Source organism: Cervus canadensis, chromosome 23, assembly GCF_019320065.1.
Source record: "Cervus canadensis isolate Bull #8, Minnesota chromosome 23, ASM1932006v1, whole genome shotgun sequence".
Classification (NCBI taxonomy): domain Eukaryota; kingdom Metazoa; phylum Chordata; class Mammalia; order Artiodactyla; family Cervidae; genus Cervus; species Cervus canadensis.
The window spans coordinates 17,962,091-18,105,595 of NC_057408.1; the positions used below are offsets into that span (position 1 = coordinate 17,962,091).

General features: G+C 49.3%; 3 protein-coding genes across 5 annotated transcripts in view; 1 reads left to right on the forward strand and 2 right to left on the reverse strand.

Moving 5' to 3' along the window:
* Nucleotides 1-8,862, reverse strand: part of ATP9B (ATPase phospholipid transporting 9B (putative)) — a 162,077-nt gene extending 153,215 nt beyond the window's left edge. The window contains exon 1 of one of the 2 annotated variants that reach the window (XM_043443762.1): nt 8,649-8,862. In XM_043443762.1, the coding sequence (XP_043299697.1) occupies nt 8,649-8,770 (122 nt within the window). In that variant the 5' untranslated portion in view covers nt 8,771-8,862. The remainder of the gene's footprint in view (nt 1-8,648) is intronic. The other variant, XM_043443763.1, reaches the window with a different exon arrangement.
* Nucleotides 8,863-36,884: 28,022 nt separating this feature from the next.
* SALL3 (spalt like transcription factor 3) lies at nt 36,885-56,498 on the reverse strand. The gene is made up of 3 exons (XM_043444513.1): nt 56,381-56,498; nt 40,785-44,242; nt 36,885-39,795 (listed from the first exon to the last, which is right to left on the reverse strand). The coding sequence occupies exons 1-3, from the start codon at nt 56,460-56,462 to the stop codon at nt 39,364-39,366; spliced, it is 3,972 nt and encodes a 1,323-aa protein (XP_043300448.1). The 5' UTR covers nt 56,463-56,498; the 3' UTR covers nt 36,885-39,363.
* A 147-nt stretch (nt 56,499-56,645) lies between these two features.
* On the forward strand, nt 56,646-60,179 carry LOC122425731 (serine/arginine repetitive matrix protein 3-like). 2 transcript variants are annotated; one of them, XM_043444335.1, is made up of 3 exons: nt 56,646-57,308; nt 58,253-58,485; nt 59,021-60,179. In XM_043444335.1, exons 1-2 carry the CDS (start codon nt 56,687-56,689, stop codon nt 58,438-58,440), a joined length of 810 nt encoding a protein of 269 aa, XP_043300270.1. In that variant the 5' UTR covers nt 56,646-56,686; the 3' UTR covers nt 58,441-58,485; nt 59,021-60,179. The 2 variants fall into 2 exon arrangements, with proteins under 2 accessions (XP_043300270.1, XP_043300271.1); XM_043444336.1 differs by having other exon boundaries at nt 58,334-58,485.
* The last annotated feature ends 83,326 nt before the right edge of the window (nt 60,180-143,505 follow it).

The window sequence follows — 143,505 nt, forward strand, 5'->3', positions numbered from 1 at the left end:
ATGAAATAGTTCTTTGAAAGGAAATGCTATGTATTGCAAGAATATGTCTCTGATTCCAAGGAATCCTGGACCTGGGTACTTTGATAAATGCTATCTTAAGAATCTTGTACTTTAAAAAAAGCTTTTAATTACAAATCATCACAGAAAACAGTAAAATATTTATCATAATAATTGTAAAATTTTTTAGATTCAGAGAAAAATATGTGTAGATACTCAATGAGAAAACTAACACTTAAAAAAAAAAAATGTTGTTTCCTCTACCAAAAAACACACTAATATTTTAAAGATAATCAGACAATAGCCATCTGTTCTCAGCATGAGTCTCTTTTTAAAAGAGACCGATAAAACAGAAGACTTAAATAAGGTGTGTGTGTGTGTGTTAGTTGCTTAGTCATGTCCAACTCTTTGCAACCCCATAGACTATAGCCCACCCGGCCCCTTTGCCCATGGGATTCTCCAGGCAAGAACACTGGAGTAAGTTGCCATTTCCTTCTCCAAAAGGAACTATAGAAAGAAAGAAAGTGAAGTCGCTCAGTCGTGTCTGACTCTTTGCGACCCCATGGACTGTAGCCTACCAGGATCCTCCATCCATGGAATTTTCCAGGCAAGAGTACTGGAGTGGGTTGCCACTTGCTTCTCCACAGCCTTATAGCACAACACCAAAATATTCAGGATACAATAAAAAAATCACTCATACCAAAAACCAATAAACCTCAACCCGAATGAGAAGAGACTCAAAAGATACTAACATGAAAAAGATTCAGATGCTGAAATTATCTAACGAGTTTTAAAACATTCATCATTAAAGTGCTTCAATGGGCAATATAAACATGCTTGAAACATAAGAAAAAATTAGAAAAACTAAGCAAAGAAACAGCTAATATGAATTAGAATCCACTGGAAACTTTGAAACTAGAAAAAAAAGACAGACATAAAAACTGAATGGACAGGCTCAGGAGCAGAATGAAGGAGACAAAGGAAAAAAATCAATGAGCTTGAAGATGGAACAACAAAAATCACCCAATCTCAACAGAAAATGGACTTAAAACAAATGAACAGAACTCATGACTATGTGGGACTAAAAGAAAAGCTCTCACAAGATGTCACTAGATATCAGGAGATAAAAGATGGTCCAAATATAAGTATTCAAATAAATAAATGCTGAAAACTTCTAACTTACAAAAGATTCAAGAAACTAAGTGAAACAGTATAAACTCAAATCTATGCTAAGGCCCATAAAAAACAAACTACTGAAACCAAAGACAAAGCTTGAAATTAGTGAGAAATACCTTACCTACAATGGAAATTATTCCAATGACATCAGATTTCTCATCAGAAATCATGGAACCCAAAAATAAGTGACATAACATTTTTCAAGTGCTGAGAGAACTGTCAACCTGAAACTGCATATACGATTAAAATATCCTTACAGAATGAAGGGGAAATAAGACATCCTCAGACGAAGAAAAACTAACAGATTTGTTTCCAGCAGACCCATCTTCAAAGTATAGCCAAGGAATTCTTAAAACAGAACAGAAACAAGAAAATAGTTTTGGTATACCAGGAAATAAGAGAACAACAGCAGTAGCAAAAATATGAATCATTATAATAAGCTGTCCTTCCCCTCTTATGTTTTCTAAATTATGTTTGAGAGATAAAGCAAAACTTCTAACACTGATGAGCAGTTCTAACTGTATGTAAGGGAAATATGTAACTACTTTCATATATGTAAAACTTACATATAATTTTACAAGACACAAGCATACCTCAGAGATACTGTAGGTTCAGTTCCACACCACTGGAATAAAGCAAATATGGTAATCAAGTGAGTCAAATAAATTTTTTGGTTTTCTGGTACATATAATAGTTATGTTCACAATGTACTGAAGTCTACCAAGTGTGCAACAGCATTATGTATTTAAAAAAGTACATGCCTTAACTGAAAAATACTTTATTGCTTAAAAATGCTAACCATCCAGCATACTAACACATATATATGGAAGTTAGAAAGATGGTAACAATAACCCTATATGCAAAACAGAAAAAGAGACACAGAAATACAGAACAGACTTTTGACCTCTGCGGGAGAAGGTGAGGGTGGGATGGTTCAAAAGAACAGCATGTATACTATCTATGGTGAAACAGATCACCAGCCCAGGTGGGATGCATGAGACAAGTGCTCGGGCCTGGTACACTGGGAAGACCCAGAGGAATCGGGTGGAGAGGGAGGTGGGAGGGGGGATCGGGATGGGGAATAAGTGTAGATCTATGGCTGATTCATGTCAATGTATGACAAAACCCACTGAAATGTTGTGAAGTGATTAGCCTCCAAATAATAAAAAAATTAAAAAAAAAAAAAAATGCTAACCATCAACTGACAATGCAGGGTTGCCACAAACCTTCAATTTGTCAAAAAAAAAAAAAAAAATCCTGCAAAGCACAATAAAACAAGATATGCCTATAATTACACTACCAGTGGTGGGAATAAAAGGATGTAAGATAAGGATTATACACTTTACTCTAATTGATGAAACATCAACAGGAGTATACTGTGACGAGTTACATGTGTATAATATAACACGTAGAACTACTGCTACATAGTGTTTATACAGAGAGATCCAAAGTAAAGCACCACAAGTAAATCAAAATGGAATTCTAAAACATGCTCAAGTGACTGTTAAAAAAGGCAGGAAAAAGAAAAGAGAGAAACAAAAGAGAAAACAGAAAGTAAAATGGCAGGTGTAAGCCCTAACTAATCAATCACTACACTGAATGTAAATGTTTTAAATGCATCAGCTCAAGGACACACAATGGCAGAGTGGATAAAAAGTATAACCAACCACATATCAACGAAGAGAAACTCACTTTAATAAAAGCAGGTTGAAAGTAAAAGGATGGAAAATTATGTGCCAATAAAACATCAATCCAAAGAAAGCAGGAGTGGCTATAATAATGTCAGTTAAAGCAAACGTCAGAGCAAAAATTTCATAATAATAAAAATGTCAGTCCATCAAGAATATAAGCAATCCCAACATGAATGCACCAAAAACAGACCTGCAAAACATGTGAAGCAAAAACTGATAAAACTACAAGGAGAAACAGACAAATCCATGATTACAGTCAAGAGACTTCAACTATCCACCCTCAAAAACCAGACAGTAAACCAGCAAGGAGAGAAGAACTCAACACCATTAACTAATGGGATCTAACCGCATTTCAGAACATTTCACCCAACAACAGCACAAAGTACTTTCTTTTCAAGAGCCCCACAATTCCTACTGATAATAGATCATATCCTCAGTCACAAAACAAACTGCAACAAATTTAGAATAACTGAAATCATACAAATTGTGTTCTTTGATCACAAAAAAATCATGCTAGATATTTAGTAACTAGAAGATAACAGTAAATTTTCCAAACTCACTTCTAGACAATCCACTGGTCAGAGAGGATGTCTCAGAGAAAATCAAAACACAAGAATTTGTTGGACACAGGTAAGTCAGTGCCAAGAGAGAAATTTACAGCAATAAATATTTACATTAAAAAAGAAATGTCCCTAATTAATAATCCAAGCTCTCACCTTAAGAAATGAGAAGAGAAAAATGAACACAATGTAAACAAATGTAGAAAAAAATAAACAGCAGAAATTAATGAAGTTGGAAGAAGAAAATTAGAAAATATAAGTAAAATAAAAGATGGATCTTTGAAAAGATCAAGTCTTTAGCAAGAAAGAACAACAACAAAAAAATAAAGGCACAAACCACTAACATCTGAATGCAATAACAGCAAGAAGAAAATAGGGGAATACTACAAACAAGTCTATACATGTAAATACAGCAACTTAGATAAAATGAACCAACTGGTCATGAGCACAAACTATCACCATTCACCAAATATAAAACAGAACCTTTGACTAGCTCAATAACTGAAACTGAATTTTAAATTAAAACACCCTAGAAAGAAATCTCCAGGTCCAGACGGTTTCACTGGAAAATTCTACCAAACATTTAAAGAAATAACACCAACTCTACAAAATGTCTTCCAGAAAGGGAAAGAGAAGAAAACACTTCCCCACTCATCTCATGGGGCCAGGTACTAGGGTAAAATCTGTCCATCACTGCCACTCTACTCATGGAATTTAAAGTCTAACGAGAAGATGAACAATTAGTCAAGCGCACTCTGTGCTATGAGGGAAAGCAGAGTACTGTACGAGCCTGGCAGGAGCATCTCGTTCTGTCCTGGCTGGGGCTGAAATCAAGGAAGGTATTAGAAGGCCACCTGATGCGAAGAACTGATGCATTGGAAAAGAGTTGGGAAAATGCTGGGAAAGGTTGAAGGTGGGAGGAGAAGGGGGCGACAGAGGATGAGATGGTTGGATGGCATCACCGATGTGATGGACCCAAGTTTGAGTAAACTCCAGGAGTTGGTGATGGACAGGAAAGCCTGGCAGGCTGCAGTCCATGGGGTCACAAAGAGTTGGACATGACTGAGCTGAAATGAATTAGAAGTCAAGTCATTTCAGATGCTGACACAAGTCAGGAATACAGTAACTGTAATAATGGAGATTTGTAAATACAAGAAACAGTTGAAAGAGTACAAAGTAATTGCCAGTGGAATGAGAGGTTGGGGAGAAGGTGACTGGTAGAGAGCCAGTGACTATCATAAGCCTTTCACCACCAATTAACTTTTTAAACAATACATAAATGTCACCATGATAAAATACAACCAAAACCAAACTTCACACAATAATACAGGAACACAATTTTTAAGTCACAAACCATTTCCCTCTGCTGCTCTTCCCTAAACACAACTATCAATCAATACAAACCCTGGAAATAAAGCAAGAGACAATCAGGAGAGCTCTGAAGGGTGGTGAGAATGCAGCAGTGAGAGGAAGAGAGCTGGGCGGACTGGGGACCCAGACCTGGAGGAACACAGTGGGAGGATACCTTATGAGACCCCACCCAACAGAAGGACACAGGCTCGGCACTGCCTACTCCATCCTAGCAAGAAAAGGCAGCCCAGGAAGGCCCTTATTTCCCTGAGAGTCCACCACCAGCAAGACAAGATGGACAAGTAGCCTTAGGAGGTAGTGTCCTACCCCACCGGCCTGAGACTCCCACATCTCACCCAGGGACACAGGGGCATCCAGGTGGCACCGGTTAGGGGCCCTGCCACAACAAGAGGTTAGAGGCCTCAGACATCAAGGCCTTCCTTGATGTCTCCATGTCCCGCGAGCCTGAGACTCCCCTCCCTCATTGGGAGGAGGGGGGAATGGGGGTATGAGGCAGGAGCAGGCAGCATCAACAAACAGAAACAGCCAGCTCAGGAAATGGCTTCTATCCATGGCTTGAAACGCTTCTCATCTTCCTCAAGATGCCAGAGGAGCCAGGGGCACAAGCAAAAAGGATTCAGCCACAGAGAGTCTCTTGGCCACAGTGGTGCTGAGTCTTCTCTCCCACCAAGACACACCAGGGAAGTCAGAGAGCACAGATGGAGAGAAACAGCTACAGCCACTGTCCATCCAACACAGTCTCGACAACCATATGGGATGACACCACCACCTCTCACCAAGAGACCCTGGGCCTGGGGAAATCCCTTCTCCTCGGCAGCATAGAGAGAGACAAGTAAGAGCTGTGGTAGCATGACATAAACCAACAGACCAAAAATCAGCACAGAGGCCCTGTGAATTAAACTGTCATTGGAACTAAGGCCAACAAAGGTAGGCCAGGACTTATATGCTAAATCTAAACAGGGTTATCATCTGCTAGAATAAAAGATATCAATAGGCCCTGCATTCTCCTAATACAAAAGACAAAGTATCAAGGAAACAATCAAAAACTATCCATCATCCAAAACACTGACAATGTGAATTAGAAAAGACAACCAACTGACATCAATCCTAAGATTAACTCAGATACAGAATGATGTAACAATTATTTCAAGCACCAAACATAAAAATGCTTCAACAATCAATTTCAAATTCTCTTCAAACAAACAGAAATTATAAAACTTAAAAATATAATATTAGGAACAAAACTTCACTGGATGGGATCTATGTGAAAGTGGAAGTCACTCAGTAGAGTGAAAATGACAGAGGACAGAATTAGGGAAATTGAGAACAAATAAATAGTATTTACCCAGTCTGAACACAGAGAATAGGCACTGGGGGAAAAAAGCCCAGAAGAATTATCTAAGACTAACAAAAGATCCAGCATCTGTATCATTGTAGTCCTCAAAGTTGATAAGAAAGAGATGTGTATGAAAGAGTACTTGAAGAAATTATTACTAAAAACTCCCTAAATTTGGTGAAACAAAACCCAACAGACTCAAGAAGCTTAGCCAACTACAAAACAAGTTAAACCCAAAGAAATCATACCAAGATACTCATAATTAACCCTCTGAAAACTAAAGACAGAAAAAACCTGAAAGCAGCCAAAGAAAAATGATGAGAGAACATCAATTTGAATGACAGCGGACTTCTAATCAGAAACTATGAAAGCTGGACGGAAGTGGAACAAGAGTTTTCAGGTACTAAGAAGTATCGACAAAGAATTTTCTATCCAATAAACTATCTTTCAGAAATAAAGGAGAAATAAAGACATCATAAGATGAAATCTCAAGACTGCCTATGGGAAGGTCCTAAAACAAAAAGGAAATTAAAAAAAAGAGAAACCTGGAACAGCAGAAAGGAAGAACAAAACGAGTAAAAATATGGGTATGTTCAATAAGCTATCTTTACCATCACAAGTCTTATAAACCATACTTGATAATTTAAACAAAAAGTTTAACACCATCAGATACTCAGGACATGATTTTTTGTGAAGTTAATTTGTGCTTTTATTTGCCAGTCTAATTTAACTATAGTGACCTGCAAACTTTTTTTTATCTAAAAAATACAGTTTACATCACAATCCAACAAACACACATACATATATAAGGACATGACATTTAAACTGCAGGGAGGGAAAGGGAAGTAAAGGAACCAAAATTTGTGGAAACCAAGTTTCCACAAATCACTCCATATAGTAAAATACTAATACCAATACACTATGGTGATACCCAGAGCAAGCACTACAAAAACTATACAAAGGCCTACCCTAAAAAACACTATAGTGATATCACAAAAACATTCAAGTAAAAGGAAGGCAAGAAGAGAAATGTAAGAAACAGAAAAGCAGATAAATAAAGTGGCTCACTTAAACGTTAATGTATCAACAATCACCTCGAGTGGCCTAAACACACCAACGAAAGACAGAGACTGACACACTGAACAATGGAAAAACGCAATCCAACGGCAACCCACTTCAAACTCAACACAGACAGGCTGAATGTTAACACGATGCAAATGTTTATCCACAAAAAGCAGAAGTGGCCACACTAATCTACTAAAGGAGACTCCAGAGCAAAAAAAAGTTACCAGAGACGACAACGAAAGAAATATCTGCCTGAAGACATAGAGATCCTAAATGTATATACACCACATTACTGAGCTTTAAAATGTATAAGGCAAAAACTGGCAGATGAGAACTTTGAGGGAAATCTATTGTGAAAGAGGTGGCACATTTTCAAAAAATATCTCCTAAAATCAACTACTTAGAAGATCACTAACACAGTTACTCTTATAGGTAACGACAGGGAAGAAAGGAGAAACCACACCTCTCCACTTCAGGGCCGAACAATAAGAGGAACAGGGCTCCTTACTAACTCCTCCTGTACCCTCAACAATTCTACAAGAAAAAATATTGCCCCCATTTTACAGCAGAGGAAATTAGGGCTTACAGATTAAGTTACCTAAGATCAAACAGCTAGTATGTAAATGAACCAAGATTCAATTCAGCTCTGTAACATGATAATATGTACTCTTTTGACTATATGGCCTCTCCAACAGTCCAAACCAAAAATTATTCTAAAACTTGATTCCTGAAGCAACTGGGTACTAAAATCTGTACCTTTTCTGTGTGCTAAAGGCAGACTGCTTCTACAATCGTTCAGAAATAAAATTTTAACAACTATTTCCCCTTTTTATAGGTTTCTTTTCCTAACCACTGTATCATGCGGTAGTCGTCCCTTTGGGTAAGAAGTTAAATACGAACTAAATCCAACTAGGGTATGAGATTTCCATTTTAAATCAAAGGTCTCCTCTTTTAAATTCTACCACTTTAATAACTGTGCTCACATGAAACAATTCAACCTTTCTGAATCTCCGTTTCCCATTGTTAAAGAGCAAAAATTCTTGTCAACAAAAGGTACTTTGTAGATATACGTTTAAGTAAAAAGTGTTCTCGGGAAACAAACAGAAATGTCTTCACGTGCTCTTCCACCTGTGAAGTGACTCCCAACAAGGTCTGCATTTCTAAGCCTCACTGGGAGTTGTGTCTGCCATCTTCACGATCTCCCGGAGACGCTGCAAGTTTCGGAGACTAACAACTGCGAGACGTGGGACCGTTCTGCCTGCGCTAATAGAGGCAGCAGCCCCCGAACCCGAGGCAGCCCCCTCTCTCCGCCGAGCCCGGCCGGGGCGCTCCGGGGCGGGGGCCCCCTTGCAGCGCGGACGCCCTCCCCAGGTCCAGGCGCGCCTGAGCGGTCCCCGTCGGGCCAGCGGGGAGGGGCGCCGGGGCGGGAGGCTGGGGCGGCCCCGTCGTTACCTGCTGGGCCGGTCGGCCCCCAGCCCGGGCCCAGCTGCGCTGAAGTAGGCCGCGCGTTTGCGGTTGGCCGCGGCCAAGGCCGCCGCGCTGCGCACCGGGTACAGAGGGATCTGCTCCGCCATGCTCTGGCCGCTACCTTCTCGCCCCTCCCCTATCCCCCTCGGTTCACCGCCTTTCCCCGCCCTCTCCCCTCAGCGCCAACCCGGCTGAGGCACCGCCCGCGCGCCCTGCCCCTCCACCGTGCGTCGAGGCCTGATGGCGTCACCACGCGTCGGGGCCCGATGATGACACCATCCGCGAAGGTGAGGTGCGGGGGGCGGAGGCTTCCTAGGCCCCGCCCCCGGCGCGGCAGGGCCCGGTGACGTCATTCCGCGGCGAGGGCGTGAGAGGGAGGTGGCGGCGTTCAGAGACCCCACTCCGTCGGCGACCAATGACGTCCTTGTGCGGGGAAGGCCCGAGCGGAAGCCGTGTGGTCCAAGCTAGGCGGGAGGCAGGCCTTTCTTGAGCGCTCCTGGGCCGAGGCGCTGACCTGTTGGTCTGGAGTGCGGCGGATGCTGCACGGCCGCTGTGACCCTGCCCGGGGAGGCCTTCTTGGGAGCCAGATGGAGGGCACTGAGGGCCTTGCCGCATAGGAACCTGGCCCACCTCCTTAGCGCAGTGCGCAACCTGTGCGCCTTGCCCGTGCGCACCCGGTGACGAATCCAGCTGGTGGCCAGCGCCTTTTGCCGCAATAGCGTGACACTCTTGAGTGTCCAGCTAGATAACCACCCTCAACAACTGACATTGTTACACCAACCAACTAGATAACCACTGTCAACAGCAGACATTGTTTACACCAACCGGCTAGATAACCATTTTCAACTGATATCCTTAATACCAACAAGCTGGAACCACTCTCAACAGCTGACACTGTTACTCCAGCTACATAACCACTCCCAACAACCCTAAAGGGTGTAGTTTATTGTCCTACAGGTTTTAACCACTTTTATAACCCAGCAGTCTCACCCTAACATTCCTGTGTTAAATTGCATCTAAACACGTGGTCCTGAAATACTCTGAACAGCTCTTAATATCTTTCACATCATATCTTCCCTCTTAGTTACTTGAATAAAAATTTTGTCACATCTTTGTTATTTATCTTCATAAAAGTTGTTTTACCTCTCAAAAATTATAATTTAGCAAAAAGGCAAATTTTCAAATATTGAAGAGCTTCCTTATGTATTTTTAAAAATGGATGACAGGTTATCAAATGGTGGAACTTAAATGACATTCCATGCATTTGAAGGAGTGATGTCACAGTTCTGTTTTTAAATGTAAATACTTACTTAAATGCCAAAGATGCATCATTTGTAACTATTTACACTTAACAATAAAAACTGTCAACACAAAGTGTGTGAATGAATACATACTTTTTCAAAATTATTTTAGGTAGTCAATGAGCAAAAAAAAGCTCTGAAGATTGTGCCTGGCAGGCTACAGTCCACTGGGCTGGAAAAGAGTCAGACATAACTTAGCAACTAAACAACAACAAATTGTAATGATCAGTTTAAAAAAAAAAAAACTACCACCAAAAAATGAATCTTGTAAAAATCCATCTTTAAATATATCTTTTATAGGACAATTTTAACATTTATTATCTCTTACTGATGCTTTCTTTGCTTTGCTCTCATGGAACTCTCCCTTGAGAGAAATGCATTTTTTCTCTCAACAGGTGAAAGTGAAGTCCCTCAGTCAATAGACTCCTTGTGGCCCCATGGACTGTAGCCTAGCAGGCTCCTCTGTCCATGGGATATTCCAGGCAAGAGTACTGGAGTAGGTTGCCATTTCCTTCTCCAGGACTCAAGGGATACTGAAGTTAAACAAAAAGTCTGTGTACTGCCACGCCATCTAACATACATCTGGATTCAGAAGATCCCAGCTTCACTAAAACACATTATATTTCATTCCTTGAGTAGAAATATATTTTAAAGGGGAAAGATTAAGTACCTTTATTATAAAGGAGAAAAATGTAACTACAACAATAAGGTTTTTTTTCATTTCACCACTTAAAGTGAAAATGTTGGTCGCTCAGTCCTGTCCAACTCTTTGCGACCCCATGGGCTATAGCCCGTCAGGCTCTTCTGTCCATGGGATTCTCCAGGCAAGAATACTGGAGTGGGTTGCTATTTCCTTCTGCAGGGGATCTTCCTGGCCCAGGGATCAAACCTGGGTTTCCTGCATTGCAGGCAGAGCCACCCTCAGATGGTAAAGATAAAGGGGGGGGGGGGGACTAGAATAAGGTTTTCTTTCAATTCTAAGGCTCTCACATTATAGCAAGTTCATAATTTAAAACTAATTATTTTTGAGGGGTAACTTATTCTAGCTTCTCATAGTCTGAAAGAATTTAAGTCAACCACAAAAAATGTGTGTGTGCATGCATATGAGTGGGTACATATATACATGGCATTTATTTTTTTGCCACATGTAACTTCAACTGTACTCAGGAAATCCTGATAACTTGAAAAAGAATTTCAGGTTGTTTGGAATCCGGCTGTTTAGATCAATGTAGAGCATTCATAGTTTCCTTTAAACCACTCATTCAATTACTGCTTTGTAGTGAGCCATAGATGGAAAAATGCAGTTAATAACTTTTCGTAGAGAGTTTCAAAGGGTTAGCTAAAGAATAAACTGGAATCAAGCTCCTCTTTGGAGTCTTGTTATAGCTGGCCGGAATTTGGAATCAGTAAGTCTGTTCTGTATCAATAGCTGTGTGGCTGACAAGGTCTTTCTACCCATAATTTTAAAGTCTGAGAATCTTTCTAGTCACATTACCATTGTCTCAATAATGAGATGCCATATCTGACACACTCTGCCCACGTCCCCAGCAGCCCCTGGTGTCCAGTGTCCCTTTTCCTAGGAGGGGGCCTCCTTGCCTGGCCCTGGGCCATTGGTGGCTCTTCTTTCCACAGCCCCCTGGGCATTACACACCTGTCCTGGTCCTGTCACTTCCTACTTGTCACAGCCACACTGCAGGGATCTGAACAACTGTGGAAGGAACAGCCCTCCCACTTCACTGGGCTTCCCTGGTGGCTCAGCTAGCAAAGAATCCACCTGCAATGCGGGAGACCTGGGTTCAATCCCTGGGCTGGGAAGATCCCCTGGAGAAAGAAAAGGTTATCCACTCCAGTATTTCTGGCCTGGAGAGTTCCATGGACCGTGTAGTCCATGGGGTTGCCAAGAATCGTCTATTCCAGCTGAGTCTATTCCTGTGAAATTTTTATTTCAGAAAGTTTGGGGGGTTTCAGTTTTTTTAAAAAATTGTGTCAGTATCTCTGATGAGATGTCTTATTTTCCATTTATTTAAAACATACTTCTTTTACTTCACAGACAATAGTTATAATATTCATTTTAAAGTCTTGCCTGTGGGTTCCATCTTGGGTTCATACTGAGATATGGCTTTGTTGCTTCTCTTTCCTCTTGAAAACAAATTCCATTTTCTTGATGCTTCAGATGACAGGTCATTTTGGACTGATCCTGGACATTGTGAATGTTAGGTTGTAGAGATTCTGGATTCTGCTATTGTTCTTCAATGAATGTGTTTCATATGCTCACAGGAGAGTTTTATGCTAAAATTCAGCTTTTCGATATGACTACTGGTCTCGGTCTAGATCTTATTTCCTTAGCTGAGCTAACTTAAGCCTGTTTCACATACACATGGCTCAGGGTGTGTCAGAGACCACTGGAGGATCCCATGACCTTTCAAACCCAAACCTTGTAGACACTTCATAATCCAAGGTCACATGTGTTTTCCAGCCTCGTGGGAAAGTGAGTGCCTCCTTGCCTCCCCTGTGGGACTTCAGCATGCAAGACACACGATGTCTTGAAGGTGTCCTGAGGGCTTTGTTTCTCACCCCACCCAGCTGATCTCTGAATCAATTCACTTGTAATATCATAGCTTCCATCACATGTCCGACTCCGGTGATGATTAGTGGTACTGCCATGGATGTCTGCAAACCTGAGGCTCACAGCACCCCTCCTTCACAATGGTCTGTTCTCCCACCGCACTCACCGAACATGCAGGAGAGGAGAAGCAGCAGTAATAACTGCTGTGATAACCACTGTGTTAGGTCTAATTTGCATCTACGTCTAAAAGGACAAGAGTGATAGTCCTGGAGCTGCACATTAAACACATGAAACACAGGTGCTTTCCTGCAACACCCTCCCCTCAACTCTGAGCCCTTCTTCCTGGGAAGGATAGTTACAATTTGTCACCACACGAATGACACTGCACTTGCTGTTGACATTCTTTGATCGGATAAATTACTTGTTTTTATTATGCTAAAGACAGTTTCCATGAAACTTTCATACTGTGAGCATCTTAGTTTAAGTTGAGACGGAAAGGGTTGGAAGTCTTGATGATGGACAGAAACGTGGGTCCTGAAGACGCATGTCCATGGTTGTTTGTAGAATAAAAGTCAAGGCTTTGGTGTCTGGTCACTTTTGTCACTGTTCAGGGTGCCCCATGCCCACTTGACTGTCATCCCATGGGGCGCGCAGGCCCTTGTGGACCCAAACACAGTCACCCTCACTCTGCACCCCTGTAGGACAGAGCACGGACCTCGTGGGGCAGGGGCCACTTCTGGGTATTTTTAAGTTGGTGCAAACACCAATTTAGTGTTAGTTGGACCAACTTAGTGTTTAGTTGGTAGTTTTAGACTATGAGTTTTAAATCATTATAACTAGACTCAAGCATATTTTATTAATGGGAACCATTACAATCAACACATTTTTGCCAATGAGAAATAAGTTCATTTATTCCCATAGCATAAAATGAATGAATGCTTGGAAAGTATTTTCTGCATCCTGCTGGTTGTGGAAGTGTTTTCCCTGCAAAAAGTTGTTGAGATGCTTGAGGAAGTGGCCATCAGTTGGCGAGAGATCAGGTGAATATGGCAGATGAGGCAAACATTCGTAGTCCAATTCGTTCAATTTCTGAAGCATTTGTTGTGTGATGTGTGGTTGGACATTGTCTTGGAGAAGAATTGGGCACTTTCTATTGACCAATGCCAGCTGCATGCATTGAAGTTTTCGGTGCATCTTATTGATTTGCTGAGCATACTTCTCAGATGTAATGGTTTTACTGGGATTCAGAAAGCTGTAGTGGATCATTCCAGCAGCAGACCACCAAACTGACCATGACCTTTTTTTGTTGCAAGTTCGGCTTAATGACCCAGATAACCATGATGTTGTGATCACTCACCTAGAACCAGACATCCTGGAGTCTGAAGTCAAGTGGGCCTTAGGAAGCATCACTACAAACAAAGCTAATGGAAGTCATGAAATTCCAGTTGAGCTATTTCAAATCCTAAAAGATGATGTTGTGAAATTGCTGCACTCAATATGCCAGCAAATTTGGAAAACTCAACAGTGCCACAGGACTGGAAAAGGTCAGTTTTCATTCCAATTCCAAAGAAAGGCAATGCCAAACAGTGTTCAAACTACTGCACAACTGCACTCATCTCACACGCTAGCAAAGTAATGCACAAAATTCTCCAAGACAGATTTCAACAGTACATGAACCATGAACCTCCAGATGTTCAAGCTGGATTTAGAAAAGGCAGAGGAACCAGAGATCAAATTGCCAACATTCGTTGTATCATCAAAGAAAACAAGAGAATTTCAGAAAAATAACTACTTCTGCTTTATTGACTTCTGCCTTTGACTGGGTGGATCACAACAAACTGGACAATTCTTCAAGAGATGGGAATACCAGACCACCTGACCTGCCTCCTGAGAAATCTGTATGCAGGTCAAGAAGCAACAGTTAGAACTGGACATGGAACAATGAACTGGTTCCAAATTGGGAAAGGAGTACATCAAGGCTGTATACTGTCACCTTGCTTATTTAACTTACATGCAATTTAACGTACATCATGCAAAATGCTGTGCTAGATGAAGCACAAGCTGGAATCAAGGTTGCTGGGAGAAATATCAATAACCTCAGATATGCAGATGACACCACCTTTATGGCAGAAAGCAAGCAAGAACTAAAGAGCCTCTTGATGAAAATGAAAGTGGAGAGTGAAAAAGCTGGCTTTAAACTCAACATTCAAAAAATGAAGATCATGGCATCTGGTCCCATCACTTTATGGCAGATAGATGGGGAAACAATGGGAACAGTGACAGACTTTTTCTTGGTCTCCAAAATCACCGCCCATGGTGACTGTAGCCATGAAATTAAAAGATACTTGCTCCTTGAAAGAAAGAGCTATGATCAACCTAGAGAGCATATTAAAAAGCAGAGACATTACTTTGGCAACAAAGGTCAGCCTAGTCAAAGCTATGATTTTTCCAGTAGTCGTGTATGGATGTGAGAGTTGGACTATAAAAAAGCTGAGCACCGAAGAATTGATGCTTTTGAACTGTGGTGTTGGAGAAGACTCTTGAGAGTCCCTTGGACTGCAAGGAGATACAACCAGTCAAACTTAAAGGAAATCAGTCCTGAATATTCATTGGAAGGACTGATGCTGAAGTTGAATCTCCAAAACTTTGGCCACCTGATGTGAAGAACTGACTCTCCTGATGGTTGGAAAGATTGAAGGCAGGAGGAGAAGGGGATGACAGAGGATGAGATGGTTGGATGGCATTACCAACTCGATTTACATGAGTTTGAGGAAGCTCTGGGAATTGGTGATGGTCAGGGAAGCCTGGTGTGCTGCAGTCCATGGGGTCACAAAAAGTTGGGCACGACTGTGCAATTGAAGTGAACTGAACTTGGCCTTGGGAAGTGCTTTGCAGCTTCTTCTCAGTCCAAGCACAGAGATGCTCATTGCTGGTTGTTACATAAAATCCACTTCTTGTCACATATCACAATCAAGAAATGGTTCCTTGTTGAATAGAATAAAAGAAGATGACACTTCAAAATGATGATTTTAAAAAATTTTCTGTCATCCCTTGGAGAAGGAAATGGCAACCCACTCCAGTATTCTTGCATGGAAAATCCCATGGATGTTCCTTGGGGTCATGAAGAGTTGGACACAACTGAGCGACTTCACTTTCACTTTCTCATGAGGCACCTACCTATTTTTACCTTTCCAGTTTGCTTCAAATGCCAAATGACCATAGAATGGTCGACATTGAGTTCTTCAGCAATTTCTTGCATAGTTGTAGGAGGATCAGCTTTGATGATTCTCTCAGTTGGTTGTTGTCAATTTCCAATGGCCAGCCATTGGGCTCCTCATTTTCATGGCCCCTGTCTCCTTTGCAAAACTTCTTGAACCACAACTGCATGATACGTTGGTTAGCAGTCCCTAGGTCAAATGTGTTGTTGATGTTGTGAGTTGTTTCCGCTGCTTCATGACTCATTTTGAACTCGAATAAGAAAAACGCTCGTATTTGTTTTTTGTCTAACATCATTTCCCTAGTCTAAAATAAATATAAAAGAAGCAGTAATAAATTATTAGAAAAATACATAAAGCAGTAAGTGTGCATTAAAATGATGTATAACATAACCACACTTATATAAGAATGTGGTTATCATTATCATTTGAATATATCATTTGATATATTCCATTATCAAACAGCAAAGTTCAGCAATGCAAAACCGAAATTACTTTTGTACCAACCTAATATTTTCAGCAGCATTCAGAAGTTAATCATAAGAAACTTTATAAAACATGCTACTCATATCACAAATCACCTCTGAAAGCCAGATACTCAATGAGAGAAAACCATGAAATCTGAGGAAGGACCCAAAAAAAAGCACTCTGTTTTCTTTTAAAAAAGCATCTAAAAAGAAGGAAACTTTCCTTCCTTCACTAGAATAGTGCCTGTTCTTTGTGGAGGCAGAATGATGAAGTGGTTGCGGGCATGGGCTCAATAAAGGGTCCTCACCCCACCTCGGCCCCGGGCCGGAGTTCACAGACCCTCCTGAGCCTGGCTCCTCCTTTGTTTGACAGGAAGGCAGCAACGGCCCCCGCCCTGCCCCAAGGCATTATGAGATGTCCATGGGATCTTGTATTTTAAGCATTTGGCCTAGTCCTGATACAAAGTAGGCCAAATGCTTAAAATACAAGATCCCATGGACGTCCCATAACAAAGTAGGACTTCCCTGGTGGCCCAGACAGTAAAGCGTCTGTCTACAATGCGGGAGACCTCGGTTCGATCCCTGGGTTGGGAAGATCCCCTGGAGAAGGAAATGGCAACCCACTCCAGTACTCTTGCCTGGAAAATCCCATGGACAGAGGAGCCTGGTAGACCATGCAGTCCATGGGGTCGTGAAGAGTCTGATACGACTGAGCAACTTCACTCACTCACTCACTCTGGTACAAAGTAAGTGATTTTAAGGTGGGGCTCTTACTCTCTTTTTGTAGTTGTTAAAAACAAAAATGCCCTCCTCACCCCAAAACCATCTTTGGAAGAGGCAGCAGTGGCCCGATGTGCAGTATTTAGGATGTTATCAGGAGTGCAGGGGAGCGAGGGAGGTCAAGGCTGAGGCTGCCTTTACCCAGATGACCCGGAGGTTTGACCCTATGGCTGAGACAGCCCTTGCCCTCTGACCTCCTGCAGCACCTTGGGGCTACTCTCGCTCAGGACACAGTGGAAGCTGCCTTTTGCTGTGGGTCCAGTGGTCTTGTTCATCCTGTCCAGAAAGGACCTGCATCTTGTCTGTTTCGTCTAGTGACCGCCATGGTCTCACCCATACCAAGAGGCTAACAAACATTTGTTGTATAAATTGTGAAGTTTTTTCTCTTCCCTGTATTTATTGATAGCATTGATCCTCAGCATATAGCAGAAACACGCATTCCATGTTTTCTGTTATATACTAATGTTCAGTTCAGTCGCTCAGTTGTATCCAACTCTTTGCGACCCCATGAACTGCAGCATGCCAGGCCTCTCTGTCCATCACCAACTCCCAGAGTTTACCCAAACTCACGTCCATTGAGTCGGTGATGCCATCTAACCATCTCATCCTCTGTAATTCCATTCTCTTCCTGCCTTCAATCTTTCCCAACATCAGAGTCTTTTCAAATGAGTCAGCTCTTCACATCAGGTGGCCAAAGTATTGGAGTTTCAGCTTCAACATCAGTCCTTCCAATGAACACCCAGGGCTGATTTCCTTTAGAATGTACTGGTTGGATCTCCTTGCAGTCCAATGGACTCTCAAGAGCTTCTCCAACACCACAGTTCAAAAGCATAAATTCTTTGGTGCTCAGCTTTCCTTATAGTCCAACTCTCACATCCACACATGACTACTGGAAAAACCATAGCCTTGACTAGATGGACCTTTGTTGACAAAGTAATGTCTCTGCTTTTTAATATGCTGTCTAGGATGGTCATAACTTTTCTCCCAAGGAGTAAGTGTCTTTTAATTTCATGGCTGCAATCACTATCTGCAGTGATTTTGGAGCCCCCCAAAATAAAGCCAGCCACTGTTTCCACCGTTTCCCCATCTATTTGCCATGAAGTGATTGGACCGAATGCCATGATCTTAGTTTTCTGAATGTTGACTTTTAAGCCAGCCTTTTCACTCTTCTCTTTCACTTTCATCAAGAGGCTCTCTAGTTCTTTTTCGCTTTCTGCCCTTTCCCTATTTGGAACCAGTCTGTTGTTCCATGTCCAGTTCTAACTGTTGCTTCCTGACCTGCATACAGGTTTCTCAAGAGGCAGGTCAGGTGGTCTGGTATTCCCATCTCTTTCAGAATTTTCCACAGTATATTGTGATCCACACAGTCAAAGGCTTTGGCATAGTCAATAAAGCAGAAATAGATGTTTTTCTGGAACTCTCTTGCTTTTTCAATGATCCAGCGAATGTTGGCAATTTGAATAGGTTAGAATAGGAAAAAGTTAGAATAAAAAAATGAGTCCAAAATGGCAATGGCTAAAAGACAAAGAAAGGAAATAGCCCATGAAAATGGAACAAAAGAAAATCCACATGCTGAAGTGAGAACTTCAGGTGAAACCCACATGCCCCCTTCTTGGCCAGGCCAGTTTGCATAGGGCAGGCTCAAGGTGGGGAGGAGACAAACCTATAAAAGGAGGAAGCCAAGCGGGATTGAGCCCTCTCCTTTGGGGTTGGCCCACCCTCATGCAAAGGAAAGGGTGTACTTTCCTTTGCTTGCCGAATAAAACTCTGAGCTGTAATCAAGCTGTAACACTGGTCCACCATTTCAAATCTTTGCTGCGGCAAGACAGAACCAAGGAAATTACACACTCCCCTGACACTACTATTGTTTACCTGAATGCTAACTTTTCTCCTATTGTGCTCAGTCACTTAGTTGTGTCTGACTCTTGGTGACCCCATGGACTGTAGCCCACTAGGCTTCTCCATTCATGGGATTTTCCAGGCAAGAATACTGATGTGGGTCGTCATTTCCTTCTCCAGGGACTTTTCCTGACCCAGGGATCAAACCTGCATCACTTGTGTCTCTTGCATTGACAGGTGGATTCTTTACCACCTAGTTTTTAATATGTATTTCCTATATTAGATGTCGAATATATCTGCTTTTATTTTAATAGTCAAGTAAAAATAAACCAAATGCTGAAACTCTTTTTCCTTTGGGGTTTTCAGACAGTCTAAGCTTACCAAGTTGTTATAAGTGAGAGATTCCAGATGTGCTTGATACACTTGTAAAATCAGAATTAACATGCAGGGCCCAGGCACCGTGAGTGGCTGGCCCAGGGACAGTTAGCTTGGCAGCTGGCAGGAACACAGCCTCTCTGGGAAGAATTTTCAGATTTCTTCAGAGAGGCTCTCCACTGTTCAGCCACCCTCATTGCCAGGGACTTACTTTCTTACAGAGGTTTCACAGCACTTTCCATCCAGCCAGGGTCTTGGGTGGGCTTCCATTAAAATGAGGATGGCTGGATGGTGGACACCCCTCTGTGATCTACCCACATTCCCCCTGCATCCCCCTGCCATCCTCTCCTCTTTAAAGAAGAAGCCCCAGGAACTTCAACTTTTCCAACAAGTTTAAGTTTGTTTTACAAAAGCACACTCTGCAGATGTTTATTATTTTCACATGTCATTTTTTATTAATAACTCTCCATTCTTCCTACTGAAAATTTTTGGCAACATTTTTTAAGTTAATTTTTATTGGGGTACAATTGCTTGGTGAAAAATTTTGCTATAGAAACTTGACATGCATCAGAGACCATTACAAATTTATTTTCAGATGTATTTTAAGGTATGATGATGGCTTTATTAAAATCTAGGAGCCAACAGAGCTCATCATCTAAGAGTTGATGCTCAAGAGGAAGCTGTCAGGCTTTTATCTCTCCTCTCCTTCTTACCTGTCTATGAAGAAGTGAAGTGTTAGTTCTTCAGTCATGTCCAACTCTGAAACTCCATGGACTGTAGCCTGCCAGGCTTCTCTGTTCATGAAATTCTCCAGGCAAGAATTCTGGTGTGGGTTGCCATTTCCCCCTCCAGGGGATCTTCCCGACCCAGGGATTGAACCTCCCCAGGTCTCCCACATTGCAGGCAGATTCTTTACTGTCTGAGGCACTAAGGAAGCCTATGAATTACAGCAAATTTTAAATTCTGAGTATCAGCTCTTTTACCTGAGGGATGGGGATAATGATAGTACCAGCTTCAAAAGATCTGTGTGAGAACAAAGTACAAGAATGCATACTGAGCACTTGGAGTGCACTGGACCCAGAAGCACATGTGCGGTGACCCTGGTGAGTCCTTTCAGGCTCTGCCTGCCCTGCGTTCCTTGTCTCAGATATTTGTAGGCTAAGCAGTGACCCGGCAGGTCTGCCCCTCAGGAGGGACTGCAGGGCGGGGTGTCCCCATCAGGCCTGCCCCTCAGGAGGGACTGCAGGGCAGGGCATCAGACCGGCACCATCATTGCTGGACACCGAGGATTCCCCAAGACCCGAGAATCACAGTGATACCCACTGCATTGGAGAACTTTCTCCTGCCCCCGCTTTATAGAAAGTTGCTGGAATATTCCATCACTTAGAATTCATTAATGCTTCTCCCTCCTTAAAAAAAGGCTCAGAATTAAAAATCCCTATTAAAGAATATTAATACTCATGAACTAAGGAAAACAAAAGGAGAAATTGCCTGGAATAAATTCAGATAACCCTTTGATTCTGTCCACTGAGACGTGTAAACAGCAGAGCCACTGAACAGAGGTGGCATGGACCAGAAGCGAGGCTCTGACCCCCATCCAGGGGGCCTCTGCCCCTTTGGCCCCCCAGCCCCGGGGAGTGCTCACCTGGTCTCAGTCAACTTGGGTAATTGTGGGATATGGATGGGCACCCAAATGAACATCGTAGGTTATCAGCCTTTCCTTCCCAAGAGAAAACAAACGATGGTGTGAAACGATCAAGGTAAGCAAAACAAAACTACAGGCACTGGGAAAGTCAGATTAATAGCTTGTGTTGCAAGAGGCCATACTGTTTCAAAAACACTTCCCATGTAATTAAAATGTAAGACGTGTACATTATGAAGTATGTTTGCGAGTATCGACTCAAATACCTGTGGACAGAACAACTATTATTAAATATGTTTATAAAGGTTAGAAAAAACGCTGTGGACATAGATGCAATTTCCTTTTCAATATATGAGCTTCAGCATGTCCTCCTTGGAGAGTGGAAGCAATAGAAGGACATTCAAAGAAACCTCTGGGAGCCCCGTGCTCCTATTTCCTTCACTCTCTGGCCAGCCCTGTGGGAGCCACACAAGCGTATTGTCAGCCTCTCTGGGAGAGTCACCTTGTCATGGGGTCACACGGAACAATGACCTTCATGGAGACCACAGAACCTCAGGGACGCCACGCCACGAAGATCCCACAGAAAGTGAGTGACGTACCGCCAGGCAGCAGCCCATGCACGCGTGCCAAGTCACTCAGTCGTGTCTGACTCTTTGCGACCTCATGGACTGTAGCTCACCAGGTTCCTCTGCCCATGGGTCTCTCCAGGCAAGAACACTGGAGTAGGTTGCCACGCCCTCCTCCAGGGGTTCCTCCCCACCCAGGGACCGAACCCTCATCTCTTCTCCTGCATTGGCAGGTGGGTGCTTTATCACTAGTGCCACCTGGGAAGCCCAACGACTCATAGAATTATTAGTCATTTAATGATTAGTAATCACTAGCTATTTAATCTGGTGCTAGGTGGGTGATTAGGACAAGGAATATCCAGGGCCTGAATGAAACCAGAAACAAATATGGCACCTTCACCTGTGCCTGCGTGGCACCTTCTGAGGCCGGACGAGGGCTCCACGGAGGCAGGCGGTCAGCTGAGTGGCTGGGGGGCACCTCCTTGGCCCGAGTGGAGTGGCCCTGAGGGGCAGCGTGGCCTGTGGGTGCTGTGGGCACGGCGACACGCCGGGTTGGCTTTTCTTATGATCTACACAGTCACCATAACTCACAGAAATGCAATCTTCGGGCAGAAATTTTTCTTAATAACAGGAATGAGAACAAAAGGGAGAAAGGCTCTCAATATGGTGGCACCATTGGCAGCACCCTGGGCTCATCCCACTGTCGGATTCCGTTTCTTCCTCCTACAAACCCAACTGATCCAGCATAAAGAGCCACCCGTTAGAGAGGGATGCTCCATCAGTGTCATTCTGAGCAGGTGAATGAGGCAGTGACAATTGTGAGAAACACTCTTAACGCCTGTTTCAGCCAATCTAGCCGCAAGATTAAGGCGACTGCATTGTTTTCATTTTGCTTTTCTATGTTATGTTTCACGATAGAAAATCAAAAAGAGAATATGGATCTGAACACCATGTTTGGCTTATGTGCTAGGAAGAAGCGTCGTAAACTGGGCATTTATTCAGATTTTCAGCTATAATGCCAACAGCTTTCTATCTAATGAGAGTCGGAGCCCACACACATGTAAACCGTCTGACAGCACTGCACACGCTTCTGTAAACAGCCACGTCAGGCAGCGTCTCCCCACGAGACGCAAGAGTCGCTGGGCCAGGCTGTGAGCGCAGGGGGCAGTTCTCAGAGCATTTGTCCTGTTGCCGTCGACCCCTTGTCGGGGGGAGGGGTTGCTGGGTGCCCTGTGCTCTCGGCCGGCTCTTCACGTCTGTCTGCACGGTGGGCAGCCGGGACACGAGGGCCGTCCCTGGCCCGGGCAGGGGGCAGTCGGCCGCCTTCCTGTCCTGAGACTCAGGCGTCCTGGCTCAGGGTCCCTCTCCCATGTGTCCAGCTGTCACCAGTGGGGACGGGGCTTAGAGACCTGGGGCCAAAGCCTGGTCGCTGGTGCAAGTGATGAGCAGTTCCGCACGTCTGACCTGAGAGCCTGTGTCGCCTACTGGTGCCCTGGACCCGGCGCCTGTCCTGGGCAGTGTGTGAGCTTGTGAGCAGGTGGATGGACGCTCAGATGGTCAGAGCTGCTGACAGGGCCTGCCAGGTTCTGGAGCATCAAGCACTTAATCTGCAAAATACCCTGATGTTTGCAACACCTGCAACCACACAGTCTCCCCTCTTCGTCTGGGCAGGAAACCCAACTCAGGAAGGCCAGCGATCATCCAAAGGCAGAGCTGCTGCAGCTAAGGGCACAGCAGGATGGCCTTCCTCTCGTGACGAGCTCCCAGGAGACACGGAGGGAACGTGTGTGTAAAATAAACGAGGGCATGAAGGACCCAGCTCGGGGTGGATGAGGACTGAGGGCATCTGGGTCAGGCTGAGGGGACATCACCGAGTGAACACCGGCCAGCAGGGGCGAGGCGGGGTCGTATGCCAGCCGGGCGTGTCTCTGAGCAGGTCCCAGGCCTGTCTCCACCTGGGAACCCGCAGGACACTTGTCCCTCTGATCCTCTGACCAGGACAGGTGGCTTCCCTGCGGGGGCCTGTGGTTTCTGGGCATGCTAGGGGGACGCCCCAGCACTGAGGGCCGCCCGCCTTCCGGCCTGGAAGCCCTGCCCTTCCAACTCCACGCGGGTCAGGCAGACTTCTCTGCTGCTGGTGACCAGAGTGAGCATGGAAATCAAACCAGAGAACCAAGGCCAAGGTAAATGTTAACATGGCTGCTGCCAGGTGAGACGTTGCTTCATGGGGGGCCAGACCCCCACATGCAGGTGACCTTCAGAGGGAGCCTCAGACTGCAGGTCTCTCTATGTGGCCTGGGCAGGTCCCAGACTCTGGCCCAGAGTACCGGACACTGGGCCGCAGGGCTCCTCTAGCTGTGAGGCTCCTGCCGCTCAGACTCATGCAGTAGGAAGTAGGAAGGGGAGGCACCAAGGACTGGCCACAGTGCCCTGCAGCAGGGTGCAGACACACACATCTACACAGAGGGCCAGCCGCCAGGACCTGGGAGAGAAAAGGGCCACCTCCCCCTCCCCCAACTCTGCCCCAGCTGCCTGGCCCTGCAACGCCTGGACGGTGGGGTGAGAGAATGAGTTTCCTTTGTTCCTGAGGCCCTGGGAGCCCCCCGGGTGGGGGGCTGCAGCCCGGACTACAGACCAGGCCCGCCAACGAAGCACACACGAGGTCAGGAAAGGAGACGTGGGGCTGGCAGCCCGGGTGGGCCCTGAGGAGTCTGGGGGGCCGCAGATGGTGAGCTTGGGGGACACGCTTGCACCTGAGGACAAGGTGGCTGTCGCCAAAGCCATGGTGTGGGGCTCAGGGTTTCCCGCCCTCGTTCTGTGGTCCACGCCTGCCAACCAGGCAGACCACACTCCTCTCCAGGAGATGCATGGGGCTCGTGAGCTCATTTAAGCCTCGGAGAAGTCCTGCAGCACAGAAACCCACCTCGGCTGCCCCTAGTGTGTCCCTGAAGAATCCCATTCCCAGGCCCTCGTCCATGCCTGGGGCCACCGTCCCTACTCGATCAGCACATTCTTTCTAGACATCAATTATTTGAGAGCAAGAACTAAAACTGGAGGGTTTCCACCTGGAGATTGTGACTGTTGGTCAAAACAAACTGAAAATTAAGTGATCCAACACTGAAATTCAAAGTGAGTTAAGGATTGCTTTGGGAAATGCCATTCTGCTGATTTTGCCCTCGAATTTAAGGGATATCTAATACAAAGGCCTGCAGGCCATGAGGAGCGCAGCAACTCAGCAGCAGTTTAGGCTGAAATCTGGTGAAAGGAGGAGGATTCGGTACCACGACAGGGCTCTTCTCAAAGCATCCTTGGCTCCGAAAGTGGCTGTGAAAGCACACATTTTTAACCTTGAAATCAACAGATGATAAGATGTAGTTGTTTCTTCAAACACTGAAGATCTGATGACTTGGAATAATTCAAAAAGTAGAAGTTGGGGAATTATAATACATCCTGGGACATAACATGCTTGGTTTGGAAAGCAAGTGAAAGTATTATTTGCTCAGTTATGTCCGACTCTTTGTGACCTCATGGACAGTAGGTAGCCCACCAGGCTCTTCTGTCCATGGGGTTCTCCAGGCAAGAATACTGGAGTGAGTAGCCATTCCCTTCTCCAGGGGATCTTCCCCACGCAGGGATAGAACCCAGGTCCCTTGCAGTGCAGGCAGATTCTCTACCGACTGAGCCAACAGGGCTTCCAAGTCTCACTAGTGACTTTACCTTTCTAAAGTCATCTTTGAGCAAAATGCCCCTGAGATGGTGGCTGTCACTCATGTCCTTCCCAGGAGGGACTTCCCGGGTGACACACGGTTTGGCAAAGTCTGTCCTGCCGCGTCTTCGCTTCTTAGTTGAAGTAGTGTTGATTTACAGTGTTGTGTTAGTTTCAGGTGTCCTGGAGTGCCTTTGAATCATCACTTCCAGTATAAAGACCTTCTGTGTGGCCACCTTGGAAGTGTGCTCCTTTTTGTCTGAACTCTTTTCCCTGGAGCCGTTTCATATTCCTGCAGTGGGTCCCCAGGCTGGAAGTTTCATCTTTACTGTTGGTTTTACTTCAGAGTTTAAAACAAACTTGACCTGTGTGCAGATGGTTTTGGCTCTGCTATTATTTCTGTAATCTAGAACATGTCTAAATGCTTCAGTGATGCAAGCACAATATGGTTTCCTCAACAAAACTTGCAGTATCTTTTTCTCAACAACTGATTGCACCCATTCTGCAGAAAAGAAAGGTTTTAGGATCGCCTTTTAGGCTAGTTTGTCACGGTTGGGCTAGATTTATGCCATCAAAGCAAAGACAGCTTTGGGTGGAAAATTCCATTTGTACAGCAGTGAGTATACACATTCTGTCATAATTCACAAAATGTTAGTATTTCTCTTGTATAGTCAGAAAAATAAAACGCATGCATTTATCAAGACAATTGTTTGGTTTGGGGCTGTGCTTTGAGTAGTTAAAGCCATTAATCATGTTTATATCTCTTTTTGAGTTTTCTCTTTATAATTCTTTGGTCACCAGATTATTCTACCTTCCTTTTTCATGTCTAGAAAGATGCAATTTCAGAAGTCAGAGGAATCAGTTATCAGGATGGAATGAATCTGTGCCTGTCATGAACTAAATAGAGTCTTCCTGGGATCTGATTTGGGTAAAGCTACAAAATTAAAATTCTATCCGGGCATTTTTCATCTACTGAAATTTTAAACATTTTTGCAGGACAGAACCACTATAAATAAAAATGTTCTCTTTTGTTTTAGCTTTCTCTAGGGCTGTAGTTTATTTCTGAATCTTTTATCAGCTCTAGTTGGACAGTTATATCCTGCCTTTCTATTTCTTTGGTACAACTAGACTTGTTCTTCTTGATTTCCTGTATGAAATCTCCCCAAAACTTCATGAAAAGATCATAGTTTTTACTAAAAGCTTCTCACCTTAAAAAACTCTTGCATTTCATCATTTTGTTACCAAGTAGTTAATAACCCTTCCCTATGCATATTCATAATCCAAAATCGTTATTAAAATCCTTCACTATTATACCAGCAATGCATGCATTCAGTGAATGATTTCCATCAATGAAAACCTCATTCTTATATATTTACATTCAAATAGGAATTAGTCATTTCAATATAATAACATTTCTATCTCAGGAAATGTAAAAAATTAACATAAAAATTCTAATATAAAGGGATACATATCATCATCTAGAAATGCTGAGAGAATAACATACAGTTAATGAATGTAGCTTATGGAAAAATAGTAACAGTGAAAGAGACTGCTCTCAAGAGTTGGCAATACTTTTACCTAATGCTTATGTGGTCCTCACCGTTTACCATCACTGGTCTGACCTCCTTACAAACGAGCCTATGAAGCAGCCCACGTGACAGTTGAGGAAATGGACATAAAGGGCACGAAACTCACTGATGACCACACTGCCAGTGGGTGATGGAACCGTGAATCTTGACAGACTTCAGATTTTATACCCTTCTAATCCTTGAAGTAAACTAAGAAAGAATGAAAGAGAAAAAAGAAGGAAGGAAGGAAAAAAGGAAGAGGAACAGAGAGAAAGGAAAAGATGCACCCATAGAGCAATGATCTTTGTTTTGACCGTGACTACTTCGCACGGAGAGCCTGTCTACACACACACACGGATATAAATTGAGACTCACAATTTCAACTTGCCGTGCCATGCGGTCTAACATTTTCTATTCCACTTTCTTTCATTAAAAAATGCTGGTTTAGAGCCACTAAATTGATTTCATGACTCGCAAATGGGCTCTGACTTGAACAACTAGTACTCGGGTAGAAACTCTTATATCTCTCTGAACACAAATGTAACAGAATGAGTATGTAGTTTTAGTTTGAAAAGGAGTGATATCTATTTGTACTAACTGCTTCTTCTGAAGATGATCAGTGAAAATGTCAGAATCCACTTTTCTAGCATTTGAGTCAATAGGAAACAATAGGATGGATTAAACTTGAATTCTGAAAGATTCATGTGAATGAAATACCTCTGTTACAATTTTGATATGGGCAACAAATAAACCCCCACAACTTAGAATTTGTAATTATTTCTCAAATTATTTTTACCGTAAAAGCTGTAAGCAACTTAGTTTTTGATTGATCTATACTACATTTGAGAACACATCTAGGCAACAGAGATAAAATATTTCACAGATAACTTCTTTTTTTCCAAAACAGAAAATAATCTCAGATGATTTGCTTAGGAAGAAAATGATACTAAATGATATTTAGCATTTTCTTCACATGCAACTACATAATGTTATATAATGGGAGTACATAAATGCAAAGTAAAATGCAATCTCTCAACTGATGAATGGGTGTGCCAGTTGCCCAGGCGGCAAATTAAGAACATTGAGGCAGATTGTATTTAAACCAACTGACAGTGGTATCAGATGAAAAGAAGGCTGAGCACCAAAGAACTGGTTCTTTAGAATTGTGTTGGAGAAGACTCTTGAGTCCCTTGCACTGCAAGGAGCTCAAACCCGTTGATCCTAAAGGAAATCAACCCTGAATATTCATTGGAAGGCTCCAATACTTTGGCCACCTGATGCAAAGAACTGAGTCATTTGAAAAGACCCTGATTCTGGGAAAGATTGAAGGCAGGAGGAGAAGGGGGAGACAGGATGAGATGGTTGGAGAGTATCACCGAATCTTTGGACAGGAGTTTGAGCAACCTCTGGGAGATGATAGAGGACAGGGAAGCCTGGCGTGCCGCAGTCCATGGGGTCGCAGAGAGTCGGACATGACTTAGGGGCTGAACAACAACAATCGGAGGAAATGGCTGGTAACTGAAATAAAAATTAAGGTTACTTCTGCAGTTCAAAGTGTGTGAAAGGTTCATCCCCTTACAGCAAGACTTTTGCATTCAAATATATAAATGTGACTGTTTAGGTCCATAACAGTTTTCAGTGATGAATGTAAATTCAAATTTGACACTAAGACTTAAGCCCAAGAATCAAATGCAAGACTTTAACTGCTAGGCCATAAACAACAATTTAAAAACTACGGTGCGTTTACTTCAAAATTTAATTTTAGGCTTATACGGACATGCTCCAGAACCCTGCAGTATGCTAAAAAAATTAAACGTGAAGGCACCTAGAAGTCACCTCTTTTTGACAGCTGAGCCCAGTTATGGTTACAAAGTACCTACATTTGGGCTCAATAAAGCAAGTGCTTTGAACAGACCATCAACTGCAATAAAAATAATACACAGGTTACAATGGATGCAAGAGACAATGTAAGTTTAATACATGGGAAAACACCATCTACTTTGGCTGTTTATTTATTCCAGGACCAAAACAGCTACGAAATTTCTGAGTTTCTAATTTAGAAAATCTTAAATAGGGAGAGAACAGTTTGGGCAAGCCTGGCTAACAGTTTTCAAAAACTCATTAGTCCTGTAAAATTTCAATTTATCCTCTCACATGTGCAAGGCGTCCAGTGCATTTACCAATAATACCCTTTTCTTTTCAAGTCACCCTCAGCTCCATCTGCAGTTCCCATATCATTAAGCTGAACACAGAGATGTGACTGCAGAAAAGCCATTCAGCATTTGTCAATAATCACTACTGAGACTCGGGGAAGGGGAGAAGCAGAAAATATTAACATTCTTTGGCAGATTCACTTTCCTCCTCATTCACTCAAACTTCATCAAAGTTCTGTTTTTTTGTTTTTTTTTTCCTGCATTTATAACTCCAACTGCAGTACACCAACATGTATTTATTTGGCAGGGACTACGTGCAGATCTTTGGCTCAGTGATGAAGGTGAAACGCTTGGTCAGAATCTGGAACGTGCTTCTCGAGAATAAATTCTGGGATCACCATCACCCAGACAATCGCCCACTACACACAGTGCCCATGCCTTCATCTTTGCTCACAACGAGGATGTGAGCTGATGCCTCGATGCCTCGTGGGTCACTGGGGAGGATCCATGAGAAGGGCTCTGACAAGGACGTCACACACACTGACCCAAATGAGCGTGTGAGAGTGAAAGTAATACCTGGGGTGGGCAGCAGCCATCCTGTGGTCATGAGTGAAAGTTGCTCAGTCACGTCCAACTCTTTGCAACCCCATGGATTACACAGTCCATGGAATTCTCCAGGCCAGAATACTGGAGTGCGTAGCCGTTCCCTTCTCCAGGGGATCTTCCCTTCCCAGGGACTGCAGCCAGGTCTCCCACATTGCAGGCACAGATTCTTTACCAGCTGAGCCACAAGGGGAAGCCCAAGAATACTGGAGTGGGTAGACTATCCCTTCTCCAGGGGATCTTCCTGACTCAGGAATCAAACCGGGGTCTCCTGCATTGCAGGAGATTCTTTACCTGCAGGCATAGAATTCTTCACCAGGCAGATTCTTTACCAACTGAGCTATCAGGGAAGACAGAGCTCAACAGAACACCCACCACAAACAGGAGGAGGTGTGAAAGGCTGAGGGTGAAGTAACAGACATCAGAAGTGGGGTGGGGTCTCCTGGCTAACCATAGCTTTCTGAGGGCAGGAATCTCTCATCTTCTACTCCTGCCAATACTACAGGAATCACCTGTCATCCATCCATCATCTACTTACCTACCTACCTACCCACCCATTATCTACCTCTCATCTACTGAATACAGTCAGGATTGTTATAAGACTGACTTGTATTTATCATCTCACAGTGTCCCAGGCACAGACCTTTCTGCTGGAATCCCGCCCTGTGTGCTGTGGGTATGTGCATTATAATTTGCCCATCCTTTGTAGATTCTGTTCGGTGACCACAGTTAAGTAGTGTGGCTCATTAGTGTGGCCTCTGGACCAGAGAGAGGGAGGAGGCAGCAGTGTTGATTCTTCGTGAAGGATATCCCGGGAAACCCCCTGCCCTGGGGGATGGTGTGGGCAGAGCAGACCACGGACTGCAGGAATTTGAGTGAGCAGGCAGTGAGTGTCTGTGTGAGTGTGTGTGTGTGAGCACGAAATGTGTGCCTCACCTCTCCCCCCACGAGTTCACGGCCATGGGGCCGGGGCGGCTCAGCCACTCCGCTGAGACCTCCTCTGTGTCCAGCTCTCCTTCTAAGACGTCGGTCTGGACTCAGCAAGTCCCCTGGGACCCCAGTCCTCTCTGAGCCCCCACCTCCCCTGCAGGACTCACCGGTGGTCTTGATGGTGGGAACTCTGGAGGCCGGGAGGTAGGAAACTGCTGAGCGGCAGGCTGAGGTTGCCCCTGCCTCGAGCCCCCACCTCCAGAGGCAGCAGCGCCCTGGAGGTGTTCCCAGGGAGCCAGTGGGCTTTCCGGCCTACCTGGGGGGCTTCACTCAGCAGCAGCCCTGGAGGGCGCTGCCCCTCGCCCTGCAGGAGGACCACTCGGGGTGGCGGGGCTGGGGGGAGGGCTGCAGGCCCCTGCCTTGGTCCCCAGGTCGCTTCCTGGCAGCTGGCGGGTCTCGGCTTCCCGCGTGTTCAGAGCCACCTTCCCCAGAAGCCTCTCCTGTCCGAGTTCCAGCTCTCCGTGCGTCCCGGGGGCGGGCATCTCCACATCCACACGAGTGGAGTCTCTTCGCCCCACAGCCTGGGCACTGGGGCTGGGGACACCCCGCCCCCCACCAGCTCTTCCTCAGACCTGTCCCCAGCCATGCATGCAGACAGGGCGCTTTGGAGGGAGAGCAGCAGGGGCCCGGGGACTCGAGGAGGAGCGGGGGAGTGAAGCTGGTCTCCGTTCAGGAGGCGAGCCAGGCCCCTGGAGGTGACGTGGGAGGGGGAAGCCAGAAGCACCCCCCTGCCCTCCTCACCTGCAGCATCAGGGACCTGGGGGCGTCCCTGCCATCAAGGGCCAGAGAACCCGCGTTGCACCACATTCTGTTCTTGCTTTTGGAAAGTACTTCATATTTTCAGAAAGGCTGGACTGCTTTGAGATTGGAAAGGAAACGGGCTCTCCCATAAAGGTCTCGACCGCGGTGAGGTGGGGACGGAGAGACGCCCGCAGCGGCTCTCAGAGAAGCGGTGGATGGGGGGCTGGTGTCGCTGCCAGGGAGAAGGTTCCAGAAACGGCAGAAGGCTGCGTCCGCACCCCGCGCTCTGCTCTAGGAATTCGGACGCATCCCAAGAGAAGTCCCAGCCTCTTTAATTACAAGAGCAGGGAAAACACAAATTGTATCAAATGTGCAATTTTTAGAAGCACAGAAAACAGCATTTTCCAACACACAACCAAGCTGCCAGTGCAAACCTGTGCCAACTGCTTTCTCTGCCTAACCCTACACCCTAACCCTAGTATCTTCTCACCTCAGGGAGTGTGCAGCATTAAAACAATTACGCTTTATTTTCTGCTCAAAAAGCTGAACTTGTTTCTCTGGACAAACAAGTATTTGCAGAGTTGAAGGAGGTGATACTTAAAGAGTTGCTCTTTCAGGTACACATAACTTACCAGTAAAGTAGAAACTTCCTCTAGTGAAGATCAAAACAATTTAAACTAGTTCTTATCACTGACTTTAAGATACACGTTGAGGTTTAATAATGTCTTAAAAAGTGAGTTTTATGAAGAACCAGGCCACGTCACTTTTCCTGCAAGATCCCATACTTGTGTTCTCTTTGTAGCATTCACCAAAGCTCAATTTGAGGTATGGTGGTACTTTTTTCCTGTGATTACAAGTACTATTTTAATGCACTTATAATTTTAAATACCTACACTTATTCCCTTAATGCTCCCAAAGTAAACCAAGTCAGATACCATCAACCACACCAGACATTATGCAAAATGAACTACTGGGTCACTGTTGTTCACTGTCATCAAGATCAAGTCAGTCCTGGACAGCAGGAGGCAGGGTCTGCAGGGTGACTCAGATGGACCTGCCCAGCGGCAGACAGTGTCCGTCTGCCCCTCACCGCCTCCTGGCAGACACAAGAGCATTTCTGGGGGGGTTGGGGGGGAAGTCCAGGACCACCAGGTAAGGCAGCTTGTGCACGCTGGTCTCCACACCACGGAGGATGCTTTGTTTGTGCCAAAGGGAAGCCTGCAGACAAAAGTGGGTGTCAAAATCATCTGAGTTTCCCTTTTCAGGGACTGAGAGAAACCTTTGAATTTGTCTTCAGTTAAATACCAAGTCCAGGCACAAAGACCGCTGGGTCTGTATTTCTAAAACTGAGTCATTCAGCCTACTGGAAGAGAGAGATGACTGGGCTCAGAGCTCAGCCTCAGGGACCAGTCTTGAAAATAACCAAGTTAAGATCTCTAGTTTTATGTATTGTTTTGCCTCATCTCACAGCTTTGAGGATCCCAGTTCCCCGACCAGGGACTGAGTGCAGGTCACAGCAGTGAAAGCGCCGCACCCTAACCACTGGACTGAGAGGGAACTCCCTCACATCATGATTTCTAACTTAAAACTTGATCTCAACTATTTTCCAGCAAAACGGATAAAAGTGACAGAATCAAGGTTAAAACAGAAAATGAAAAAAAGAGAAACACAAGCCAGGATATAAATTCTGGATAAGAGATGACAATGCAAAAAAAACATAATGGGAAGGTTTCTAAGTGGACCAGGGGTTCATCGTGAACAAATGAGCTGGAGGTTCATCATCTTAAACAATATTCAGGGATTTGTTCAAGTCCTAGAAAGTGTACTGAGATTATGAAAAATGTGTAGTTGCCCTCAGGAAAAGCTAATCATTTACAAATATTTATTGATAAAGTTCATTTCCCAAATTGCCTATAGCTCCTAATTGAAAATCCATGAGGTTAATGCAGCTATAAACTCTCTGAGAAAAAAAAAAACTCTGAGATGCTGGTGAGTTTTCTACTCTTTATGTCTCTGTTAGTGTTTATTTTCACTGCTGGTACAATTTCCAGATTGGGTTCTTTAATAAGTTGGTGTTTTATCCATATGTAGTAAATAAAGAGCTACTCATCTTGGGGGTAAAATTATCAGCAGGTTGGGTGACTTATCCACGATGTCACAGAAGTGAATTGCTCACCTTTAGAAGAGAATGCCTTCACAGCTCCTACCTCTTTTCAATTATCTAGTTTGTTTAACCCTCAACCAGGAGACACCTGGGTTCCAGAACTCTTCATGACCCAAACCCCCGCCCGCACGGCCTCTGCAGCGATGGGCAGCTCCTCCGTTACCAAACATCACAGAGCAGAACAAAAAGCCCCAAATGAGAAACCAAGGAAAGAATGGAAATGCCAAAAACACAAGATACAAAGGAAACGCTCATGCTTCTTGCTCTCAAGCACAGTCTCTACCGCAAGAACTGTTCCTAGACCCGTCTATTTCCTAGGGAGAAACCAAACAACTCCAGGCTTACTTGTGAAGGAAAATGAATTCAAAATCTAACTTATTGTTCAATTATCTGAATGTGTGGGGAAGTTTCTATGTACTCCTCCCACTGTGTATCCCTAAAACTTCCCCTATTGTCAGAGTGGAAAACGTTTTTTCCTGAGGCTGCCTGTTTTTCCTTAGAGGGGGTGTTTGTGGGCGGGTGTGACATATTCCTTTTTCTGGGTAAATTTAGGTCCTAACAAGACCTGTTCCCAAGCTGTCCTTGATACTGTAAATAGAAAAAGTAAATAAAACAGAAATGTTTTATATCACACATATAATCCATCTTGTACAATGTCAGTTACACAAGAAATGTGGTGACTTTGGTCCTGACTTGTAAAAGGTTATGAAAGTTCAGGTGTCCTTGAGGTTCAACCAGAAAGAAAACATAAATGGAAGAAAAGCAGCAGCTGGAGAGGGAAGGAGCCCACACTCCTGAGACATTCCTAGTTCACAGATAACTCTGTGGCACAAAAACACGTGCAGCAGACCGACTTGGAAAACATTTGGTGGAATGTGCAAAATCCCCATGTTCACGAGTGACCACATTTGGGACTACAGTCAGACATTTATTTCCAGGTTTGAATCAGATACAGTGAGTGATTCACAGGGATATACACATATCCCTTCACTTTGGGAGCTTATGAATCATGTTTTCCATTCAGTGACGCAGGGAACCCTTAACAACATGCATGGGCTCTCACATCCAGGACCCCCTCTCCTCCTCTCTCCCGTCTCACCAACATTCTGATGATCTCCCTCTGGGTTGGTTCAGTGTGCAGTGAATACTGAACTCAGCCACGAGTAAGAGCTTGAGGCAGAGCCACTTAAGAGTAATCTGCAAGCCTTCCTTCTGAAGACATCACACCAGAACCTCACATGCAGTTATAAATTAGGACGGGAAACCCAGTGCTAATAGTAAGGTTCTCTAACTGCTCACCAAAAAGAACGATGAGACAATCCCTGCTCCAGTGTATCCTCTGCTGAGTGTCTACACTGACACAGATATCTGTATGTCGCCTTAATGAGGCTCTGCATGTGACGTGCAAACATGACAAAACCCAATCCACCTGAAAAGGTCTCCTTTCTGACAGAAAATGCAATCAGCATAATGTTCACAGAGATTGATTTTATTTTACCTTAAATATAGTTGCATTTTGAAAGCTTCAATAAACTCAATGATTTTTAAAAAAATCAAAGATACCAACACATTTTTCATGGTCCAAATATGATTCCACATATTTTCTTTAGCAAAGTCATTCGTAATAGATTTTTCATATTTATATTCTTAGCTAATCATTTGTATCTTCTCTCTATACAGATGCCATCAATTTGTCTATTGAATTCTGGAGGGAGCAGGGAAGAAAGATGTACATTAGTGGTAATTGTTTAAAGAAAAAAAAAACACTGATTTTTGGAAGTGGAAATTTTATTGTCATCAAATTCTCCCCCACTGTTACAGATTGGGGAGCAGAAGGAGGAACTGCTGGGGTCTCACAGGGCACAGCCTGGCCTGTCCCCGGCCTGAGCCACTGCGGGGAAGACCAGGGCCACTCGGCGACACTGACATACTCACGGCCGCCACCCTGGCACAAAGATGTGGACAGGAGAATGGCAGAATGTTTCTATGGTGATTTCATTTTAAGGTTTTCCGTTCGTAAAAGAGTGCTGAAACAATACACAGTGTTTCCCACTTAAGTGAAAAAGAAAAGGATTTCATTATCTTCCTAGCGTTGCACAGAATATTTTGTAGATCAGATTTTCCCATAGCTCAACATCAGCCAACAGACCCGCTCACAGAAACATTTCACAGCCTCTGCTTTTCAAAGATGCACCGGGTCCCTAGAAAAACTTCTTAAAGAAGCAAAGGAGTGCCTCAGCCCAGGAATGAGGAAATGAGCACAGGACTCGAAACACAAAGGCTGAACCTGAGGTCCTCAGGTCGGCTGGCATACTTGCAAGGTGACAGGCTGGCTGCAGAATTACACACATGTGACCTTATTATGCACCGAAAGCATGCACCGGGGGAAGAGCCGGGGGTCTTCCATGCCTTGGACAGCCAGCCAGAATAAATAAAGCGAGTTGAAGGTGGGTGGGCTGGAGACAGCGTGCAGCAGCCAGTAATAAACAGCCCTGATGTTTGCTGCGGCTTCTGAACGCCGCAGCGGGTGCTGGGTGCTGCCTGCCAGGCACAGAGGAGGAGTGGGCAGGGGACCCAGGCTGCCTGGAAGCTCCCACACACACAGAGTTAAACAGCAAGGGCTTCACAGCAATTGCTTTTTGGCCCTTAAGCAATGCTTTTTAATTAGTTTGAAATGTTAATTGTTCGTGCAACCAACTTAGAATAGAAATATATTTAAATAAATAATTTTTAGGGATTGTTGGCATTTATGATTCTTTGATGTACTGTCTGAGCCAGCTAGAGTTCATGTCAGAAAGAAGTAAATATCCAGGCTTGTTAAGCCCAAATACCTCTGGTTTTACACTAGAAACATTTTTGAATTAAGAAGTAAGTCTCTTTTTTTTAACATTTTAATTTATATTAATTACTTTAAATGACTGTAGAAATCTTTTGCTATTTCCTTACCATATGTTAAAAAATGACTACCTGATTTAGTCGGTTTCTCTCTCATAATTTCTACTCTAGCTCTGAAATCAACAGGGTTTTAATTCCTAAGGTCCATGATATATGACACCTGCCGGAGGACTGGGCAGCTAGTTTAGTGGTTAGTACCTTTAACACTTCAAAATCACCCAGCGTCTCCTAGGTGAACTTTACTGTGGCTTCTAGTATCAGCAGTTATTTTCTTAAAAGAAGAAATGGATTATATATGTTGATATCCAGGAGCTACTAAATTATTTAAGGTTTTATGCCTTATCACATGTTTTTGGCAAGGTAAAGCTTCTTTTCAAGTGAGGAGCACCTTCATCTGGGACTGACAGGCTCAGGCAGGGCCTTGCACCTTCTTCCCTCGCCTGCTTTCTTGAATCACCGCTGGAGGCACAGCTATTTAGTTTTCCAGGGCCCCAAAGAACCAAGGTTTCCCTCAAGGCCCACCAGAGGAGGGTCATTCAGAGTGCTGTCATTTTTGGACATTGTCAACAGTCTCTAGTCATTAGACATTTTCTACCACATCTTCTTCCATCAAAGATGTAAATTAAAAAAAAAAAAACCCCACAATCAAGAGGCTGTCTTTTTATTTTAGAAAAAGATGAAATATGAAAATTTCAAGGCCAATCAAGACACACTTAGATATGGCTTAAATCTAAGCTGTCAGACCTGACTGACTGTCCTTGGAGAAACACCACAAATATACATCCACCATCAATGACCATAACCTCAAACTTCACTTTTTCCATTAGAATAATCAAGGAACGCCATTCAGAAATAATATTACATCCTGCATTTTATTCAATTCCATATGACAAAAATAGGAACCTAGACTAAGACATCCATTTCAATCAGTAGATGTGTCAAGCCACAGATTTTGTCATAAAAAATATTGGATCTGGGTAACAACTCTGCACTGGTTCAGGGAGGGCCCGGCCCTGCACGGTGCTGCAATAGAAAAATAGTGTCTCTCCACCGTGCGGAGGGACAGCCTCGCCCGGACACAGGCCGGGCAGTCTGACTGCCCGCCGCGAGCTGCCTTATGTACAGCACTTTACATTTCTCTCTTCTCACGGTATATACACATCTTTCTGGGAGGACAGAACACTACATGGTACCAAATACGACCCCCCCCCCCAAAATCACACCAAAAGAGACACAGATAAATAATAAGAACATTCACTGCTGAAACACAGCGACACCGAGCACCTGTTTTCTCTTCCCGACATAGGGACACCCTCACCCGTCCTGGGAGAAGAGAGGGTCCCCGGGGCTCACTCCATCCCACCTCCGTGGGAAACAGCGGGAGAGTTCCATGTTCTTTTCCAACAGAAACCACTGCTAGGTCTGCTCATCTGTGAGGCTCTGAAACTCTGCTCAGCGACATGATGTGGTCTGCGCTTGCTGGGGCTGTGTTAGGAAGATTGTCCTAGAGCTCGGTCTCTGCTGAGGAGGCCGACTGCCTGCCTCCTTCCTCCAGGCTCGCCTCCCGACGCTGTCCCCGGGCACGATGACCAGGGGGACCACGCAGTCAGAGGAGGTCTCGCTTTCAGACTTCAGCATGCGTGCAGCACACAGAATGAGGTAGAACACACCACCCGTCCACATGGCCTGGCTCAGCCCAGCCGCTTGCACCTGCCCGGGCCCCTTCCCTGACTCGGAGCGGCTGACCGTCACCAGCACAAGCCTGCACTTCGAGTGACTGGACCACAGTGCGCTTCGTTTGCATCTGAGAAGGTAATAAATCAATCAGAAACCCAGAAAATGTCCCGGTTATGATGGATTACACTGCCCAACACCCGGCACCTCTCAGTTTATTGAACACAAGGCCAGCCTGCAGGCAGTCGGGGTCTGGTCCGCGGGCGTGAGGAAGCAGCAGAGGGGATGGTGAGGTCACACCCGCACGGCAGCCGCTTGGCTCCCCCCTCCCGGCTTGTCTTGTGGTGTCACAGCCCTAAGACGAGCTCACCAGAGTTTTGTTAGGGGTGGTCAAGCTTTTAAATGGGCTTTCTAGAAAAGTTAAATCCCTCAGTGTAAGAAATGGCAGGCCCGAGTTTACTGAGGAACTGACAAGTCCTGGTGGCGTTCCTGATTAAGGAGCACAGATTTCTCGTATCGTTTGACCTAAGACCGTAACAGCTTTTTTTTTCTTTTCATTTTCCTTCAATCAAACTACTAGTTATAAAATGCTTTACATCTTTTAAAATTTTCAAATTATAGACAAACCTCCCTAATACAAAATACTAAAAGTGCAACAGTATAAATTAAGAGTTTGCAACCACATTATACAAACATTACCTTTTTATTGTACAGCTTTGATAATGTGAAATATTTACTCACAACTGCTATAACGTTGTGAATAATTCATGGTGACGTCTGTCTGTGACTTGTTCCCAATTGCTGGGCTACAGACCACACTAGAGACCACTGTCCACATAGCAGCTACAGACATTTAAATTAAAAAAAAAAAAAAAAAAAAAAAAAGGCTTGTTACTGACAGGTGTTTGCACACGAAAAGCATGCTGTTTCCTAACAGAACTTCACAATTTTGCCTGCATGGAAATCACCCACTTATTTATAGTAAAACAAATCTTGCTTTAAAAAAAAAAAAATCACATAGCCAGATGTATCCTGCAGTACAAAAGCTCCTGTTACAGTCAGGCTGCATTGTCTGTGACCCGCATCATCTGAACGTCATAAATACTACAGGCGAAGGTGCTGCGCGGGACCGGCGTTGGGTGCACTGGACCACGTCATTGAGATAAAGAGTTCAAGTTTCGAACTAATTCCAACAAGACCACTGAACAAGTTTCCCTGGCACAGGGCGGGCTCTGGAGGGATAGAATGGATGTGGTCTGAGCCCCTTTGGCTTCCAAGGCGGCTCTCGGAAGACATCTCTTTCTGACTCAAATCTATCTCCGAGGTTGCCGAGTTCTCAAGTTCACCTCGAAAGGCGCAACCGGGCAGCGCGCGAGGCCACCTCGGGCGGCCACCCGGTGACGTCTTTCCTGCTCCGGGTGAACCGAGAAGGAGACCCGCAGGGCAGGGACGTGGCTAGTTAATCCCAATCTCCTTGTTATCCTCAATGAACCGTGTGAACGGCCGGCCACCTCCCGCGTCCGAGTTGGCTTTGTCCAGCCCTGCGATGGGCGGGCTGCTGCCTGGACGGGCCTTGTCCAGCCCGGCAGCCAGGGAGCCCAGTGGGGGGAGGGCACTCCCGCCGAGACTTACAGGGAGCTGGGGGAGGCCTCCGTTCTGGATGACGGAAATCTCGTTGTTCTTCATGGCCAGCCCGTTGGTGATGGCAGCGGCATACTGGTTCCAAAAGCTGGGGTCCACGTTCATGGCCCGTGCGGCCAGATCCTTCTGGAACATCTCTGAGAACTTGAGGGCATCGCCGCCCAGCAGGGCCATGGGGTTCTCCACCGACAGGCGGCGGCCACGCCTGGCGGGAGCGTTGTTCCACATGTGGGTGCCCATGTGCACCTGCGGGGACAGAGCCACACCCGGGCGTGAGCGCGCCCAGCCTCCGGTTACAGGGGCATCCGGGGCCAGGGGACGCCTTCCAGCTCCTTTCCGTCCCTCCTCCCCAGCCTGAGCATTCATCTGGGACAACAAACTTGTCAGGTGAGCTTTTCTGAACATCTGAGACGTGAACCTGCAACACTCCTTTCATCAAGTACAAGGCAAGCCGACCGATGAGCTGATGGATGCTCCTGTCAGTTCGCAGCTTGACAGGATCACTTCCCCACTAAGGTGTCAGACCCCCAGGCCACCCGGAGGGTCCCAAAGCTCCCCCCACACCCAAATCGTCTTCTACTCGGAACTCCTGCCTTCCCTGTGCCTCTTTCTCTGGTTTTCTCCCAAACATAGAGGGAAGGCCTGGGCACCTGTGGTCAGCAAGGACCTCAGGTGCCCTTCATTTCGTGAGGAAGTGGAAGCCATGTCTACAGTGCCTACTGAAGGGGGTCACTGAGACTCCACACGCAGCTAACCTGGGCTGGAAAGCAGCATGCTAGCCTGAATGGCTCCGTGGTGTTGGGCCACACACCCCGCCTCCAGGGAAGATGGGCTGCCTGGCCACATCTTCCATACCAGCGTTATATCATCGTACCGTTTGCCCCTGGCCCTCAGGCTGGGAAGATTCTGCCAAATGCCCACCAGGCCCTCTTGGCAATCACGTGGACAAACCCACAGATCAAAGCCTTGGCCTTTGGACAGGATCAGCAGCATCTGTGTCACGTGGAAGCATTTAAAAGCCTAGCCCTGTTGATACCAGTGACCCACTGGGCTCAGGGCAGCGAGTGTGCATCTCTCCAACACCCTGCAGCCTCTCAGGTGGCACCAGGCTCTCGAGGGGAGGACAGACCTGTATGGAAGGCAAGCTCCTCGCTGACACGGCACACGCACGCTCTCTCGGGGGAAGCCCTCAGCCAGGACCAGAGGAGGCGAGGGGACTCCCGGGCGACCCTCACCTTGAGGTTGCCCTTGGTGGTGAAGGCTCTCCCGCAGATGGTGCAGCCAAATGGCTTCTCCCCAGTGTGGGTGCGCTCGTGGATCTGCAGGGCACTGGCCGAGGAGAAGGTCTTCCCACACGACTGGCAGTTGTGCTGCTTCGGCGTCCGGCGCGGCGGCGGGGCCAGCATGGGCGCGAGACCGGGGCTCATCACCGTCGGGGGCCCGGGGGGCACCTGGACGGCAGCCGGCAACGGCGGACCCTCGGCCAGCAGGCCGGCCTTGCTGTGCCCGTTCACTTCCGTTTTGATGGTGGTGGGCGTGGAGCCAGGGCCCAGGCTCGGGGTGCCCTGGCCGGGACCTAGAGCAAAGTTGGGGTCAAGCAACTGGGGAGGCAGCTCTCGCAACCTGTGGGTCAGTAAGTGCTGCTTTAAGTTACCCAGCGTGGAGCAGCCGCGCCCGCAGGCCGTGCACACAAACGGCCGCTCCTTGGTGTGGCTGCGGAGGTGGATCTCCAGGGCGCTCCTGCAAGCAAAGGGCTTGGCACACACACGACACACAGTGCTCGCACACTTACCCCGATCGCGGCTCAGGAACAGCAGACTAAAGGGGGCCTCCTCCTTGACGGCCGGCCGGCCCGGGTGGGTGGCCGTCAGGTCCAGTGCCCCTCCGTTCTCAGGGCCGGGGGGCGGGCTGTCTGGCTTCTCCGTCTTCAGCGGGGTCTCCTGGGGCTCCTCCTGGGCAACAAGGCCCGGGGACTTGGAGGGCACGCTCTCGCTGTTACTGTTCCCGGGCGACAGGGCCTGCAAGGAGGAGGACGACTCAGACAGGGCCGGGCTGCCTGCACTCCGGCTCTCCAGATCGCCCACAGCTGAGGATGAATCGTTGCTCAGACGGTCGCTCTCCCCAGACCCGTTCTCCAGGGACTTGAGGGCGGTCAGCTGCGGGCAGCTCATGACCGAGTCCATCATCTTCATCTGGTTCTCCAGGGCGGCGATGCTGGAGATGACGGAGGGCGGGGAGGGTGGGCAGGAGCCTGAGAAGGCCAGCAGCGGCTTGTTCGGGTCGCCGGCTGCATCCTTCAGCTCGGCGTCGTCCTCCAGGGAGTTGTCGTCCATGTCGTCATCGCAGGCGCTCAGGGCGTCGGCGGCCTTGTCGTCGTAGGGCAGTGCGGCGTCCATGGCGTCCTGGAAGCCCTCGGGCAGTGGTGTGTTGGGGATCTGGCCCCCCATGTGCATGCGGATGTGCTGCTGAAGCACCACGGCGTTGGTGAACTTCTTCTGGCAGATGGGGCAGGAGTGCTGCACACGCAGGGGCGGCTTGGCGCGGTGCACGCCGAAGTGCGTCTTCAGGTTGCCCTTGGTGGTGAAGGCACGCCCGCAGATCTTGCACTTGAAGGGCCGCTCGCCCGTGTGCGTCCGGTAGTGCATCTTCAGGGCGCTCTGGCAGCTCAGCACGCGGTGGCAGATGACGCACTGGTTGGGGTCTGTCATCTTCTTGTCTATGTTCTCCACCAGCTGCTGCAGCTTGGAGGTTTCGGACGTTTGCATAGAGTCGAGCAGCCCTCCGAAGGGGAACTTGGCCTTAAATGGCTCGGCCCCAGCCGGGAGGACTGGGCTGCAGAGGCCTGGGGATGTGCCGCTGTCCGCCAGGGCAGACGTGGTGGAGACCTGCCCCGCCGTGGCCGGGAGGTCACCTGCCCTGGCATTTGTGCAGGGCAGGCTCACGGGCTCGGTCTTGAGCAGGGAAGACCCACAGGGTGCCGGCTGCGGGGACCCTGCAGCCACTGGGACGCCTGCCTCGGAGCTGGTCAGGCCTGGGGACAAAGAGGGGCACTCGCTGGATGCGGGCGAGGGCCGCTGCGGGGAGCGGTTGGCGGGGGTGAGGCTGGGAGAGTCCACATAGCTGCTGACGCCCATGCCTGGGAGGGTGGGCGGGAGCTGCAGCCCCACTGAGGTGGGCACAGTGGGCAGCGCCGGCTTGCTGTCCAGCCAGGTGGTGACTGGTTTCTCTGGCGGCAGCGACATTCCGTAGGGAATCCCGGAGCAGGTGGGCACGTTGTCCAGGTACTCAGGCACCGGATAGGGGTTCATCTGGATGTGTGGGTACTTCTCCTTGTGCCTCTGGAAGTGCACCTTCAGGTTGCCCTTGGTGGAGAAGCGGTTCCCGCAGATGTTGCACTTGAAGGGCCGCTCGCCGGTGTGTGAGCGCAGGTGGATCTGCAGGGCGCTGTCGCTCCCAAACACCTTGGCGCAGAATCTGCACTTGTGCTTGAAGAAGGGGTCCTCAGCGCTGGCCTTGGGCTCGAACACCGACACGTTGGGGGGTTTGCCCTTGCGGTGCTTCATGAGGGCCGACAGGGGGTCCAGCGCGTTGGCCGTCGCCGCGATGCTGACCAGCGGGTTGGGGAAGATGACGCTGCTGGCGGAGGTCTGAGGTAGCAGTGGGCTTGGCAGGCTGGGCGCGGAGCTGAGCAACGGCCCGGGCCCCAGGGCGGGGGGCGTGGGGGTGTTCTGCGGCCGGGAGGCGCCCCCCGAGGCGCCGGCCGCTGGGGTGGAGGCCGTGGAGGCCGGAGGGGCGCCGGAGCACGTGGGGGCGCCGGGCTCCGGCGCCGAGGGGCCCCCGCCCGGGACGTGCGGGGTGCTGGCTGCGGACACCGGCGGGGCCAGGTGCTGGGGGCCCTCGTAGGCCGCCGGCGGGGCGGCGGGCCCCTGCGCCGTGGCCGCGGGGCCGGTGCCTGCCGAGAGCGGCAGGGTGGGGTGCGCGGCCGGCCCAGGGTGCAGCGGCGGCCGGGAGGGCGGCGGCGGGCGGCTCATGAGGGCCACCTGGCTGCGGATCTGCTCGATGAGCTGCAGCTGCTGCACCTGCTGCTGCTGCAGGGCCACGAGCTGCTCCAGGATCAGCGGGAGCGCCGCGGCCGCCACGCCGCCGCCCGGGCCCGCCGCGCCCGCGGCCCGTGAGGTCTGCGAGAACTGCGCCACGGCCACCTTGGTGCTCAGGAGGGTCTCCAGGGTCACGTTGGTGCTGGGCATGCCATAGACCGCCCCGGGGGCCGGCTCAGGGCCTGGCGGGGGAGGCGGCTGCCCCGCGTGCGCCGCGCCCGAGCCCTGGAAGCCCTTGTCCGCAGGCTCGCCCACCTCCATGGGCTCGTCCTCCCGCTCAGGTGCCCTTGCCTCCGCGGCCTCCCCGCCTTCCGGGGCCGCCGCCGCCGCCGCCACCTCCTCAGCGGCCTCACTGTCCGCGCGCTCGCTGGGCGAGCTGGACGGGGATGCCTCGGGGAAGTCCTCGGAGGGCGGGGCGGGCTCATCCTCGCCCACGATCAGCACCAGCGGGTTCTTGGTGCAGGCCTCCCTGTGCGCCAGCAGGTCGGCCCGCTTGAAGAACTCAGCGCAGCACTTCCCGCACACGTGTGTGTCCTCGCCTCCGCTCCGGCTCTCGTTGCCGCTGTCCGCGTCCTCGGCGCCCTCCCCGGGGGCCGCTGGAAAAGCAAGACATTACATCAGCCCGGCCTCGAGAGACAGCCCGCCCTCCATCTCAAAATTTTGCACATAAGTAAAATCAATATTTTTTATTCTGTACAAATTACCCCACTTCAACATTTCTGACGTCCTGGCGTGTGTATTCTATGACTCTTTCTAGCTAGCTAATCATTTTCTTAGCACAATCCATCAAATTATGAGGCTCTATCAATTGTGGATACTGCTTCTTAATGAAATTCCATAGAAGCCATTGATTTCCAATATTTTCATACAATCTGCAGCCACCCTGTCTGTTGGGTACAAAGCCAGCCTTCGATGGGCTCATTAGGACTCCCTTACCATCCGGCTTCCTCATTTCCAGCAAAATCAGAGATGCCTTTGCCAGTTCGCTTAACATTGCTAAACTAATCTGTAACCTTTCAAACTCACGTCAGCACCTGACAGGGGAGCCGACTGCAGCCTCTCTCCTGGGCTCGGACCACGGAGATTTATTATCTTTATGCCGCGTGGAGACATTAAAGATTTAATGTAATTCTACAGAACCTTTCAAATCAATGGGCATTTATTTCATGGAGGAAATTTCAGCTAAATACTTTCATTTGTAAATATAACAAAGAATATATAAGCACTTCTTACATCTCTGCTCAGAAAAACAATCTCCCTGACTTACAGTTCGATCAGCACATCAATCCTGTATCTTTTTAGCGGGTGCACTTGCCCCCAGAAATAGTACGTTTCTACATTTCAGGACTCGCCAAACGAACACCATCAATATAGTCTGTGCCTAAAATTAATCATGTTTAATACAATTAATTGCCTCTGTCAGATGCAATATTTCTTGGCAAAATGAACCAAAATTATATGTTACTGTTACTGGCCAATCGTGTCCCACAGATTGTTAACAAACTAGAAATTATATATTTAAAGTTCATTTATGTTGACATGTTTAACATGAGAATGTTGTAGTCAGACACACTTTTTGTACCTATTTTCATCTATTCACATAGAAAGACTTAGCAAATTATATGCTTGTGCCATGGTGGAAACCCTCTAATTGGTTACACATGTTTAATTACTGTTGTAGGCGGCGACTTGCCGACTCCCGTTACCCTCTTGTGCCGAATAACAACCCTGTTTAATGAATAATTCTCATTCACACCTGATCAAATAAATAGCTATACAGGAAGGAGAAACCAACATCTGAGGATATGCCCAGCTCCTACTTTCAGGGGGGCTGGGGTGACAGGCAGCCCTCAATGGGGTGCTCAGGCTCCCTGTGCCGGCCTGGGTAAAACTGCCTTGCAGCTGCTTTTTGTCAACTTGCGGATGGAGTGACAGCAACAAATCACCTGAACAGAGACAAATGACAGCCTCAAGCCGGCCCTTTGTTGTCGTGCGCAGTTGAGTGCAAGTGCCACGCATCCTCAGGTCCACATCCCTGAAAACCATTTACTGTTGAAACATCAACAAATGGATTTGCTGAGAAGCCTCCATGTTTTCTCGTTTAGGGTTTTAGGGAAAGAAGGATTCGACACTGATCTCAACAGAGAAGTCTGACTTGTAAAAAATATCTTGTGAAAACATTTATTCTCCCCCCTAGAGAAGAAAATAAAACTATAATTCGAGGCTGGTCGGCTGCTCTCCACGAGGCTGCTATTTCCATGTAATTTATATGTGCCTTTAAAAAATTATTAGCATGACAAGTGCTCAGGGCTGGTGCACTGGGATGACCCAGAGGGATGGGATGGGGAGGGAGGTGGGAGGGGGGTTCAGGATGGGGAACACATGTAAAGCCATGGCTGATTCATGTCAATGTATGGCAAAAACCACTACAATATTGTAAAGTATTAGCCTCCAACTAATAAAAATAAAGGAAAAAAATTATTAGCAGTGTTCAATTAGCATTTTCTTAACTGGCTCAACCATTTGAAGGGGAAAAAGTTAGAGCTGCAGCCCATAAAGACCTGCTAGACTTTTAAACTAAATTCAGTCCTGAAGCTCAGACTGCAAGGAGTCTCCTTACTGCACAGAGGCAGGAGCGGAATCGGTGTCTGTAATGAGGTCGAGTGTAGCTGGAAGCAAAGACATGGCTGATTTATACTGCAGATAGCAGCGTTAACAAAATAAATACTTGGAGTACTTAACTTTGCTCTATGTATGCAAAATCTGATCTGAAACCCACAAAGGTTATGGAACAGGGCAGGAAAAAAGCCTCAACTCTTCAGGTAAATAATTTCTTAATGATAAGAAAACATGGGCTATCTCACATTTTAGTTCACTTATTTTAAAAATTATTACACAAGGCAACGGATCTCTACTTCACAATTTGTTTATAACAGTGGGATGAAAAAAAAAACAAAACAGTGGGATGTTCTTCTGCAGAAGAACATATTAAAAAAAGCACTAGTGGCCATTTAAAAAAGTTCATCTGCATTAAGCAATCAAGTTGGAATCAGTGTTATACTGTATCATAAATAGTGTAATTATTAGAACACAAAATATTCTACAAGTTAATTTAACACTTTAAAACTATGATATAAAAGGCCAGCCATAGTCTTCATAGAGAGTTTTAATAGTTTTAAAAAAGAAAACTACAAAAAAGAGAAAAATACAAAGAAATTAAATGATGCTGATTTTTTGAAAAATTATTTTCACATCTTTATTCCTCAGAGGGAAAAAATGTATAACTTACATGGTATACAAAAGCATTCACATGGTATATACGTTTAAAGTTTTACACAATTAAACACAGTGTATATTTTGTCCAAAGAATATTTTTCATTTTCTTTTCCAAAGAATTATTATTGAAGTGTAGCTGGTTTACAATGTTGCATTAGCTTCAGGTGTACAGCAAAGTGATTATTTTGTATATACACATATTTATGTTTTATATCTGTATTCTTTTTCAGATTCTTTTCCATTATAGATTATTAAATAATAATAGTTGAATATATTAAGTTGAATATAGTTCCCTGTGCTATATAAGAATATATTTTTTAATATGGATTATGTATTAGGGACAATTCACTGAGAAAATGCTTAGAACTTGGTTGATTACTGGATCATTTAAAGTGCGATGATTGCTAAAAGGATTTACTTTACGTTAACTTACATCTTTACAAATGAGAATTTCCCAGATTTTCTTTGCAACAAATTATGGCATGTGAAATAAGGAAACAGGATTTTATTTTACACTGTATTTTTCTCTAAGGTTTTAAGAAACCCAAGGAAATCTCTATTTTCTTTAAAGATACATTTTTACATTTCCATTGGCTTTCTTCGTGTGCTAAGTATGTGGGGTTCACCTGCAAAGTCAAGAAAGCTGGGAACGTAATTTCCTCCTGCCCCCATTGCAGGTTAGCAAAATTATAACTGTGTCTCAATTGTAGAAACCGTGCACAGAATAATAATATTTAAGCACTATCTACCAAATAATAAGCCATTTTGTTTAAAGGAAATTAATAATTACCTAAATACAATGAAGATATTCTTGCCAAAGTAAAATAAACTTCCACTGTATGCCACTAAAATTGAAGAAGGAAAGCAAAATTGAACAAAGGAAATAGGGTGAAAATGGCATTCTGAACATTAGGGCCTGTTAGTTCATTGTGTTAATGAACCTAACAGAACAGTTGTTGGATTTTATAAGCAAAGTTTCATAATAAATTTGCCTTTTAACTAAAACATATTTAAAAAACTACCATCAGTGAAGGAAAAAAATCCAATACAATTCATATTTCTTATTGAGGGCAAATTAGAATCACCACTTACAGTTTTTCTTACTGGGGTCTGCATGAAATATGGTAACACAATCACTTCAATTGTTAATTTCTATTTGTTTCACTATCAAATCTGAGTGGGATTAGCATTCCATGAAAGTTATAGAGAAGCACAAATTTCACAAGACAAGTCTTGAATGCAATGAATACAAATGAAAAGACTCTAATACATCACGTGTGGAATTGGAATTTTGGGTGCATATTTTAAGAACGTTTTTAAAGAACAACAAGCACTTCAACTGAATTGGTTGGGAGAGAAGAACCAAAGCGAGCCTGTTTCACTGGGGACAGAGCTCTTTAGAAGCAGCAAGACTGCACTTGAGTCCAGAGTGAAAGCAGCGACCTCATGTCGCATTCGGGGTGAGACGCAAAATAAGTTGTTATAACTTGCTTCTCGTTACAGTGGCTACACGCGTCGTGTTACAGCGTAGTCATGCTAATCTGGAAGTACTTATCTTTAAAAAAATGCTTTCTATAACAAGAAAACCCTTATAGTAAAGATCTGACAGCAGCTCCAAATTTTATCATATAACGTCTAAAGTCCTTTAATCCTGCCATTGTTTTAAGCCACCATTGTGTCGGATTCAACTATCTTTTAATTAAACTTACATTGGAAACTGGCTTTTGCATTCTAAAAGTAGAAGTTATTATATCCATTTGTTGATATGGCTTTAAAATTTTTGTTTCATGGTAAAGCCATGTCCATGAGCCACTGTAACAACAGTACAAGTTGGAGAAATTTATTTCCAATGCAATAGGAAATTCTTTCTTCCTAAAAGGGACAACTGAAAAACAAGCATTGTTAACATTATCATTAATGTCAAAATAATTTATTTTTTGCATATTGGCAGATCAACGACTTAAGAGACTTCAAACTGCAAATAATCAGGGGCTTAGACTGTGCAAGTGTTAGAACTAGTGGAGAAAAATGCCAACCAGTGCACCCAGGAACAGAACTTAGGCAGGAATCTTCCCTTCTTGGTTAACAGCAGTATTTAGTGGAGGTTACTTTCTGAAAGTGCCACACAGCTTTGCTGGATTCACTGAGTGTCAACGAGAGGAAGGAGCTGTTATGAAAATAACCCTTTTTCGCTAACATGAAGGATGCACTGGCCATGGCTGCCAGCCCGGCGATGGGGTCTGTTCTCCTGGACGCAGTCAGGAGGAGGGACACGCAGGAGGCTGAAGCTATTTCAATTGGAGAGGAAATGTGCAATTAGTTTACAGCTAGCTCCACACTTTACTGTTTATACTTGAGATTTTCAGGGTTTCTAACACTCACTGTTCAAGCACTCCTGAGCACGTGTGCCATCCAGGGTACCACAGGAGGGGCAAAATGCTTCCCCTCGCCTTTCAGAGAGAGGCCTCCAACCTAGGGAGGGCCTCAACGGCAGTCTTAAAAGTACATATTTTCCCCCTTCTCACTAATAAAAACACAGAGGATGTTTAACAAAAATGTCCCTTTATAACTCTTTGGGTGAAAAGGACCTCCCCTTGCGTCATCTCTCTCTAAGCTCCGACTCCTGGTCTGCTATACAATATACAAGGATCATGTTATACAGGGATCAGGTCTTCACTGCCTGCAAAAGCTAAGGTGGTCTTCCAAGTAGAGATGACCTGGCAGAGTGCTTACATGGCCAGTGATCTTTTTAAGCTACAAGTAAAAGCATCACTGTAATATTGATGAGAATATTTGCCACATGATGCTTTCCTAAAAAAATTCTAAGTGGAGTTCTCAGCAAGGTGTTCTTATTCTCTGCGTCCTGGAGGCAGTGCCTTGTAAATAAGTAACCAATTATGCAGAGCAGTAAACAGGTGTTTGATAATTTTGTTGATCAAGCTCAACTTTCACCTTGATTCTGCTACACTTTTTAATTCCTTACAATTAACAAGAGGAGAAGCAAAAGTTGTCCCTTATGGGAAAACGGATGTTAACCTCTTCATTTTAATTAGTAACTGGGAAACGCCACGTGGGTCTCGAGGAACGGAAACGGTACTTTTCTCCTGTGCCTTTTCCATCCCTTAAAAATCTAGGAAGCATTTTTCAAGTTTTCCCCAATTGTTAGGAGACACTATTTTCTTGCAAATTAATTCTTTTTTAACTCCTTATGATAGCTTTGAATCCCATAAAGAAAGATGAATTATCACATACTGAGCCCAAGCTGTGAAACAGGAGGAGACAAATAGAGACCCCTACCGTGTTTAACAATGTAGAAGAAATTCCAGACGCGATAGAAAAATTTTGTCCTTTCCCCAGACCTCCAAGCGTGTGCGCTCGGAGCCGGACAGCGGAGGGCGCTCGCGCCTCGCCGAAGCCGCGCTGACCCGCAGGCCGGCTTCCGCCGACTCAGTGGCCCACGCCTCAGATGTGTTAAGGGCGGACCACCTGTGGCACAGGCACCAAACGCCTCCTGTTTAAAAGGTTTGCGGGTTCCCCTCTGCGGGGTGAAGCGCTGGGGAGGGAGAACACTGTTTCCTTTATGGACGCGTGCAGCTGGAAAGCAGCCACAACGTTCACTTGTCCTAACTATCTGCCCGATGCCGTATCAAATAATAAGATGTTTGTTGCACTTCAAGGTTGCACAATCGTTCTTTCATTCAGATGTTACGCTGTAATCACCCCTCCGATGAATGCACGGATATCACTATCTGCCTCACGCGCAATGGACGAACCTGAAATTCGGCGGCCAACGCAGACCATTTCCATCAAAACTCGGGGAGGGGAAAAGCTCGGTCTGTGCTGGGTCAGTTTTTGGTCCAGAGCAGCTCACACATGAAACTGAACGTGCTACTCCTCCATGCGTCTATGCAGCCAACGACCTGGGTCCTGCCCCAACTCCTCACTTTCCACATCCACCGGTACAACAAGAAAGAAAGAAGCCAAGCCTCTCGGACCGGCAAACACCTGGCCTGAAGAGCACCACGGCTGCGCGCACTGCGCCGTGTCCAGGAAGAAGGCGCCCATCGGTCGACTGTGACCGTCGACTCTCAGGGTATTAAATCATTTCCAGGATTTGCCGTCACCTCAGCACACTGTTCCGTTTTTACAGGGGAAGTGCACACATGAGCAAAAAAAAAAAAACCCTCCAGGAAAAGCTCTGCCCGGGGGCTGAAGCCAGCGTCTGCCTGCGCTGAGCCTACAGTCAACGATCAGACGGCGGTCTGGAGAGGGCATTCAGCAAAGAGGACCAGGAATGGCGAAGAATTAAGACCAAGGGCCACGGCACCTGCAGGGTTAATTAAACAGTTCAAGATGTAACAGCCGCACAAAAGAAAAGGGTCTCTCTCCCTCTTGGAGAACTATAAACACTTGCGCTGAACTAGCCGGGCATCTGATAAGCCCAGCAGCACAGGGCAAACCTGTGAGTCCCCAGTCCACTCTCAGAGCCAGTGTTAACACTTAACAGAACACTGGTGAGTCCTGTTGCCAAGGTCAACAGCACAGATGCACTAATTGTATTTTGAGCTTGACATCTAGTGGCCACCTCTGGCAGGGCAAAGCAGGCAAAGGTTAAACCAGCAGGCCTGTTGCAGCAGGGCTCTGAGCCACCCACCTTTGGTAGAGCAGTAGGAAGCTGCCAGTCCCCTGCAAACCCACCTTCTCACAGATCCCAGGCCACCAGGCAGGAGCCTGTGCGGCCCCAAGGCTTCCTGAAATTCGGAGGGGGAGGGGTCCCGGATGGTCAGCAGGACTAATCCGGGATGCCTGGAAAAGACAGGCCCACGGAGGGGCACCGGGAATACCACCCCAGAGCCTCAGGTCTCCCTGGACCCAAGTTCTTGCCTTTAATTAACAAACAGGCCAACCCTGATCTCTCACATAAAGAGCCCGTTACATTATTTTATTATTTCAATTAATATTTCACACTTGCTGTGATACGACTTGCCTTACTCGTCAGCTTGGAAATCACAGAGTTAACTGCTTTTGAGATCACAGAAGTGTTCAAATTAGAAAAACCTAAGGATGGGGTTTAAGTTTATGTCAAGTAATAGTGAAAAACTGGAAAAAATCTAAGGACAGGGCTCTTTTTTAAAATATAAAAGTTTATGTAGAGTAATAGTAAAACGTTCAATTTCTACATAGATTTTATTTACACCTGATCTTATATGAAGTGTGGGCAGCGTCACACATGCTGTAATGGCAAACCTGGCCCACCAGCGGTAGAGTCAGCTCTCATCTTCACAAGGCTGTTCTTATCCTGGCAACTGGTCAACAAACCATGAAGGAAAATGAAAACTAACAAAACAACAAAACCTCTTCCTATTGTAAGTATTATTTAACAATTCTCCTTGAAACTGTTTCCAGCCTTAAAGGATGGGGCATGACCTCACTGGCAGTTAAGCAGGTTTTTATTTCATGCAAATAAAATACTTACATTTAAGGTTGCTAAATTCTAACTGGTATTCAGTACACAGAACGGAAACCTTGGTTGCACCTTTGCTGAGTTCTCCCCAAAAGAAAACGTTCTCAGAGCTATCTTGGGGTAAATGGCAAAGCCTCTTAGAGACTGTAGTTGAAAATGAAATCTGACCCACTTTTGCCTGCTTTTGCCATCATCTTGTATACAAAAAATAATCAGCTTGCTAAGTAATTCCTGCTGTTGGTCCATACCTTCCTTCCTTTTCTGGATCTAAACAGATCTAAAAATATTGGATTATGCATAGATTGTGGAAGTTTAAATGTGCCTAAAAAAATCCCTAACTCTTACATAATCAGCTCTTTCTCTGTACGGTGGGAATTAATTGGCAGACTTTTTATTGGTCACCAAATTATGTATTTTTAAATAGATTAGGATTTTAACTGCCATTTTAAAAATAAATGTATGCAAATTCTTCTTTTCCTTTCCCCTCCTGCTTAACTTACTCCTTAAGTTTCATGTTTCAGAGAAAACAGTCTGCCTACGGATGTTAGAAAGTGGCTTCTGTATTGTTTCCTTTTGCAATGCTGAATTGTAAGTGTGTGAGTGAGTGCCCTGAGCGCTGAAGGCAAACCATGCACAGACAGATAAAAGAGAAAAGATCTCTGCACCCAGGGCTGGGGGCCTTCTTCCCCTTAATTTAAACACAGTCGATGAATACCACTGGTAAAGTCTTAAATCACAGGATCACCACATTTTAAAGGATTTTTAAGATAGCCATGTAACTGTGAGTTGGCAGAAAATAAAAAACAAACGATACAGGATGGCACACTGCTTTAAATTATAATATTCTTTTGTTCTTCCTTATATACATATTTTCCTTCCATCGACAATAAAATATATCCCTCCTAATTTGTATTTTATCCAATGAAGGATAGCAATAATACACCTTTTAAAGCTCTTAGTAGGAGTGTAAGTGCTGTTCCGTCATTATAAGTTTTAATTAATTTTTCTTAGAACAAAAACATTCAGCTGGCTCAAAGGATTTCAATATTGGTGGCATACATTTAATTAACTGAATCCTAAAACTGCATCCCATTTATTTCTAAATTTTCAGAAACAGGAAGAAAATACTTTGCAATTTTAAAAGATAGTACCTATTGGGAATGTAAGTTGAGTTCCAGCCATCCTTAGAACACGTCTTTAATAACAGAATAACTTTAGAACTTTATGTAAATCTTTATTACTTTTTCCTGTTCTACATACGTCATCATAGTTCACTTCTGCAATAAGGTCTGGAAAGCACTGAGGCATTTTTGGATAGCTGTCTTTTCATTGCTTACCTAAAAACTAAAGTCTTAAAAATAATAGTCACATTTTTAAAAGAAATAAAGCCTTTTACTGTAAATTAATGACTGTGCACCTCTGCCCCACCCATACCATACTAAAAATTTTGCATAGAATATTTGTGTTTCATGTCATTATCAAGAACTTTCAATTTTATTGCAGGCATCTACTGCTTTAATTAACATGTAACACCCAAAGTGATACAAAGGAATTATTTACTTCCTTTCTAAAACAATGTAAACTAACTTAGTTCACTTATAACTTGATGCATAGTTTGTGTATTTCCACTGCTTTTAACAAAATATAATTCTGAGAATATCTGAATTCACGGTGGAGTGATTTAGTTTTCACAAACATTTATCTTTAAAAAAACATTTTACTTAATTCTCCTCCTAATGGCGATCAGCACAACACAGTAATACATACATGAACATTCCTTAAGTGAACAGAGAACAGAGTATCTTTTATGCTCCATGAACAATCAGCTTCAGAATAATTAAATCAGAAAGAACTATTTTTTAAACAGTTTGCCGGGACAATCGCGGGAACACACTCCTCACTGAGACTCAGCCCCAGACAGGCTATTTTTGGCCTGTTGCAAAGTATGATCAGGAACTGTGGCAATATCTTGATTACAACTCTGAATGATTGTGAAAAACATAGCCTTGACAAAAACTTTAATCCCATGGTGGGATTAAAAAAAAACAACAACCCTGAATATGTTTCATCCCTAAATATATTCAATAACAACAAGGGGAATTCAAAAGAGAACTTGTGAATAATTTACTCCATCTTAGGTTTTCAAATAAGGGCTCTGGACCCCTCCACATGCTACACTAGGACGTTCACCACGCTCGCATTTCTGAAGTGAAATTAAAAATGAATAGCAGTGCCTCAGCTTGTTAATTGTTAAATACAAGGGGTTTTACTCTATTAATTAAAATATGCTTTAATAAAAAGAGACATTGCACATTTTGATAACGACCCTACAAAGCTGAGAAGTATTTACATTGTTGCATTTTGGGGCGGCTGTGAAAGCCGATTTTAAGCTATTCAGGAGCCACAATAATAAAGCTTTAAAATTCCTCGCTGGGATGCAATGTAGTTCTTTTGAAGGAAAGACTGTCTTTCTCATTCGGCAGAAATAAATCCATTCATTTGATCATGTAGTCATTGAGGGCAATAGAAAACAAACCAAGTGTGAGAAATTCTATGTGATGAAGTAAACAAAACAAAAAAAAAATCCATTTCCATGACAAAAAGATTCTTTGTCCTTAATCTACCCACCATATGCAAGCGTTTCTTTTTAGCATATCTCCCGTTCTAATCTTGGGTGACCAGGCGACACAGATAAGAACCTCTTACCTCCGCAGCGACAAAAAAAGACCCTCACGAGTTCACGAATTTTATTTAATTCCTGAATTCCCAGCCGCGTAAGAAGCCTTTGCTCCCTCCTCCATTCCGATGTGGACGAATACCTGCTTTTGCAAACTTTACGGCACCGCTTGCTAAACTCTTCAACTCCTTTTATTTTCTGCAGCCTAGTTCCCAAAGCAAAGATGCGTATCTGCTCTAAACCACTTATAATAGGTTAATCCAAAAAGTTGGCCGGCCTGTTTGCTAAGGATCATACTACTCGGTGCCCAGGCTCCGGGCAAGTGCAGGGTCGCCCCGCGTCCCGCGATCGCCCCTCCCGCACCCTGGGGACCCGCGGGTGGCGCGAGGCCCGAGCCCTCACTTTCCCCGGCTGGGGCGCGCCAAGCCAGCCCGCTCTTCGCCGGGCGCTAACTTTCGCGGCTCCTACCTTCCCTCCTGGATGGGCAGGAAGTCCCTACCCCCCAGCCGACTGCAGAGGTGGCCGCGGCGCCTCCGAGAGCAGAAAAAGGCCCAGAAAACCGAGAGGCGACAGAAGCGTGCCGGGGTCCTACCGCGTGCACGACCACCCCCCGCGCCGCGGGGCAGCTCACCCGGGGTTAATTCCCAAGGCGGCCATTAGGAAAGGCCAGGCCACACCGACTTCCTACTCGCTTCGGAATGGGATCGCTGGTTTGTCGGCGCGCCCGGACCTCGCGGGCTCCGCGGCCCTCGGGGCATACGGGGCGGCCGCTGGCCTGCCTGGGAGGGGGAGGCCGCGGTCAGGGCGGTGGATCCGCTCCGAGCGCGCACAGCTTGGGGCGCCGGGCGCCGAACAAAGCTGCTCCGGCAGCGGCCTCCCCGGCCCGCATCCGGCGGTTCGAGACCCTGGGACGCGTCCCCGCCGCCGCGCTTTCCCTGGGGGGCGCCGCGATCGCCGAAGCCAGTCCCAGTGTCCAGGCATGGGGAGCCCGGGGGGCGGCGCGGAGGCGGCAGCTCGGCCCCTCCCGCCCGCGCCCTGCTCGGCGTGCTGGCCTCCGCGGGGCAGCGCGGGCTCCGAGCGGTCCCCGAGCCCTGGCGCCTCCGCGCGCAGCTCAACTCCCGGCGGCCGAGCCAAGTTTACTTCGCCCGAAACTCCCGCGCCGCGCGCTCCGGCAGAGGACCGGATTCCCAGGCTGGCCTGCTCGGATCGAGCGCCACACGGCATACACCGGCTCGCGGGAGCCCGGGCACTTTCCGGGTCCGCGGGGCCCCCGCTCCCTCCAGACGCCCGGCCGCCCCGCGATCCGCGGCCCCTCACCGTGCTCGGGAGCCCCGTCCGGCGGCGGCAGCTCCTCGTCCGACTTGAGATGCTGGGGCTTGGCCTGCTTGCGCCGAGACATGCTGCTAGCGGCGCGCGGGCCCCTCGCGGGGCAGCGGCATCAGCGGGGCGGCCGGCGGGGACGACGCGGGGCGGCCGGGCGGGCGCGGGGCGCGGGGCGCGGGCGGCGGCGGCGGCGGCTGCGCGGGCCGCGCATGGGGCTGAGCAATTAGGCTGGTGAATAATGCATGGCCATTAGCAGAGGGCCGCGCCGATTGGCCGGCCTCCAGCGGACTCGGGCGGCCTATGCAAATGAGGCCGCGCTCGCAATTAGCGGCCGCGCGGCGAGGAGGGGCCGTCGCCTGCGGGACCCGGGCGCGCGGCCGGCACCGCCTCACATCGCGGGCTCCGCGGTTTTCGTCGCCCGGTTGCGGCCCGGCGGGCCGGGAGCGGCTCCGGCCGCGGCGGCCTCCCGGCCCCGGGCGCAGGCAGCAAACTTTGGCGGCGTCCGCGCGGCGCCTCTTTGCCGGCGCGCCGGGCTCGCCCCTTTATAGTGTCTGCGCCGCCGCCCGCGCCCCGCGCCGCGCCCCCCCGCCGCCGCCCGGCGCCCCTCCCGGAGCGGGCGGCCGCGGGCAGGGCTCCGGCCGGCGCCTTTGTCTCTCCGGGCCGCTCGGGAGCCGAGCCTCCTGCGCTCCGGCGCGGAGGGCCGGCCGGCCGGCCGGCCGCCTGCCTCCACTGGTCCTCGGCGTTTCTCCGCACGCCGGCCCCGCTCGGGCTCAGGTGGTGTCCCCGTCTCCGGACCTTCTCTCCGGGCTCGTGTCCGCTCTTCGGGCTCCCCCAGCGGCCGGCCCGGCCCGGAGGCTCGCGGCCGGAGCGGAGCGGAGTGCGCACGCCGGGGTGGCGGGACTTCGGCAAGACCAACTTTCCGGTTCGGAAGCGGCGCGGGCCGCGCGGCTCCTCCCCTCCCCTCCAACCCCCTCCCCTCCGCTCCCACCCCCGTCTCCCCGCCCCCCACCCCCCACCCCGGGCCCCTCGACTCCTGAGCGCCCGCCCCGCCCGCCGCCGCCACCCGGGCCGCCCCGGCCCTTCGCCCGCCCGCCGGGCCTCCGCGCCGCCAGCGGCTTCTTAAATCCAGGGACAGGGAGGGGACCGCGGGGCTTCGCGTCCCACCCCCAGTACCCTAGCCTGATGGGTGCAGTGCCGGGCGCCTGTGGCGTGGGCAGGGAGCGCAGGGTGCCCGGAGGCCGCGCGACTGAAAGTTCCAAGTCCACAAAAGTCCCACGCGCGGCCCACCGCGTTCTGGACTTTCGGGGGGTGATGTAGGGGGAGCAGGTGAGGGGTCTCGCACATCCGGACCGGCCCAGCATCACCGGGCGGCGGGCGCCGCGCGCTCCCAGCACACGCACCCACCCTCCGCGGGTTATCAGGCGCGCTCCTTCGCCCCCGCGCGCGCACCCCACCCGCAGCGGCGCACACGCGCCCTTGCCCACTCCCGCACTCTCACTCCCGCGCGTGTCCTCCATCGCGAGCGGCCGCCGGGATGTGCTCCAGGCCCGTCGCTGCCGAGCTCGCGCCTGTGCCCTGCGCCCCAGCATGTCTTCTTTCATTTCCTAAATTTATTATTTTTGTCTTCACAACTGGCCCTGTCTGGTACGAAGCTTTGGCACAGATGGCCTCCCGGCGCTTCCCCCAGGGTCGTGTGCTGGACGGGAACTGCCTGCGAGTAGACAGCCTCGGGCGCCCGCAGGGCTGCGATCTCCCCGCGTGGCTGGGAGCTGGGCTCTGACTAGTGGGGACCCCCTTCCCCGCCCCGGGTGGACCCCGGCCCCTCGCCACTCGCCCGGCTCTCCGCGAGTTGCTTTTCCGTTCTAGAACCTTCCCTCTTCCCAGCCGGTGTTCTCCCGCGCGCCTCTAATTGTGTAAGTTTCACGAAGCAACAGCTTTGGGCTCCAGGTAAAGCGCAGGAAAATCACAACAGACGAAGGAAGCGCACAGGTTGGAATCGTCTCCTAAGAGACTCCGCCACCGCTTTTGCCACCCCCTCCCAACCAGATTCCTGAAGATTGGTTTTGTTTTGCTACTTGGTGGCAGGAGTATTCACTTAGGTAATTTTGTTTTTGAAAATAAAAAAATGGAAAATGAAAGATGTTCGAAATCTAGGGTTATCATCCCCCGCCCCCCCCACGGTAATGCTTTTATAGCTAAGCTGGGAGATGCAGGGAAGGTCTGTTTCGCCAGTGCGCCGTCAACTTTGGCAAATGCTGCTGCATTTTGGGGACACTCTCGCATCCGGCGCAGAGGCGCTCAGCAGTGAAAAGTTTCCAGCCAGGGCTTTGGGGCTAGCTGGCCAGGACCTTTCCTGGGAAAACAGTGGCTAAGAGGAGGGGCGAGGCAGGGCCGTGTCTAGGTGGGGGCGGTCGGTGGTAGCGAGTGGAAGTTTTTTGCAGAATTTACAGGACAGCAGGAGTTTGGGGAAGTTGCAGCGCCGCAGCGGAAAGGTAGACGTCTGCTCCCCAACAGAGAAAGAACCCAAAGCGGCCGTCAGTGGGTCGGAGTCCTGGTTAAAGGTGCACTGCCTGTTGTGACCTGGTTAATTCTTTTTCCCGTCTTTTTACAAAACTCGACACTTTGGGGGAAAAGAAGCAGATGGAAGTTCTCGCGGCGTCCGAACCCTCTCAGAGGAAGCCCGCGCCCGGCTCCCCCGCAGCCTTCGGGCCCCGTGGCAGCGACTCATCCACTTCGGGCCACTTTGCACGCACCGCCCCCCGCCTTTTTGTTCCTAAAGCCATTCGCCCGCCTCCCCCAGCCCCCCACCCCCGTCCCCCACTCTCTCCAACCCACTGGCACGATTTCCTTAGGTCTTTCCCGGACTTCTAAACGCCACTGTCTAATTCCGTCGACTCGTTTTGCATTTTCTACGGTGTGCGGTCGTGGGAAGGATCTTAAGTCCCTCCAGCGAAGGCGAATGTGAGGCCCCGGCCCTTTAGCTGTAAGAAGCGAGCCGTCAGATCGCAGACGTGTCCGCCCGCCGCGAGGCGCTTTGTGAGTGGGGAGACACGGCAGTCTGGGCTCGGCTGCGGCGGATGCCGGGGCTGCCACAGAACGAGCTGCCGCGAAGCCGCACGCCGAGCCGGCGGTCCGACCTGCTGGGGCGCGGGGTGCGGTCCTCGCCCAGGGTGCGCGCGGGGTGGGGCCGGCGGGGCGTAGGTGCTACTCCACCTCGCTCCCCGCTCTCTCTGCGCTCGGATTTCGTTGAGAAGATCGAGCAAAGACTTGGACGGAACCAGGGACGCAGCGGAAGGGGAACCTAGACAAACTCCCCGCCAAGGCTAGGTGGTGTGGATCTGTAAACCTTTTAAAAGCTTGACTGGGGTATTCAAGATCAATAAAAAAAAGAAAAAAAAAAAAAAACAACAAAGTAGAGGCCGAAAACAAAAGGCGAGTTACCTCCTGAGTCTCCTGTTCTCCTTCGCCTCCCTCCACTGAGGTCTGAAACTTTTCTTTAAGTGTTTTTATGTAGTGCAGGAAGTTTTAATGAAAGCATACTTGTCTTAAGTTCGAGTCCCAACATTAGCTACAGTGCGAGTCGACAACGTGTCAAGAAAGGTGTTTTCACAGATGAGGTACCAGAATGTGTCCTCCAGCCTCGCCCAAGCGAAAGGACCCCCGGAGCTGTGCATCAGAGGTGTGGATACCGACTTGTGCAGGCAACACACAGGTCTTTGCCATCACATGACCACTGTCTACTACAGTATTGTAATACCTAAACACTATTGCAAAAACAAAAGTTGCTTTTCTTCCCTATAATTAAATCTAATTTGTTAATTGTCTTTCCTCTTGCAATGTTGTTTTCATCTTTGGAGGCGACAGGTTATTATTTTGTCTGCTTAATAATATTATTTACAAATTAATACTGTATACATTAGTGGAACATATAATTAGGTGTTTGATTAATTTGTATCATTTATTCAGATACTACAGAAAGCGTATCTGTGATACTGACTTGACAAGGGAAGGTGGAAGGCTTGGTTCTATCTTAATGTCCCAGTTTATTGAGTCTACCTGGCTCTTCAAAAACAAAAGACAGTTTTGCATAAGGTGCATTGGGCACTTCATTTACAATGTGCTTATTTTCCCAGCTACTTTGTACAAAAAGAGTATTCAAAGATTAGAGCTTTATTTATTTATTTTTTTTTGTCTCTTTTCCTTCTTTTTTCCCTCCCAAATCAAAGTTCCTTTCTTCTCTCTCCCCTGTCTCTGGTTCCTCCCCCACCCCAACTTTTGTTTTTAGGTCCTTACAGTTAAAACCAGCATGATTTTGTGTCTTTAATGTTGTGACAAGTGACCGCTAATTGGTTCTCACTTGAGCAAAGATATTACCATACTAATATTATTATTGGTAAGAAGAGGTAATTGATAACACCACCTGCCACTCTGGGGCAATCAGGATGATAAATGTTTCCATCAACAGGAAATCTGTGCTGGGTGTACCACAGCCCAATGCAAACAGCATGTCAAGTGCCAATTATAAAGATGTTTCTTTTCTATTACATTTGGGGGGGCGGGTCGTGCTAGAAAACCTGCAGCCAGAAACTATATTTATGGTTTTTTGAAAACGCTTTTTCTGAGCTTCTCGCTTACCCATTTGAAATCACTTTCCCCATAAAAATAAAATGCTCTCCTTAAATAAACCAACATATAGCTAACTGCCCGGCCCACACTGCACACAACTCCTGCTGTCACCCCCTTTGCTTTCATATTGAGATAAATATGTCTAAATATTTTTATAGATGGGAGCCACGTATGTAGTTATAGAAATCCATCTAGGTCTTTGTGCTTTTCAGTCATCCTGTATGTTCATTACAGGTCAGTTTACAGCTTCACATGTAGGCATCACAGGCAAACATTCCATGGCTTTTTATGTCACGAACAAGAAACAACAGCACAGAGTCATTCGTCTTCACACTTAGCTACACAAGCCATGTGAAAGCGCTTCTCTCCTGACCACTGAGCCGCATATCTGGGCTGCCGGTGGACAGGCCGGGGCACTTCAACACATGATTCCATAAACAGTGGCCAGCTAAAACCTCGACTCCCTTGCTTATAGGCTCAAATGATTATTATTAGCTTGCATTTTTAGATGCAGGCCTCAAAAGGCGAAATCAGCTATTGATAATTGCAAGAAGTATACAGCAGCTACTGTATCGATCGGCTTGTCCCTATTCCCCTGGTATGGGAGAGATAAGAAGACTCAGTCTTTAGTGCAATATAATTTCTTTTGACCTATCTGCTTGCTACAGACTTATGATGAATAGCCGGACTGGTTAAAGTCCTTTATCACGAAAGTTACCCCTTGATATAATATTGATTCTTTATAACTAGCTCCAAACACAAAAATCAAACTGTCCACTTGACCATCATCATCATCAATATCATCACAAAGCCTCCGGAATAAAGATCAGCAGCAGCCTGAAAACGCTTCCATAATCTTCCCAGCTAATCTTTATTTGCTGATGATGAAAAGAAGAGGGGGGAGGGGTGGGCCAGAGGGAGAGCGAGCGGAATGTCATTTGGACGAACACTATATTTATATGTGTACATACATGAGGCCGAGCGAGACCCGGCGGCCTCTCCTCCGGAGGGTGCGTGGGCAGCGCGACCGCCCTCCGCAGAGCTCGGCCGCCCGCCCACCCACCCCGGGGCACTCGGGGAGCCGGGAGGCCCAGGGGACTGGGGGTCTAGGGAGAGACAAAAAGGGCTCCACCCGAGCTGCCTGACGGGAGACACAGGGGGAGACCCCGGCCTTCTGCTCCTTCCAGATCGATGTCGCGCGTCCTCGGCGCTCGGGCCGGCTGCACTCCCGGGAGCGCGGGCGGCCCGGGGCGCACGCGGGGTGGGCTCGCCAGCCTGGAGGGGCCGCGCCGCCCCAGGCGCACATCAAAGGCCACGCGGGCAATCCGTGTGCATTTCCCCAATTAATGGCATTTCCTGCCCCCCACCCCCCACCTCGTCCGTCCGCCCCGCCCCCCGCGCCAGCCCGGCTGCCTGGACGCGGGGACGAGCGTGCCCGGCGGAGCGAGTGCGCGCGTGTCCCCCCGCCGGGGTCCCGGGGCCTGGGGGCGCCCCGGCACGCCTGGGCCTCCTCGAGGTCGCGTTTCGGGCGCGTGCTGTGAGGAGAGGGGCTTCGGGTGCGGCGGGGGACACCGGGAGGACGCAGGCGGAACCTCCTGGAACCTTCTCGGCCCCCTTGGCCGCACCTACAGGCACCGAGTCCCCACGGAGGTCTTCCGGGCCTCCGGTGCAGTGGGCGCCAAGGGAGCCCTCCTTTGAGCCGCGCCCCAGTGCCTTCCCACTCGCGTCTCTGCAGCCCTCCGAGGTCGCAGATCCAGTGGGAGCGGGGGTGTGAAAAGCAAGCGAGGCCTCAGCGCGGGACCGCGTCCTCCTCGGCTTCCTAATCCGTTGGGCGGCGGGGTGGGGGCCGGAGGGTCCTCTGTCGTCCAGACGCCACTCAGTTTGGAGAACGCGGCCCGCTGTCCCCTTCTCTCTTTGGGCCCAACCCTTGGGACGTAAGGGGCTCGGTGCAGCTGCCGGGCACCCGGGGGCGGGGTAGGAGGCTGGGGGGCAGGCTCCACCCACCCCGCCCGCACCCGGGGCCCGGGGCACCCTGCGGATCGGAGGGAGGGGAGCGGGCTGGGGAGCACGCTGGCTCTGCACGACGTGTTCGCAGAAGTTGTGGAAAGGCAGGCGCGACTTCTATGGGGCAGACCCGTCGGTCCTGGCTCCTGGTGGTTACAGGCGTCACTTGCTTCAGCTCCAGGCGCTGCAAAGCTCAGAGCTGACACTCTGCCCCGCGGGCCTTGCGGATGGCCCCCGCAGTGCCTCTCCCGCCCGCGGTCCCGGGTGGACGTCTGCACTGTGACCGGATGCACCGGTCCTTGCTCGGAACGGACGCTTTCAAGCTGTCCCGGAAGGTCAGGAATCACGGAGGAGCAACAGAAATCGTACAGATTAGAGTCGGTACATCCTCCTGAAATACCATCAACAACAAAAGAAAACCAACCTGGTAGCAGGACTAACAGCCTCCTACTCAAGCCGTTCAATCAGACTGATGAGCTAAATCAATGAGCAGGTCTGTCCAGACACGCGGGCCCCCCCACGCTAAGGCTGTGCTTGGCCTGCATGGCCGGAGCCAAGAAGCAGGCTGTTGCTCTCTGCCTTTGTGGTCAGCGTTGGGCAAGGACCAAGCCTCTGTTCTTACAGGTGCGGTGGAAGCCAGGACATCTCTGCTTCTCCTTTCTGAATCACTGGCCACTGCTGAGAAGTTTCACTTAATAACGTATTCTGCATTTTGAGCCTTGTATGTCTGATTCATCTGGACTTTTCTGTTTGAAATCAGACGTGAGGGAGTGATGCAGAGGCATTTCCTGCCCTTCTATGGGGAAGACTCTGGACCCCAAAGACACTGCTTTTCTTGAAATCAGAAAGTTGAGAAAAGAATCCTTTATAAAAATTTTAATCAGTGAGTGGACAGTGGATTTCCCTGAAGTCTGCAGATGTTTGCATGCTGTGTGTGTGCTCTGCTTTACGGAGACCTGGTGAATCAGAATTCATAAAATAGGAAGTTGAAGGGACCATGACTCGGTCTGCAAAGGATTCTTCCTTTTCCTGGGAGTGTAACTGCAGGTGTCTCTGAAGTGGCCAGCGCTGCCATTCAGGGTAGCGCAGTCGGCTCTCACAGCCATGCCCCAGGGTCTCAGGACCAGGCTCAGCCACACACCTGCTGGAGACCAAGCAGGTCTTCCGGAGCGTGGATGCTCTCCCTGGAGCCGTCCAGGGAGGTCTGCAGCCTGCAGCCCGCGCACCACGGCCATTCCACCAGGCCCGCCCCTGACTGGGCAGGAGGCGGGCTGTCTCAGACAGATGGCCTTGAGTCTCCTCAGAGGGGCTGAGGTGCAGGTGTCACCAGAGGCTGGAGGAGGAGGTCCAGGCTCGTGAGGAAAGCCAACAGCTGTGAAGACGTTGGTGGCAGTTATGCCAAAGGGGACGTTTGCTTACATGAGGGAGCCACTGCCCCCAGAAGAGGAGAGGGAGAGGAGCCCCCGAGACTGAGGCCCCGCCAGAGGAAGGGGGGATGTGAGGGAGGCCCGAGACCAGCGCAGGCGAGGAGGAGGAGTGGAGGAGGCCAGGTGGGACCACCGGAAGCCAAGGCCTTGCCCCTGTCAGCGGCCTGTGCCCAGGGCATGATGGCGGCATGCACGTTTCTTGCAGAGTACACACTCTGCTAGTTCACTTGTTGGTTGGTTTCTTTATTTTGAACTTTTGAAAGGCAAGAGATTGGTCCTTCACACAAGGTAAGATTCTGGACAAGGCAGATAAATGAACTGTTAATTGATTTATACCCCAGCACACCTCAATCCCAGCCCTTCCTTCTGAAAGTAACACTCTTTCAAGAAATCAGACCATGGCCTTGTGTGTAACATTCAAGTTGAAACACAAGACAACTGTGTTTATGATTGAGGCACACATCCCATGCTCACTTGAAAGTAAAAAAGCAAAATTTATCTATAAAGTGCATTTTCCACTTTAATGACTTAATTTTTCTTTCATTTTGCTTATGCCGACTCCTTTTTGCTTCTCTTGTTTTTAATCAATCAAATTTTGGCCAAAAACGAATGTCAGCATTGAATGTATGAAATACATTTAATGTAAATCACATTATAGATAAACATGTTTGAATGCTTTTTGCCTTTTTTGTGTTTAAGAACTGAGCTGACAGAAAAAAAGTGGCTTATTGGATAATTGCTCTAAAAATAATTAGAACATGTACTGCTTGCATTTTTTTTTTTTTTTGATGCTGAAGCTGAAGCCCCAATACTTTGGCCACCTGATGAGAAGAGTCAACTTTGGAAAAGCTGGGAAAGATTGAAGGCAGGAGGAGAAGGGGACGACAGAGGATGAGATGGTTGGATGGTATCACCGACTCAATGGACATGAGTTTGAGCAAGCTCTGGGAGATGGTGAAGGACAGGGAAGGCTGGCGTGCTGCAGCCCATGGGGTCACAAAGTGTGGGACACAACTGAGCAACTGAACAACAACAACAACTGCTTGCTAGGGCAGATCTCACTCTACGTTGTTACCCCGTTCGTTGTGTGGGCTGTTTGTGTGTGAGATAGTCCAGTGGCATAAAGGCATGTTTGAAACTTGTTTCTTACTGAAAACAGTTATTATAATCCATATGGGGATTGGTTGGATTGTTTTCCCTGTAGTCACGTGGTCCTTGAATTTTACAATGACTTTATAAACACAGACATTAACTACTCATATTCCATGTTAAATATACATTTTAGTCATATCAATTCAGAGAGAGAATTTAGCTGCTACTATTTTGTCACAAGCTTTTGAACTATGGTGTTGGAGAAGACTCTTGAGAGTCCCTTGGACTGCAAGGAGATCCAACCAGTCCATCCTGAAGGAGATAAGTCCTGGGTGTTCATTGGAAGGACTGATGCTGAAGCTGAGACTCCAATACTTTGGCCACCTCATGCGAAGAGTTGACTCATTGGAAAAGACCCTGATGCTGGGAGTGATTGGGGGCAGGAGGAGAAGGGAACGACAGAGGATGAGATGGCTGGATGGCATTACCGACTCGATCGGCATGAGTTTGAGTAAACTCCGGGAGTTTGTAATGGATAGGGAGGCCTGGCGTGCTGTGATTCATGGGGTCGCAAAGAGTCGGACACGACTGAGTGACTGAACTGAACTGGACTGATTTTGTCACAATGTACTGATTTCGAAGAGAATAATATCGTATTGTGATTTCTGAAAAATTCTGCCAGACCTTACATGTGTTTGTGCAGAGAATCGGCCAATGCATTTTTGAAATCTCTGCCATTGCTTTTGCCCTCGGGCCACTGACAGCCTTTCTCGACTTTTTCCTCTCATCTCGTCGCCACACGTTACTTTCAGGAGGTTGGTGTTCATCAGCTGTCTTCGTGTGTAATTTCAATACGAGCGATGGATGGTCTTCAAGATGCCCGGTTGGACGGCCTCTGGTGGAGCCGGGCTGCGGGTGAGATGAGATCCTGAGGATTCTTCTCATTGAACGGCCTGGGACACGGTCCAGGTGGTGGCCTCTGTGTCTCTTCTGTCTGTGAGCGGCAGAGCTAGGGCCTGGCTGGGAAGCGTGTGTGGTGCGTCTCACACCATGGACCCCGTCCGCAGCCTCAGGAGCTCAGGCTGGACTTCTTCCTCTGCCTACTAGCTGACTTTCTCTGGAGGAGAAGCATTCACAAAACCCCTGAAGAGTGGTGCTGTGTGTGTGTGGAGGACTTTGCTTTATGTTGGGTACATGCTGAGAAGTTTGGCTGCCCTGAGTAATGTTGAAACACAATGAGGTGTTTCAGGGGATGCCACAGGGCACCATTCTTTCACCTTAGAAGTGGCCGTGGTCTCCCGTTCCCCCTGGGGCAGGAGCACAGACTCCCTGCCTCTGGGGAGACACTGGATGAAGGAACAGAAGGTCCCCCATGCGTGAAAAATGGCAGCTACATGGTTTCGACCACAAATTATTGCTTGATATGTGGATAGCTGGACAAAACTGTTTTATGCCATGCCTTTCTTTAGAGAACAAAAAGCACATTTGTTCTTGGATGTTGTGAGGTATTGGAAGAGTAAATGTGTTACTTTCCATATTATCCGAACAGGATTAACAGATACGTGGGCATTTGACACAAGATGTTACTAGATGAGAAGAATTGTGGTCAACCTTTAAACGGGTTTCCTGGCCCCAGATTTGCTGAGTGAACACTGGACACTTGAGAAGTGGCTGCAGGCCGTGTGGGGCTCTTTCTAACCGGGATGTACATGGGCTCTCTGGCTCCGGCTGCCTGCATCCTGGCTGGAGACCCCGTTGGGGGCCACTGGCCTCCTGGGTTTCACACCCTCCCTGGAGTTACTGAACGCTACACCTTCCTCTGTGGGCCTCCGCCATCTGCTCTCGGGTGGAAGGAAGGGGCCTTGTCCTCGTGACTGTGGCTTCTGAAGGCTGGACTGCCCTCCTCCATGCCGCGGATGCCCCCGGGCCTCGCTGACGCAGGGCTCACCACACACCCGCATTTATCCCTGCCACTTGGTGGTGTAGACTCCAGGTGAGAGCTGGGGCATCTCCCAAAACACAGGCGGCTGCAGGGGTCAGATGTCTGATGTCACTGTCTCTGCAGTGAGGATGAAACTCAGCCACAGAAGTGTGTGGTCCTGCGGCTGCCGCCTGCGCCCACAGGGGCCGGGCCTCTCCCGTTTCACGTTGACTGTCTGAGCGGCTGGCCCTTCATGCTCTTGGGCAGAATGAGCGGCCTCTGGCCTGCGGTGCCAGGCCAGGACTCGGGTGTGCAGGGAGGGGTCTAAACGAGATGACTGAGTTGCAGCCCAAGATGTGGGCTGCATCTCATGTGCCCACTGTGCTTGGCCACGGCTGGCTTGTGGCCACTCCCCGTCGGCGAGGTGTCCTCACTGTCCAGAGAGCCGGCGCGGGGTTCTTCTTTTGTCATTCTATGACGGGTGAAATAATTACAGGATGCAATCAGAGTGTGTTGTATGATGATCAACAGTCAGATCAATCAGCATGAGGACGATCTCAGGTCATCGCAGAGTCAGCCCGCTGAACATACCAGAAACGTCTGCTTGGCTTTTAACTAAACACCTCTCCCACAAGGTCTGTAGTCACTGGCTCGGGCAGGTGGGCAGTGCTGGGACTGGCAGGGCCGGGGGTTCCTGAGCACTGCACCTCCCTGTGGCTCGAAGCGAGGCTCACAGCACCTCCACCACGTGCAAGAGACACGTCCTGGTTCTGCCTGTAATTACAGTGACGGATGACGTCATAATGCTGGTGCAAACAGCACCTCTTCTATAATGAAGTTTCCTTTATGCTTCAAGAAGAGTCTCCGTCCTTTGTACAGTCTGACCCTGGAGAATCTATGTAGACAAACAGCTAGCTGTCTACTGTCTGCACAGTTGGTACTCATTTTAGGAGGAAATCCCCCCAAAACATATCTTCATTTCAAACTTTTCCTTTTCTCTGTAACCTTAAAAAGACTGTGTATAAAAAAAAAAAAAAAAAAGACTGTGTATGTCCTGTTATCTCCCTGGGAACACTTTTGGGCTGCAAAGACAGTGACTGGTTATGACTGTTAATTGGTTCTACAGTTTGGACATCATGTTTTTCATCCTATCTTACCTTAGAATGGTATTTTAAAGTAGAAAACCCGCAACGTGCATGCTAGCAATTACTACCTGGTTACAACCACTTGGATGTGCCTTCCTCAGTAGCCGAGTTGCTCTGTGTTTTGAGTCCAGGATTCCATGGCCGTGTGTCATGCCATCTGGGACAAGGTGAGGAAGTGTGGCAAGTTCTGTGGTGGAAGTTAGGGGTAACGAACTTACAACAGGGGTCCAGCCCCAGCAGGGTGTCTGGTGATGACTTAGATCGGTGGGGAAGCCCGGCACGGCTCCCCTCTGCTGCACTCCTCTGCTGTGAGCCCCATCCTGAGCGTGTGACGGTTTACTGGAAGCCACAGTGTAATACAGAGAGAAAGAGCGTCTGGCAGGACTCCGATGGCCAGGCAGGAAGACGCAGGAAAAGGCAGAGAGATGAGCAAGCTGCACAGTGAGAGCGCCAAGACTGCCCCCGCCACCCCGTCCTCGCCGCAGGAGCCTGTTTGCGGTTTATGGGGCGGCGTGCCTCGTGTTAGCAGTTTTTAAACATTTCTGTGTTGGTCACTGTGTTCGTTAGTCCCAAGGAAGCCCTCTTCTTCCAGGAGAAAGTGCTCTTGGTGGCCAGGCCCCCGCTGACTGCCTTCATTCCCCGGGTGGTTTCTCTCTACAGGCACGAGTCCCCCCGGGGGCACCAGAGCTGGGAGCTGATGCCAGCAGTGCCCTGGCGGCTCACTTCTGCCCACTGGTCTGTTGGTGCCATCTCCCACATCCACTCACGAGGGGCCCTGGGTGGGGTGCCAGGAAGGGGCTGAGGCTGGCAGGCGGAGGTTTGTGTGGGCTCCCATCGGGCAGCATCACAGCCGTCTCACCAGAGCAGAGCTTCCTTCTTTCGGATCTAGACTCGCTGGCCCTTTGGCGGGAGCAGCTGCAGCATCAGGTTCTGAGGAAGGTCAAGGGGCATCTCCGTGACTTCTGACTGTTAGTGATCCAGAGAACACTGCGTTCGGAGACATGGACCTAGGCAGTGACAGTCTGCAGGGGCAGGGCCTGCTCTGTTAGGGGTCCTCCCATATGTATGCACAGAAGCAGGTGCCACGGAGCCTGGGAGCATGTCCTCTACCAGACACATATCACAAACACGGAGATGGTGCAACGACCCAGCTGGAAGGCGCTGAGTCAGGGCTGTCAAACATGCCTACCCATAGCAGCTCTATGGTGTTGTATGGAGGACGTTTACCTTTAGTTGTCACATCTATGGGACATATGGGTGTCACGTGACTCAGAGAGAATGGAAAATCCACGTGCTCACTTGCTCAGTCCTGTCCGACTCTTTGCAACCCCATGGACTGTAGCCTACCGAACTCCTCTGTCCATGGAATTTTCCAGACAAGGATATTGGAGTGGGTAGTGTTTCCTTCTCCAGGGGATCTTCCTGACCCCAGGATTGAACCCATGTCTTCTGCATCTTTTGCATTGCAGTTGGGATCTTTACTACTAGTGCCACACAACAAAGATAGGATGGAAAATCCATAACCATCTAAAAAATGTATGATCTTTATTTTTATTTCAGCTGATACTTGAATTCTTCATTTTTTCTGAACATAATTAACAGGAGAGCTAGGGAGAATTCTTAGGACAAAGGCTTGGTGGTGTGGGCTTTGTAGCCCGGTATGCTGTGGTGTAGAGTGATGTGCTATAGATATTGACATAAATGGAGGGGACTGGCCAGATCAGTCAACTGCTCCACCTCAGAGAAGCCCAGGGAAGGGGTGAACACCACATGATTGGAATGTTCTTGTTATAATTCCATGTCCCACTGACCTTGGGCGCCCCTGAAGCCAGGAAAGCCGTGCCTTGGAACTGGGGACGTGGGCATAACTTGGTGAGGGGCAAGAAAGAAATGCTGAGACACGAGATGCTGTCTGCACTCCAGGATCTTTGTGTCTGAGTTAGAAACGTGCCTAGTTTCTGCAGAAAGAGTAGTTGTGAAGTTTTGCCTTATTCGGCAGCTTATCTGAAATAATGCACACTTGGGAAACTTGGCAGAGTGTGACACTAATCTACGTGAGATCCTCATCACTGGTTCTGTTGCAGCCAGGACACCGTAGAAGGGGGCCTTGTCTCCTAGGCACGGCGGGAAGGCAGCTTTCTCCCATGAGGCTCTTCCACCTGGACCAGTGTTTGGCTTCTACTCCACCAGCATTTCACTAGGTTCTGACTCACTTCATTTGGACTCTCAAACCAAATTCAGAACTGACCATTTATGGAGCAGCTTTTAAGGTCCACTGATAACGAAGACCATCCCGTTGTTGTTCATTTATTAAGTCATGTCTGATTCTCTCTGACCGCATGGACTACAGCACACCAGGATCCTTTGTCCTCCACTGTCTCCCAGAATTTGCTCAAACTCACGTCCATTGAGTTGGTGACGCCATCCAACCATCCTCTGTCACCCCTTTCTCCTCCTGCCCTCAATCTTTCCCATTATCAGGGTCTTTTTCAATGAGTTGGCTCTTCGCATTATGTGGCCAAAGTATTGGAGCTTCAGCTTCAGCATTAGTGCTTCCAATGAATATTCAGGGTTGACTGAATGACTTTAGGACTGACTGGTTTGATCTCCTTGCTATCCAAGGGACTCTCAAGAGTCTTCTCCAGCACCAAAGTTTGAAAGTATCAATTCTTTTGTGCTCAATCTTTATGGTCCAACTCTCACATCTGTACACAACTATTGGAAAAACCACAGCTTTGACTAGATAGATCTTTGTTGGCAAAGTTATGTCTTTGCTTTTTAATAGACTGTCTGGGTCTGTCATAGCTTTTCTTCCAAGAAGCAAATATCTTTTTAATTTTGTGGCTGCAGTCATGGTCAGCATTGATTTTGGAGCCCAAGAAAATAAGAATCCCATGAACAGTATGAAAAGACCATCCTGGAGACCATATATATATATATATGGCTTCATATAATGAAGTCTTCTTATGTTGTAGATAGATGAGGATGGCCCTTTGGAGAGATTAAGTAGCCGAGGCACACGTAGTCACTGATGTTCTGGCTTAGATGATGATGACTGTGGTGGGGGTGATGGTGATGGGGTTCTGAGGTTGATGATGATGGGGAAGATGATGATGACTGTGGTGGTGGTGAAGAAGATGGTGATGGGGGTGATGGGAGTAGTCCTTGAAAATCTCTGCTGTGCAGCCCCCTCTTCAGCAGTGGGTGATGGTCCTTGTGGGAATGAAGAAGGCCTCTTTCTGGGAGTGTGAGTGCTTCACCAGCCTCAGATGTAAGTCTCGCCCAGATCAGCTTCTGCAGCTGCCACAGCATCCACACACCCGGTGGCTTCACAGAAGTCCACTTGCTCATGGTCTGGAGGCCAGAAGCTCACCGTCCAGGTGTCAGCAGGGCCAGGCTCTGCTGAAGGTTCTTAGGGCACCTGTTTCAGGCCCCTTCCTGCCTCTGTGGGGCCGACAGTCCTGGCTATGCACACATAGCTCCAGTGCTCATCTCTGTCTTCATGAGGCCTTTTCCTCTTCTTGTGAGGGACCCAGAGTGGGTTAGGGGCCCACTCTCATGACCTTGTCTATTCGATGTACAGGAGCCAGATGTGATGGGTGGAGCTGGGCTGCTGTTTAGAAGCTCAGTTCTCACGAGGCGAGAGTAGGAGCCAGGGACTAAAGAAAGTCGTCAACACAGGCGGCTGAGTGTGATCAGGTCCCCTGAGGTCACCGGTGTGTCTCTGGCGTTTATCACAAGAGGGACTCCTGCCAGGCGGGGGTCACCTCCACGTTCCAAGCGCCGTGCTTTCTGCGGGACCACCTTTGGCTGCCGTGAACTCTGGGGGTAGTGCAGTGGGGAACAGGGCAGAGCCTGTGCCCAGGACCCTCAGCAGCCCTCCTCCCAGACCAGGTGGGAAATCAAGGGCCAAACCAGGGTGGATTTTTCCAATGCATGGCTTCAGGGACTTTGATAATGGGCTTCTCCCAAATATGAGGACCAAGGTAAACATACTGTGTTCTCCCTGTGAGGATGGGCTAATGTGTTTCTCTGGGAAGATGCTGTGCTTGGCCGGGGCCCCATGAGGATCAGAGGCTGCTTGGGTTGTTGTTCAGCAAACGCAAAACCCAGTTAAGAGAAGCGGGAAGGTCCCCTCCTCACGCCTTCCACGCTGTGCACCTCTCTCACCATCCAGTGTGCAAGCATCTTGCAAGAATGATGGGGGAAGTATTTATTATTATTTTCTGTTTCATAACTCAATCTCAGGCACCAAGGTTTAGAAATAGGGTCTTTATAGGTAGGACTGAGTTTAGTGTTTTTCCTATAAAATAATTTCCACAAATTTAGCTCCAGGCTCTTTACCCTGCCTGATATAGGAGACTGGATTCAGAGTTCATTTTTTTTGAAAGTTCATAAAACGCACACACCTCGCGACCAGCGGGAGCTCCCGGCTGCGAGGCCCTAGCTCTGTGTCCGGGTCTCCGTGCCTCCTGGCCCTCCGCTGGCCTGGCCGCCCTTGCCCCTGCCCTCCCCGCTGTGGTTCAGACGCCCCTTCCTGACGGACATGCCAGCTGCATGGCCATGAGGGGCCACATGTGCGCGTCCCACGGCAGCTGTGTGCTCCTCGGGCTACCTCAGGGTGGCCCACGCTCGACTGTGGGGCTGCAGAGCGGTCCCATGACCTGGCCTTGCTGAACGAGTCCTGAGCACACTCATGTCCCCCAAATAAGCCTTATTGTGAGCAAGGCTCCCCCATCTCCTCCCTCCTCAGGAAACCCCTCTGAGAATAGACCGTTAACAAGAGAAAGACACAAACTGTGTTCACCATGTTAGTGCATTTATGTTTCTCCCCAGCGTGGTCTTTTCCCTATGTTGCCTTTGAGTCTATGTTTTAAATTTTTGTGAAATTAGGGGAAAAGGCCTCATATTTAAAAGTGATTTCAATTTAATGATGATGAGATGGTCTGATTTCTTTTCCTTAGAAACTATTTCTTTTTTCTTCCTAAATCTCCCTATGGCTCTTCACCCACCCTCTGTCTGTTGTTACGATCCCTTTGCGAACCGCGGGGAAGCCCGATGTTTGGATCTGAGGGACTGGGGGCACACGTGCAGGAGGTGCTGATTTTCCTGTAAAAGCAGCGCTGGTGGTGAGGGACAGGTGGGTCTGTTATAAACGCTGGTTCCCTAAGAGCCAAGGCACGGGAGAGGTAGCAAGTTAGGTGCTCAGCTGAGAGTCAAGGGAGGTTTTGTGGCTGAAATTCTATGTAATTTAAGGATCTTTGACTGTAAGAGGAAAACCACAAATATGAAGTTAGAGTTAATACATTTATTTTCTTCTGTTTTTATTCTGGGGTCAGAAAGAAGTGATAAGTGGGAAGAACAATGAGTGACTTTGGTTCATTGACTCAATGAATGATTCAGTGAATACTGAGGAAGTTTAGTCTGTCTAGATGAACACACAAAATAAAAGAGAAGAAAATAAAATGCAAGGAATATTTCAATGCAGTAATTCAAATGAAAGTGATTATGTTTCTGTGAGAGTTTGATCTGGAATCTGATGTGCAGAAATTTCCACGTGACTGAGTCTGTCTCCCCCACCTTTGTGTTTGGGGAACGGTGTAAACAACTGGAATCTTAGCCCTTGTTGTTCTCATATAAATTGCGTTTACAGAGGCAGGCCCAGCCCCACGTTACGCTACTTCGTGTAGCCGTGCGTTTCTGTTCCTCCTCATGGCTGCATTCTGCTGCAGCAGCCGTAGCTTCTGCACTAAGAGAAAAGATTAATTGGCTCATGGCGACACATCGGGCCGGCCTGAACATTGTTCTGGGGCTTTGCTTTAATTCTAGCTGTTAAAGGAAAAAAAAAAAAATCCTCTGCGACAGTGTTATTAATGTGATAAAAAGGAATACTTGTTAATAACTAGATAATTTTGAGAACGTGGGTTCATCCATCTGTTAATCTTTGTTGTGATTAAGGAGGAAATCCTATTACCCATTATTCCTAATGACAAGACCAAGGAGGCTTAAAGCCCCGGCCGGTGCAGCCCTGGAGAAGAGCCATGAAGGGTATCGGCGATCTTGGTGGCAATTGAGGAATTGGCCTGACCTCCACACAACAAAAGTGATACAAAAGAATTACACCCTCACTAAAGTCTATTTCCTCGTATAATCACACAAAATGATTTTTCTTAAATATGATAATAAATCACAGCAAAAAATCAATGTGGCAGAGCCCAACTGCTATGGCCTGATAACACATCAATCAATATTTAGTATTTAGATTTTAATTAATACATAGCCGTGCAGAGACTTTTTAAGGGAGAAATATTATCTCAGATAAAAAATCCAGCACCGTTAGCATGCAAAAGTTGTTGCTCATATCTGTCATTGATCAATCTGCTGGGGTTGTGATTAAAAACCCTTGGAAATATCAGACAAGAGGGCAAAACAGATTGAACCAGAGAGAATGTTGTCAGCATCTCTGTTGGGAGACGCAGCTCAGGAGGCCATGGAGCCGGGGCAGAGCCGCCCGAACGGCAGGCTTGGGGAGATGGAATCCAGGGTCTTGGGAACCTACAGACCAGAGTCCCAAAAGTCCCAGGTTAACCTGCAGGGCTCCTGCCAGTGCTCCCCCTGAACTTACGAACTTTAGTTTGGGGTGAAAATTTTCTCTTGTTGATCAAGTGTTTTCAGAATAATTTTGATGTTTATCGAACTTTTCTCATCAACTGCAGTCACACTTTTTAAATTTCTCCTTTTCTCGTGGGGTGTGAATGACAGGGGCTGCTAAACCTCAGAGTCCTTGCAGGGGAGCGGGTGGGAGGCGTGGGCTACTAGACGAGACTGGTAGACTCTAGACTCTGTTTACAAAGCGCCTCCTGGGTCCCGACCCCACCACCTCTGCGGGCACCTGACTTCCTGAACCACACCCTGGAGCAGATGACCTTCTCCTGTCGCCGTGGTCAGTAGCCCAGAGGCCGTGCATGTTGCATTCTTGAGACTAGAAGCTGGCCGGATCCTGGGTGGGTGGGGGGTCTCCGGGGAACTGAGGCCTCAGGGAAGTAGTGACTTTGTCCTGCTCCTTCCGTGTGGAATCTGTCTGCTGGGAGGGTGGGGAGGGTAATGGGCGGGGGCAGAGGGTCCCTGAGGAAGCAGCTGGGCAGGTCAGGCTTTGCACTCACAGGAAAACGCTGGGTCATTGAGGAATTAGGCAACTGACTGATTTTCATTTATCAGAACCATAATGGTATCAAAGGCATTCCTGCATTTTGACAGCATAGTTCCACCTCCAGGACTTTATCCTAAAAAGTATTCAGATAAGCCTAGATGTTTACGTATCAGGGTCTTCCTGCAGCGAAGCAGCAACAGACCCCCCATCCCCACCCTGGGCAACAACTAACAGACACTTAGAGGCAGGAAGGAGCTTGCAAGTTGGTGTGTGAAAGGCGTCCCGGAGGCGATGTGTTTAGGGGAATAGTTGGTGACATTGTGAAAGGCGGTCCCAGTTCACCCAAACGCTTTTTGGTGGATGCGCCCTGACATCTGGTGGGAGACAGAAGGGGAGTGCTGTCTGCTGTCTCTGAGCCCACCCCCCTTTCACAGGAAGCCCCCACATGAGCTCTCTCGCTCATGTCGAGTGGTCCCCATCCGATGCCCCCCCCACAATGTTCAGGCTCTGCTCTCCTTCAGTCCTGCATACCAGCAGACAGCTTTTGTTAAGTCCTGTCCTCACACATGTTGCATGAACCGAGTGGCGTCGACAGGTCCGAATTGGATGCTAAATTTAAGAAGAATGTCCTGTGCCCCGTCTTTATGTGGTTACAGATTCAGTGTCCTCACACCAGAGCGGCTGGTCCTTGCCTCCAGGTGCCCCGGACGTTGCTAAACCAGGGAGTGGTTGGAAGTAAAGGCCGTTAGATACCAGAATGTCATGTACGGGATGGAAGGAGCTTTTATTTGCATTAGAAGTGACCTCTTGTTTTCCTGCAATGATCAGATTAAAGCAATACTCAATTCTTAAAATGTACATTGATACAGGGGAAAGATATTATTTAGATAAACAGCAATTCCATCTATAAGATTTATAAAGACAGTCATCTGAGCTCAAGGTTCCCAATGTCTGTGTCTTGAGGGGTTTATGAAGTCAGTGTCAGGTTAACTAGTTAATGCTGGTGGAGGCCCATTAGTACCACCCCAGACCTGGGCTCCAGCTTTGCCGAGGGAGCAGAGGGGAGGCAGACAGCCTCCATCCAGAAGACCTTCCTTTCCTGGGAGAGAAGAATCATCCTAAAGGGTGCCCTGGAATCATGGGATCTTAGGTCCAGGACCTGATTGTTGACACTCAGTCTTGGGTCTCCATTACCTGCACTGAATGAAATATGTGATGAACTGAACTATTTAAATTCCGGTCCCTCTCTGTGGCTAAGCTCCCGCCTAAAGTCGCCGTGGGAGGGAAGGTCTCTGACCACCATGTGAGCAGGTGATTTCTGTTCCCTTTAACCTTGCGGGCCGGGTGGTGCATGTGGCACCTGCCCCAAGCTGGCGGTCTGGGGCTCGGGTGGCCCAGCCCCTGCTAGGCATGTGAAGCTGAGTCCTCCCCACCCCCCACCCTGGCTGTGTCCCTCGGGGAGAGGACTAGTAGTCCTGTTAGAGAGTCTGGGGGAAAACTGAGGGTGCTCCGTGTGGATGTGGGAAAGTGTGATTTTTCACATTCCTAGTAGATCAGGACACGATCAGAACCTTCACGCCAGCAGATGCAGTGCCTTCCCACATTTTCTTCTTTTCCTCTCCTCCTTCCAAGCAGACGCCATGGGATGCAGTCCTGGAGGTCTGCTCGGCAGAGGAGCCTTAGTAGGTGTCATGACACAGCTGGACCCACTAACATCACGGTGATGTCGGCATGCTCATCTCTGCTCCAGGCAGGCGCACTTTATTATTATTATTATTTAGGCGCACTTTGTATCCTTGTGAAAGTATGAAAGTCTCCCCGAAATTAGATGTTAGACATAAAGGTTAGCGCTGTCACAGGTGCTATTGATCAAGTTTGATAATTGGCTGTAAGAAACCTCCTGAGGAAAGCCTTGGATCTGGTTCCAAAGCTGGGGAGGCCGTGAGCAGAGGGGCTGTGGCCGTGTGTGGAGGCCGTGACCTCCAAGTGTCGACGCCTTGGCCCATTGTGCAAGACTCTGTTATGAGACACATCTCAGCCTTGGTATGAACACGGAACAGGCTCCCGCTGACACAGAGTCCAGATCTAGAAGCTACACTCGATGGCCCTGACGTGTCTGTGGGCAGATGACTTACCCTTACATAGACAAGATCGCCATGTGCACGTGAGCCAAACGGGCAGGTTGGGGGAGGGACGCTTGCAGGGGGTGGGGCGTGCATGAAGGTGGGATGAAAAGTGGTGAAGAAATTAGGGGAGCTGGACCCCAGACTTCACGTGTCCAGGGAGAGGTTTTTCCTTTTTAAAAAAGAGGCGAGAAAGGCGATTACAGCGAGGAGAGACATTTAATAAGACAGACCTGTGCCAATCACGCTCCACAGATGGGTGCCAACGGAAGAGTGGGCGTCTTGTATGACCTGTCTTTGTCTCCACACCTGGGGGGCTGTCCCTGTTGAGGGCTGCGTGCTGCCTGGAGGAGGCTCTGGGGGCTCATCTCTCGGCTGAAGCCCAGGGTTTGAGATGTAAGGTGCGAACCTTCCAAGGATGGGAAACTCCTTGAGTTGCAGACGAGGCTTCAGGACTCAGCCTTGAATGAAATGGTGATCGAGTGACTGGGGCCTCCCTGCAATGATGGAGGCATTGAGTTGCAACTCAGGGCAGAAACTGGGATGGAGAGAAGTCGGGACCCCTGAAGGCTGGGGGAGGAGGTGATGGTGAAGGACAGGAGCATGCAGTAGGTGCCTCTCAATGCCTGGAAATCAGGCTAAGTGCCTTCTTCCAGCCCAGGTTGTGGAAAGCGTTGTGAAGATGCAGACAAACCAGCAACAGAAAGACATTTCCGAAATAATCAGGAAGGCTTGAGAACTGACTGGTTGTTTGATCACGTGAGGAGACAGTCACTAACTGCTTACAGTGTGATGATGACCACAAGGCTCCATTGGACAGGAAGGGTGCTGACAGGTGAACGGACGGAGTTGGGGCTCGCAGTGGAACAGCAGGTGGGCGGGGTGGGACTGGGAGAACCAGCGATGCAAGCGACCTGGAGGCTGGCTGTCAGGCTCTGCCTCTGTGCGCGTCCAAACATGCCCATCACCACGTTTGCTTTGTGCAGGCCGGCTGTCAGCGCAGTGACAGGACCGAGGGCAAAGCCGGGTTGTGCCGCGTGGTCAGGAGCTTGGATGTGTCTGAGCTCCGTGGGAAGAGGTGGACTGCGTGCCGTTCCGTCTCCAGTGGCCGCTCAGGGGGCGAGCACACGTGCCTGGGGGACATGGAATTGGTTCAGATCTTTCAAGAAGGGTGTCTGCCACTCACAGCACCCAGACTCCTGCCAGGCCTTGTGCGTGTGTTCACTTTGCTCTTCCGACAATGTGGAGCGTGGGGTCCTTACCCAGACTTTACACGGGAGAAGGCTGGGGCTGAGCAGGGTCGGTGTGGACTGGGCAGTGGATTAAAGCCCGGTGTGCGGGAGGCCCTGGGACGGAGGGTCACGCCTGCACCTCCCTGCCGCCCCAACCCTAATGGACGGAGCGTCCGACCAGCGCAGGCACCTGCGGAGACCCTGGCGCTCAGCCCTTGTCTCCTGGGCTTGGCATGCACCCCTCGTGGGGCAAGCAAGCGCCTCCACAGGCGCGACTTCCCCGTTAGCAGGACAGCCTCCCGCGCTGTCCTGGATGTCTTCGCGGCTGCCGGGCCAGCTGGCTGCTCTCTGATTCTGCTCATTTCTTCGATGGTTGATGGAAGCTATTAGTTCGTTTCCAACGTCGGACGAGTGTCAGTGACTTAACAAGGGTTGCGGCTCTGACGGCAGAGCCGGCTGATACAACCGTGCTGGCGGACAGCCGTCTGCCCTCCTGGGGGTGCCCCGAGGCGTGGGTCCTGTTACTGTGAACTGCGCTCCAGAGTCAAGTCAAATCTTTACTACTGTGCTGGTAAACTGTATGTGAAGGGTGCTAACAGATTTTTTTCATCATTTGACCCACTAGGAATGTGCATACAGTTTATCCACCTGGAGGGACAGTTGTCTTTTACTGAGATGCAGATCATGCGCCATTTCACTTTTTATGGTTCAGACATGTGCGTGTGCACCTGTGTGCATGTGTTTTATAGATGTGTATAGATGTGTGTCCATGCATGCTGTGTATGTTCATGCGTGTGCATGTATGTGTACAAGTGTGTGAGTGTATAGAGGCATGTATGTGTGTATGTGTGTATATGTGTTTGTGTGTGGTACATATGTATGTGTGTCCATGCATGCTTGTGTACACTCATGCGTGTGCAAGTATGTGTATAAGTGCGTGGGTGTGTGTTTGTGGGCACACCGACCTTGTGTGAGTACCTGCGATATGGAGGTGTTTTGTATACATTATTCTTTGTTCCTGGGAGTCTGAGGCCTGCAAGACTGTGCTTGTGGTGTTACTGTTACTGCCATCTTTGCTGTTATTTTGCAGGAGGACACTGGGCTTCCGTAGGTCATGTCCCTCCTCTGCAGTCACATGAGAGCACAGCTGGGCCTCCAGCCTGCACTTTGGTCTGCATCTGGACAGCACCGGCTGACACCCTGCCCTCCTGCACCCAGGAGCCTAAACCCAGAGTGTCCTGTTGGAGTGTTTCCTGTGGAGCCCACAGCCCGCGCCCCGTGGGCAACATGCGTGTCTCGGTGGAAAGTGGGCGCCCACTCCCACATCACCTCCCTCCGGGCGTGCGTCCTCACACCCCAATGCTGAGGCTTCCAACCCAGGCAGGTGTATGTTCATTCTGCAGATAATCAGAGGCTTGGATAAAATAAAGCTTCCCATGACTGACACCCGGCCGACAGGGCTGTTAGTTTATGGAGGGCGTGGGCAGAGTCGACTGGAAAATTTTGATCACGTTAATTTACCATATCCAGTGTGCCTGATGTACTCTGCCGGCACTTTTATCAAGCCCTGGGCGGTGGTATTGATTTTTTTATTTTCTATGTAGGATAAGAAGACAGAGAGTTAGGAGTGGGAGTGAATGAAGAACTTTCTCCGATTGCTGCTTTCTCCAGCTTATTGCATCCTGTCGTCTGTGGTTTCAGATGATGTGCGGTATGTCAGGGCTGCTGGGAGCAACAAGCAGGGCGAATAACAATGGAAGAGCCAGAAAGATTGAAAAAGGAGAAGGAGGCAGCGGAGAAAGTCGGAAAGTGCCTGTGAGCCCTAGAAAAAAGCAGAGGTGGAGGAAAGCGTGTCCTCAGTGTGGGCGACCCGTCAATGCGTTTCTTTAAAGCCGCTGGGACTGAATGGACAGGTGCCAGCCAGCAGCCGGGCTGTAGTGCCCTTGAAACAGGGGCATCAAAGAAGTCTTTGTGTTATTATTTTCTTTCTGAAATGAAAAAAAGAACCCCCCCAACAACAAGAACAACACACACAGCCCCTCACACAACAACCAAGGGCGTTCAGCCCATCTCTAGTCTCACAGGCGAGCCCTGGCAGGCGTGCGGGTGGTGGGCACCTTCCCTCGGCCACCCCCCACCCCCTGGGCAGACCCTGGCAGGCAGTTCCAGGGCATGAGGGACTGAAAACTCCACAGTAGGTGCAGGGCCCCTCCCTGTCGTGTGGAAGCCGCTTCCCACAGCCGGGCTTCTTCACAAGGCTAACGTGATTTGACAAAATCCAGAGGCCAAAGGAGGGTTTTTTACTGGTGTGATGGCTCCTGTGCTGTGGTGGACGTGGAGCAAGAGAAATGAGAGAGAGGCCCCTGGGACTCCAGCCATGGGTCCGGGTTCCCGCGTGCTTCGTGGCTCTGGGTCTCTTGTTTGCCCATGGGGTATGAACCCTCACCCAGTGGCTGCTTGGCAGTTGGGACTAGGGGTTACCAGTCACAAGCAGCACAAGTGCCCACCTGGTGTCCCCAGGAGTGAAGGATGTGGGTTCCTAATGACCATGCGATGTGAAATGCAAGGTGCGTTAGAAGAAACCCGAGGAAACAGCCTCAGTTATGGAGGAGCAGGCAGAACCGGGCTCCAGGTGGAGCCGTGGGGCCAGAGGACTGGGTCGCTGAAAGCTGGGCACAGAGTTTGGGGCGGGGTCATGGCCAGGCTTGGGTTTGCCCCAAGAACACACCACTCAGCCCGTGAGATGCTGCCAAGACCCCACTCAGGGTGATGGCAGGGGATAGCAGGGCACTGGGTCTTTGGAAACCTTTTTAGGAAAGAACAGTAATGCGGGAAGGACACGACTCTGCCTGGGTCTGGCTGACCCACAAGGAGTGACAAGGGCTCAGAACTGAAGGCGGTGGCCAGGAGCAGCAAGGGAGCTGTGGGAACGGGTCAGCGGGGGTGCGCTACAACAACCTGCACACGTGTGGCCCGGCTCTCACGCCAAAAATCCTGAGTCTACCGCTGAGTGTCTCAAATCCTAGGCACAAAGCTCAGTCGTGTGTATGATGTTAGGTCTCCCTTCTGAAAGCCCCGACCCTGTCCTCATTGGACGCTGTTCCAGAAGACACTGCTCGTGTCCGCAGGCCATCTGTGCTCGTTTTAGTTCTAGGATATGAAATGCACAGGAGGTCAGGAGGGAGCAGGGTTTGGATGGCGTGCTCGGTTGCTCAGTCGGGTCTGACTCTTTGCGACCCCATGGGCTAATTTAAACTTTAGGACTTATGTTACAGTCTTCGGGGCCAACCTTTGACTATCAAAGATAGCTGTTTGTTTTTTTCAAAAGTATAATTAAGTGCTTTTTAATTTTTAAATATAGTTTTTAATTGGAGGAAATTACTTTATACATATATATGAAATCTAGAAAAGTAGTATTGATGGATCTATTTGCAGGGAAGGAATGGAGATGTGGAGAACAGACTTGTGGACACAGTGAGGGAGGGAGAGAGTGGGAAAAATGGAGAAAGTAACATCGACATATATACACTATCACTATCATATATACACTACGACTATCATATAGACACTATCACTATCATATATACACTATCACATATTACACTATCACTATCATATAGACACTATCACTATCATATATACACTATCACATATATACACTATCACTATCATCATATATACACTACGACTATCATATAGACACTATCACTATCATATATACACTATCACATATATACACTATCACTATCATATATACACTACGACTATCATATAGACACTATCACTATCATATATACACTATCACATATAGACACTATCACTATCATATAGACACTATCACTATCATATATACACTATCACATATATACACTATCACTATCATCATATATACACTACGACTATCATATAGACACTATCACTATCATATATACACTATCACATATATACACTATCACTATCATATATACACTACGACTATCATATAGACACTATCACTATCATATATACACTATCACATATAGACACTATCACTATCATATAGACACTATCACTATCATATATACACTATCACATATATACACTATCACTATCATCATATATACACTACGACTATCATATAGACACTATCACTATCATATATACACTATCACACATAGACACTATCACTATCATATATACACTACGACTGTCATATATACACTACGACTATCATATAGACACTATCACTATCATATATACACTATGACATATATACACTATCACTACCATCATATATACACTACGACTGTCATATAGACACTATCACTATCATATATACACTATCACACGTAGACACTATCACTATCATATATACACTACGACTGTCATATATACACTACGACTATCATATAGACACTATCACTATCATATATACACTATCACACATTACACTATCACTATCATATAGACAGTATCACTATCATATATACACTATCACATATATACAGTATCACTCTCATATAGACACTATCACATATATACACTACGACTATCATATAGACACTATCACTATCATATATACACTATCACATATATACACTATCACTATCATCATATATACACTACGACTATCATATAGACACTATCACTATCATATATACACTATCACACATAGACACTATCACTATCATATATACACTACGACTGTCATATATACACTACGACTATCATATATACACTATCACTATCATATATACACTATGACTATCATCATATATACACTGACTCTCATATAGACACTATCACTATCATCATATATACACTATGACTATCATATAGACACTATGACTATCATATAGACACTATGACTATCATACAGACACTATCACTATCATATAGACACTATCACTATCATCATATATACACTATGACTATCATCATATATACACTATGACTATCATATAGACACTATCACTATCATCATATATACACTATGACTATCATATAGACACTATGACTATCATATAGACACTATGACTATCATACAGACACTATCACTATCATATAGACACTATCACTATCATCATATATACACTATGACTATCATCATATATACACTATGACTATCATATAGACACTATCACTATCATCATATATACACTATGACTATCATATAGACACTATGACTATCATATAGACACTATGACTATCATACAGACACTATCACTATCATATAGACACTATCACTATCATCATATATACACTATGACTATCATATAGACACTATGACTATCATATAGACACTATCACTATCATCATATATACACTATGACTATCATATATACACTATGACTATCATGTAGACACTATCACGTGTAGAATAAATGGCTGGCGGGAAGCTGCTCTATAGCACAGGGAGCCCAGCTGAAAGTAGTTTTTAATCGCAGGTATTGCATAAATAAACTCCTGAAACTAAACCTAATAATGTAGCTTGATGCTCTTAGATTTTAAAAAAAAAAGATCTTTACTTTTAAAGGTCTATTTCCTCTGTTTAAGTCACTTAAAGGGATCTGTTATTGTCCTGGTAAGCCCTGGTTATGACTTGCAGTTCTCTCTCTTTATGTATCTATACATACATACATATATATATATACACACACATATATATGTATACACATATGTATGTATGTATAAAACTAATTTTAATTGGAGTGAAGTTTCAGTAAAGTTAAGTTAGCGCATGCTTTTAAGAATGTGGTTTGCTAAAATTGTCTATTTTTCAGAGATTGATGCCTTATCATCAAATGAAATCAAGGCAAGTCGCCCCACCCCAGTTCCCTTGAAAACTATCGTCACGGCTGGCAGAGGAGGTGGGGCGACCTCCATGAGTGTTTTGTCGGCTTAGGTATTTACATGTTTTCCAAGTGCTTTCCACTTAGTTTCAGGGCTCCAGGCAGCCCAGGTGGAATGACTTCTTTAACCTCAAAACACACCCTGAAGGTGCATGTGGACTCTGCTCCTGGAGCCGACCATCGGTCCGGATGGTTCGGGCTGAAGCTCGTGGGGCTGAGACCCACTGGTCTCTCCAGGCCCCTCCAGCCCTGGCTTCATTGCTCCAGCCTCTTTCCGTTTGTCCAGTTTGATCAGGAAGCGGGGCTCAGAGCCTGGTTCCTGTCCTTCAGAGTACAGAGACACAGGTTGACTTCTAGCAGTTGTGTTTAGTTTTGTTTCTTCCCTAAGAGCACTGATTTAAAAATTAAGGGCCATGGATGAGAAAAAGCCTGATAACGCAACAGAAAATAAAGGCAAACTAACTTTCTATGTTGCTTATAAAAATGGCTGTGTGCTACCTCGTCTCATGTTCTGGTAGAATTTGTCTCAGAAGAGATTTAAAAAAAATTGTTACTTTAAGGTGATGTGATGCATAATAGAGATTTTATTTTACATGTAAATACAAATTTAAAGTATACGCAGGGATTGCTGGAACGAACTGCCAAGGTGGAGAACGCTTCTTCTGCCTTCGGAGTTCTGGTGAGCTTGCTGTATTCTTTATAATACTGTGATTTGTCCTCATTATTTTAAAAGCTATTGCTAACAGTTAAACTAAATTGCTTCATTTGTAACATATAGGTTGCTGTATAAAAGATGGCAGGTCAGGTTTGAGTGAGAAGTGCCAGCGCTCGGCAAGTAATCCTGGCACAGGCTTCATGGCACCAGAGACTCAGAGGTGTTCTGAGCCCAGCCCTCTGCTTGGGCGGTGACTTAGAATCAGTTTCACTTCCAAGTAGAAGCGCTTCCATCAGTGAGTATATTAACTTCCCCCTTTCCCTCACATTCCCCCTGCACCAGGTGATTCCAAGCACAAACTGCACGAACAGAAGCAGGTCTCTGAGAGGAGATGGGACCTCCTGGAGGAACGGGAGGCAGAAAGCACCTCCCTCCCCGCCCCTGGGTCCACAGATGGAGGGCGACAAGGGGTGCGCAGTTCAGAGGAGCTGAACGCAGTACACGCTGTCTGTCGCTCAGTTGTGTCCAACTCCCTGTGACCCCGTGGACTGCAGCCCACTGGGTTCCTCTGTCCCTGGGGTCTCCAGGCAAGAATGCTGGAGTGGTTGCTGTGCTGTCCTCCAGGGCATCTTCCGGACCCCGGGATCGAATCTCTCATGTCTCCTGCATTGGTAGGTGGGTTCTTTACCTCTAGCGCCACCTGCGACTCAGTTTAGATGATCCCAGTTTTGTTGGCGACATCCAAAGCATCCCAGTCGAGAAGCAGCTGAACACATACCTTCTCTGCAGCAGGCCTGACCAGGTGTTGACCTTAGCCAGGTCAAAGTCAGGGAGCTTCTCCGTGGCCTGTTTCATCTGGTGCTCGCTGGCTTTGGCGTCCACAGTGAACACCTGTGAGTTGTTGTCTTCTATTTTCTTCATGGTGACTCAATGGTGAGGGGGAGCTTGAGGGGGAACTTGATGGTGGCCTAGTGGTTGACCCTGTTTCTCCTGGGGCGCTCTTCCGAGGATATTTGGGTTGCTGGAAGGTGGGTGACATCTGGATCTCACTTTTTTGGTGTCTGTGGATGCTTTTCAACACTGCTTTCTTGGCCTTTAACATGCATTTTTTTCCCTTCGATTTCCTTTCCTTTTTGATTCTGTGTTGAAAATTCAGCATTTTTGGTTATTAATTGGCCTCAGTAAGATGCACAATCACACATTCCCCCCCCTCCCCCCGCCCCCAGGAAGATTAATATGTAGCTGTGGATTCCAGGATCATTTAAACCCTCCTTGAAAATTTGACCCATCATAACAGACAGATGCTCTCAGAAAACAATAGCCATGAAAATAATAACAATAATGACAATCATAAATGTTAACAATGGAAATTGGCACACTGCGGTGATAGTTCAGCATTGACTGTTCCTGAAGGAAGGAAGACTCTTCTAAAGGTACCTCTTTCCATTCAAAATACAGAACCGAGCAGTGAATGAGGACGAGAAAAGGGAAAAACAACAGAAAATGGGGAAAAATGGCTTCCGTTTACCCAGGTTATTTCTGACCAGTAATGCAAGGATGTAATAGAAATAATTTAGACATATGGATAAGAACCTTCAAAATCAATAGTGCTGGAAGAAATGAAGCATATGCTGATGCAATCAAACAGAATTGAATTTCATACAAATGTTAGCAAATCTATATCAGATTATCACAGCAAAAACTTCATTTTCATTGATTTATAACGTATTATTATTGTTTTCACTAAACTGCCAGAGACAGCCATTTAGCAGCTGCCACGTGCCTCACGGGTGAATAGGAGCCTGCATTGCGGGCGGGCACAGACACGCAGGGGCCCGTCAGTCACCAGGGCGCAGGTGTGGGCTCCGACGCCCTCCTTTTGCTCCTCTTCATTGCACTGCATCATCCTGGAGACTTTTGGTGAGCATGGGGTGTTCGTTTGGAATTCACAGACTCATGAAGGAAAAAGGAAGGGGGTGTTTTGTAGCCTATAAGCTTTTAGCAAAAATGGGGCTTAAAAGGACCATCAAACACATGTGCATCTCTGTAGCCATATCTGTCTCTGCCTAAATAACTCCAAAAAAGTGGTTCCATCAGGATTGTTCTCAGGGATCCACTGTCTGCTTCTGGAAGCCACGCCTCGGCCTCCGTGGTCCAAGCTGAGCCTTTATCTTTGATGTAAGCCTGGCAGGTGAACCGCCTCCCTGAGTTTGTGGTTCTCGAGGTGAAAAACTGGGGATTCGTCCTAGATCCTCTGGTGTCTCTCCCATCTCAACACTTTTCATAAGAACTTTCTTTTTGATGGAGAGAACTAAGTCAAGGACTGAGGTCCATGAAAGGCCAGCCTACAGATACCTTCCGTTTGGCCCTTGGGTTCTGTCCAGGCAACGGTTTACAAGGTGAGTTGTGTTTGGACTGAAGGCCGGGCCCACTGCATGGGGCTTCAGGACAGGTGGCCACACTCACCCTTTCTGCCTAGCTGTGCCGCGTCCCAGACGGTTCCTCCCGGCCTTTGTGCCTGGAGCCTCGCTGACTGTGGTTTAGTTGCTGAGTTAGGTCTGACTCTTTGCCACTCCATGGACTGTAACCTGCCAGGCTCCTCTGTCCATGGGATTTCTCAGGCAAGAATACTGGAGTGGGTTGCCATTCCCTTCTCCAGGGGATCTTCCCCACCTAGGGATTGAACCAGGGTCTCCTGCATTACAGGCAGATTCTTCACTGTTTTTGCTGCCAGGGAAGCCCCTCATCGGTTGTAGGCAGTTAATGAACAGCCCTCCTTGCCTGTGGGACCGTGGTGAGGGGAGACGAGTCACTGCAGGTGTGCTGGGCCCTGGGATGTCCCCAGCAGACCAGGGCTGTTTCTCCGCCGGCTGGGGGATGCTCGACTGTTCCGTCCGCACCCCAGCGCCTCCCCGATGGTGGGCTGTCAGTTCCTCCAGGCCTTGTTATCTGCGTCGTCTCTTCCCCTGGACCGTGTGACATTTCGCAGCTGAGCTCCTGCCTGCGGTCTTCCTGCGGTGGTGAGAACAGCCTCTGACTCCGAACCGGGTCCTGATGCTCTGCTCCGTTAAGACCCGCGGGGGTGCCCACCGCCTGGCCTCTCCAGCCCAGCCCTGGACGCGGGCCGCGCCTGCACCTCCTGCAACCCTGGGCTTGGTACATCCCAGGCTTCCCACCTCTGGTGTTCCGTTCAGCATCTGCGCTGCCTGGAGACTGTCCAGGACTCACTCCACCACCCAGAACTCGAGGGCTCTTCTGCACGGTGCCTTCCCCCAGACCCTCAGGCCTCCACGCAGGCCCTCGAGCAAGTTGTTCCCTTCCCCAGGCTCTGGCCTTCCCTCCTGCAGGCTGGGGTGTCTGCCTTTGTTCACACTCCCCAGTGCCCAGAGGGACCCCAGGTAGACACAGAAGACCTAGCTGTCAAGTTTCTTCTCCTGGGTGCCCCTGCAGAGCATCACAGAGCAGCGTTCCCCTCTGCACCTTTCAAGATGACATCTGCATTTTTTCATCAGTTCAGATAGTTGCAGAGAAGTTATTTCCACCATAGTGGTATGTACTGGTCTTTAAAAATTAAAATGGATCATATGAGCCTAAGTACTATAGCAATTTGGTACATGGCACTATCCATCTAAAAATACATGATAATGATATTCTTTTCCTTAACAACCAGAAGTTAAATATTATTTTTCCCCTTAAATTTCTGTTGCTTTTCCCAATAAGAATGTAGCCTAATGTTATATAACATGTTTTAACTCTTTGGTCCATTATCTTATCATGCTTCTTTGCAGAAAAAATTCCCTGTGCTTAAAATAATTGGGAAAATTTTGTGTTTGTACTTCTGGATTTATTGGTATAAATATTGTAAGGACATAGTCTATCAAAACAAAATAAACAAATTATAAAATTTAATAAATATTAATCACTTAAAGAAGCAACGTAGCTCAGTTGGTAAAGAGTCTGCCTGCAATGCAGGAGAACTGGGTTCAGTTCCTGGGTTGGGAAGATCCCCTGGAGAGGTAAATGGCAGCCAACTCCAGTATTCTTACCTAGAGAATCCCATGGACAGAAGAGCCTGGAAGACTACAGTCTGTGGGGTTGCAAGAGTCGGACACAAATGAGCAACTAAGCCCACAGCACACAATCACTTAAAAGAAATATTAATAATTATTCAACACAGTAGTCAGAAGTTTATAGATGTGATGGAGACAGTGTGGTTTTCTATTTAGTTACATATTTGTAGATGAATATTACTCATTGCTGGAATGGGATAGCATTCCTCTCAAATCGATTCTCTTTTTATGGATATATTTGCCAAGCTACTTGTTAATATAAATTCATCGTAGAAATGGAAGCAACTTTGTTGTGGCAACAGTATGCAGTATTTCCATCTCCTTCTGGGGTGTGTGCCAGTAATCACACGATGATCAATCATTGAAACTGTTTTCAATGATCTATCCCATTGAGACTCGGGTGGGGCCTCCTGCAACTTTGCTGAAGGCAGAACTTTAGGACCATTGACTTGCAGATGGGTTTGCCATGCAGCCATTGCGTTGTTTGCTCACGTTCTCAAAGCTGACAGCGGGACTGCGCTGGTTCCTTGTCGGCCGAGGACGGTTTACCCCTGGGCGCGCCAAGGTCCGCTGCGAGGAGTGGCCGGTGAGCCTTCCCTGTGGGGGAAGGCGGGGCTGGGACTCAGGCCCCAGGCTCAGCCTCCGGCAGAGGGACTTCAGGAAGGAGCAGGCGTGGGGGCTGAGGATCTGACGGTCTCCGAGGATCTGATGGCGTGCAGCCCTCCGAGATTTACCCTCATTGTTCCAGCATCAAAGTGCCGCTTAATCTCAGATTTGTGCTCAGGGCGGCCCTTTGTGAGGACCCCCTGCCTTTGAGGGTCTCTAGCTGACTGCTGCTTCAATCAAGACAACGCTGTCAACTCAGCCCCGAATGTGGCCCATGGTCTCTGGTGGCCAGGCACTTCCTGGGGAAGGGTACTTCTGCCAGTGGGTCAGCTCTGAGGGAGAAATGCACAGAATGGGGAGGGGGGTCCTGTCTCTGCCCCCAGACCCGGGGGCTGCAGTGACCTCCACACCCTGCACACCAGCAACACCCATTCAAGAGGCTTCACCCAACAAGTACTGAGTGTCAGGCCTGAAGCCATGAGCTAGAAACACAGAGAATCCATGCTCAAAATTCAAGGCCTAGTGAAAGAGGAAGGTAAGACCTGGAGCAGGTTCCATGCGCCAAGTGCAATGCTGGTGATGCACACGGGACCCTTGCCTCCCTGACAGGGTCCCCAGCTCGGATGGGAGGGGGAGACAGAGCCCATTTCCCAGAGCATGTGCAACCCCAGCTGAGGTTTACGGACCAGTGAGAGGCGTGTGGACAGAGCTGGGAGGGCGGACACCAGAAAGGGGACTCCAAGCTCAGAAATGAGGAGCTGAAGGCTGCAGGGGTCTGTTGATGGGATGTGTGGTTCAAGGCTGGGGGGCAGCCCGAGGACCTGTGCTTTGGAGTTTGCCCAGACTGGCCCCGAGGGCTTTAAGACTGAGAGATGAGATGGGCCTGGTGTTTGACCTTTGTGGGGATGCAGAGATTAGATTGGGACAAGACTAGTGCATAGCACTTAGCTAGGAGGCCTCCTGATAAAGTCCCCGAGGGACGATAGAGGCCTCGTGAGATGGACAGAAGGGCAGTGACAGACGGGCAGAAATGGACGAGAACTGGGGGTGGGGACTGACATGATGTCATCATTGGATGATTTGGGGAGGGGGTAAGGGACAGGGAATGTGCAAGAGTGACTCCAGGGTGATGCTTTCCAAGGAGATTTACAGGAAAGGAGGGACGTGTCTGTTAGGGATGAGTTAAACTTCGTGTCTGCCGGGCATCGAAGTGGAGGTGTCTGAGGCAGTGGAAGCAGCTTAGAAAATTGTCAATCAGTGGGCAGTGGCTGAAGCCCTGGAGTGAACAGTCACAGGAAGAAGAAGTCAGAGGAGGCTTAAGGCAGGGGTCCTGGGGTGCGGATGAGAGGTCTTTGAGGGGCAGGAGCGCTGGGAGGGGGCTGGCGGGGCTGCGGGGCCCGAGGACAGCAGGGAGGCAGCAGACCCCAGAACAGGCTCTCAGGGAGCCAGGGACGTGTGGATGGAGTGGGGCTTCTTGGGGAAGAACCAGAGAGCCTGGTGGGGACTCAGAGTGAGATGGAGACTGATGTGCACCCTGTCTGCACCGTGGGGAAGCGGTGTGAGGACTGTGGGCCCCAAGGCGGGCCTCCAACATGCGGGGGTTTTGTTATTTGATGACGAGCACGCCCGGAGTGTGTACACGTGGTCCACGCAGACAAGCTGGGCACAATCTCCGGTAAGTGTGGCCCTGTGGGGTGGGGCTGGCCTGGATGCAGACGGATCGTGGAATGTGCAAACGCAGAGTGGAGGAGGTGAGCCCTGAGGGCAGACGTGGAACACGGGCGGCTGGCGGTGTGGATGCAACAGAAAGGTTCTAACTGGGAGGCTGCCAGCCCAGAGCTGCTGCTGAGGGCGAAGAATGGGGCCCGGGGCCAGTAGCAGAGTCTGGGTGTTCTCCACCTTCCATGGTGTTTGACGTGGGGAGAGTGGCCTAACTTCGTGATGATAGGGGCTGAGATTTAAATTTTACTGTGCAAAAAATCGTTTATGATTCAGGTTCAGCGAGGGGTTCTGACTCCACTTGGCTGGCTTTTTGAGAAGTTTGCAATAAAGAAGGGGACCTGGTGAAAGAGCTACAATTTAACCAGAACCATTCATTAACCAGGCTCGTTCATTAACTGGGCAGACTCAGTAGTAGTTTTCAGCTCTCATAATTAAACTAAATTAACTTGAGAATTCCTTTGCCTAAATTTGATCTGGCTCCTGTGGGCCTCTGACTCCTGTAAGGCAGGCAGGAACAGCGACTTAATAATGTATTATATTGAAAACTAATTTTCGTAATGGGCATCACAATCACCCCTCAAAATGGTGCCTGGTTTTCCCGACAAGGGCAGTTTGAACCATGTGGCTTCATTGGGTGGTTTGGGGGAGCATGGATCTCTTGTGTTTGGATTGAGAACTGGTTCCGATAGAAATAATTGTGTCTCAGTTTAGAAAGTACTTCACAGAGCTCTGACCCAGGAACACGTTTAAATTAATAGTTCTGTCCCCTGATGGGGATCTAGCTGTGGGAGGGCGTGGGGGACAGGTGGAGAAATAGAGCTCCCTGCTTCTTCTCATTTAGTCTCCACACCATTCTGGGGAGGGGCAGTGTTGGACTGCAGGGACCTCAAGGTGCCGTGGGATTTGATTAGGCGGTTGGCTTCAGTGGACTTGAGGTATAATTGTTCTGAGATAAAAGAAGTATAAGCAGTTCAATTACAGTTCAGTTCTCCCTCATCATCTGCAATGCAAGCCTCAAACATTATTTTGTTAGAGAAAATGTCAGCAGCTTGTCAGGGATCTGATGAAACACCCTCTTTACTTTTCATATGCTAACTCAGTTCTGACTGTCCACCAGAGTCAGCATCAGATCTGCAGGTCAAGAGCTCGGTCCTTCAGGCTGGCCACCCACTGGAGCTGCCCCTGGCCCCTCCTCTGGTACCGTGCTGAGGATGCAGGTGCCTGAGACATTGCGGGTCGGGCAGCGTGAACACTGAGACGCCGGGTGGGTTTGCCTGGACTCCTGGGTTCCTTCCTGTGTGCCCACTTCCTCACTCTTCATTCTGTAATGAGTGTGTATAGCTCTCAGATTCAGGGAAGACGGAGAATAAAAACACGCGTCAGTTTGGAGAGAAAGGGCTTGGGCCCCTGATTTCTGGGCTGATGCTGGATGGAGCCGTGTCCTGCTGGTGCCTGGGGGCAGTGGATCCCGCATGGTGTCTTCCGGACTCACCTGCAAGGCTGGAGATGAAACCAGGCCACGGAGGTCAGGGACAGGACTGCGTCTGGCTTAGAATTCACCTGAATAGTCCTGGAGCTGGAGCTTGAGCGCCCAGGATGAAGTGTGGGCCTGAGGGCACCCCGAGCAGGAGGCCAGGAGCCCTGTGATGAGCTCCATGTGGTCACGGCTGGTTCCTGCTGCTGTGTGGACGCTGCAAAGATGAGGGGTCGGGGGGCCCTGCCTGAGCTGCAGCGTGATGTTCAGGCCCCTGTGGTCCTTCAGGGCCAGCCCTTGGCCTGCAGCGGAGACCCAGGAGGGCAGTGCGGATCCATGTCTGGGCTGTGTGGTTCGTCCTCAGCTGCTGCTGCCTCTGACATGCATGGAAATAGTGATGCAGCGGGTGTGACGAAGCTGCTGTCATATCTGATAGTGACTCTCCTGACCTCCCTTCTGGTTTCCATACACACTGTCAGAAGAGGCATTGGATCTTCACAGCATGTTCTCAGCTGTGAGTGTAGAGGCTGGGGAGTGGCTGGTTTTACCTTCTGAGGTTCTGCACCTTCGCTCTTGACTGGAGGCCTTGGGTTTTGGCAGCTGTTCGCGGATATGACCATGTTTGCAGATGTGTTTCGAGACTTCCATGAATGAGGACAAACGCTGGTCTTCCAGCTGCGGGACTGGACCCATGGGGGCCTGCTCTCTGCTGTGTGGTGTCCACACTCGGGAACGATGTGCGGATCTGCTCTTGGGGACGCACAAGCCCCGTGCAGACGCAGGGGTCGCCTGGAGCCACGGTCCCGAAGTGCAGGGGTGGTCCCGAAGTGCAGGGGTGGCCCTGAGGCCCTGTGGGAGCTTTGGTGAAGCAGATGCTGAGCGAGAGGCGGCTGAGCAGCCCCTGCAGGGGGAGACAATGGTGGGATCTGAGAGGCTGGGAGGCGTGTTGGGGTGCTTGGCACTTGTGCCTGGACCTGGAAAATGCAGGGTTTTGCTGGGAACGGCTTTGAAGGGCCCTCCTTGGGGGCATGTGCCAGAGTGGGTGGCACTGGAAGGAGCCCAGGACGCGCTGAGAGCCACTGGTCAGAGGCAGCAGGTGATGTGGGGGGCATCCACCCCCAGGAGGGGAGAGCCAGGTAGGGACGCGGTGGGGGGCTGTGGCGGCGGGGGCTGATGGCAGGGCCCTGAGGACCAGCCTGGCTGGTGGCTGCAGGGAGGCTTGAGAGGGAGCGGCTGGGCGCGTGAGGGGCCCTGGAAGGCTGGGCTGCACCTCCTGGAGGCCGGGGCCAGGCGATGGCCGGGAGGCGGCGGAGTAGCTGGAGGGTCTCCAGCCCCCTGGCTCACTCCGGCTTAGAGAGCGGGCCTTGGTGGGGATTCTTTTCTGCCTTTGCTCCTGGGTTCTGACTCTAGGAGAAAGGAAATAATAACCTCACTTGCTTTCCTGCAGATATCCTTCTGGGCAGTCTGGAGCATCCTTAGGCCAGAAGGCGCCTTCCTCCTTGGGCGGGTGAGACGTGAACGTGGTGGCTTTAGGGCAGAGTCCTAAGCGGCCCACCTTCCCCCCTGCCGCCCCCCACCCCTGTGCCTTTGCTGGAACGTTGGTCAGAATGCATTAAAATGCACAAAATAAAATAGGAGTTCCAAGGAACAAATTATACCAAAATACAGTTATCAGAATGCTGGAATCAAGATGCCATATACAGCATGTGATGTGAAAGCACTGTAAGTGCTTCTCATCAGTCATCACACAAGCCCCGCAGCCAGCCTGGCCGCCGCCCTGACTGTGAGCATTCCTATTTCGGTTGCGGGTGAGCCGGCGGGTGTGAGCTGGTGGCAGGAAGGGACCAGACACGGCTCTGCTCCAGCAGCCCGCTGGGCTTCGCTCACTGTCTGCTCCGCACGCCGAGTCCTCTGGAGTCTCCGTGGAGGTTAGTGGCCGTGAAGATGGCTTCTCCTCCTCTGTGTCCTCCGGGTCTTCTGGGAAAAAGGCACCAAAAGCTCCGTGGGGGGACCCCACGACAGTAGAGGAGACGGGTGAGTTCTGCGTGCGGACGGAGGGGCTGTGTGAGGTGCCTGCTCTCGGTCGGGAGGTCCCAGACCCCAGCCCTGCAGGGAGCCGTGTGGAGACTGATGCTGCAGGGTGGGGGTGTGGGGCTGGGCTGAGCTCGGAGCTCCTGGCTCCCGGGAAGGCCAAGTCTGTCTCTTAGGCGCCTGACAACCGTGACCCCAGGCCTGGAGCCACCAGGCCACCAGGAGGGAAGGAGAGTGCTTGCCAGACAAGGACTTCCTGCAAGGCTTTACTAGGGCTCCTGCTGCAATGGGGGGGTGGCGGTGAGAACAAGTAACAGGAGCCCCTGCTCTTCCCTGAGGGCGGTGGGCTGGCCCCTTAAGTGGGGTGAGGGTGGGGGCAGGTCAGGGGTCGGGCGGGGAGGTGACTTGGGTGTCCGCCCCCTGCGCCGGTTCGTGCTCAGGACCTTGCTTTTGCCCTTGACACCTCCATGTGGCAGCTGGGTTTTGGCCTTTTTACGTCATATTCTTCACGCAGTCATTGTTAGTCCCTGATAGTTTCTTTGTATTTTGTTGCTCGAGGAGACATTTGTCCAGGTGCAAACATTGCACTGAAGGGTCCTGGGTCCCAGGTCCCAGCCTGGCTCACGCTGTTATCTGAAATCCTGGTTTGTACCTGGAAACGTCCCCTTCACAGCACTTTACTTCTGTGCTCTTCACTTGGAGCTGGTAGAAAGGACTAATGCTCCTTTAGACGGAGAACATTTTAGCAGTTTCCATCACTGAATGAAAAAACCCCAAACTCTGAAGATTTGGATGTATCAGAAAGCATTTTTCTGGCCAATTTTTGTTGGTGTCTGTTATGGTTGCTAGGTTGTTTTGGAAGCATATTTTTACTGGCATCTGTTTTAAGAAAGTTTGGAGCGGATATGTGTCTTGTTGCAGTAGTAAATAATTGTTAAAAATGAGGCTTGTCTTTCCCATCAATTCCAAGTCTCAGTTCTGCATCAGGGAGGCTGGGGCAGGACAGGAGGGCCTGGGGCAGGACGGGAGGGTGTAGGCAGTTCCAGGAAGCCTATGTGGGTACCAGGACGGTCCGGGGCAGCAGGGAGTCAGGAGGAACTGACAACCAGCAGGCATGTAAATAATTTATGCTCTGATTTGTTGATTTCATGGGTGTTATGTCTCAGTAAGCCATGCTTTATTCTCCAGTGTCATATTCTGGTGCCCAGAAATAATGGTGTTTTAATTTGCAAATATGTAAGGTACTTTGGCCACCTGATGTGAAGAACCGACTCATTGGAAAAGACCCTGATGCTGGGAAAGACTGAAGGCAGGAGAAGAAGGGGGCAACAGAGGATGAGATGGTTGGATGTCATCACTGATGTGATGCACTTGAGTTTGAGTAAACTCTGGGAGTTGGTGATGGACAGGGAGGCCCGGCGTGCTGCAGTCCATGGGGTTGCAGAGTCGGACATGACTGAGCGACTGAACTGAAGGACCGATCATTTTTCACAATGTGGTACCTGGTTAAATGATAGTTGACCCGGTTCCTTGGCAGTGCTCTTGCTTACTCGGGCATTCAGGGAGCTGAAAACATCTTACCAATGTATAGATTGTCCTCAGAAGCAGTGAAAGTTTTATGAATACCCAGTTGAACAGTTAATGAGGTGAGTTGATATAATGTTTTATAGACACCTAATTCAATATTTATTAATTAGACTTTGCATATTTTGAAGATATTGCTCATCTAATAAAAATTTCAGCTGGCTTTGTAATCTGGTAGGGATGAAATGATCATATAAGGTTTTATTTAATTTTATATGTATTTATATCATGACTTCTAGAAAAGGATCTGAGGTTTTAGGTAAAAGAATAAAACATTGAAAAAAAGAGAAAATGTCAGTCCATGGGGAAGTGGAGACAGAGCTGGATGATGTGGGGATGGGGGGGGTCCCCATGGGAGGCCAGGGAGCTCCCCCACATCCAGGGTTGGGGGTGGCTTGGCTGTGACTTCCTGGTGGTCATTGCAAATGCTCTGTGGTCACTTTCAGGACTCACACCTATCTTGTGAATCTCCTGTATGATTAGACGGTTATCGAATTTTCTTTATTATTTGTGTGAGCAACACTGGGTTTCTGTGTATAAACATGTGAATGTGAATAACTTCCCACAGTTACATGACTACGGAATGCGGTCGTTCCGTGAGCGCACAGCCTGGGTGTTGGAGGGAGAGGCATGTCGCTCCCGGCGGAGGGTCGTCCTGTTTCCCGTGGACTCTGCGCCTCTCACCCGCAGGTCTGTGGCACTATGCTGTAGGGATCCTTGTCTCCTGCGGCCCATGTCTGGGGGCTGGGGGTGCACCTCCTGACCAGCCGAGGGGCCGCCCCGACGGTCCCGGCTGGGCACGGCCTATTTCCCGGAGGGGCTCAGGAATGGGTGAGTCCTGCCGTCTCTGCCCTGGAGTCGCTCAGGCTTGTCTTCACTGGACATTTTCTCCGAATGGTAATGGGATAAAACCGTCTGCGTAACCATGCTCAGGCCACAAATGCTATGATTTGTCTGTTTCTCATTGAATGTGTGTTGTTTAGGAAGGAGAACACAGAGGTACAAATCTTGTGTATATCATTAGGAATCTGTATCTGAACTAGATTAAACAATATATCCATTTTTGCCTTCTCAACTCAAACGTAATAATCATGGAATCAAGGTAGCAATACATGAGAAGTAGATTCAGAAGTTCTGTACATTTCCCTCTGTCTTTATAATGTTCCACATTTCATTTTCTGAGGAAGCTGAATTTATTAAGATATGCTCTTAAAGTTTTTAATATTTGCATGTGAAAAATTCAAAAATACCTTATTTCCTATGATAGCAGAATCTCTTAAATATTACTGTTTGCTGACACCCTCATCAGGATCTGTAAGCACATATTTCAGGAAATTTTTGCACTTTTGAGACAATGATTTTCTCAGGTTGTATGTGTTATATTGGAATTATAAGTCTAAATTAAAATATAAATCTCCAACAGAGGAACTCTCTCTTCGTTGTCTCTCATATAAGTGTGCACATTGTTGATACTCAATTAACTAATAATGATAATAATAATGTAGCAATATTCAACTTCCATTTGGTCACACATACTGCATATACAGTAATTGTAAAAGCATATCATCTCTTAGATTATGTGTCGTGTGGGATAAAATGTGTCATAATCACGAAATTAGAGTTAACGGCAGGAAGGGGACCTCTTTGATCAGCCCCTCCAAACCCCTATATACACCTCTTAAATGCATCTCATTATGAATTCATTTTAAGCTTCATTGAGCCCCAGAAATTAATTTGACATAAATTTCATTGTAAGACTCTGGAAACTTTAATTTCAAAGGTAATACTAAAGCAGATTCTCGTTTCCCTGGATACGCGCTTCCTGGGCAGATGACGGAACACAGGCTGGTATACCAGTGTGGACGTTGGTTGACTCAGCACACGTCTGGTGTTGTGTAGACTTCTCACTTCATCTCACAAACTACCAGCATGTCCGACCCAGGGCCCCCTGGTCCCGGGGTCAGTCCTGCTGGCCGGTGGTGCGCTGGGCCGGGCCGGGCTCGGCCTCCCGGCTGGCTGTCCGGGGGCTCCCTGCTGGCTGTCCGGGGGCCTCCCTGCGCCCGGTCCTGGTCAGGACGGGTGTTGAGGGCAGAGTTTCCTGAGTCTCCCCTGTTGGTGCTCTCACACCCTTTAGTGTGGGGACCTGTGTCTTCCACGCGGAGATGTCCTGACTGGCCTCTGCCCCCTGCCCCGGAGGCCGGTCTGCTGGGGACCTGTCTGTCCTCACTGGCTGCCCACCCCTCCCAGAGCCCTCGGTTTCCACAGTATGTGGCGCCGTCCCCGCTCTCCGACCTCGTGGTCTTCATCTTTACTCTTTCTCCTCCTTCTAACATCTCCCTTGGTTCTTTGAAGTAAGCAATTGTTCTTCTGAGTTCTTCTTGCCTGTTTCACTCCTTCGATGTCTCATGGATTTCTTTTTTGTTATTTATTGTCTGCTTTGCTGAGTCCTGGAGCGGCTCAGACGTCCTGTAAACTCACCTTCTGATTTCCTGGGAGTGGCCTTGGGAAGGGAAGTAGGGACGCCTCTTCCTGGCACCTTGGGGTGACCGGAGTCCAGGGTGGGGGGAAACCAGGTGTCCCTGGACCCTCTGTCCACATGCTCTTACCCAGGGACGGCCACTCTCTGATGTGACTGCTCAAAGCGTGTGGCAGGAGGGGGTCCTCGGAGGGGGTTCTCCTGCCCCCCATCCCCCACCAGCCATGCTTACCAGCCTGGCATCCAGGTCACTGACGGTCACTGACGGTCACTGATAGTCTCGGCTGTGTTGGGGAAGGGCCAACAGAGGTCCCTCTGGGCCACTCCGGGGTCGTGACCTCTGCCCTGTCCTGCTTCGTGGAGACGTTCTGTCCCATGGCATCATCACAGATTTGTGTCACCTGAGGACTTTCATCCCCCCCGGACCCGGTCAGGTGTCCAGGAGGATTGAGGGGCGGCCAGCAGCCCGTGGTGGGTGCCCCTCATGTCTGGATGCTCCGCCTTTGTGCAAGTTTCCAAAATATGCTTCTTGTGCCTTTTAGTAAGGAAGCTATCTTTTAAACTCAGTGTGATATCATAAATGCCCAGGGGTAAAGAATCCACCTGCCAATGTAGGAGACGTGGGTTCGACCCCTGGGTCATACCTCCCATGCTATTAGCCTCCTGGTGGCAGCGCCCAGGCCTTTTTATTTGGTTGGGTTTTTGCTTTAGAGATCCATTGATATTGTAAAAATATATCTTTTCTAGCTATTATTTACTAAGTCATTCCTATTTCTTTAGTTTTTTTTAAAACCAAATTGACATCAATATGTCAAATGTGCTAAAGTTTTGTTTTCCTGCCTTTGATTTGTTCTCAACTGGAGTGACGATGACCAGATGTTGGTGAGGTCAGAATAGACAAGATGCCTCCCTCTGCCCGAGGAGGCCAGTGCTGAGCAACGTCTGAGTTGGACGGCCTCCCAGCGCCTGTGTGCCTGGAGCTGTGTCCACCGTGTTTTCTCTAACACATACAGTTTTTGTATTTTAAACAGTTTCTGCCCAGCACATTGGTTCACACTATGCTTTCCTGATTTCTGGCTAAACCTTCTGCATCTGTTTTATGTCTCACTCCTGAACTTGGTCCTGAATTTCACAGCGACAGCTGTTCATCCCCACGCCTGCCCTTTTTGGAAAACTAGGCTCACGGTGATGAGGCTGACCTGCCTCCAGCCGGGCTGTGGGTGGGTGGAGGAGTCAGCTTTGAGTTAGCTGCATCTTCCTCACCCTTAGGAACTCTTCTCATATCCCTTTATCTGTCCCAGGGTTTAAATTGTAGAGTCTCAATCATTAAAAAAGAAACACCTTTATTTTATATTGAAGTATAGTCATTTAGGGCTTCCCAGGTGGTGCTAGTAGTCTGCTGTTGCAGGAGACGCAGATTTGATTGCTGGGCCCAGAAGATCCCTGGGAGAGGAAAAACCACTCCAGTATTCTTGTCTGGAGAATCCCATGGACAGAGGAGACTGGCAGGCTATGGCCTATAGTGTCGCAAAGAGTCATACACGACTGGAGTGACTTAGGACACACGTAGCCAACTAACAATGCTCTAATAGTTTCAGGTGGGCAGCAAAGGGACTCAGCTATGTACACATGTACCTATTCTCCCCCAGCTCCCCTCCCGTCCAGGCTGACACATGACACTGAGCAGAGCTCCTGGTGCCACAGAGTAGGTCCTTGTTGGTGATCCGTCTTAAATAAGTGAGTTTCCCGAGTGGACACCACGGCCTGTCCCGACTCTGCCCAGTGTGTGTGCTGATCCTTCTGTTCCTTGATGCCCCCTCCACTGGGCACCCTCAGAGGACTTGGCACACTGGCTCTTTGTTTTGACATCACTTGTCCTCACCAAAAGGCACCTTTCCTGAGGCCAGAGACTGTCTGTCTTTCCTATTTCTTTGTCCCCAGCACAATACACTCAGGAGGTGCTGGGTGACTGACTTGGTTGCTTTCATGGTGCAGGAACTGGGAACAGCTCTAAGACTTGAAATCATGTGCTTCCTAGAGCTGGAAAGTGATGAGATGTACCTGGCCAGGTGTGAGGATGCTGGAAGAGGTGGGTACACCTAACGGATCATGGACACAAGGGGCAGGGGGGGATACTGGGTTCTTTTATGGGCCCGGTTCTGGGGAACAGAAACCCACACTGCAGAAAGTCAAGAAAAAACTCTTTTGGGGGACTGTTGGGCAGGTAATAAAAGCGGATGACAGAGGTGATGGCTCAGCCATCAATGCCTGGCATCCCAAGAAACCTCAGGATTCCGCTGGAAGCAATCAGCGCTTTCATGTAACACTTTACTGTAGGTTTAATTGCGGTTATATTTCAATGCCAAAGAGAGTAATTTGCAGCATGAATAAGGCATTAGATTTGCAATCCCCTACATTTTAAAACCCCATATAAAATGAGTGTTTGGTACTGGTGCTAGCAGAATTGTCATTTCTTGCTCAACTTTCAAAGAAATGAGAGTTGACTGTCCGTATTAACATTTATAAAATTTTGAGTGACATTCTCATTACATCACTAGCCTCTGCTCTCTGCTGTGTGTGTGAGTCCAAAGCAGCCACACCCCTGACAGAGCTCAGGTGATGGGCTCCGGTGGGGTTGGGGGCCGTGCGGCTGAGACAGACAGAAGTGCTCAGAGTGACATCATTACAACCTAGTGTTGGTCATTTTAGTAAAATCAAGTGCTTTCTGGTTAATGAAAAATTGGGGGCAAACTCCTCTGAATGCCTAAGGAGGTGATGGTGTTTGGCAGTTTAGAGAAAGTCATGTTTATGAAGATGGGCCAGTTTTGGAATGGAAACTAGCATCACCTAATATAAGAGTGAAAAAGTACGCATTGAGAAGAAGCCAGGAGAGTACTTCTTCTCTCCCGGAAGAGAACCTCAGTCCCGTTGCTGCTGATGTCAGTGACGTGAGAGGTGCAGAGCTGCCCACCAGGGCATCTGCCTCTAAACGGAGGCCCCAGACAGGGACCCCAGCATGGTCATGTCCGGGGTCTCCGCCAGCCCCAAGGTGGGCGTGGCTGTCACCACCACCATCCTCACCACAGTTGGCATCCCAGGGCTCTGCTCTCTGCCCGTATTATCTCATTTCATGCGTTCACAATGTTTAAAAGTATGTAATTTATTGGAAGTGAATTGTGTTTCTCATTAACTGTTTTCTAAATTTTGAACATGAAAATATTCTCTCTGTCACTTTTGAAACTTAGAAAGGAGAATTTTGGCTGCTCTCCTCAGTTTGTGATGAATGTGATGATGGTGGCAGGGCCCTGCTTCTCTGGCCTGGTCTGGGACATGGACACAGAGCCTGAGGCTCTGAGACATCTTTCTGCAGAGGACCCACCGTCACCACCGAGACCCTGACCTTGAGAAACACCATTTAGTTGCGTTTTACTTCTATGTTATTGCCACCTCTCTCTCCTTACTTTTGGATGATAGTCTCTGTGTCTGAAAACTATTCCGGGTTTTTCTTGCTACTGAGGAAAATGGTAGTGATGTGACTTTAATACATGTGAGAGTGACAGGTTCTAAATTCTGGTGGCTTTCTGAATCCCATACCCTCCCCCCCGCAGCCCCCCCACCCCCAACCCAGCCTGGCAGAAGCTGTTCATTGAAATGTAAATGGGGGACATTTGTACACCTGTGTTTTGTCGAAGAAGCTTGAAAACCAAAAAATAAATGAAAACTCTACACAGAATTGGTGGCTGTGGGACACTATTTATAGATTTTATTCTCATGTCTCTAGACATCTCTGGGTAATGTCTTTGTTGTTTAAAGGCGTAAAAGTATCAATTCATGTGAGGAAAGTGTTGTGTGTTTCTGGCTTTTAATTTCTGTTGTTGTTGTTTAGTTGCTAAGTCGTGTCTGACTCTTTGTGACCCCATGGACTACAGCACTCCAGGCTTCCCTGTCCTTCACCATCTCCCAGAGTTTGCTCAGACTCATGTCTATTGAGTCAGTGATGCCATCCAACCATCTTGTCCATTGTTGTCTCCTTCTCATTCTGCCCTCAATCTTTCCCAGCATCAGGGTCTTTTCCAATGAGTTGGCTCTTCGCGTCAGGTGGTCAGTGCATTGGAGCTTCAGCTTCAGCATCAGTCCCTTCAGTGAATATTCAGGGTTGAATTCATTTTGGATTGACTGGTTTGATCTCCTTGTTGTCCAAGGGACTCTCAAGAGTCTTCTCCAGCACCACAATTCAAAGGCATCAGTTTTTCAGCACTCAGCCTTCTTTATGGTCCAACAATCACATCCATACATGACTACTGAAAAAGCTATAGATTTGACTATATGGATATTTGTTGGCAAAGTGATGTCTCTGCATTTTAACATGCTTTCTTGGTTTGTCATAGCTTCCCTTCCAAGGAACAAGCATCTTTTAATTTCATGACTGTTGTCACTGTCTGCAGTGATTTTGAAGCCCAAGAAAAGAAAATCTGTCGCTGTGTTCAGTGACCATGTTTTCTGACCATATTTTATTCATATTAAACAATTCTCTATGCAATGTGCGAAATTTTTGCACATTGTCTTTTAGGGAAAATCAGAGACTTAGAGTTCTTCGTGTTGCAGGCTCTATCTGTGGTGCTCGGATGCAGTGTAGGCAGGTGTCGAGAAAGCGGGTGGAAGGTTCTAAAGGTTCTCCTTCTCCACTCACAGCTTCTGCAAGAAAACCCTTCCTCTGGTGGAGGTGAGCTTCCTTAGAAAGTAGGTGTGGACCCCAGTCAGGCCCCCTGATCGGCCCACTTTCACTGTGACTTTAATGTGTCAGTGGAATATAGGAACTGCACAAGCTGGAATTCTTTTTAAGTTCTATATTGAACTATGTATTCATTGAATACAGTTACAAAAGAACATAATATCTCAAAACTTGAGTCACAATCTTAGGCCTATTACTGTCAAAAAGCAATTATAAGCTATTTTTATGCAGAGCTCAAACATAAAATTAAAGACTCAGAAATGAAAGAGAAACATTTTTAACCATACTACACAGCGCCTGCAACAACATCTATCAGCCAAATGTGGGGCGTAGAAAATATGCATATTCTGCAACCCACAGAAAGTGTTCACAGAGGGGCTGGGAGAGTAATTTAGGCCAGCTGTTTGTAGTAACTTTATTCCTATACTGGCTGATATATCAGGGTACAAAAAGTAGAGGAAAGACTGTACTGAAATGTTTGAAATCCTGAAATAAACCAGCTTCTTTAGGATGAGGTTTTCAGAACCAGAGATGTGACTGCTTGATAACCGGTCTAAGCAATGTGTGTAGACAGACACACAGCTCTGTAGGGCTGGGTCCTCAGATGTGGGCAGAGGGGCGTTTGGGCTCCAGGGAGAGAGTCCTGACTGCGGGAGTGCTGAGATGTCTCCATACCTGCAGCGTCCCCACGCGGGTGCTGTCCCGATGGATGGTCAGCATCCCGGATGGTCAGCCAGCCCTGATGGTGGCTGATTGTGGATGGTTTGCACCACATATGACAAAGGAGAGTGGGTGGGCACGGAGGGGCTTGCCTGCCGAGTTTAGACCCCGCACAGCCCGCTGACCTAGACAGCTATTGTGAAGTGGCCTGAGCCCTGATGCACACACAGCTCCAGAGGGTCCTTCTTTGTCTTATTGAGGTCTGGGGCCTGGGGTACTGGCCCGCATGCTGAGCTTGAATTTGCCACAGGTCCCTGTTGCTTTTCAAGTGTGGATTTGATTTCTAGAGCTCTGGGCTCACCTAGGGTCAGGTCAAACCCTGGGAATCCCATGGGAAAAGGAAGAGAAAGTCTGGCTTTGGGGTGGCTCGGGGCTCCTGTCCTGGGGAGCTGGGCACTGCGCTGGCCACCTGAGCAGACAGTGGCCAGGACCCCGAGTCCCAGGTTCCCAGGAGATCTTGGCAGGTCCTGCATTCTGTCTCCCGGGTGCTGGTGTGTTTCCTCTATGTGTGCTGGGAACCCCCAGACCCGAGAGGCCCCGGCTGCTGTCTGTAGGGAGGGACTGCTCCCAGGACCGCTCCCCCGAGGGGCTCTTCCCAGAAAACACTCCTGCCTCAAAGGTCCTGAGAGACCAAAGCCAACTTCTGCCCAAGAATGGGGCCGTGGACACGATCTCACAAACCACCCAGACCTATAGACCTCAAATGCGTGTGGTCTCCGGGAGGAGAGGCTGTGGGCAAAAACAGAGATGTCCCACCCCTGGCAAGAGACACGCATGTAGTACATGTGTGCTCACCGCTGAGCACACGGGGCACATGCAGAAGCCATTGTCATGCACGTTTGCAGAGCATGCTGTGGAGATGTGTGCGGGCCGCAGGCTCTAGGTGTCCCCACAGAGCCCCCGCCCCTGAGGAGCTTAGGGCCCTGACCACACTGTTCTGGGCTGCAAGTAGCCCGCTCACACGGGAACCCCATGCCCCCACAGGGGTTCTGGTGCCTGCAGAAGACCCATTACCCGCTTCACTGAACTGTTAATTTGCAGAGCTCTTGCCCCTGGTGATGGAGGGACGTGCCCTCTGCCCAGGTGCCCGTGAGCATTGTTTTAAGTTACATGTATAATGCATGAGAAAAACACGTTTGTCACACAATCCAGACACATAGATCAGGTGATAACGGTCACCCCAGTGAGACTGGAAAGGAAAAAAAGCTGTTACTTATTTCAATAACAGCTTTATTGCGATGTTCACATGCCGCACAGTTCAACCGGAGAGTGCATTGCCGTGATTTTAGCTCATTCTCAGGTTTGTGCAACTGTCACCACTCGGGTTTAGAACATTCTTGTCCCTCCAAGAGACACCCTGTGCCCTTCCAGGGTCACGTCCCATCACCCCCAACCTCCCAGTCTGTAGACTGGCTGGCTGTGGGCAGTTCACAGAAGCAGAACTGTGTCCTGTGTAGTTCTGTGGCTGACTTTTACTCAGCACGATGCTTTCAGAGTTCATCTATTTGGCACTTCATTTATCAGCACTTCACTCCTTTTTATTTTTTGCTGAAGAATACTCTGTCCTATGGATGTACCAGCATCCACTCATGAGCTGGTGGGCATTTGGGTTGCTTGTTTTCTTATTCTAGTTTTTCTTAAATTATTAAAAGAGTGGATGTGGATCAAGAAGACAGCATGAAATCTTGGAGCTGGCATAACTGTCTTGCTTCCAGTAAGACACAGCACAGCCCCTGTCCCTGCGACTCCCTCCTGTCTCCACCATTTTCTTTCTTGTGACTTCCTAAAGTAGTAATGCCTTTTGAGAAGAGCCAGAGCCCAGGTCAAAGCTGTACCTGAGAAGAGAGGTGTAAACGGGCAGTTTGATCAGAAGTACCCGGGGAACTAGGTCACAGCGGGACGGGCTGGGCAGAGACTGTCCTCTTCCCACTGGGAGGCAGTGAGTTACGGTGGGGGCTAAGTTTCACAAACAATAACACCTTGCATTTGGAAACCACTGTCCAAGGTGTTTTTGCTGTCACTCTCCTACTCAATCCTCACTCGAGCTTCCTAAAGTCACCACCGTCTACCCTCATGACGAAGCAAGGCTCTAACTGCTCACCTAGTATAAGGTTCTCCAGGTTCATCCCTGTGGTCAAAAATGGCAGGATTGCCGTCTGTGTTTCAGATAAACCGTATTCTCTTCTTCTGATCTATCTGCCTACTCACCTACCATCCATCTCTCATGGTTTCTTTATCCAATCCTCCACTGATGTATGCTTAGGTTGTTTCCATATCTCGGCTCTTGTGAATATGCTCAGTGAAATAAGCCAGATACAGAAGGAAAATACTGTGTGATCTCAGTTATGCATGGGATCTAAGAAAGCCAAACTCATAGAAACAGAACATTGGCTACCCGGGGTGGGGGGAAGGGGATTGAGGAGATGCTGGTCAAAAGTAGAGTTTAAGTTATATCAGTTCAGTTCAGTTCAGTCGCTCAGTCGTGTCCGACTCTTTGCAACCCCATGAATCACAGCACGCCAGGCCTCCCTGTCCATCACCAACTCCCGGAGTTTACTCAAACTCATGCCCATCGAGTCGGTGATGCCATCCAGCCATCTCATCCTCTGTCATCTCCTTCTCCTCGTGGCCCCAATCCCTCCCAGCATCAGGGACTTTTCCAATGAGTCAACTCTTTGCATGAGGTGGCGAAGTATTGGAGTTTCAGCTTCAGCATCAGTGCTTCCAATGAACACCCAGGACTGATCTCCTTCAGGATGGACTGGTTGGATCTCCTTTCAGTCCAAGGGACTCTCGAGAGTCTTCTCCAGCACCACAGTTCAAAAGCATCAATTCTTTAGTGCTCAGCTTTCTTCACAGTCCAACTCTCACATCCATACATGACCACTGGAAAAACCATAGCCTTGACTAGATGGACCTTCGTTTGCAAAGTAATGTCTCTGCTTTTTAATATGCTATCTAGGTTGGTCATAACTTTCCTTCCAAGGGGCAAGTGTCTTTTAATTTCATGGCTGCAGTCACCATCTGCAGTGATTTTGGAGCCCAAAAAAATAAAGTCAGCCACTGCTTCCACTGTTTCCCCATCTATTTCCCATGAAGTGATGGGACCAGATGCCATGACCTTAGTTTTCCGAATGTTGAGCTTTAAGCCAACTTTTTCACTCTTCTCTTTCACTTTCATCAAGAGGCTCTTTAGTTCCTCTTCACTTTCTGCCATAAGGGTGGTGTCATCTGCATATCTGAGGTTATTGATATTTCTCCTGGCAATCTTGATTCCAGCTTGTGCTTCTTCCAGCCCAGCGTTTCTCATGATGTACTCTGCATATAAGTTAAATAAGCAGGGTGACAATATACAGTGATGTACTCCCTTTCGTATTTGGAACCGGTCTGTTGGTCCATGTCCAGTTCTAACTGTTGCTTCCTGACCTGCGTATGGGTTTCTCAAGAGGTGGGTCAGGTGGTCTGGTATTCCCATCCCTTTCAGAATTTTTTAAAGTTTATTGTGACTCACACAGTCAAAGGCTTTGGCGTAGTCAATAAAGCAGAAATAGATGTTTTTCTGGAATTCTCTTGCTTTTTTGATGATCCAGTGGATGTTGGCAACTTGATCTCTGCTTCCTCTGCCTTTTCTAAAACCAGCTTGAGTTTTGTAGGATGGGTAAATTCTAGAGGGTAATGTATATCATAACAGTATAGTTCATAACAACATCTTTGAAATTTTCTAAGAGTGTAGATCTTAAGTGCTTTCACCACACACACACACATACACACACACACAGACAGTGGTAATTATGTGAGATGATGCATGTAAATTAGCTCACCTGTGGTAATCATTTCACAATGTATATGTATATTGAAACATTATGTGTCATACCTCAAATACATAAAATTTTATTTAAAGAGGATGATGTCGGCATTTGGATTAAGATGCATTTAATTATGTTGTGGAAAAAATCACCCATGCATATTTCATTGAGTGTTTGCATTAAGAATGAGGGTGAATTTGTCAGAGGGCTTTTTAGCATTTCTGGAGGTGTTTATATGATGTCTCTTGTTAGGTATATTAGTGTGACTAAGCAATAGAACAGGAAGAAAGCAGTTCTCTGCAGAGAGGAGTCCCAGCCCACAGGCTGCTCTCGGTCTGTCCCCCAGAGCAGGTTGGCTGGGCAACGTCCACCAGCAGGGCTTTGTCACACAGCCTCCCAGGTGCATGGTCTGTCCTACAGTTTTCTAACGCTCTGAGAATCGGTCATTCAGGTAGACTGAAGCTGAGTGAGCCAGGAAGTTCCTGAATATGAGCAATACTGGTATTTATTCTCTCACTCTTTGTATATTTAATGCAACCAAGGCTGTTACCTAGATTGTGTAAATATCAGAGTAAGATGAATGCTTGTTTTGACAAACTCATAGAAAGCAGAGAAAGATGACAGGGTCGACCACAGGGCAGATAATCCTGATCACACAGTCCTATCCCATGAGGGAATTTCTGCTCCCCTGGGCAGCCTGTCCCCTCAGCTGGGTCTGGAGGGGCTGGGAGGGCAGGGACCAGTGGGCAGACAGAATTTCTGTCCTTTTGGGGTTCACCACCTTGCAGGGGTTTTTTTTTTTTTTCTATTTGCAGTATTTTTTTTTTCAAGTGAAGAATAACATGCATACAGAGAAGTGAGCAAAATGTAAAGCGCAGTTCAGCAAATTGTCCAGAAGCTGAGATCCACTTAATTACCGCCGAGACAGAGAAGGGGACCCCAGGGTCTCACACAGCTTGGTTGTGACCTTTTTCCTCCTGAAGGGTACGTGCTGTTCCAACCTCTAACGGTCTGTCTGGTTTTGTGGTTTTGGACCAAACGTGGTGACTCTTGGAGTTTGCCTTCCTTCTGTCCAGCATCTTCATTCTTCATCGTGATGAGGAGGTCGCCCCATCCTGGTGGTTTGCTGCAATCATTCCCTTGAGGCTCCTGTGGCTCCCCACGTGGACACAGGTGCTTCACTCCTGGGTTTCACCTCTTAGTGACATGAGTGTCAGGCCCCAGCAGAGGGTTAGAGGTGCTTCTAGGGATCTGTGCTTCGGGGCTGTTTTACAGGGCTTGGCCTTTAGCCCTTGCAGAGCTGGCATCATTGTTATTCCATCCCTTTTTGGGTAAAGTTCCAGGGATTCACAACCTCTGAGAAGAAAGAAACTCTAATGATTCCTTCTCATTTGTGGAATGTTCTTGGTTATGTAATTGTCAGGCTTTTAATAAAACTGTAGCCTTTAAGGGATGCAGTGCATATTGAATAGAGCCGACTGAAATAGCTTCTGTGAGAGAATCCCAGAATGTTATTCCCTCATTTGGAAGGGCAGGAGGTGCTAATCAAACGAGTTTACACGAATACATTTACTTTATCCGCCGATTTACCGAGTGCCTGTGGACGCGCTGAAGGAAAAATCCATTCAAATGAATACCTGATGAAGGGCTCAGCCTGTATGGTGGCGCGGAGCACTTCAGCCACGCGTTTCTGAGATTTCCTCTGAAATCCCAAGGACATCATTTAGCTTAGAAATGCATTATTAATGTTCCAATTAATATAAAATTCTCTGTTGTATTTTTGGTGACTTGAATGAGAACTGATAAATCTTACAAACTACAATGCAAATTACAGGGAAAATACTTTGGAACCTTTTCCACTCGAGAGATACAAGCTCCTTTATCACTTTGCATGTGGGCCGTTAGTTTTCCTTGCTTGTCTTTGTTACTCGGTGTAGACGCATGTTTTCTGAATTTGAGCTGAATTCTAAACCAGCCACCTTTTGTGACGAAGCTCCAGGATTCCTGCTACAAACGGTGGTGTCGCCCCTGGAATCCTCCTGATTAGAACCTGGGGGATTAATGGAGGACCTTTTAAGAGGGTCACAAAGAGGCCCAAGATTTGCACAATTCCCCGAAATTTTCAAGTTGTGTCCCATTTAGCACTGATGGGTGCAGCGCGGATAGCTTGTGTTCTGCCGGAGGCTGGAGATAGGTTTCGTGAGTGTAACACCCAGAACTGAGGGTTTCACTGCAGGGAGCGAGCTCCTGGGATGGTGCCCTGGAGCCTCCACCCTTCCGCGTGGAATAACCAAGAAAGCAGAACACACCAGGGCTTCCTTGGAAATTCTTTGAGGAAACTGCTCACACAGAAGCACTTCAGTTTCTGAGTCAGTGCTTTGGGCGAGGGCGGGGGCGGGGTGCTTTTGATGAGGTGAATGTCTGAACAAAATCTTATTTTCTGCACTTTTCATTCATCTTTGATTTCAGAGGCTTTTTGCCATTCCTCCCATCACTTGCATCTTCCTATGGGGCTGCTGTGGCTCAGAGCATTCTGGGCATAACTCCTGTGGCCAGGGCTGCTGGCTGTCCCTACCCAGGAAGCCTGTCCGGCTCTCAGGCCCCCTCTCAAGTGCGGCCCCCTGTCCACACTTCCTGCGTTTTCCGACTGACCAGCAGCCTCTGAGTTCTCCGGGTGTTCTGTTCCTCCCGCGTCTGTGTTATCTTGGCCTCCCCACCCCCACTGCTGTTCGCTAAACCGCAAACTCCCTGCGGGGAGAAAGCGTTAGCCTCCCTTATCAGCTCCTGAAACATTCATATCACCATAGAGACAGTGCTCCAGGACATTCGTTAAATTGAATTGAAAATGCTACTTTATGACCTGCTTATTACTGAAATTATTTCTTCAGGTATTATTTTATTTGAAACCTAAGGGTTTTTTAACCTTAAAAGGAAAAAAACAAGAGCCTCTGCTAATAGAGTGTGAACTCGGGGAAGAGAAACTTCAGGGGCGCCCCCAGCAGCAGCTAGGTGAGGACCGACTCTGACCAAAAGCAAGGCCACGGGAGCATCCTCAGGCCGGAGGCCCCAGAGGACCCCAAGCAGGGGCCCGGTAGCCCTGGACCCCCTGCCACAGTGACTGCGTGGGGTTTCACCCTTCATGCGGTTGTTCTCCTTTCACAGACAAGGGAACTGCCCCCCAGCTCGGTGGGCATGCCAAGGTCTGGGGCTGGCTTCAGGTCGAAGACCCAGAACCCAGTCTCCTGAGTGACGGTTCTGAGCCCTTCTGTCACGAGTTAGAAGCAGGAGCTTCCGTGGTTATCAGCGAAAGTGTTAGTTGCTCAGTTGTGTTCAGCTCTTTGTGTTCCCCTGGACTGTAGCTCACCAGGCTCCTCTGTCCATGGGATTCTCCAGGCAAGAATACTGGAGTGGGTTGCCATTCCCTTCTCCAGGGGATCCTCCTGACCCAGGGATCGAACCCCGGTCTCCTGTATTGCAGGCAGATTCTTTACTGTCTGAGCCACGAGGGAAGCCTGACTCAATTATACATATATGTATTTTTTCATGTTTTTTCCATGATGGTTTATCACCGAATATTGAATGCAATTCTCTGTGCTATATAGGGACCTCCCTTGTTTTTCCATTCTCCATATACCAGCTTGCATCTGCTAATCCCAGACACCCAATCTATCCCTCCCCATCCCCTGACTCCGGCAACCATGGTACCGTTCTCTCTGTGAGTCTGTTTCTGTTTTATAGATGAGCTCATCCGTGCTATATTTCAGATTCCACATGTGAGTGATATCATGTGGTATCTGTCTCTGTCTGACTTGTTTCACTTGGTATGACCACCTCTAGGTCTCTCAATGTGGCCACGAATGTCCTTACTTCACTCCTTCTATGACTGAGTAGTATCCTGTTGTGTACACGCACCATGTCCTCTTCATCCATTCCTCTGTCGATGGACACGTAGGTTGTTTCCATGTCTTGGCTGTGGTGAATACAGTCGTATCTTATATGTAATATTCAATGTGGTATTTTTGTGGAAGTGAGACATGCTCAGATAACAAACATTAAGGAACAGGGATCTTCTAACACTGAGAAAATTGGTTTCTATCTATGACTCTCTGGTTCCCTACTCAGTGGGTTTTGATTTAACTTTCACTATTGGGAATGCTTAGCACATCAAATGATATTAATTATTAGCTCCAGGCAGGAAAATAATATCCACAAAGAGAACGTTTATCACTTTGCCAGACTCAGACCTCCTCTCCATGTGACTGTCCGTGTGATGTCAGTGACCCCTGATTGAAAACAGAAATTACAGTATTTGGTCATTGATGATGCGTTGGTAAATATATCTGAATATTCACCATTATTTTGATGGATATATGTCCTGTCCTATATGCTAGAACTTTTTTGTTGTTGTTCAGTTGCTAAGTCATGTCGGACTCTTTGTGACCCCGTGGACTATAGCACACCAGGCTTCCCTGTCCTTCACTATCTCCCAGAGTTTGCTAAAATTCCTTATCTATTAACTTTCTAGGATGACTTACCAACTAAGCCTTAATACCCAGGCCTTTACTCTGTGTGTTATGTATAATGACTGCTTTAACCCAGTTGCTCTCAGCAAGTGTGAATTATTAGTTATCTTAGAAAAAACTTGTGTTTCTAATGCTGACTCCTTATGGCACGTGACATCTGTTCCTGCTTCTTTGCCGGTGGCTTCAGAACTTCGGTTTATCCTAGGGAGATCTGAATAAAAAAAGGAACTTTTAAGGCACTATGCACACAGATGGGAGAAACATAGCCAGGCTTCCCTCTAAAGGTTCACAAACCTCGGACGAAATTCTTTCTTTACAGGTATCTAGGGAAAACATGATGGATACCAGAAAGTTTTAAGAATACCAAGCTAAATATATATATATATATATATTTAAGTTGAAATCTTTATCCACCATTCTTCTTTTATCTACAATTCTTGAGCTTATACTAAATCATGGAATCAAAATCTATATACGCTTCATCCCCCAGCTCCACCTGGGCAGCTGGCGACGTGCAAACTGGTGTGCTCATCTCTCCTGCTCACATGGCTTCTAGAAGATCCTCAGGACATGGACACACCAAGTCACTGGAGACAGAAAAGGAAAAATGCTTGGTTCTCACGTAATGCAAATTCCTGTGAAGCCACGAAAAACAGTTGTGTGCACATAGCTACTTGATGTGGAGTGATATACAATTGTATGACATTTCTGCCAAAAATAAGTAGTGTGATCTTTTATAGTTTTTAGATGATATATTTCAAGACAATACTGGGCGAAGATTTGTTGTTTTTGAAGCAACAAAGCTCACCGAGGGCACGTACTTACAGTTTACTGAGTGAGAAGATGGTGGCGGGGTTTGGAGAGGTGGATGTGACAATTTACTGGCTTTGGAGGTGGACTCGGGGAGAACGGGCCGAGGAGGCCACAGTCCCCCACCAACCTCTGCCTCCGTTTGGCGGTCCGGGCAGCTGACGGCCCTGCCTGTTGGACACACATGTGGCTGAGCGTGCTTCTGAGCCCCTGTGGCAACCCACCAAGTGTCGGCCTCCCAACGGCAGCAAAGGATACTTTTGTTTTCCCTTTCCATTTGGCACACGAGAACGCCTTCTCCTCTTTCCTGCTTAAATATACACAAAGGCCTCAGTATACTTAGAGTGTTAACATCCTGCAAGGGAGACTGGGAATGTTAAAGGAGTTTAATATGACAACCGATGCTCTAGTTGATTCCTAAGAGAATAAATGATTAGCCCCATATTTCCAGGAAACCACAGCATTCTGCATCATGACATAATACAAGATTACGTATCATTTTGCTTTATCTCAGAGACGCACACATAAAAGCCCGGCGTCTCTCCACTTGGCACTTGCTCCTGCTCTAGCATGTCCAGACTAGCGGTTTGGCTCATTAACGGGTGGCAGAAAAAGTCATTGCTAAAGAGGGGCCTGTGCTTTGGTTTGTAAGGATTTTTCGTGGTTTGGGTTAGGGAGACAGCAGCTGGCCGCCAGGTCAGAGGAGGACGCTCAGCACGTCCGCTCAGAGAACGCAGGCACAGCTCTGTGCTGCCCCGTTGCTAGTGTGAAGGGAATCCACTTGTCTGGACGCCGTTTCTTGAGAGGCTGACGCGGATGTGCGTGGTAGCCATCAAGCTGTGGCTCTGAGGAGGTGCACGCCGGCCATGAGGGGCCTCCTGGTGACGGCGGCCTCGTGACACGCGGCTGCCGTGGGGTTTCCCGGAGCAGTGTCTGCCCTGGATGTTGCTCCGGTTAGTGGGCCCTCCCGAGAGTCTGGGTGAGAGATATTTGAGAGTGAGGCCACTTCGTCCGAGTGGGTCTCTGCCAGCTCTGGCTCTGACGGCGGCCCCCAGGCCGGCGGGGGCGGAAGGTCCCTGTGATGGCCCGTCCTCCCTGAAGGCCAGATGGCTCTGCCCCATTGTGGGCCTGGCATCCGGCGACAGCGAGGCAGTTAATTCACAGCTTGCACAAGGCCAGTCTGCTCTCCCGCGATGCCCAGGTCACAGCCTCAGTCAGTTCAAGGACCCCATTGTTTATTTGTTCCTGTGCGTCTTTGTTTTACAGACCATCTAAGGGTCTTTCCTCCTGTTTCTCTCTCTCTCACCTCGGTCCCATCCCCTGCACTGTGGTTTGCTGTTGCAATGGGAAAAAAGACAGGAAATAAAACAAGGCAACTTGGCTCCATCTCCATGGCTCTGGATACATTTTGGGCGGTGGGAAGAAGTTGGATCCCCTGGTGGTGGCTCAGATGGTAAAGAATCCGCCTGCCAATGCAGGAGACATGGGTTTGATCCCTGGGTTGGTAAGATCCCCTGGAGAAGGGAATGGCAACCCACTTCAGTATTCTTGCCTGGAGAATGCCATGGACAGAGGAGCCTGGTGGGCTACAGTCCTGGAGTTGCACAGAGTCAGATAAGACTGAACGACAGCACACACACACAGTCACCACTGGATTAGGGTTCTGCAAAAGCAGCTGAGCACAAGAAGCTGGGTACACTGAAGTGAGGTCCGCACAGCGAAAAGCTGGAAACGATTATTCCAATGTTTAAACAGACGGAAAGGGTGAAGCCGACTCTGCACTCAGGCCGGAGCGTGTAGGCTGACGTGGGAACCATGAGCTACTGCAGGCATCTTGGTTTCTCTGTGAGACCTTGAACCAGACATCTTTGATCCGTGATTCTCTGTCTGTAACACGGGGACCACTGGGTCCCTGCGAAGACCGTGCTTTAGGTCACAGAGAGGCTCGGGAAAGCAGCCACCCCTGCCGCGCTGTGTGTGGGGCAGTGCTCGGTGGCTGCACCCACCACTCTCTGTAGGACAGACTGTTGTGTAGTCTTTAAAGTAGTCTGTAGAGTTTTCAAGGACTCGGAAAACTGTAACTTCGAGAAAGTTTTTTTTTTTTTTAAAGTAGAATTAAAATGATAAGAACCTTATGATGTAAAAATAAATGGAAGGACGATTGAAATACAACAAAGTATTACATGGCTTGCCCCTGGCTGTTGGGATTATTTGTTGTTTAGTTGCTAAGTTGAGTCTGACTCTTTCGCAACCCCATGAACTATAGCCCTCCAGGCTCCTATGTCCATGGGATTCTCCAGGCAAGAATACTGGAGTGGGTAGCCATTTCCTTCTTCAGGGGATCTTCCCAAACCAGGGATCAAACCCGAGTCTCCCGCATTGGCAGGTGGATTTCTTACCAGTGAACAACCTGGGAATCTTGTTGGGATTATGGGTGATCTTAAAAAGAATATTGCTTTATCCTTTCTCAGTTTTGGGAAATAATTGTGTTCCTTTTCTTTACCATAGGCAGAGATCCTTCCCTCTAACTCAAAAATATCAATAAAATGAGAAAGGAAGGTTCTACTAATATATATTTAATTTATGCCAGCTACATTGACACATACAGTGAGTTTAGAAGTTGGAAACAAGTGATGGAAAAAAAATATGCAGGCCTTGCTGAGAGGCTGTGCTCTGAAAAACGGTAATTTGGGAATTCACGTCTGTGAGCCTGAAGATGAGGAGGGGCAGTGCTGGCTGCTCTCCGCCGGGAGGAAGGAGGTTCCCCCACTGAAACCAACCCCCACTCCACCGCTCAGGACGCAGGGGCGCGGGGCCTGCCGCCCTGGAGTCCTGTTTCCACGGCGCTCAGACCGGTCCTGACTGGGTGCGGGCCGGGCTGTGCTCAGTGTGGACCGCTGGCCTTCAGAGCAGGCGGTCGGAGGCGCAGAGGCTGGCCGCCGGCTCACTCGCTGCTCAGCACAGTGAGGGTTGTTCATTAACCAGACCTGTGACCACAGGAGAATTTAATTGGACTTTATTTGGTATCTCTCTAGCCAGAGGACTTTTCTCTGTATCGATAAACATTACATTCATTTTCCATTGTTCTGGTGAGTTCTGAGATACTGTGGATCAAATCGAAGTCTCAATCATCCCACTGGCAAAAGCCCAAAATAAGCAAAACCCAGAAAAGTCCCCCGAATTCTAAGCAGGAAGTGATGTCAGTCACTGGCGCTCGGCCTGTAAGTGGGTTGTTTCCGTCGCCTGGGTTCCCGCGTGTGGTCAGAGGCTCGAGTCCCGTGGGACGGCCCAGCCGACGTCCTGCAACCCCGTGGACTGCGGAGACGCCGCCTGTGACGGGCGCTTCACTGCCTGCCCACCAGCGGGAAAGCCGGAGTCGCAGGGAGGGGACGAGAGTGCCTTGTGTCCTCCGCGAAGTGCTGGCCGAGTAGGCACACGCGTGCTGTCGCCATCTGACCCAGGACCGCCGACTCAGTCCCGGGGAGATGCCAGAGCCTTCATGTCCGGGCTCCCCCGGCCCCAAGTGGGCAGCCCCACATCTGGGCGATGAGGAGACAACCACAGACCCTTCCAGGCGCGATCAACTCTGCTTCCCCGGCTTCCAGCCCTTTGAAGCTGCAGACGGTTTCACGATAATAGATAAGCTAATCTCAGCCCGGCCTGTATGTTTTTCCCCCGTTTCCCCTGTTTCTTTCCAGGCTACTCTGCGGGGAGGGAATTCTTACAGCAGATGTATTGATGCTCACGGAGAGGTCAGAGTGGAGGAGCTGCCCAGTGAGCACAGGTTTGTGGAAGGTGAAATCTTGGCAAGACCTGAATAACAACCAGGGGGCTGGCGGAGCGTGGGGAGGAGAGTGTAGGAAGGATTTTATTCTCACTACCTAAGGCGATACACGGCAATTACTATCGAGGAGGCAATAAAGAAGTTGTTAATTACAGGTTTATACCCCTGTGGCCCAAAGCGGGAACAAGCGACCAAAGGTTATAAAGTGGTTCTTAAAAAAAAAAGTTGTAGGTGATTCTTTTCTCCTTTCCAGTGGAATAACTTAATTAGCAGTCAGGTTTGGGCCTGACGAAGAAAAGAACTCTGGAAGAGACATCTTATTAGAATAACTCAATTTGTCCAGAGCCTCACAATTTGCCTTTCTCAACCATCCATTCTGTTTTTATTTTCCCTGATCGTCTCTCAAAATCCTTCAGATGGGGAACCAAGACAGCACAAGGTATTAAGCGTGCCTCCCCGCCCCAGCACGGGCTCTGATATTACATGCTCATGGAACGAGCTGCCACTCAGTAATCAGGTTTTCTGTGAGATCCCAGGGCTCCGCGGGGGCTATGGAGATGCTCCCATGTGTCTGATCAAGGTTCACGTGCCCAAGTCTTTAGACGCAGCCCCGTTCTTTGGAGACTGGGGCAGGCCCAACCTCGGGCACCCAGCTGGCAATTCCACGGGGTGGGAAAGGTTGGGCTTGGAAATGGTCTGCCTTGAAAAGTTAAGTCCTCTTTGAAGCAATCTGCATTTTCTGTACTTAGGTTTGACTCAAAAGGAGCCGGGTGATGCCAGGCCCCGGCTCGGTCTCCACGCTCCCTCCTTTGAGGCACTTACGAGCCGATGTGATTCGTGTGTGTGTGTGTGTGTTTTGGCCTCTGCATGGGCTGTTGTGTCTTTTTCTTCTTTTCAAGCCCGGCACAGTGAGGCACCCAGTAAGTACTCACTAAGCGCTTGACTGACCAGCGCAAATGCAGCTTTTTGCCTGTCGCCCTCTGTGTGCGTTCCTGCAGCAGAAAAGCACTCTTCTCCCCAGGGAACCTTCTGTGTGTTGATCTATTTGTTCCAAACTTGGAGTATCATCAACATAAGCGGTCGTGAATATTCACTTGAGGTGAATAAAGAACCCTTTAGAGTTGGTATGAAGACCCTTGGGGCCATTTTTGGGGGAGGTGGGTGCTGGAGCTTATGGGGGGCAAAGGGTGCTTTGAGGGGACCCTGGGCACAGGGGACCTAGGAGGGCTCTCGGGGCAGCGGCATGGGGACCCCATGGGGGGCGAGGGGGCTGCCGGGAGTGAGGATCCACTGAGTGCTCCACTGACTGGGATCCCCGAGGCCTCGAAGCTGCTGCCTATCCCTTGACGCCCAGGCCTGGCACCGGCTGCCTGTCTAGCTGTTGGCAGAGCCAGTGTGGCCCCTGAGGGCACCCAGGCCTTGCTCCCCAAGGGACTGCAAGGGGAGGGGCTGGAGTCCAGACACACATTCGCCATGCATGGCAGGGCGGGTATCTCAGTGAACCTGGCCGGGAACAGTCCCGGAGGGCTGCCCCGAGGCATGGCCTTTCTTTCCACCCCAAGTCCCAGCCCTGCACACGCTCTCCGCCCTCACATCAAAGGTGCCCTTCTTTCTCCGTTTATAACATGTTATTGTGTGATCATTGCATAGAAACAAAAAAATTCTGAGAGACAGAAGAAAATAAGAGAAACTGTTCATCTCCCAACAAACCATTTTCCTGTGTTTTCTTTCTGTTGTTTTTCTATTTCATGCATAGCAGAGACCATTTGTTAGTTTGGTTTCATGCCTTTTCACTTCATGTTGTAACAGGCATTCTTCCTTGAAGACTGGACTTCACAGGGATTTGAATGTCATCGTATGATTTACCATAACTTACTGGTTTCTCAAAGGGAGTGTCTGGAGTTTGGACTGCTGGTGGAAGCACCCCCAGATGGTGGATGTGTGGAAGCTGAGGTGAGTACACAGCTGGGCCAGATGCCGAGGCTGACTAGCCGGAGGAGGGCATCTGAACCGGTCTTCAAAATGGGAGCCCCTGCATGTTCCTGTGGGACAAACACATGTGTGTGCATGTGCACACACAGATACATGTGCACACACAGGTACAGGTGCACACACAGGCACATGAACACACATGCACACAGGTATACACATGCACATGAGTATACACACATGCACATGTGCACATACATGCACATGTGTACACACATGAACACATAAACATTAAAGAACCACAGCACACATGTGCAAACACAGAGACACACATGCATTCACACTAGCTTGTGAACACATAGATGTGCACACCCACATGTGTGCACAACCTTACCAGTGGGTTCCAGAGCCTTTTGTGACATTGCTGATTCTCATCACCTTTAATCACAGCAGACATACTCCGGACAGCACCGTACCGCCTCTGCAGTCGTGTGACGTGAGGATCCTGAGGGGCTGGCCGGGGAGCCCGGCTGGCAGATGAGGAAGCAGACGCGTGATGCTCAGTTTCCCAAGGTCTGGGCCCGGGCTGGAACCGTGTTTCCTTCCTCACGGACTTACTGGTCCTTAAGGGTCACCTAAGGGAGAGAGACATAGAGATTTTCTCTTTTTTTCTGATGAAACAATGGAGCTATTGATAAGGAGAGAGAGAAGAGATTTTAGGGCCGTGCAAAAATCCCCCAGCAAAATAGAGAGGGGACTATGTGTCCTCACTTTAATCCAGGTTTTTCTGCCCTGTACTCTGTTCTTTACAATCTTACTAGAAACAGTGACTAGAAACAGTCTTACTAGAAACAGTCCGTTTTTCAAATTCTCCACAGACTGGACATGCAGCCTATCTTCTGCGGGCTTGGGATGCCACCCAGGTTGCCCAACCTCTGGGCACCTGGGCCTGGTCGGTGTCCTCTGTCAGGGAGACGGTGGGTAGGTGAGCCGAGTTAGGCCCGGGCTCCAGGCAGGCGTGTGACCCGTCAGAGCTGCAGGTGGCAGATGCCCTGATGTGGCGGACAGAAGGCTCGTCATGGTCTCGTGGCTGCAGGCGGGCATGCGCTGTGCTCACAGCAGATCTGGGGGAGGCAGCGCCTCTTGGTGAGGTTTTGGGGACGTTGCCATCAGCACGAGCTGCATCAGCCCCAGAGAGGCTGCGCCGTGTGCCGGGGAAGGGGCACATACAGGGACTGTGGGGAGTACGTGCTTTCAGTTCTCAGAAGAGGAGCTCATGGTAGCCGTCCAGGAAGCACAGTCTCTGGACCCAGGGAAGACACATCTCAAAAGTGTACATTTAAGGGCAGTTTAATTATTACTATAGTTAATAGTTGTATATTTGTATTGCATATTTGAATGTTGCTGAGAGAGTAAGTCTTAAAACTTGTCACTAGAAAAAGTCTGTGACACGTTTGGTGATGAATATTACTTAGACAATGTCTTGAGCTTGCAACATATACAAATATGGAATCAACGTGTTGCACACCTGTGGTACTGTGTGTCAGTTACACCTCAGCTCAGAAAAGAAGTCCTTGATGCCTCATCTTCCCATGTTGCTTTGCCATCTCCCCTCTCGTTTATCTGGGACCACATTCCCTGATGGCTTCCCTGATGGCTCAGCTGGTAAAGAATCCGCCTGCAACGCAGGAGACCTGGGTTCGATCCCTGGGTTGGAAGATCCCCTGGAGGAGGGCATGGCAACCCACTCTAGTATTCTTGCCTGGAGAATCCCCACGGACAGAGAGTGTGGTGGGCTATGGTCAAGGAGTTGGACAGGACAGAGCGACCACGCACATTCCCTGAACACGACCTGCTGCACGCGTCCCCGCCTGCAGTGAGAATGCAGTGTAGCTAGGTTCTCAGCAGATGCCCTCCAAAGGGCGACACTCTGTGACAAGTCGTTTTGCAAATGACAAACAAGAAGTTTCTCTTATTGTCCAGTATTTTGGTGAAGTGCATCCATCACGGCAGCTCCTGTCCATGGGACTGTCGACTCTCATTCCAGTTGGCCGATAATCCCTGGACAAAGCCATGTGACAAAGCAGTTTCACTTAGAAGAACACGGCACCTTTGAAATGGAGAGAAGTCTCCTGCCTGTTGCTGAACAGGCGTGTTCTGAGTTTTTCCTCAGGAGGGTAGCTTAATAACTTAGTTTCCAAGGACCACACCAGGATTATAGATTTAAAAAAATTAACTCTGCCACACGCCAAAGCCAGTGTCTCAACTTACGTTGGCAATAAGACTGAAACTTAGAGATGGGTGCCCATGTTGGGGCAGCTTTTGTTTCTCGGATCTCTTCAAAGAAATTCTCCCACCCTGGGGTGGTTGTCAGGGACGGTGCACTTTGGCTGCTACAAGTCTGCTAAATTTGAGTAAGCCGTTCTGAATCCTTTTAAGATTGAACTCACCACCCCAGAACTCCACCTGCACCCCTTCTGACACTTTAGTTTCTGTCTGTTGGAATCAACTGGCAGGTCCTAGTTGAGAACAGTATTCCCTCTTTGTATTTTGAACCTCACAGCCATGGTGTGTGAATTTCACAAACCAGTGCGTGAACCTCACAGACCAGTGCGTGAACCTCACAGACCAGTACGTGAACCTCATTGACCATAATCAGGAATATCCATATGAAGTTGGATGTGAACAGCTGTTCTCACCGTAGGTGAGGCTGAGCGACTTGCAGGGGCAGAAGGTGACTGGACGGCTGGCAAACACCATCTACACCAATGAATAAGCAGAACTACCAACAGCAGAGTAACTCGCCTCTCTGTCAGTAATGAAAACACGCCAGCTTGCCCTTTTGCAATGTAAACAGAAAATTATGGCTGCACACAAGCCCCCGCCGTTAAAAAGGCAGCTTTCCTCCTGCTGGTCTTGGGAACAGCCGCGGTGCGGATGCGATGCGGCTCCAGCTGCTGCGGCGGGAGCGGGGCGCACCTGCCCGCCTCTTCCCGAGGCTCTTAATCCGCTGGGGTAGGGGTTCAGGGGTGGGGGTGGGGGGCTGCGCTAAGCCGCTTTGGCTCCTGCGCCGCGCTCGCACTGGAGCTGGTGACACCGTGTCCCTGGGGGAGACGAGGGCCGGTCGGCAGGGACAGAGGCGCCCTGCGTGGGATGAGGCCAGGCCTCCGTTGTCCTGCGCAAAGTGCGCGCTGGGGCACCGGGCCCGCGGTCCAGGAGCGCAGCAGGTGCGCTGCCCGCTGGGCGAGTGCATCAGAGTGGGGAAGGGGCCCTGCAGGCGGGAGGGCCGGCCTCTCCTCAGCCCGTCCCTTCCTCTGTGCCCCTTCTCAGCCCCCGTGCCGTCACCCCAGGTCCCTCTCTCCCCAGGACCCGCTCCAGCGTCTCCACTCCCTGACCCCGCAGGTCCAAGCCGGACCTCACTCCGCCAGCACGCGTGCTTTGCTTGTTGGGTTGTGGAAGGGTAACTTGGGTTTACCATAAGAATTTAACATTCTTACCTTGAAGAAATCTGTTTACAGATGGATTCATGCAAATAAGACCATTACAGAGACTCTGATTTCATATCAGAGTATTCTGGGTCAGTGGTCGGTCAATCCAGTCGGCTGCTGGGGTCTGTATACCCTACGAGCTGAGAAGGAGTTATTAAGAATTCTTTTAATGGATTAAAAAAATCAAAAGAAGAAAGAATCAAATTTCTTGTGAAAATTATGTGACATGTCAGTGTCCACAAATAAAGTTTTATTGGCACACAGTCACACGTTCACTGGTGTGTCCTTCACAGCTGTGATGGGACAAGCGCTGAGTGGAGTTGAGCAGCTGTGACCAGGATGTTCCACCCACGGAGCTGGGAGGATTTACAGCCTGGAGTTTGCAGAGAACTCTCTGAGCAGACCGACCTTGTATTGTTTATCTATAACCCATCATAAGTTATAACGACAGGGGTTCCATTCTGTGACATCCTAAACATGCCCACAGGCTGTGAAGTGATGAGCTCGACTATGCACGTGGCAAAAACACTTAAATCACATATTGGAACATTTTCAGTACAGTTGAAGGAAATTTTCTTTGACAGAGAACTTCCAAATATGTTTTGCATCTGTTTTTGCATGCATTCAAACATAAGACTTGGGAAGTATTTGTGAATACTTGAAGTTTTCAGCCCCTGATCCTTCATGCTCAGGGAGGCAGTGGCGTGTTTCCTTTTACTTTATGTGAGTGAAAAATACGTAAAAGTGGTCAGTTGTGAAATTATCGCCGATTCTCATGAAAAGAATACCCGAGACTTGTGCAGCTTGGTTCTTACCAGTTTTGACGTGCATTATAAAAATAATATAAAGCAAAATACAGACATCCTTGCCTGTATAGTTTAGTGTGCTCAGCCACTCATCTTGTCTGACTGTTGTGACCACAGGGCTGTAGCCCACCAAATGCCTCTGTCCATGGACATTTCTGAGCAAGGATACTGGAGTGGGTTTCCGTTTCCTTCTCTGGGGTTCTTCCCGACCCAGGGATTGGACCTGACTCTCCTGCATCTCCTGCCCTGGCGGGTGGATGCCTCACGGCATCACTGAGGAAGCCTTGTCTGTACACACTGTGTATAATTTCTGGTCCTCTAGACAACAGGCTGTGACGTTCCAGTTAGGGAATGCGTCCATTTCTCAGCTGAAGAAACTGAGGCTCACAGAAACTCTGGGCCCTGTCCAAGGCTTCATGGGCAGTTGAGGGTCAGGGCCAGGGTTCCTGATTCTAAAGCACCTGCTTCCATCAGTGATCTCGTGCTGTGTCTCTGAGATGACTTCACTTACAGCTTTTTTCAGGCAAATGTGGGACATTGTACCGGGAATCTTTTGGGTCTTTGTGATGAGAAGAAGATTTCCTGTAGGATGCTAACACTCTGTGAGATTTCTGGCATTATTATGAGATTTCCGACACCAGCCAATATCAGAGCTCATGCTAACTGACCAGAGATGTCCGTCTTCAAGGACAGAAATTCGACGTGCCTGGGGGATGGAAAGATACTGTTTAGCAAAATCCTGGGCCAGCTGTGTGGTGCCTTGAGAGGGCTCCCAGAGGACGGGGCTGAGACCCAGGAGAGGCATTGTCTCAAGTGATGGTTGTTTGGAGCTCAGGTGTTGGCCACTGTAGCAAAAAGGACTTTCAAGGCGAATGATCATTAGAGATGGGCCAAACAGGTTTGTAAGACATGGGATCTGGGTCTCACAGGCATATTTGTCCTTATCTGTGTGTCATCAACCAAGCTGTCAGGCAGCTCAGCTAATTTCTGAAAATATCAAAAGACTCTGGTGAGAAGGAGGATTCCTGCTCATCCCAGAGTCTCGCCTGCCGCCTGTATGTTTCTCTCTGTTGTCTTCAGCTCTGGCTCCACTGGGCTCAGTCCTTTTGAGGGGAAAGGATGATATATAAATAGATATAAACTCTAAGATTTGGAGTAGTCAAGCTGTTTAGCATTTATGTTTCTGTTGTTGTCACTCAACTGGAGTTTCTCAGTTCCCGTTTGGGGAAAGGAAACATCTTCGGAAGAGCTCACTGTTTTCGTCCAGTTTTATTGCGATGTGGTTGACACAGAGCACTCCACGGGGGTGAGGAGCACGGCAGCAGGACTTGACTCGCGTACATCGGGAGAAGACGGCAGTAAGTTCAGTGAACGTCCGTCACCTCGTGTAGGCATGGCATTAAGGAAATAGGAAGAAAGTTCCCTTGTGATGTGAACTCTTAGGATTTACTCTCATAACAGCTTTCATCTGTAACATTCAGAAGTATTATTATATTTATCACGTTCTATTGGCCAACAGCTTCATTCGGGTTCTTTAAATATCTTACTCGCCTGCAAGACTCAGTAAAAACTCTCTCCCAAAATGGGGAGGAGCTACTTTTGCAAAGCTGTGAGTGAAAAGACGGATTTTACAAAATCACTGAGTCTCAGATGGAGCTACTTTTTTTTTTTTTTTTACAAATTGCCACATTTCTCTTCTTTTGCTTGTTGAAAAGTAATTTTTCTTCCTGAAAACTTGAATTGTATAACATCAACTCCTTTTACACTGCTTTTATCAGAAGAAAAGAATTAGCAAGAGCAGGTACCTTGTTAGGAGCAGATTACACACAGAAGGAATGTACAGACTCGGGGATGAAAGCCCGTGCGTCACCGAGAGGCTTCAAGTTGGGTCCGGGGCAAGTGCCTCTCAGGTCGTTCAAACTGGGGCCCGTTCTTGGGACCCTCGGAGGATTAGGAAATAAAACAACATCCATTGTCCTGGGTCATTGTGGACACACTTGGGCTAACTCGGGTTAATTGACACTTGTGCTCCTGGTGCCTGCAGACTTTGTACAGACGAACTGGAGGGTCTTGCTCTAGCTTTCTGACGTGCAGACAAGGACTCAGGCTGCAGGGGCTGAGTGTCCAGAGAGTGAGAAACAGTGAGACAGAGAGAGAGACAGAGAGAGAGAGAGAAAGAGAGACAGAGAGAGACAGAAAAAGAGAAAGGGAGATAGACAGAGAGAGAGAGACAGAAAGAGAGACAGGGAGATAGACAGAGAGAGAGAGACAGAGAGAGAGAGACAGAAAGAGAGACAGGGAGATAGACAGAGAGAGAGAGACAGAAAGAGAGAGAGACAGAGAGAGAGAGAGAGACAGAGAGAAAGGGACATAGAGAGACGGAGAGAGAGACAGAAAGAAAGGGAGAGAGAGAAAGGAGGAAAGAGAGACAGAAAGAGAGAAAGGGAGATAGAGAGAGAGACAGAGAGAGAGAGAGACAGAGAGAAAGGGAGATAGACAGAGAGAGAGACAGAAAGAGAGAAAGGGAGATAGACAGAGAGACAGAGAGAGACAGACAGAACGAAAGGGACATAGACAGAGAGAGACAGAGAGAGAGAAAGGGAGAGAGACAGAGAGAGAGAGAGACAGAGAGAGAGAGAAAGGAGGAAAGAGAGACAGAGAGAGAGAAATGGAGATAGAGACAGAGAGAAAGGGACATAGAGAGACAGAGAGAGAGACAGAGAGAAAGGGAGAGAGAGACAGAGAGAGAGACAGAGAGAGAGAAAGGAGGAAAGACAAAGGGAGATAGAGAGACAGAGAGAGGTGCAGAGAGCTCACCAAGGAAAAGGTGTCGTCAGTGGTCCTGGAGTTCAACAGCTGTAACAGCAGAAGTTCCCAGAACGTTAGCACAGAGTCTCCCAGAGAGAGAAAGTCGAGAGGAGTGTGTGCACATCCGCATGAAGCTTGCCAGAGAGAGCTCACAGCGGCGTCCCTCCCCAGAGCCCAGGGTGAGGCCGTGGCCGTGGTGTCCGTCAGCTGGGGAAGGGTTAGTGTCGGGCTCCGTCCACATGGGCGGGTGTTTTTTGTCCACAGAAAAGATGAACCTCAAAAATGTTGTGCTCCGGAAAGAGGTCAGCCAGAAAAGACTATCTATTGCATGATAGCATTTACATAAAACGTCCAGAAGAGCAAATATGGAGACAGAAATTAGGTTAGTGGTTGCCCAGGGGTGGGGTGGGGATCGGGGTGATGGCCACTGGGTATGAGCTTTCTTTCTGGGGTGCTGAGAATATTCTAAAATTAGCATGTGATGGCAGTTGTATCATTCTGAGAATATACTGAAAGCACGGAATGTGTCAGTTCAGTTCAGTTCAATTGCTCAGTTGTGTCCGACTCTTTCTGATCCCATGGACTGCAGCTCGACAGGCCTCCCTGTCCATCACCAACTCCCAGAGCTTACTCACACTCATGTCCATTGCGTTGGTGATGCCATCCAACCATCTCATTCTCTGTTGTCCCCTTCTCCTCCCGTCTTCAATCTTTCCCAGCATCAGGGTCTTTTCCAATGAGTCAGTTCTTCGCATCAGGTGGCCAAAATACTGGAGTTTCAGCTTCAGCATCAGTCTTTCCAATGAATATTCAGGACTAATTTCCTTTAGGATGGACTGGTTGGATCGCCTTGTAGTCCAAGGGACTCTCAAGAGTCTTCTCCAACATCACAGTTCAAAAGCATCAATTCTTCTATTTTCAGCTTTCTTTATAGTCCAACTCTCACATCCATACACGACTACTGGAAAAACCATAGCTTTGACTAGATGGACATTTGTTGGTAAAGTAATGTCTCTGCTTTTTTTTTTTTTTATTAGTTGGAGGCTAATTACATCACAACATTTCAGTGGGTTTTGTCATACATTGATATGAATCAGCCATGGATTTACACGTATTCCCCATCCCGATCCCCGCTCCCACCTCCCTCTCGTCTCTGCTTTTTAATATGCTGTCGAGGTTGGTCATAACTTTCCTTCCAAGGAGTAAGTGTCTTTTAATTTCATGTCTGCAGTCACCATCTGCAGTGATTTTGGAGCCCCCCAAAATAAAGTCTGAGACTGTTTGCACTGTTTCCCCATCTATTTCCCATGAAGTGATGGACTGGATGCCATGATCTTAGTTTTCTGAATGTTGAGCTTTAAGCCAGCTTTTCATTCTTCTCTTTCACTATCATCAGGAGGCTCTTTAGTTCTCTTTTGCTCTCTGCCATAGGGTGGTGTCGTCTGTGTATCTGAGCAAAGTGTACGTGAAGCTAAACTTTATGGGATGTGCTGTCACCCCTGGTGTCTGTGGGGCATCGATTCCAGGATTGCCTCGGGCAGCTGGATCTGAGGATGCTCAAGTCACACACATACATGCTTCTGTAGACATTAGCTCATTTCTAGATTACTTAGGAGGGCTTCCCCTGTGGCTCAGTGGTAAAGAATCTGCCTGCAATGCAGGAGATGCAGGTTCAACCCCTGCATCAGGAAGATTCCCTGGAGAATCAAATGGTAACCCACTCCAGTATTCTTGCCTGGAGAATTCCATGGATGGAGGAGCCTGGCGGGCTACAGTCCCTGGGGTTGCAAAGAGTCGGATGTGACTGAGGTGGCTGAACACTCACAGGTTACTCACAACACCTAACACAATGTGGATGCTGTGTAAATAATTGCTGCCACATGGAAAATTCCAGTTTGGTTTCTGGAACTTTCTGGAATCCTTTTTCTGAATAGTTTCCATCTACTGTTGGTTGAACCCGTGGATACAGAGGGCCCACTGTAAGCTGTATCATTATAAACTTGCTATTAAATATAAATTTGTTAAAAACAAGAAAAGAAATCAAAATAAATCAAGAGCACCTTTCTTTGAGTAAAAAAATTCTCTGCTTCCTTTGTGTTCTTTTCAGGCAGTAAACACACTGCTAAGGTGAGTTTCCCGAAAGTGGGGCTCCGGGTGGGACCTGGTGGCAGGGGTGCTGCAGGAGGGTCTCTGCTATGGGCAGGACCCTCAAATGGGCTTTGCGAGGTCACATGAGCCCTGGGCCGCCGGACACCCATTGAGGCAGGTCCGAGAGGCGCCATCCCCTAATTAGCAAGATGCAGCTCTAGACTCATAACTCCGAGGCTCTGGCCGGAGAATCTGAACTGTTTTTTGAGGGAGTTAGTTAGGGTGGATTTGGCTGAGGTCGCAGAAGCCTGTGGACCGGGGGCGGGGAGGGGTGGGGGCAAGGGGACGCCAGCCACACAGTTGGGGAGAAATCCTTGGTGTCAGATAGTACAGCCGAGGCCCCAAGTCCTTTTCCTTTTGGGAGTACCCTGGGTTTACAAATGCTCAGTCTCGAGATGGTTTTGCAGGATGACGTGTACGCAGACCTCAGTGACTTGGTCTTGGTGCTCAGAGAAACCCCCAGAAGAGTCTAACTCCACAACATCGTTGCCAACACTGCCTGCCAGCTGGCGTTAGCTAATCGCTGTGAGGCTGGTTTTCTATGAGCCAAAGGGGTCCCCAAGTCTGTGGGTGCAAAGCAACCTGACTGGTCATGTGGTCTGCACAGGAGACTGCTGGGGCCCCGGGGGACCCTCTGCATGCCAGGCCTGGGGCTGCTTCAGGGTGGGGCTCGGGGGGCTCGGATGCGGGGGGCTGGGTGGCACAGACGCTTCTCGGAGCTCCGCTGGGTTCGAGGCTGTGCTCCGTGCCCCAAGGCCGAGGTGCTGCCCTGGGCGGCTCAGGGCCTGGGACGTGGCTGCAGGTCACAGGGCTCCTCCTGCAACTTGGGTCCCCGCAGGGTGGGGCTCGGGCACTGGCGCTAGGCCCGCCCCGCCCCATCTGTGCAGAGAGACGACTCCTGCAGTGTTTTCACCTCAGGATGGTGTTACACGTCAAATTGCAGACCAGGCTGTGGTGGTTGAACAGTAATTTAAAAAATAAAGAAAATCCACCATTGCAAGAACGATGAGAAAAAAGACACACGTAAGCCAAAGGGAAGTCGCACGCACTGGAAGATCTGCAGGAAGTCATGGTGGATTCATCTGGTTTCACAGTCGGGGCCCCACCCGTGAGTGGACTTGGCCCTGAGGCATCCGGGTGCCTGCTTTCCCTGGGAGCCGCCCTGGGGTCTGGTGAGTGGGGCTCAGGGCGCTTGGCCCCCACAGCCCTCCTCGGGACAAACAGTCCAGCTGACCTGGGCTCTCCTGCCTAGAGGGAGGTGCTCAGTGACCAAGGCCTCGCTGTGTAATAAATCGTCTAGACAGCAATTAGCACCCGTCTCCCCCAAGAGCGCGACACTCACAGGCACGGCCGCTTTCCAGGGAACCGCTCACGGTCTCTTTCGTCCGGAATAGGCTTCTTGGTCTGACCAGGATGGGCCCGAGCCGTGGTCACTGGACAAGAGCCCCGCACACCAGGGCCGTCTGTCCACCTGCCCGACTTCCTCTCCATCCAGAACATGGGGAGGGCCATCGGGGACACCGGCTGGATGGGTGCTGGGCTGGCCGGAGCTGGAACCAAGGCTGAGAAGACCCGGCAGCTTTCTTGTGCCTGGCGACCCCTGGCACTGGTTTCTCTTACGCCTGCACCCAACTTTGACAGTGACAAGGATCGGGTGTGGCAGGGGCTGTGGGCCAGGCCCCGGGAGGCGTGGGAATGTTTCGCTCTGACATTCTCCCCTGGTCTTGCCCCAAACCGCCTCCCTGGCTGTTTCTCCACCTCTCACCCCTCTTCCCTGTGGACCAGTGCTCCTCCCCTCTCCGAGGACAAAGCGCCCGAACCTCCAGCTCCGCTAGGAGTGCCCTCCGCTGTCTCTGACAGTAGAGAGAAGAATCATATTCAGTCCTAATAAGAGTTTTTCTGAGTGAGCCAGAAATCCATAGGAGTTTACTCAAGCCAGAGGACGAGCCGGAGAGGAGGCCTGACCTTTGAAGGGAGATGCGCCCTTTGAGGAACAAACCCAAAAGTCATGGTTTCTCTCCGGTTGAATGTGCAGCGCGGCCGGAGGGCGGTCCCGGACTGCAGGAGAAGACCAGGGGGGCTGGGCAGAGGGGCAGACCGAGGACGCTCCTTGTCCCTGTCCAGCTTCTCACGTGCCTGCGTCTGCACCTTCCAAGCTTGGGTAACATCGGGACTGTGGCTCTGCTCCAGCCTCCCCCATCACGAGCACAGAGAAGCAGCATCTGTTGAAAGCTGAATGACTGGCCCTCAGAGACCAGACTGTGAGCAAGCGAGCACCGTCGCGTGGGGGCCTCAGAAAGGATGGACGGCCCTTCTCTGAGCAGCAGGCATTGGATGTGGCAGGAATCACCTACTTTGACACTCACGGCTGGGGTCTGAGTCCCGACACATGCCAGGCTCTTTTCTTCGTGAGGCTGTGGCGCCTTTCAGTGTGTTTGCACATGGCTGGTCTGTGGGGCATCACCTTGGCGGGTAGAGGGGATATGAAACATCACAGATCAGTCTTGCAGGTTGTGGGTAGAGGGGATATGAAACATCACAGATCAGTCTTGCAGGTTGTGAACAGAGGAGCCCAGAGGAAAAGGACAGAGCTGTGAGGAAGAGCTGGTGACGCAGAGGCAGCGTGTCCTCGGTGGCTGTCTGTGCCGCACTTGCAGGTTGCAGGCGGATGGTCCAGGGACACGTCGATATGGGACAAGGTGGAGAACCAGCACCTCGTCGCGGTGGCTCCAGCCACGGAAGCTGCCTCTGAAGTCTCTGAGAGATGTACACGACTGCCCGCGGGTCCACTGTTTGCCCACTCACTTCCCACAGCCTATCCATCACCGACCCCGGTGTCCGTGCGAGCCGCTGGGTTTGAGATGCTCTTGAGGTTGTAAATAAATGCCACAGCGCCAAGGGGCAGACGAGACGGAGCCTGTTAGAGCTGGACGTCGGCAACAAGTTGTAATTACAGCGGAGTGGTGCGAGGTGAGTTCCCTCCTCCCGGAGATTTAATTGCCGGCAGCTGCAGAGGTGGGCACAGCGGCTAGGTGGGGGTGGGGCTCCAAGTGCCCCCACTGACCTCCCCATGGCCCCTCGAGCAGGCCAGAGGGGCCCCGACGCCTGGCGGTGCTCCTGCAGGCGGGGGGCTGCCAGGTCACAGACCCTTGTCCACCCAACATTTGAGATGACGTGGAACCATGTTTTGTCTTTAGAGGAAGTGGGCGACAGTAAACCATCAGGAAGAAGACTGACTTTCCCCAAAGGTGCAGAGTCTGAGCCCTGACTCTGAGCTCATGCCCAGGTGCTCTGCCTTCTGGGTGAGTGGGGACAGGCTGTGGCCCTCCCCCAGCCAGCCCCTTTTTTGGCGACAGGAATTCAGCAGAGGAGGGGTCACTCCAGGGCTCACTTGTGGTTGAGTGGACACAGCTCAGATAATCGCTCTTTCACTTGTGGGAAATTCGTTGTTCCTTAATATCAGACTCCGGTGATGATGGAAATAGGCCACACTAATGACAAGGCAGCAGGGATTATAGGTAAGAAACGGTTATAATCAGAAAGCTAATAATTATCTTGCAGCCGCAATTGGACTTTTGAATTTTACATTTCTTGCATTTTTTTATTCTTAATTACAACGGTTTCATTAATGAGAAGCAGCCTTCGGGAAATAGAACAGGACCCATTTTGACTCAAGCAGACCTGTGTTCTCCGCACTGTTGGATCAGCCAGCTCCTCACTGATTTCCGCTGAGTGACTGGGCGGAAGTGTCGTTTCCCGCTTGAGGACGGTGGTCCCTCTGTGGTCAAAGAGGCAACAGAGCCCAGCGCACGGCTGAGACCCAGGGGCCCTGGTCACCGGGGCTGTGCGGGTTCAGACTGGCCCTCAGAGCTCTGCTGTTCTTGCCACTGGCTTCTCTGTGTGTCCTGGACTTGCTACGGGTTTGTTGACCCTCTCAGTCAGCCTTGCAGGCAGCCAGGAGGTCCCTGCTGGGAGAGGCTCCTGAACAGGTGGTTCAGACTGGAGCTGTCTTGGAGAGGTTGCCTACTGTGAGGACTAGGAGGATCTGTCAGCTCACACACACTGTTGACAAACACAGGGGCCCCAGATGGCCCCAGACCGACCAGCCCTGCACCCTGAGATCCTGAGAGCACAGCCCTGCACCCCAAGATCCTGACAGCATAGCCATGCACCCTGAGATCCTGAGAGCACAGCCCTCACCCCAAGGTCCTGAGAGAACAGCCCTGCACGCCGAGATCCTGAGAGAACAACCCTGCACCCCGAGATCCTGAGAGAACAGCCCTGCACCCCAAGATCCTGAGAGAACAGCCCTGCACCCCGAGATCCTGGGAGCATAGTCCTGTACCCTGAGATCCTGAGAGCACAGCCCTCACCCCAAGATCCTGAGAGAACAGCCCTGCACGCCGAGATCCTGACAGCATAGCCATGCACCCTGAGATCCTGAGAGCACAGGCCTCACCCAAGGTCCTGAGAGAAAGCCTGCACCCCGAGATCCGAGAGAAAACCTGCACCCCGAGATCCTGAGGAACAGCCCGCACCCCAAATCCTGACAGCATAGCCATGCACCCTGAGATCCTGAGAGCACACCCTCACCCCAAGGTCCTGAGAGAACACCCTGCACCCCGAGATCCTGAGAGAACAACCCTGCCACCCCGAGATCCTGAGATGAAACAGCCCTCCACCCCAAGATCCTGATGAGAACAGCCCTGCAACCCGAGATCCTGGGAGCATATCCTGTACCCTGAGATCCTGAGATCACAGCCCTCACCCTGAGATCCTGAGCACACCCCTCACCCAAGGTCCTGAGAGGAGAACCGCCCTGCACGAGATCCGAGATGAGAGAACAACCCTGCACCCCGAGATCCTGAGAGAACAGCCCTGCACCCCAAGATCCTGAGAGAACAGCCCTGCACCCCGAGATCCTGGGAGCATAGTCCTGTACCCTGAGATCCTGAGAGCACAGCCCTCACCCTGAGATCCTGAGAGCACAGCCCTCACCCCAAGGTCCTGAGAGAACAGCCCTGCACGCCGAGATCCTGAGAGAACAACCCTGCACCCCGAGATCCTGAGAGAACAGCCCTGCACCCCAAGATCCTGAGAGAACAGCCCTGCACCCCGAGATCCTGGGAGCATAGTACTGTACCCTGAGATCCTGAGAGCACAGCCCTCACCCTGAGATCCTGAGAGCACAGCCCTCACCCCGAGATTCTGAGAGAACAGCCCTCACCCTGAGATCCTGAGAGCACAGCCCTCACCCCGAGATCCTGAGAGCACAGCCCTCACCCCGAGATCCTGAGAGCACAGCCCTCACCCTGAGATCCTGAGAGCACAGCCTCACCCTGAGATCCTGAGAGCACAGCCCTCACCCCGCGATCCTGAGAGCACAGCCCTTATCCCTAAGGCCCAGGGGGGTCACTGGTGTAGCTTGGAGAGGCTGTAGGACAGAGGACTTGCCCCATGCTTCTTGGGTGCAGACCCCCAGCACTGACCACATGGGGGCCGGGCCCTCTGGCCGCCTCTTGCCCAGGCAGCATGGCCACCTCTAACACAGGGCTGCTCTGACTTTGTGCCGAGGTTGTCCTACCAATTCAGGACCAGTTGCCTGCCCCCTCCCCCAGCTTCCCTGCCCCCTGCCCTGGCCCCCCATCCTGTGGAGGGCCATGGGCTGTTAGGTCTGGGGGTCAGGCCCGCGTTGGCTCCTCTGGGGGGGGCAGCTCTCCTGGCCCCCTTAAGTCCCAGGGGTGACCTAGTGCCCTGCTGGAGCCTTCCTTGCCCCGCCGACCCAGCGTACCCCGCCCCCCTGCCAGCCCAGCTGGCCCACCTGCTCTGCAGCAAACACCTCGGGGCCCTGGGGTCCGTGTCCTTGGTCCTCGTGAAAGGAGCTTCTGTCCCTGGGTCTTCACAGGTGCCAAGACCCAGGAGCACTGGGAGTCACCAGTGTCCTGGAAGAGTTCCTGCTGGGGTCTTGCGAGGTGGATCTGGAGCAAAGCCCTAAGCTTCTCCACCGCCCCGCCCCCCCAGACCCTCGGCTCCCAGAAGGCGGGGAGCACAGCAAACCGCAGAAGACAGCACAGGAAGGAGGTGAGGACGCTGACTGTCGCAGGACAGGCTTCGTGGACGGAGGTCGCTGGGCACGGCGTGGGCAGCCTGAGGGGGCCCCCGGGGCGCCTGGGTCTCCTCGTCCAGCTTGGCCTGCAGACACGGCTGTCCAGGGTCCCTCCTCTTCCTGTAAAACTGGACGGAGCAGGCCTTTGGGGAGCGGAGCCCGCGTCCTCCTGGGGACGCTGTGAGGCTGGCTCTTGGCCAAGTGCACAGAACATCCCTCCTTTCATCGGGAACGTGAGGAGTAATTTTCTCTCTTTTTAGGGAAATTTGGGTTTCGTTACAAACCGATCTTTCTGACACTTTTCTTCTTCTTGTTGTTGTTTAGCTGCAGTACTTCAACTTGCGCTTTCATCAGACACACAGGAAGCAGAACCCCGAGGCCTGCGTGAGCAGCGGAACCACCTCGGCTGCGCTTCTGGCCGCTGAGCGTCCTTGGGCCTCAGAGGCCGCCCTCTCCGGCGAGGGCAGGTCACAGTGCGTCAGGCTCCTTCGCGGCCCTCGGGCTGGTGCTTCAGGGCTGCACAGAGTCGTCTGTGAGGCACAGACAGACACACAGCCCTCTCTGCACAGGTCAGCGTGCACGAACCTCTACTGTGCTTCGCAGCCATTATTCGACCCTCAGCGATGCTGTTACCCCTGTTTAGTCTTCGGGATTCGGCTTATTCTACCGTTTTGGTGTCTATTTAGAGAGCACTGTCCTAAGTCTGAATTTATCACATCCTTTTCCCCCAAAGCTTTCTTCTTAAAGAAAAACAAAGACCATTTATTGAATGATGATAGGATGAAGTGCGTACTCATTGCGGTGAGTCTCGGGGCTGCTGTGGTAGCGTTTGGACTTGACTCCAGCGTCTTCACCAGCCCTTCCTTTTGGGGTGACAGTAGTCAAATACGGAGGACTGCTAGTTGGCAGAGGTGATTTAAGCACTGAGTTAATGACCTGCATTTGGGCAGAGCCTTGGCCCTGTGTCACGCTGCCATCGACAGGGTGGAGGGCATGCATGCCTGCTCCTGTGGGGCACTGTGAGGGTTGCGGCCACGTGGGGATGTCGGGGGCTGGAACCTGACCTTGAGGGGCGGCCTGAGGTAGGGTCACGGACGGCGGGATCGCAGCCCCGCAGAGCTCCCCAGCTGCTGTGAGGTCAGCAAACAAAGCTCAGAAAGACCCCCTGGGAGACAGCGGCTGGGGACAGCCACTCACCTTGCAGGCCGGACACTCTGGGGTCGGGCCCACGTGAAATCCCAGGGAACAGAGGTTTTGGACACAAACACTTAGGCCAGTTGATCACTTCTGAGCCTCACAAAGCAGGGAAGTGAACCGACTTTGGAGCCAGGTTTCTGGGTTCAAAGCTCAGTTTTACCATGAGAACATGACCGCGGGCAAATGGCGTAACCTCTGTGCCTCAGTTTCCTCATGTGTAATGAGCAGAGCAGAGGGCCTGCTGCGTGGGGTCCCCCATGTGGTCTGCTGGATTCCTCCCCCCAGAACCGAGGGCCCTGCCGGATGCACCGAGAGCCGTGGCCTTGGCTGCTGGTTCTGCTCCGGGAAGCATGTCTGCTGCAGCGTCCGGGGTCACGGGGTGAGGAGGACCAGGGGCCACCTCCCCTGTCACTCTGAGAAGGGACGAGGCATCGAGAACATGCAGTCCCATTCCCCCCTTTCCAGATTGCCATGCAGGTGCGGCTCCAAGATGGAAAGTCACGGGAACCTTCTGGGTAAACTTGGAGCTCATCTCGGGCGTGACTGGACCTTGGAGAGATGATGGGGTCTGCCCAGCGCTGATGGAGAAATCTGCCTGGTCTCCTTACCAAGGTTGCAGGGTCTGACCCACTGCCTATTGGCCAAGCTTTGTTTTTTCTCCTGAAAGACCAAGTTTTAGTTTTCCTCACGTGTTATATCTCTAAGCAACTTAGAAGTAACTAGTATGTAGAAATGACAAATACTATTTATTGAATGAGAGGCATCATTTATTTGCTGAATTGATATTCTCTGTTGCTGTCAACATACAGGCACTGGAGGGTCTAACTGACCAGTCCCTCCCTGGGTGCATGCTAAGGCCTCAAACTGGTGGGTCCTCTAGGCAGAACCATCCTGAACAGTGGGTCTCGGGACTTCTCCCCGGAACCTTGGTTCTGCGGCTGGAACAGAAATGTGCTCTGAAACACCAGGTGGCTGTTGTCAAGCAGAAAACCCTCTTCCTCCAGGAAACTTGACTCCCATGGTCGCAGCTGTGTGCTAGTCCTCATTACAGGAGACTGACCAACTTTGGAAATGACAGGCTCCATTCAGAATCCCTTTATGTTGTGGCCACAGGCAGCCCTGGCTGTTTTGAAGCATCTTGGGGCCCCCGTCCTTGTGGGGAGACGCACCCCATATGGTGGGGCTGGCTGGCACTGAAGCTAGTCTCTGAGCTGCATGTGGTTGGACGTGCACCCCCTCTGCTCAGTCATCCTCTTGAGGAGGATGTGGCATCTACTGATTGGAGAGCGTGGGTCCACGTTCAGAGACTGGTTGGAATACGAGGCTGCTGAGTGACCCTGGGCAAGACGCTTGACCTCTCCCAGCTTCAGTTCCTTTATTTTTAAAAAGGGGCAAATAATGTAATGGGGTTTCCCTCCTAGCTCAGTTGGTAAAGAATCTGCCTGCAAAGCAGGAGACCCAGGTTCAATACGTGGGTCAGGAAGATCCCCTGGAGAAGAAAATGGCAACCCACTCCAGTGTTCTTGCCTGGAGAATCCCAAGGAGAAGGAGCCTGGTGGGCTATAATCCATGGGATGGAAAGAGTCGGACATGACTTAGTGACTAAGAACCAAATGATGTAAAGACTGGGGTTCCCAGATGGTGCTAGTGGTAAAAAGTCTGCCTGCTAATGCGGGAGACACAAGTTCGGTTCCTGGGTTGGGAAAATCCCTGGAGTAGAAAATGGCAACCCAGTCCAAGTATTCTTGCCTGCAGAATTCCACGGACAGAGTAGCCTGGTGGGCTATGGTCCATGGGGCCACAAAGAGTCGGACGTGACTGAGCATTCATGCATGCAACGTATTATGAAGCTGAGTGAGTGTCCCTAAGAGTCCTGGCTGTTGCATAACTTGGGCCCTACGGTCATGATGGGTGTTGAGAAACGATGCCTGAAAGCCCCCCGTCCCCATCCCCCCAAGTGCGTGTGCCTCTCCAAGGCCCGTGCTGGTGCAGAGGGAAAGCCTGGCTGGCATTTGTGTGCATTTAAATCCGTGCTGTTCAGACGGGGCTGTGCCCCTGGGAGCTGCTGATGTCATCAAGCCTTCTGAGCAACTTAATGTGTTTGGTGAGGTAACATTTAGATGTATTTACATTCTCTACTTAATTAAGGATGCTCATCAAACCCATTTGGGCAACTTGATATTAAAAGAAGAGCAAGTAATCTTTATGGGGAATCATCCTCCATAGAAAGATTAAGTCAAGATTGTGGAATGCTTGGGTGGGAAACATTAACAAACCGTCCGGCTCTTAGACGGGAGACTTGGGGGAAGAAATAAAAAGAAGGCCCTGGGTTGTCATTGCAGCCCTGCCTCGCTCTCAGGCTCTGCCAGCCAGGCCACCCGTGAGCTGCGAGCCCATTAGGAGAACAGCTGCCCTAAAAGAGGAGCAGGCCACTGCTTCTATTTATTAAATCTGGGGAGAGGCTCCATCCATCACAGCAATAGGTTTTAAGTGTTTGCCGGGCCAGGGAGAGCCCCGTGAGCGCTCTTTGAAGTGTCTTTACTGAAGGTAAACATCTGAGGGACATAAATAGCTCGCTCCCTGACGATGAGTAACCTTGTCGGAGGGGCGGGTGCAGGAGCTGGCGCACATCTGAAAAGGAAAGGCAATAAAGGATCCTTGGGGCAGCAATTTGCACATTTTCTGCTCTTTGGTATGTTAACTAGATTTTTAAAAAATGAAATTCTTGCCTTTTGAGGTCCTGGAGTAGCGATGCCTCCAGGAGGGCCATGGGGGCGGTGGTGAGTAGGATGACCTCCTGGACAAGACGTGAGTGACTGGGGGTGCTGCCCTGTCCAGGATCTGGCCAGGGGGCCAGTGTGGGCCTCTTCTGCCTTCACAAGCCTTGTGCATCTCGGAAGTTTCTCCTAAACAGGACATATCCATTCTGAAAATCAGCAGTGCTCTGTTGTCCTTGTTTGGCCACTCAGTTGTTTCCGACTCTTTTCGACCCCATGGACTGCAGCACTCCAGGCTTCCCTGTCCATCACCAACTCCCAGAGCTTGCTTAGACTCAAGTCCATCGTGTCAGTGATGCCATCCAACCATCTCATCCTCTGTTGTCCCCTTCTCCTCCTGCCTTCAATCTTTCTCAGCATCAGGGTCTTTTCCAATGAGTCAGTTCTTCTCATCAGGTGGCCAAAAGTTTGGAGTTTCAGCTTCAGCATCAGTCTTTCCAATGAATATTCAGGACTGGTTTCCTTTAGGATGGACTGGCTGGATCTCCTTGCAGTCTAAGGGACTCTCAAGAGTCTTCTTCAACACAGTAGTGCTCTAGAGGACTCATTTTAAAAACTCACACCCTCCACACCATCTTAAAACCCAATAGTTCTGGATTTTTCAGTGCAGCGCTTTTAGCCTCAAGGAGGTTGACTGATTATGTTACAATACGTTTCCACAAAGGGTCACATGGTGTTGTTGCCTGTTATTCGACACGATCTGTGATAAAATTGAGAGCTGGCTGTGCAAACCAGGAGGAAGTGAGGTCTTCCAAAAGTGGATTTTTTTCTGCACCTGTATTTGGTTGCTAAAACTTGAGTCCTGTCTTTGACTTTGACGAGTTGCTGGCTGTTGGAGGCTGTCACTGGCTGAATGGAACCTGGGTCCCGAGTGCGTCCCTGGATCTGCTGGTGGTGTCCCTGGGCTCCCCTGGGAGCAGGCGGCATGGAGCCGGTGGGCAGTGCTGCCGTGTGAGCAGAGACGTCCAGTGGAGGCTGGTTATAAGGGCGCAGCGAGCCGAGGGGGCGGAAACATGCTGCCCAGTCACCCTAAGAGCCGTGCCCGTGCTTGGGTCCTGGAAACGTGGGCAGATCCCCACGACGCTGTCCTTCAGTCCCCTCCCCGGGCCCGCAGGGGCTCCTGGCCTGGCTGCAGGCCCCCGTCTGCCTCCTCCGTCCCCCCGGCCTCCGAGGGACGAGCTCGTGTGAGGACCTCAGCCTGTTGCCCCCGAGTGCGGCCGAGGTCAGGCTGAGCATTCGGAGGCCAGCAGATCCAGGCTGCGTGAGACCCCCTCCTCAGGGAGAGCCCCCTCCTGAGCCAGCACGGCCAGAGCGTCCTCAGGGTGCTCAGGGCAGGAGGGCGGCTCCCGCGGGCGCTCCTCACATGGCCCCCACCCCGGCATCGGCCATGCAGCCCCCAGAGCACGGCACCCCGGGGGGCTCCCAGACGCCCCAGCACGCGTTTCCCAGACCACGGGGTTCATGACACAGTGGATGCCAGCAGCATTCAGACAGAAGCAAAAGGCAACGGGGGAGGGTGAAGAGGTGTCAGAACACTGCTTCTGCATTTGTTTTCCACAGAGTGTCACCTGCAGGGACCAGACCGACCTCGGCAATTCCTGGACCCGGCCATTCAGTGTCCCCCAGGCACTCTGTCACAGAGTGTCCCCGTGTGCCCCTGCTTAGCCTGGTCCCCTTACTGTGGGGACTCTGAGGTCCTTGCTGGCCGTGCATGACCCTCCTGTCCCAGAAGAGGCTCTCAGCTAGTGTGATGAGGAGGAAGACGGGTCCAGCGGACATGAGTGGGAGGGAGCACGGACCTCCCTGTGCCCTCGGCTATACGGGCCCGTGCCTGCCTGCCCCCTAGAGTGCTAACGGCTCTGAGACGTCCAGGTTGCCTGGGCCTGGCTGAGCCCCCGGCCCCTTGGAAGGTGAGGGGCACAGCTGGTGAGTGAGGGGCCCTAGGTTCAGGCAGCCGGGAGTCCCAGGCTGCCATCCGGCAGCTCCGTCCATTCCCTGGGCTTGGAGTCCAGCAAGGCCTGTGCAGGGCCTGAGCCTCCCTCGCTTGGCCAGCACCCCAACGGCATCGTGTCTGGTGTGGGAGGCTCAGCCTGCTCCTCACTGACCACCCCCAGAAGAGTTGTGTGTAAATTGAATTTAAACAAATCATACTTTGCATCTCACAGTTTCTCAGGGAATTTACTTTTTTCTCCCTTGAAAGAAATTAGAGATAATACTGTTTTAAAGAATAGAATCTTCCTGCCATGTGAGCTGTTATTCTTGTGTTTATCTGTTTTCTCACTCAGGTTTCCGTGTGACGCTTTCTTTCTCTGTTTTCACGCCGGGTGCCTGTTTCAGAAGGTTAGCAGTCATTGGCTCCCACTCCCGCTCTCTACACGCGCGCTGTAAACATTTTCCTTGAGAGAGGTGGCATCTTCGGACCACTGATTGGCCTCCCTCCTGCCCTCCTCTTCCATCCTTCTTCGCTCTTTGCTTTTTTAATCTTATCCTGACCCAAATCCTCTTAAAATCCAGCCTGGAGGCGTCCCACAGAGAACTGAAACTAACACGGCTGAATCAGCGCCTGACTGGAGCCCCTAGCCAGCCTGCTGGTTTACAGTGCCCCCGACATGGAGCGGAGGGCCTGGTTCACCCACAGCCTGCATCCTTTCACGCGCGTTTGCTTAACTTCCCATGTGTCCGGCGGTGCCTTGGCCTTGGAAACAGAAGAAAACACAAGACATGGCCCTGGTCTCAAGGAGTGGATGGTCTGAAAGAGAGGGAGGGGCGGACCTTGGCGGAAAAGAATGGCCTGCTCCGCACTAAGGTGACTGACTGCAGAGAGCGTGGCTGAGCCCCGGGCTGGGCTGTCTGGGACCCCGGGGACAGAGAGCTGCCCTGGGTCTTGCATGGGTACCAGCTGTCCGGTTTCTCAGGCTGTGGAGGTTGAGGCAGCTTTGCGGAGACTGGGGTGAGGTGCCTGGGCCCTCACGTGGCTCAGGATGAAGGGGAGATGGGGGGAGGCAGCCGTGCAAGCAGGCAGGTCAGGTTTGGGATGCGGGCCTGTGTCCCAGCTGGTCTGCATCTTCCCGAGTCTCTGAGGCTCCAAATCCTTTTCTGGCCCTAAAATCTCGGCCTCTCCCCAGGCAATGAGACATGGTGCGTCTGCGCTGGCTCCCCCTGGGACGAGCCCTCAGTGGTGTTCACAAGGAGGTAGCGATGGGGACGGACTCACCCATCCTCGTGAGCGTGTCTCTTTGGACAGCGCAGTGGGGGTGGAGCTCAGTCTCAAATTCCATTCAGACCGCCCACTGCTCTTCTGAAGTTGCTGTGTTCTGGGCCCGGGAAACTGATTTTAATCTCGTGGCTGAACGTACATATTTCCCAGCAGACTCTCCAGGAAAGAAGAGGATCCTGCCGGGGGTGTCTGATGGCGGCAGCGGTTCTGGTTCTCGTGTGTAAGGCGATAGCCCTGGCACTGTCTCAGGTGTGCGGCTGGGGCATTTCCACGAATGTGAATCTTTGGCAAATTCCTCTATGGACAGAATTCTGAAATGATTCTCTGGGTAAGGCATTTCTGTGCACGTGAGGACGTAAGCTTGTTGGCGAGCAAAACGAGACGGGTCTAGGCTCCCCGAGGTCTGAGGACTCTGATGGGTGGCTTGCCCTCCCCAGCTCCTTCATTAGCTTGTGCAGTGGGTTCACCTGCATGGCGCTCTGGGCCAGTGACACAGAGACTCGGGCTGACGGAGCCTCACCTACCACGTGTGTCCCCTCTGTGAGGGGAGTCGCCACCTTCCCGAGCTCAGGGCACCCGCCAGCCTACCAACACCCCACACGGGGCTGCTGGAAACAGGGAGATCACCAAGAAAAGGCATGAAAATCGGAGAAACGTGGCCCTGGATGGACCCTGACGGGACATGTGTTTCCAGGCTAAGAGCTGGAGGCTGGTGCCACCTGCTTGCTGTCGGTGGGACGGGCACTTGGCACGTCTGGTGCGTCTGTGAAGTCCCACGAGGCCCTGGGCATTGACTTGAGGAGACAACACGCTTCAGAGGGTGGACGAATCTGCAAGACCAGAACCCATGAATCATGAGGATGGGTGCTATCTGATTCTGTTCAGGAAGCTCCTGACAAGGAGGAGAAGCCAAATATTCCCGTCTTCCAAGGGAAACCGAAGCAGGCTTCTTGACAAATTCAGAGCAAGGATGAACAGAAGGCTGTCGAGGGGGCTTGGCCAAGGGCACTCACGTCAACAGTTTTGTAATAGCGAGGGTTTCCAGCCCCTGCACCTTCGTGATGTAGCCACTTGCTCTGTGTCAGCTGCCATGAGCCGG

Coding starts and splice junctions, on each gene's coding strand:
- SALL3 (XM_043444513.1), bottom strand. CDS start 56,462: ATGTCTCGGCGCAAGCAGGCCAAGCCCCAGCATCTCAAGTCGGACGAG. Junction 44,243..56,380: donor GGACGGGGCTCCCGAGCACG/GTGAGGGGCCGC, acceptor TTGCTTTTCCAG/CGGCCCCCGGGGAGGGCGCC. Junction 39,796..40,784: donor CCACCAAGGGCAACCTCAAG/GTGAGGGTCGCC, acceptor CTGTCCCCGCAG/GTGCACATGGGCACCCACAT.
- LOC122425731 (XM_043444335.1), top strand. CDS start 56,687: ATGCAAATGAGGCCGCGCTCGCAATTAGCGGCCGCGCGGCGAGGAGGG. Junction 57,309..58,252: donor TCGGCAAGACCAACTTTCCG/GTTCGGAAGCGG, acceptor TTTCCGTTCTAG/AACCTTCCCTCTTCCCAGCC.